The 131,454-nt window shown below is 41.3% G+C and overlaps 2 protein-coding genes across 6 annotated transcripts; one reads left to right on the plus strand and one right to left on the minus strand.

Moving 5' to 3' along the window:
* Window positions 1-691: 691 nt before the first annotated feature.
* Kat6a (lysine acetyltransferase 6A) lies at window positions 692-80,401 on the minus strand. Of its 3 annotated transcripts, none has more exons than XM_057752387.1 (18): window positions 80,320-80,386; window positions 78,263-78,349; window positions 77,047-77,961; window positions 42,657-42,765; window positions 36,880-36,995; window positions 36,287-36,368; window positions 33,580-33,715; window positions 31,829-32,145; window positions 29,419-29,537; window positions 24,243-24,358; window positions 19,558-19,699; window positions 17,781-17,942; window positions 16,731-16,824; window positions 14,290-14,521; window positions 13,426-13,639; window positions 9,874-10,470; window positions 7,342-7,654; window positions 692-5,138 (listed from the first exon to the last, which is right to left on the minus strand). In XM_057752387.1, the coding sequence occupies exons 3-18, from the start codon at window positions 77,644-77,646 to the stop codon at window positions 2,494-2,496; spliced, it is 5,994 nt and encodes a 1,997-aa protein (XP_057608370.1). In that variant the 5' UTR covers window positions 77,647-77,961; window positions 78,263-78,349; window positions 80,320-80,386; the 3' UTR covers window positions 692-2,493. The 3 variants fall into 3 exon arrangements, with proteins under 3 accessions (XP_057608370.1, XP_057608367.1, XP_057608368.1); XM_057752384.1 differs by having other exon boundaries at window positions 33,580-33,733; XM_057752385.1 differs by lacking the exon at window positions 78,263-78,349 and having other exon boundaries at window positions 33,580-33,733; window positions 80,320-80,401.
* Window positions 80,402-113,072: 32,671 nt separating this feature from the next.
* Ap3m2 (adaptor related protein complex 3 subunit mu 2) lies at window positions 113,073-130,188 on the plus strand. 3 transcript variants are annotated; one of them, XM_057752546.1, is made up of 9 exons: window positions 113,073-113,196; window positions 114,716-115,059; window positions 119,055-119,226; window positions 122,088-122,225; window positions 125,227-125,312; window positions 125,510-125,643; window positions 126,466-126,673; window positions 126,880-127,024; window positions 128,053-130,188. In XM_057752546.1, exons 2-9 carry the CDS (start codon window positions 114,787-114,789, stop codon window positions 128,151-128,153), a joined length of 1,257 nt encoding a protein of 418 aa, XP_057608529.1. In that variant the 5' UTR covers window positions 113,073-113,196; window positions 114,716-114,786; the 3' UTR covers window positions 128,154-130,188. The 3 variants fall into 3 exon arrangements, with proteins under 3 accessions (XP_057608529.1, XP_057608531.1, XP_057608530.1); XM_057752548.1 differs by having other exon boundaries at window positions 113,157-113,247; XM_057752547.1 differs by having other exon boundaries at window positions 113,188-113,295.
* The last annotated feature ends 1,266 nt before the right edge of the window (window positions 130,189-131,454 follow it).

Raw genomic sequence — 131,454 nt, forward strand, 5'->3', positions numbered from 1 at the left:
ATTACATACAAGGAGAGGAAGGGAGGCTACCTGGCCAGGAGCGCATGACATGAGAAATACAAAGGCGTCTAGGCGTCCCTCCCCTCGCTCACGAGTCACCAGGAACAAAGTACAAAGAGGTTACAAACAGGAAAGCAAATGTAAACAGACAGGATAGACTTAGTTTGTACATGCGGCTTTTAGAGGCATCTGGAGCTCTATTCACACTCTCTAGAGATCTCTTTAAAGAGGATTTTTATCTTTCTTAAAATAGTTTTTAATATTCTACAACAAAGATAAAAAATTTTAAAGATGGAATGAAATGAAAAGCTCTTATTTTAAAAGGCATCAAAGTCACTAACAAGTGAGTTTTTAAATTTCTTTTTTTAGAAGATTACCCAAGTTATCTTGCTAAAAATACATTTTTTTTAAAACAGAAGTGAAAAAATGACAGGTACCAATATTACCATGTTGGATAATTTTCTTTTATAATATAGAAAAGAACATATTTTCTACAATAGTTCTACAGTCACAAAGAGGCTTGTGGAAAAGGGAGCTGCCTGATTGAATTTAGAAAGAAAGAAAAAAAAAAAAACCACAACTGCAAACCAATAGAAACTGAATTCACGGCCCTCATTTCAACAGCTTCTCCTTCTGCCTTACCCACCCTCCTCCCCAACAGACCTCCCTCCCCTCCCCATCCCTGCCCCATCCCATCCAGGAAGCAATGACATAGCTGAAGATGTGGGAGAGGGCAGCACAGTGCACATTCTACAGAGATGACTGGGAACTGGAACAGTATATACAGAGAACTGAGTCCTACACAGCCTTGCACATGCTCAGAGTCGATAGCGGGACAGGGTGGAGTTCTGCTTTTCTATCTAACACGCTTAATTGAGAAAGCCAATTAAGGTATATAAAAAAGCCCAACAAACCTGTGCATTTGATAAAAATGTAATGCCTAATTAGTACTTTAAAAATTTATCTATATAAAATGTACAAATAAAGGAGAGAATTTATGCTTACAGGTATTTCTTTAAGCATTACGTCCTCCCTTTGGATATTTGACTGCACATACCAAGTGGTATAATAGTTTCCATCTTCTAATGATGGAATATATAATGTATATATATATATAATTATAATTATATATATAATTTTTTTAACCTATCCCTGGAGCAAGTGAGAAGAGAGTGGGCGAACTAGTTATACACGCGAGCGAGCGTCCTGAGCCCGGCCGCCCAGATGTGCCCTACGATGCTGGTGGTGAGGCTCTCCTTGCTCATCACTCGCAGGAGAGCGGCTAGTGCACACTGGTCCATGGGATGAGCTCAGGACCTCAGAGCCAACAGAAGGAGAGGTAATGCATCATTTACGCAGCTATTATAGAAGTCACCATCGTCTCCCTTCGGACTCATTCTGCACCAGGTGCTTTCTAAATCACTGATACTCCAGTCATTCATGAAAACTGTATGGATAAAATGTGCCAGGCAAATCACAGGGCTTGCTCTGAGAGTTCCCAGAGTCAAAGGTGCAAGCACAAGACCTCAGTCCACATTTCCAAGTACATACTACACAAGAGGTGAGTGGAGTGTGCATGTTATGGCTGATTCACCAGGTGGTAAAAACCAAGAGGTGCATCCCTCTTTCTGACTGGTAACTGACCATCTGTATCCTCCAAAGGCTGGAGCAGGACTGCAAACAGCTTTCCTCTGAGATTCTGCTGTTAAGTGAGACTTACAGTATTTTTGTGTCTCTGAGTGCTGAGTGGGAATATTAAAAAGAAAAAAAAGAATTATATTACACTTGATTCAAGAAAAACAGGTATTTCAATGAAATCTACCTAGAAACACTCTTGGGGAAAGGTTTCCAGAGGTGTGTGTTTGTATAGGGAGGGGAGGGAATTTTACAGGAGAAGCATTTCCTGCCTCACTTTATTATTAATAATAATAATAGCATTATGCTTCAGGAGCTTGGGATGCTCTCCATATCCCCATCCCTACTCCCCTAAGTGCCTCCTGCTGGAATGAAGTGGGCAATGAAAGGTTGGGTTTGGAGGAAAGGGTCTGGCTGACCCTTGAGATGTATATATAACATTTAAAAAGGACAACATTGGGAGCTGCAGACAGTGAGGGGAAACATACACTTTAAAATAAAATAAGTTCACGTTTACATAAATTCTGTTCATGTGGTGTATAAAGAAAGTAAGGCTCCTTTTAATTATGAAAAGATTTTGTGCATGTTTCCCCACCCAAATCCATTCTTAGATGAGTTCTACTGTAAAATGTTCAAGACTGAAGAAAACAAAAACCCAGAACAACATTGAACCCCCAAAAAGAGATCAGGTTTTCTAAAAACAAAACAGTAATAATAATAATAAACCAAAGAAAAATTCCTCTAATTCTACAGTAATATTTTAACTGGAAAAAAGGTCCATTTTTTTCTCTGGTTTGTCAGTATAAAAAGTTCCTTTATTTATATATATTTAAGCTTTTAACTGCAAGTTCATCTCGCTCATCTTCTCATGTAAGGTCCATTAAGTGACTGCTTGGGCACGCCAGCAGCATTCATATAGCTGTGATGGGAGGGGCCAGTGTACATCATGTTTCCATGAGGGTTTGGCTGCATAGGCTGCTGGGTATAGGCCTGGCTCCCCATCATTCCCATCTGCATCTGCATAGGATACTGTGCTGTCTGGTTCATGTAGGCAGGGTTACTATGGTAACTGCTATTCATCATGGGTTGTGTCATTCGATAGCTGTTCATGGCATTCAAGGTGTTCATATTCATGGAATTGACATTATAGGCTGGAGTGGGCATTAAATTAACCCCCATGTTCATGCCACGCTGAACAGCCAATGCTCGAGGGCCAGCCTGCATGGCAACTGCTGACGGGCTGCGGCCATATAGTTGTTGTTGGTGTGCAGTTGCAGAGGGTAAAGGTGCAGACTTGGAGCGGATAGAAATGTGCCCCTTGACTGGCATCTGCCCTTGCAACCTCTGAGTGTGAGGAATGCCAATGTTGGTGGCAGACATGTTGCACTGTAGCAGAGGTGATGTGAGGTTCATAGTAGTAGATGCCAAGTTTGGGGGTGGAGTCATGGTGGCTTGTGCTTGAGGGGTCCCAGCTAAGGGATGAGATGGAGCTAGCTGAGCCAGTCCAGTATTAGACAGAGAAACACTGGTTGCATAGGAAGTCACAGCAGGAGAATGGCTGTAAGGCATGGCATGAGGGTCCATAATGGTGTTAGTCAGCTGCTGCAGCTTGGCTAGACTGAAGGTGGCTGATGGCTGAGAGTAGCTGCCAGCACCAAAATCCCCTGGAATCCTCTCATAGATGCTGATGTTCCCAGTGCTTCCAGACTCTGGTATCTCCATAATCATTGGAGCCGCAGTGAAGCTGTTGTTCATACTGCACTGCGACAGAGGAGGCTGCTGCTGGGGTGGGGGCGGGGGCTGGGGCTGTGGGGGTGGGGGCTGCTGTTGCTGTTGCGGCTGTGGTGGGGGAGGCTGTGGTGCCGGTTGCTGTTGTTGTTGCTGTTGCTGCTGCTGCTGTGGTGGTGGTGGCGGTGGCGGCGGTGGTGGCTGCTGGTTACTGGGAGGCCTTTCCACCACACAAGTCTGAGGTGACTTGATACTACAGTTGGCAGCAGGCTGGACACTGCTTTGCTGCAGCATGCTGCAGCTGTTGCCCATGTTTGCCATTTGCTGAGTAACAACACAACTGTTCTGGGTGAGGCTGCTTGAAGACGACAAACCACCATAGGAGCAGCTACTCTGAGAGGAGTTATTCCCACAGATGCTGCTGCCCATGGTGGAATCATAGCTGCTTGGGTTCTCATAGTTCTCTGTGGTACTCTCGATGCTGCCCAGGTCACTGAAGCCACTGTCCACCACCTGCTGAGAGTGGTCTGATACGGAAGGCACATCCATCATGGGGCTGGTCTCCATGTTCTGCATAGAGGGTGCGGACAGCGATCCTTGCTCTGGGCTGATCTGTGTATAGCCACTCTCCAGGGCAGGCACGCTGGGGCTGCTGACTGAGCGAACTGATTGACTAGGATGAGATGGAATGGAAGATATTGGGCTATTATGCTCGGAAGCATGACAGTCTTCAACCATTGACATCTGAGGGTCCTCATCAGTGTGGGTGTAACTCTGCAGAGTCTGGCAGGCTGCAAGAGTTTCCTCACAGTCCTGGTAGGCTCCTTCATGCTCACTGCTTTCTTCTTGAGTCAAAGACTGCACCGCCTGTACAGTTTCCAAGTCTAGTTCACTGTGTGGAATCTCTTCTTCCTCTTTCAGCTCAATTAGTTCTTCTTTAGTGTTCGAGTCTTCCTCGTGGTCCTCCTCAGACCCCGGCATGGTCTCTGACACCACAGACGCCTCATGGGAAGGCTGTTCCTCTTCAGAATCCGGCTCAGTTTCATCCTTATCCTTTATGTTCTCCCTACTGTCCTGCATGTTTGCATCTAAAAAAGACTCCTGGATGCCAGGCTCCTCCTTGTGATCTCCTCCAGCTGCCTGCTCCTCTGGCTCTTTTGTCTTCAGGGAATCTGGATGGCCATCATCCTCGTCGTCAGCATCGTGGTCCTCATTCTGGTTTGCCTCTGCAGTCACTTCATCGTCTTCCTCTGGCTCCTGTTCTTCCAGCTCTGGAGGCTCTTCCTCAGATTGCCTCTGATCTTCCAAGGGCTTCTCATCTTCCTCATCTGCCTCGGGTTCTTTGGGTTCTGCCTCAGGACTGTTGCTACTGTCCAATGGGGACATGGCTCTAATGTCACTGCTAGTCGTGTCCTCTTCCTCCTCAGCCTCCTCGTCTGCTTCTGTATGCAGCTCCTCCTTCCTTTCTTCCAACAAGGGCAAGTCCTCCTTTACCTCAACGATTTCTTCATTTTCTTGAGTTCTGAGTTTACGTCCAGGTTTGATGGGAACTATGGGCTCAATTATGCATTCTTGTGTAGAAACAGCTATGATTTCCTGATTCAGTTTAAATCCTGGTTTTCGTCCAGGTCTTTTCTTCCAGTGGATAGGTTTTCGGCTCTTGCCTTTGGGCCATCCCTTTTTCTTTTTCATAGGTGTAGAGGTATCTGGCTCAAGTGAAGCACTGCTTACATCACATTTTCGCAAGAGAGATACTGGCTTTAGGATAGGAGTGTCTGTATAGAAAAGATAAGAAAGTAAAGACAGGTTACAAGATCAGTCTTCCTCTGAGACCAACATGTAAACAGAAGAATCTAAGGAATAGAGCTAATTAATGATATGAAAGGGTACACAATAAACTATCAAACAATGAAACCATCCTGGGCACCATGACTCTGCCACCTACTAGATAAAAGGAGTTTGAGGTCAAACTCTATGAAGATGCCCGAAACAAGCAGCAGGAATTGTCAACTCTTACGTTACACATCAGCTTCTTCTGTTTCCTTTTCTGTAACCTCTTTGATTTATTTATTTGTTTTAATTTCCACAAATTGTTACTTGAAGTGGGATGACAAGCCAATTCCTGCATACCACAACTGAGCCATCCCCTGTAAACAACTGTCAACAGGTTTATATGGGAACAATTGCAAGGCGTTTAGTCTTAAACAAAGACTGGCATGTAGTGCTAAGCAAATAAGGAAAAGTCAAAGTGCCAATAACAGTTAGAGGGAATAAATTCAGCATTGTCATTACTTTTTCCTAAATCGTGGCAAAATATATGTGAGATAAAACGTTAATCATTTTAAAGTAGAGTTCGGTGGCATTAAATACGTTCTCAATTACTATTAGTTTTTAAAGGCTATGAACATTGAGGGAGTGTCAAAGGTACGTTTGTGGTACAAGTGGGGAGTCAACAAAAGCAATAGTTGTATGAGAGAAAACTGTCAAGGTCATAGGAGCTTACATGTGGGACACTATTGTGACACACGGTCATCAAAGACAAAGCACCAAGTGCCAGTTCACGCCAAAAAAAGGTGAGTTTCCTAGATACATATCTATATATAACAAGAATAAAACACTGGATCATGATTTATAACAAAACAAAGACTTTAATCATTACTATATTAAAAGCACATATCATATAATAAGCCTTAAAATAAGAAAAATGTGTCAAGTATGGTGTGAATTTCAACACTTGGGAAGCTAAGTCACAAATATGAGGTCAACTTGGGCTTCATATCTAGACTGTGTTACACATACTCATAATTCTTCCCCTGTTGTATGCACACTCACATGTATGTACATGCAAACATACACATACATATATACACACACACAAGTATACATGCACACATACACACATACATACACATACACACATGTACACATACATACATAACACACACCACAAGAATTTGTTTGTTTGTTTTGGTTCTAGGAACTGAATTCAGGGTCCATCACCACCAAGCTCAATCTCTTGTCAGAAAATCCAAGTTCTATCTACTAGGTTTCAAGCCAAGATTTTAAGAGAATAAAATAAAAGGTTCTACTAAATAAGGCAAAAGATAAAGTAAAAGAGTACAAAGCAACATTGAACAACTGGATTTTATTCAAATTCAGCTGTGAAATATTGAGGCCATTCACACAAACACAATGCAGGCGTGAGGCGGCACAATGCTTCACCACACCTAGGCTAGGATGCCAAGGTCTAGATTCTTCCTACCTCACACCATGGGAGCTTCAGCAGCTGTATCTCTGGATGTGAAGTAAAATAAATCTATTTTAAAAGTAAATGATTGGTAGTTTAGCAAGATCATATACCTTAGCCTGTTGTTATTGTTGCCAATTATGAGAGATGCATAGTTGGTTGCTGGGTTGTGCACCTGCAACCCCAGAAGAGAACAGGCTGAGGCAGGCCAGACCTCTGCATAGCAAGTGTCAAAACAGCAAAAAAGAAATGACTACTGACTAAGATACGTTAAAGACTTGATTCAGGAAGGTTCCCGACAGGGGAGGAAGTTCCTGTTGATGCTCAGTGTGCCTCCTCAGCATTCACCCGTTCAGCAGAGGTAACTGAGCACCTGTCTTAAGCACTCAGCATGCAGCAGTGAGCAAACAGACAAACACCAGAGACCACACTGCCTAGTAGTCAGCTACTCCACCACCCTTTGACTGAAGACTCAGGCAAAATCCTAGACAATACTGGGCAAAAAGAAGAACTTCCAATAATAAGATATCCTGAACAGGTCCAGATTACAGAAACTAAATGCAAAAATGGATATGGATATTTTACATGCAACTTGCAGAGGTCCCTAACCTTCCCTTCCTGCCTTAGTGAGTCACACTCATTTTCAACCCTTTGTAGAAGGGTTTGTAGCTGTTCCTGCTATCTATTTAAAGACACAGAAGTCACTGTAAGAAACAGTTCTATAAACATACCATCCACATCATCTGACTCCTCTTCTTCCTCCTCATCTTTAGCTGGCCTCTTTGAGGAGGACTGACACCTAAGGACATCCTGTGAGGACAAGCGATGAAAGTACCCTCTGGGGAAGAGCTCATTTTCATCCTCGTCCTCCTCTTCTTCATCAATCTCAAATGTAGGCTCCAGTCTCGGCATTGGTCTCTCAGAGTCAGAATCTTCAAATGGTTCATCTAACACCTCAGTGGTCTCAGAAATAGTTTCTGTGACTACACTGCTATTGTGGTGCTTCCGCTTGCGGACTCTTCTTCTTCGGTGAAGAATTGGTTTCTATTTAGTAAAGAAAGCAAATATTTTATTTGTAGTAATAAACACTTTCTTCTGCTGTAACCAAAAATTTTAAAATTTTGCAAAACTAGAATATTTAAAATGAAGATGCAGCTTGCTGAAAGATATTTTGGTAAAGATATAATGAAGTATTAATCATAAAGATATGGGTCAGTAAGATTGCTCTGTAGGCAAAGATGCTTGCTGGGCAACCTGACAACTTGAGTTTAATCCTTGGATCCCAAGGTAAAGCAGGGGTGTGTGGGAGACATAAATCCTCAGGGTTGTCCTGACCTCTACATACCTGTTATGGCACAAGCCCACACACTCACATCATACACATTCATATGCATTCGTGTACACACACGTACACAAAAGGATTTTAGATACTGAATGCAATTTTAAGATGTAAAAAGCAAGTGTGTCCAAAGAGTGGATGTTGTTAGTGCATTATTTTTAGTTCAGTTAAATTGTACACTCTAAGGAGTCACCTGCTTCAACACTGAAGTAACTCAAATATCACTCCCTTAACTTTTTTCAAGAGCAAAAGGAACAGAAACATTGCATCTCACACACCACCATGCAGTCAGTCTACTGATCAATAAATAAGCATGACATGTGAGGAAACCAGTTAAAGAGCACAGAAATGCAGAGCTGGAATGTGTTCACCTGGTGGAAAGGGAAAGCAACAGCACCGTATGGAGCAAGGTACATCTTTACACTGGGCTGACCTAACAGCTGACAACCCAAGGATGACTGAATCAAATCCTCATTCCGGACACTAGAAAGGTTAGTACTTACTCAAGGTCATACGTCTAAGCACTGCTGCAGAACCATATATTGAGTCTCCTTTAAGTGAATTTTGAGAATATCTCAGTGCTTTGCATACAATTTCACTGCTGTTACAATATTCATGGTTTTTTACAAAAGAAAATAGCATATTTATTTTACCACATAAATAGGAAAAATAAACCCTAGGATGACAAAGATATACTCTTTATGATCATGCAATCAACAGTAAGGATAATCAGTTTAGTTTTTCTCTACTTCAAAATATACTGGGAATTTTCAATTACATTAAAAATGGCTCTGCTCCTTAGAGAAGGTGATTCTACAGCTGAGGCAAGAAATATCCAAGTTAATTTTAGAATATCTTGCAGTATCAGAGAGGGCTTAAAACAAAACAAACTCCTAATGATGATGACACTAGGAATATAAACAGGAGCAAAACTAAAAAACCTCTGAATAGCCAGTGCTGGGTGGGATGAGTTAAGACACAAGTTTAAAATAGCGTTACAAAGTGAAATATCAGGCCCTTACTGATAGAGACAGCAGAATGGATACACAACCAACCTATGCAGACACTGCTCCTAGAAGAAGTAGCTACACACATATCTTAACTGTGATTTGCATGGTGCTTTTCCTCCACTACTGTATGGGGGGGGGGGGTAACGACAGCAGAGAAACCCAACAGGGTTAGCATCAACAACAAATGGGTATTTACCTAGTTCATCACGCATACGATACTCTATACTACCTACTCTACCATGTGATAACAACAGTGTTTCTTTGCCTTCCTCTCAATACACTGCCTCATTCTAACTGGTGCAGGATAATGTATGAAATACTGAACCTCACAACCTTCAAGGCCATCTCAAACAAAGTCTGAGAAACAATCCAGAAGAACTCAAGGAGAATAGTAACTGTAACATGGAATGCTGGTTGGGATCCTGACCAGAAAAAGGCCATTTAGATAAACTAGAAATCTGAACAAAGAAGGTCTACTAACTAACCCAAGTGTTGTAGATGACAAACTGTGACAAGTGTTCGGGACATATGGGAACCCTGCGTAGTGTCCTTGCAATAATGATGCAAATTTGAAAACATCCTTAAAAGGTTCTTCCTTTAAACAGCCCTGCTACAGAAAGGAACAATTTCATGGCTTTAGGGGAAAGCTGACTCTCATGGCTAGAACATGTCAGCCTGCTTCTGACTGGGTGGGCAATGTGGAGGTGCACACCATAGTCTGAGATTATGACTGGCAAAGACTAGTCAGTATCCCCCACCAGGAATTTCACTTTCCACGCGTTCATGAGTCTGAAGTTTCAAGTTTATAAACTAACACAAATGACCCTGGGTGTGCTCTATTTCAGAACTGCAGGACAAACAGACCTACATAATACGTCATGGCTACAGGAGGACAAGACACAGGGACGCATCACCTTTCTTTTCAGTGTGGGCTTTGTGAGGATTGGTGGCGAGTTTGAGCGAGGACTTTCTGGTTCTTCCTCCTCCTCACTACTCTCGCTGAAGCCTCTGAAGACAGCCCTGTCCCCGTCACCATAGCAGCACGACAGTCTATCGTTCCCTTCTGGCACTCTGCACTTCAGGCTCTCGGGGCTTTTCTTCAGCTGGCCTCGCCACAGATCAACACTCTCACTCAATCTTCCCTTGGGGATGTCAGCTTTCCCATCTGATTGCACCTGAGACGTTGCTGACTGTTCTTCAATTTCAGTGTATTGTTCTTGGGAGGTTTCTGATTTTTCCTCACATTCTCCATATTGTTCCTGAGGAGTTGATAATGCCTCATCCACAAGCACCTTGGAATCTTTATCAAAACGTTCCTGGGTCTTCCTGTTCTTCCTCCCACAGCGGCCCCTCCGAAGTGGCTGGCTGTTGGCAGGGAGACTGTCCTGGGGAAGGGCCTGTCTGCTCAACCGTGAAGAACTGGTCAGTTCCTTAACTTCTGGTTTCTTTTCACTTTCTATTAAAGAGGAAGAATCTTGATCTTTGTTCTCCCGAGACACAGACTTTCCCACCTAATTAAGGAAAACAAAACAAACAAAAACAATGCTGGTTAATTTTTCAGTCTGTTTGATTAAGATAACAAAAAAGAACTTAAAACAGCCTAGATGCCTCTCAACCAAAGACTGGATAAAGAAAATGTGGTACCTTTACATTGTGGAGTACTACTCACCAGTAAAAAACAATGACAACTTGAAATTTGCATGCAAATGGATGGAACTAGAAAAAACCCTACTGAGTGCGGTAACCAGACCCAAAAAGATGAGCACAGTATGTACTCACTCATAAGTGGATATTAGAAAAAAAGTAAAGGATAACGAGTCTATAGTCCATGACCCCAGAGAAGCTAGGTAACAAGGAGAACCCTAAGAGAAACATACACAGATACTCCTGGGAAAGAGAAATAGACAAGATCTCCTGAGAAAATTGGGAGCGTGGGGGTGGGAGGGAGAAGGAAGGGTAGGAGAGGAAGAGAAGGAGAGAAGGGGAGGGGGGAGAGAGCTTGAGGGAATGAGATGGTCAAGATGAGGGAAAGACAGAGGGAGAGCAAAGAGAGAGATTTTGATAGAGGGAGTCATTAGGGGGCTAGCAGGAAACCTGGCACTAGGGAAATTCCCAGGAATCCACAAGGAAGACCCCAGCTAAGACCCTAAGCAATTGTGGAGAGGGTATCTGAACTAGCCTTGCCCTGTAATCAGATTGATGACTATCTTAAATGCCACCACAGAACCTTCATTCAGCAACTGGATGGAAGCAGGTGAAGAGATTCACAGCAGAACACTGGGCTGAGCTCCCAAAGTGCAGTCGAAGAGAGGGAGGAGCAAGAATATGAGCAAAGGGGTCAAGACCATGATGGGGACACCCACAGAGACAGTTGACCTGAGCTAATGGGAGCCCACTGATGCTGGCCTAACAGCAGGGGAACCTGCATAGGACCAAACTAGGCCCTTTGAATGTGTGTGGCAGTTGCATGGCTGGGACAGACTGTGGGGCCACTGGCAGTGAGACCAGGATTTATCCCTACTGCTTGTACTGGCTTTTGGAACCCATTCTCTTTAGAGGAATAACTTGCTCAGTCTAGATATAGCGGGGAGGGCACTGGTCCTGCCACAAAGGTATGTGCTAGACTTTGGTGACTTCCCATGGAAAGCCTTACCCTCTCTGAGGAGGAGGAAAGGTGGAGGGAGCAGGAGGAGGGGAAGAGATTGGGAACTGGGATTGGCATGTAAAATGAAAAAAAAAAAGATAGTTTAAAAAAATTTAAAAGAAAACAACTTTAGAAAGAAAATTATTAAGTATTTAATAGCTCCCATGAATGTTTTCTCCTTGGGGCACTTTTAGAGACGTATTCACATGCACTCCTCAGTTGAATTCTCTCACAATAACACCATGAAGTGTTATGATGCCCCTCTGTCGGTGAGGTGATTTAACTGAGGAATAAATTCAAAGCAGCTGACTCCAGGTCTTGTACTCAAAACTACTATGAAATATCACCTTTGATATCAAAGTCAATGTCTGTTGTCTGGATAGAAGATATTACATTTTCTCAAAATAAAAACTGATAAACAAAGAAGAACAGGCTAGATCACTGGTTCCCAATCTTCCTAATGTTGCAACCCTTTAATACAGTTCCTCATGTTGGGGTAACCCTCAACCATAAAATTATTTTCATTGTTACTTCATAACTATAATTTTGCTGTTATGAATTGTAATGTGAATTTCTGTGTTTTCTGATGGTCTTAGGCGACCCCTGTGACAGGGTCTTTCAACATCCGGGGGGTCATGACCCAAAGGTTGAGAACCACTGGGCTATAACAGCATGAGCAAGAGCAGACATCTGAGAAATAAGGAATCTTGAAATTTGTTTTCTGGAATATTTAATTTAAATTAAAGCATAATAGATGAGCTTTCTCTCTCTCTCACTTACCAAAGGGAGACATAAAGGATGAAAGCACCACTTAAAAAAAAAGAATGTTAAAGGAAAACCCAAACAAGTTCTGTATCACCTGAAGAACACTGAAGACTGTAGAGCACAGTACAGCCCACCACTAATGCTCTGAACACATCTATGCATTCCGTAAGTTCTACCAAAAACATATGCATGCTTATAAATAATGTTCTATTATAATAATAGAATTATTATTTCTATATCATTTCTTAATGTTCTATTTTAAGAAAAATGTGTTTTAGTTCCTTTTAACAACTGTCATATTCAGGCTTAATCAGATTCACACGCCACTAAATATTAGTCATAACTAATACACTGCCAGAAACCTAATCTATTCCTAGTGGTCAAAGCCTTAGAAACAAAACAAAAATAAAAATGTAAATAAAAGTAAATATTCCTGAAATTTCAACTATTAAAATAAAACACTAAAATGCTAGTATAAATATCTGTGTACATATTTGCATGTGTGTATGTATGGAGAAGTCTGACACTGTGATGTGCATATGGAGATGAGAGGACAACCTTGGCTATCTTCCCTAAGGAATGCCATTTTCTAATTTTTTTAAAAGAATATTTAATTTTTATTGTATGCGTGCATGCTTGTGCATGACATGCTTGCAGTATCTGAGGAGGCCAGAAGAGGGTGTTGGAGCCCCAACACTGAAATTACAGATGGCTGTGAGCTGCCATGCATATCATGAACCTGGGTCCTCTGCAAAAGCAGCAAGTGCTCTAAATCACGGAGCCATCTCTCCACTCCTCTACCTCATTTTATGAGACCTGAGACCCACCAAGGCTGGCCAGTTAGCTTGAGGGACTCCCATTCCCCACCTCCCCAGCACTAGAATTAAAAGTACGCACCACTGTGTCCTGCTTCTTAAAATGGGTTCCAGGCCCCTAATTTGACTATAGTAACAAGTAAGCATCTATCTCCCTGGTCCTCTAGGAAGGACATTTCTTGGAAAGACATCATAATATATACTATAAATATTCATAAATGCTATCACAAACCAGATCATACCCTTATAGGGGTCTCTAATTCTCTTTCTTGGTCTTGGGACTCTTCTTTGTCTCCTTCATCAGCCTCCTCTTCTTCATCCTCTGAGACAACAGAGTTGGAGACTATGACCGGAGTCCAGCGTAAGCATTCTGGATCTACATCTACAGGCCGAAGATTCAACTGAAGCTTTGCCATGTGATCCTGGATAAGTTTTTCCCGGCGGATAATCACAAATCTACAACCAGAGAAAAGTTTATAGCAATCAACAATGTACTATGATAGATAATGAACAGCGAGACACAGCACACCAAAGACCCTAGAGATTATAGCTTCAAAAAGCGCTGTTAGAAAGATGAACCGTGTAACTGTGTCAGCATGGAGTTAAGGAAGAAAGGCAAGTGAGGCACACCGCATACTGCAGGCTGAGTCACACTGGCTGACACACTAACTCAGACAACACACACTTTTCCCTGCTCACCTGACACCTCTTCCTAGTTTCCATTTGTTCAGCTCGAATGTTTTTTTTTCCTTGTGATCTTTCCTGACCATTTTAAGCAAAAGTAAATTCTGTATTTCACTTAGTGACATTTACTTGGGCAGTTAGCGAAGTAAAATGAACATATTTTACTTAATGACATTATTTCACATTGGAGGAGAGTAAGCTCCCAATACTAGAAGATAAACAATTGAGTGGCTTAAGTGCCAACTTTATACCCAAAAAGCACAGAAAGTGGTGATTCAACAATACATATTCTATTTGAGTGAATTGCATCAGGCATCCGGCCACCTGATCCCAAACCTACATCATCACCTTTCCCCTTAACCAGTCAGCTGCTCTGTCAGCCTAATCACATTTCAAAGGTATATAAGGGGTGTGATACTCACTGGTCACTGCGGAAGTCCAGCATTCGCAGGTGGTGGAGTGTGGAAGTAATGTCTTGAGGGCAGACTCCAGTTAACTTGCTTAGTTTCTTAATGCTGATTTGTTTATCGTTTTGGTGATAAAGGCACTCCAATATTACACTTTTCCAGTAAGCCATGTAGGAAAGACGACCTAGATCTGACAGTGGTTTCTCAGGGGACCCTGCTTGGCCTTCACGCTTTGATAACAAATAACCTGGAGAACCCAGAATTACAAACATGTCAGAGACCTTAGAAATGACAATGTCCCTTTATATTACCAACCCAAATAACAATCCATCAATGTTAATTTCAAAGGCAAATTCCTTCCAAAAATAGAGAATAAATATGTAAAGCTACTTTAAAACAATTTGCAGAGATGGTTATATGTCTATATATTGAATATTAGATAATGTTGTTTATGGTCAATATGTCACCTTGTTAAAATATTAAAACTTCTAAAAACAAAATAAAGCTTTCTATCACAAGCTGCATTAGTAAGATTAAAGCAACAATGCTTTGTAATTTCCATGTATTACTAGGGGAGACAGGAAAAAAAACCCCAAACTTTGCTTCATTTTGACCACTAGAGGGCGACTACCATCTGTGACCTGAGAAGGACACAAAGGTTTGTGAAATCCTGTTAAGATAGTGGCTCCTTCAGTGAAGGTACTATTGGTCATTTATCACTTCCCCTCACCTTGGGAAGCATGAGTGTGCCACTGGGAGCATGCTATGGTATTACTCTTTCCTCTAGTTTAGTGCATAGCTTTCAAGAACTGGAATAAAGAGAAGGGGCAAAGTTTTCAGAGAAAAATCATTGTAAACAGAAATAGTAGAAAAGAAATAGCTTTTGTCATTATGGAATATTTAAAACCAGTCTAAGAATGGTAATCTAGAAAAATATATTATACTAGAAAAGGTTAAAATACACTGTTATCATACTCGTTTACATGCCTCAAAGTATTAGCTAATATATTTCCCTAACCTTGCTTATTTATTTTGAGATAAGGTTTTTCTTGTGCAGCCAGGTGTGATTACATGTATGTATGCAACACCCATGCCTACTCCACACACACACAAATTAGTCAGTATGGTCAAAAGGCAAGTAAATCAAGCTTAAATGGTTCAGATAAGAATTAGTTTCTCAAGACTAGAATCAAAACCGTAAGTCTGGCCAGGCATAGTAGTACATGTCTTTAATTCCAGTATTCCAGAGCCAGAGGCAGGTAGGTCTTTGTATGTTCCAGGCCAGTCAGGGACTCAAAGTAGGACCCTGACTCAAAAAACAAACTAAACAAAATATCTTTAGTCTGATTCATCATATCTACATAGGCTCTTTTTAATATTTTCTAAAAATTATCACTGAAACAGAATGTACATTTCACCATCACCTCTTTAGGACTGTTAGCTTTTACTTTTGAACTCAGATTAAATTATTTCCCGTAATGTTCATTTTTTTAGGGCATTTAAAGCTGTGCTATGTACTTTTTTAACATTAGGTAGAACCATAACTAAACACACACAGAGACTCAGATATTGGGATAATGACACTAGGCAGTGCTGTATTTCCTTATTAACATTTGTTTTAGTAGTTATGCAATATTCCAACACTGCTGTGAATTAGTGTTACTGCATATAACTAAGTTCCACCAGAAATCAACAGCTGCACATTACAGACATTTACTGATCTCATAAAAACTGCATCAAACAAATCTTCTTACATTTATATATGTACGTGTCTGTGTGTGTAGTCAGTGCACGTGCTATAACATGCATGTGGAGGTCAGAGGGCAACTCACAGAGGGTGGCTCTCTTCTTCCAGCATGTGAGTTACAGGAATCAAGCTCAAGTCATTTGGTTTGGCGGCAGCATGTGCCTTTACTCACTAAGCCATTTCACTGGCCCCCCACAAAACTGTATCTGATATTAGTCATTAAAAATTATTTTATACTAAGTCAAAATAAAAAGGACTGTGGTTTTTTTAAGAAGCCCACACACAATATGACGATAATTGGCGAGATGGCAGCAGGTAAAGGTGTTTGCTGCCCAAGTTCAGTCTCCAAGACACACAAGTGGAAGGGAAAACCCAACTCCTGCAAGCTGTTCTCTGAGTTCCACGTGCATATTGTGGAACATAATAAATAGTTAAGAAAGAGAGAAGGGCCGGGCGGTGGTGGCGCACGCCTTTAATCCCAGCACTTGGGAGGCAGAGGCAGGTGAATCTCTGTGAGTTCGAGACCAGCCTGGTCTACAAGAGCTAGTTCCAGGACAGGCTCCAAAGCCACAGAGAAACCCTGTCTCGAAAAACCAAAAAAGAAAGAGAGAAGGAAACAAAGAAACACAAGAAACCTACAAATTTTTAAATATGTACATCTAAAATCTCCACCGGAAGAAATGAGAAAATATGTTAATATAATCCTTACTGAAATCGATGAGAAACCTGCCGTAGCCCTTACGTTGGTATTGGGGAAGAATCATTATACAAGAGACATTGTATTTCTGTTGGCAGTGCTTTTCCTGGTGGATAAAACAGAAGCCAAGTTTTAGAACAATAGAAAGGTAAAGCTGAATAGTAGTGCTAATCATTAATAAATAAACACTACCAGTCAAAACCAGTCATGTTCCTTTGGGAATAGCAATGCACATGAACAAAATGCCACTGGGAGAAGGGAAGGCAATGTTCATCGCTATCACAGATGCAAAGCAACCATCCCAGAAAGGTGGTAACATAAAACACAATGATGCCACCCAATAATACCAGCCACTAAAAACCAAAGAGTGTTGATACCCAAGGTCAAGAAAGGAATCTGAGCGCCCAGTAATTGGGAGCACGATGTTGGCAGCACCATGTCAGCTGCTCCATACTCGTATAATATTCCAGGTAATCCCTGCACTGCTACAAGGAGCAGGACACCATAGACTGTATATTACTTAACTGTACATAAAATATTCCTAAATGTGGGGCACAAATACAGTTTCACAAAATAGCTGATGTATTTCCAATATTATTTAGGTAAGAAGAACTCTTACAAACTAAGACATCCCAGCAATCTGCTTAGTACACTTAAAACAGGGACTAGCTTCTGAATGTATGTCATACAGTGTGACTACAAACTGTATTTCTGTGCCTAAAAATCAAGTTAGAGTATTTCTGTTGCTAACGAACTCTGAGAGGTAATGAGGGTGTTTACTTCACAAGTTCTGTCTCTCAGCACCATGGGACTAGAGGTCATGCTAATAAAGCTCTTCCTCTTGAGTATACCAGCAGTTCTTTTCCTAGGAGAATAGTCTGCTGAACGATACTAGGCATCTTCTAGCAGTTAGTAAGTTTCCAAGTGTTCCTTCTATTTCCTTTCTGAAAAAGCTAAAAGGTACCGCCCAAGGTTTTACATTCTGTTGTCCCTTCCTGAGAAGCAGTAAAGACTGTCCCAGATTTCTTCACAAAACCAAACATTTTAAAATTGCATACTTACTTTAGAAAAGTAGCCAACAAGGTGGCAGCCCTTGACATCATTCTGTGTCAGAACATAGAAAAGAAATGGCTCCACGTCATAATACAGAGTTTTGTGGTCAAGAAACAACTTTGCCAAGAGACACAGATTTTGACAATAAATGGTACTCACATTCCCATCAACCTAAAGGCAAAAAAACAAACAAAATAAGAAGGTGGTCAGTAAAATGTTCTTTGGATTTGGAGTTACACATATCAGCAACAAGCATCACTTGGTACCCTTAGTCTAGCCTGACCGATCAGAACACACAGGCTCAAGTTACCAGAAATGACAGTATGATAATACCTGCTGTTCAAAGACGAACAAACACTTAAGATCCTAAACCTCAACAAAACATCAATAGATAAAGAGGGAGGTGAGAACCTCAATCTGAAATGGCATTTTTGCTTTTCTAAAAAAAATTTTAAAAAAATTAACTTCAGGGACACTTCAGACAACAAGTTTCATTTTCAAAAGTACTTAGTTTAACCAACAATCTAAATGTAATCTCCTCTAAAATTTACTTATTAAGTAAAATATGAGACTGACAACTTGGCAGCAGCCTGATACAGTACTGTCTGACTACCATGATCTGGCACAGCCCCAGAGAGAACTACAAGGGAATGCTAATTATTGCCACTCAGAAGTGCCAGGCAGGGTCTTAGGTGAGCACCTGGCAAAGGAGACTCAAGGTGGCCGAGATCAGGAGCGCACTCTCTGTCCATCCCAATATCCCTGTACTCTTGAGTTGAAGCTTGCTCTTGTATGAAAATGCTGATGGAGCCCCATACAATCTATCTTAAGATCCCGCCACACTAACTGCACTCTAGATGTCACATTAATGTGACTTCTTATAGATCACATACCTGTTGTATGGAAAGGTCAAGAAGCAATTTGCTGCTGAGTACTCTCAAACAATACTGTATAATACACTTCTGAAACCCAGGTGACGTATTCCCCTCTACTGACGAACTAAATCGTTCATCAAGTGAGGGAGATGGAGGAGATCCAGATTATCTGAAAATCTACCACTACATTAATTAACAGGACCCAACATACAAGTACTCAGTACTTGGCTCTCAAAGCAAACAACTGTGGACCAAGGAGTTAACGACCACTATTAATGATAACACAGAATCACAGATAGAGTATAACTCATGCCATCATCATATCCTATTACAATTTACTAAAGCTACTAAACACTCTTCCAGAAGACAGTCTTTTTGAATAACAGAAACACTTTTATTAACTGTTGTTTTCATTTTGCTTTTGTCCCTAAGACTGTAGATCAGACTGGCCTGGAACTCACTGTGTAGCCCAGGATGGCCTCAAATTCATGGCAATCCTCCTACCTCAGCCTTCTGAGATTATAAGCGTAAGCCAATATCCCTGGTTTACAAATCCTTTCTCAATGCCCTATTTTACGGATTCTGAGATCTATTTTTATCACATCCTAGCATAATGTTAAAATCGGCTGGCATTTTGTCAAATGGAATAGTAGAAATTTTAATTAGCAGTATTTCTCCCTTTTAGTGATATATAATATAGTAAGGTATACTATGACTGACGTTTTGAGTCAGTGAAATAAAAGTGATTTATTTTAAGGTCAAGCTTGTGGACTTGGTGCCGTCTGGACTGGTCTGGTTCTGCTCCTCACATCCATGAATTACTGAAACAGTAGTGAATGAACAACAGGTGTAGCATAGAGAGAACTGGTTTTGAAATGGTCAGGAAGACAGGTACTAGACAGCTACCTTACCTCAAAGACAGAAATATTATTCTTTCGGTAAATCTCATTGGCAGGAGGATGGAACCAACCACATTTCTTCATGTGCTGCTGTAGAATAGTTCTACTTTTCATATATTTTAGACAGAACTCACAAAGATACAATTTAGGCAGCCTGCAAATGATAATTAAAATAGGGCTTTATATTTTATATATCTTCAAATTTCCATGACTCTTAACTTCTTTTGTCTCATTACCACCCATGTTAAAGAGTGGAAAGAACAGGGGCTGGTGAGATAGTTCAGTGGTTAAAGGCACCTGCTGCTAAGCCTGGCAATCTGAGTTTCATTCCCCAGACAAACATGGCAGAAGGAAAGAAACGACTTCCAAAAGTTGTCCTCTGATGTCTGTGTGCCACCCCCAACATAAAAAGAATTAACTTAAAAAAAAAAAGAGTGGTAAGAATAAAATACTATTTCTATAGGAGAAAGGGGCCCCAAACTTTAGATAGAGCCACCAACTAAATAGCAGCAGAAGGGCAAAAGTGAGAAATCAAGATACCTAGCTCAGTGATTCTCCTATTAGACTAAAAATTCTCTATCTCTGAAGTCAATCAACAGACTTGAAAAATCTCCCATTGCTACTCCCTGGAGAATCTTTAATAAGCAGAATAAATACATAGATTCATAATTCCTTCCTTATTTATTTATGTTTAGATTTCAGGAAATAAGCTCTTGAATACTTACCAGGTATCAGATCCTGTGCAAGAAACATGTAAGTGTATATGTAGTGCTAGGCAGATGGACATGAAGTGTATACTGTAAAAACATACTTTTTAAGTGCTTTTAAGTATGAAACTATAACACTGAATATGTTTAGGGACATATTGTACATCACGTCCTTTCTACCTCTAAATCTGTTTCTTGCCTTACGTAGTTTAAACAACAACAAAACAATAGTGTACGAAACCTTATTAGACAAAAGCATATTATAATTCTGGACAGGGCATGGTGGCATATGTATTTAATCCAAGCATTCCAGAGGCAGAGGTAGGCAGATCTCTGTGAGTTCAAGGCCAGCAAGGGCTATATAGTGAAACCCTGTCTATTTAAGATGGAAGGAAGAAAAGGAGGGAGGGGAGGGAGGGCGGGAGGGCGGGAGGGCGGGAGGGCGGGAGGGAGGGAGGGAGGGAGGGAGGGAGGGAGGGAGGGAGGGAGGAAGGAAGGAAGGAAGGAAGGAAGGAAGGAAGGAAGGAAGGAAGGAAGGAAATAAAAAAAAAAATCACCCTGGGGATGTTGCTGGAGGGCCACTGGATATTTAGCACAGCAACTCTGGGTTATGTTCCTAGCTTTAGAAATAAAAACAAAAGGACAAAAGGTGGTACACCTTTAATCCCAGCACTTGGGAGGCAGAGGCAGACTAATCTCTCTGCCTCAGAGTTCTAGACCAGACAAGGCTACACAGTGAGAACCTGTCTCAAACGAAACAAAGCAAGCAAACAAACAAACAAAAATAATAATAAAATAAAATAAAAACCACAAAATCAGGATGTGGTTGCATTGGTAATCCCAGCATTCCTATAGCAAGACGGGAGAATTGCTCAGGAACTTTTGGGTTGGCTTAGCCTGAAGGACAGAGTCAGAAGCAGAAACAAGACCCTAACTCAACAAAGTGGAATCAGAGACCAAAAAGTCATCTCCAGTGCCATGGTCCACATATGTACAAAGGTACATACGTACATACGTGTACACACACACACACACACTCCTAAATTTTAAAAAAGGCTGTAAAATTTTTTGGTTTGTTTTGTTTTGAGACAGGGTATCTCTGTAGCTTTGGAGCCTGTCCTGGAACTAGCTCTTGTAGACCAGGCTGGCCTCAAACTCATAAGAGATCCACCTGCCTCTGCCTCCCGAGTGCTGGGATTAAAGGTGTGCACCACCACTGCCTGGTGGTTGTAAAAGTATTACTACTCAGCAAGAAAAATTAAGGCTTAAAATTATTCTTTCAGGTATTTTCATCTCAGCTGTTAATTTATATTCAGTGACTAGCCTTGCAACTACAGTAGTAATTTGTGTTTTAAAAGAAGTCTGGTAGTAGTTAAACACTTTGGCCCATTCATAAAGTATACAAGGGGCCGAGCAGAAGTATCATAAATTAGCAAGATGTAAAAAAAGGGCCAGAGATACAATATCAAGTATTTTTTAAATTAAAGATAGAGGTATAAGCCATGTCACACATGACATATGGAGTATGACTCGGTAGTCAGTTTACGGCTATGTGATTCAGAGTGGGCTCACATTTAATTTCAGCCACCTACAAACTATATTGCCTGAATATGCTTGCTGGACAACATCTGTAAAGGATAGAAATCTTCAACCCCCAGATTTAGACCAAAGATGCTTAGTTGGTTATCAAGCTCATTAGATGACAGTTACCCGTGCTATAATTTATAGTAGTAATTTTTACTTTCTTTTTCTCCCATTTTACTTCATCATTTAATAGCCAAGGCACTAAAGACTGTGTCTGGTTTCTTCTTCAATAACTGAGATTATGCAAATCTGGTTCAAGCAGTAATCTCAAAGTCTATGCCTCAAATCAAGACAGGAAGAGAATAAAAAGGCAAGCGGAATTTCTTACGCTATTTTCTTACATGGGAATCAGCTCATTAAGACTTCAAGATGACCTCACAGCAAAGAGTACCATGAAGTACTAATCTCTGAGTAGCTCAAGTGGAGGCTGCCCAGATGTCAGGTTCTTCCCTGGGCCCCATCCCTATTATATAGTATTGCTTCACTGATGTTCTTTTACTTTGGTTTACCTGTTTGTGTGAACCAGGGAAAGATCATGTAATTCACAGGCATATATAAATACTTGGATCTTTTGCAGCACATCCTAAAGCACAATCCTATCCCCTGCTAAGATTTTTCTTCCAGGATCCTTTCTTTCTTGTTTGCTGCAAAATTTCTGCATACCATGGGAATATGTTTTAAAGGTATTTATTAAGAAATTAATCCAGAAGTGTCAGTATAAAACAGTAAATAGAGACCACCAAAACTCAGGATAGAGACTTATCATTTGAAAAAGATATGATCTCTGGGCTGTGGAGAGGGCCCAAAAATGAAAGTGCTTTCTGCAGATCTGCAAATCCAGAACCCAAAGGGACACCTGCTGGGACTGGCTGCCCATCTGCTACTTCAGTCAGAGACAGAGGATTCCTAAGCAAAACAGCTAGTGAAACTAACTGTATAAGTGAACTGGGTTCTTTTGAGAGGTCCTGCCTCAAAAGAGTAAGTAAGGAGAAGAATCATACAGGAAGATTTCCTATATCAACCTTGACCCTCGTGCCATGCTTGCGCTCACAGAAACATGTGCGCCCACCCACACGTGATCATGCATATACCAAAGCACATATACCACAAACACAGTAAAAAGAAAAAAAAGCAAGATCTCTAAGCATTTTACTTAACTCAATTAAAAAGAACTTACAAGTAAACCCACTGAATTCAATTGAGTAGAAAAATTTAGCTTTTAAATATGTATCTGTAAGAATGAAAACAAGGACAGAAAAAAGTCTGAAATTACTAAAGACACTATTACACTGCTGGATAATTGTCATGGAGAACTAAAGGAATTACAACGAATAAGGAAGTATATAGAAATGTCTAAAATTTTGCTCAAAGAAGCTGACTACATAGTTCCTATCTTGTTTCTTTCTGTCTTTTATTATGATTCTCTTTACACTTTTTGGTTATTTTCTGCTGGCAATATTTACTCCTTCACTGAACCAGGCCCCTCACAAATGGTTCTAATAGCAATTCTATCAGAATGCACAGCATCAATTTCATAAATCCTTCTGCCTTACAAGACAAAAATCCATAGTTGTCGTCTCATCATCTTCTCCAAGTACGAAGCTGGCTCTCTACACCAACTCCTCCCTTGAGTAGAAGAGTCATGATGCATGTGGTTTCAACTTAACTGCACTGCAATCTCTGGACAGCTGACATATTAATACTTGTGATACAGAAAGCTTGTAAAGAACTTGCTTTAAAATGATGGTATCAGGGACCAATGAGATGGCTCAGCAGGTAAAATAATCTTGAGTTTAATCCCTAGGACCCCCATGGTAGAAGGAGAGAACTGGCTCCCATGGTTTGTTCACTGATTACTACATTTATGCTAGGGCACACATATAAATGTAATGTAAATTACTTTTTAAAATGACATTATTTAAAACATCATGAAGAAAATAAATGTTTAGCTTTTTTCTTTTTGATCATACATGAGCATAACTATTCAAAACTCCAAAGGAATAAATGACTGAGTAGAGGGTACTATAGGAGTTGATGAATTTCTTGCCTTCCTTTTAAATGTACACCTCTCTCTCTCTCACACACACACACACACAAACACAGAGCATATAATTTAATCTTTTCTTAATAAATTCACCTTAACTGTTGTTATTCATGATACTACTTTAACGATAATATCACAGTTTATTAGTCAATTTAGTATGGTTTACAGTTTTAAACAATAACTTTGGACAGGTATCAGTCAGGGACATCTAAAGTTAGCTAGAAAGAAGCAGCTGTTAAAGCACTGCTATTACAGACATTTGAAAGCCTTTCAAATGCAAAATAATGAACTGTATGAACCACCACCAGGTCTAAATTCTTAAGGGATTAAAAAAAAAAAAGCAAAGGGCTCTCAAAACATACCTTGAATATTCTTGAGGATATGGAGAGGAATACCAGGTGTGAATTTCATACTTCCCAAACTCAATGACAGAGGGACAGCGGACTTGTGGGTCAGGGGGCCCAGTTACTCCGACTTTCTGTGCAATCAAGAAAAATACTGTAAAATTAAATACATTGACCTAATAACAACAAAATAATAATAATATTAATGCCTGATCTACACGCTGTCTTTTCAGGACCCATAGAGATCAATAAGTCAAGAGCAAGCTAACAAGTCTTAAAGTAAGCTATATCTTTAAATAGCAGGCTTAAATGAATGCAATGTTAGCAAACCTCCTGAAACCATGCACTGTGTCACTGACTTCTCGGTCTAGTGACAATGGACACTTATTTCCTCAAATAAGCCTACTACATTAATGACTTAATTATTAAATGAAACTGCTGGGCAAGATATTGACTACTCCCCAAGCAAGCAACAAAACAAATGACCTACACTGATCATATAAGCACACACAGAAAAGAAGGAATTTTTAACTTGGGTAGGTAAATAGTTAAGAACAGTATAAAAGGAATATGACAAAGCAAGTACCAAAAAGGTCTTCAATCGTACCACATGTGAGAGTGTCTTCACTAGCAGCTGTACACAGAATAAACAACATCACACGTGTTTTACACAGGCCAATCTTGTCCTCCTGTCTACAAATGCAGTCTCAAAGCTCCCCTCACTCCTGTAATAACCTAAAGTGCACTGTCGAGAAAGGAGTGGTGTTTGTAGCCTCAATGACTTGGTCTTCTATACCAGAGGTTCAGATACAAGCTGCAGGTTAAAACCTGACCTACAAGGTCAGATTTAAAACATTAAATTCAAAGGTAATCTGATTTACTCTGCATACAATCTAACAACGAATATATATATATATAATGAGTTCATCATGAACATTTTACAAACATCAACTCAGGTGAAAATGAGGGAACTACAATTCAGGGTGACCAGATATAAGTATTAAAACCTCTTCATCAAAAAAAAAAAAATCAAAATTATCCTTCAACACTGAGATTAAAAGTTCCCTTTTGGAGCCCAGAGATCATATATAACAAAACTACAAATGTGAAGACTTCTATTCTCTGGTTTGATTGAAATTCATTAGTAAGAAAGTGCTTCAGCACATCTGATTTGACAATTCCCTCCTTCCTCTTTCCTAATCATTCCCTTTCCTCAGAGGGCAAGGCACTTAGCTCAGGTTTCACGCTGGAATACAGCCAAATGAGACCAAGCTCTTCCTGAGACACATTCAAACAAAGATGATTATCTTCAACTAGCTGGATAAAATGCACTGTATCACCAATGAGTACCAGGGTTCCTCCAACCGTACAACAATACAGAAACAAACCAAAAAGATTAAAACACAATTTAATAAATCGATTTTAAAAGGCTGTTCTTTAAACTGCATTCTAGATTCTAAGTACTCTAATTTCTAAAGTAGGATCTTTTCATCTACCTTTGCAGTTCACAACAAAAGAAGTAATACAGGAAAGCAGAATAACCAAAACCCAAATCTACCTTCCTGAGGTCTGAATTAAACAGGAAGTATAAAAGGCTAACCCATGCACCTGCTGTGATGCAGCCTGCCATGGGAGACTCCTCCCGTCGGTCGCCCGGTGCTCCTCTAGTCGGATACCCGATGAAAATGTGGAGACCCAGTTCCAGTATAACTGTTTACACATTACCACAGCTAAGAGCCACAATCCCTCTGCCTACAGACACCTTCACCTCTGGCGCTGTGCAATGCTCTGGCACATGCGCTTGTGCACTTATGTACTCCACCACCCTCAATTCCCCTGTGTAGCCTGCAGAGGAAAGATTTTCCACTCACTCAGGTTTAAAGTCAACAAGACTCTACATGAAGAGGAAGCATCTATACATGTATTCACTCATTCACTTGCACTGTTCCTGATCAATTACTGAATTACTACAAGATCATAAAAATTTCTGATCCTTCTGGTTCCACCTCCTAAGTTCTGGGATCATAAGTGTGTAGCATTTTATGTGATGCAAGGGACCAAACCCTGGGACTTTGTGCATTCTAGGCAAGCACTCTTAACCACTGAGGTACACATCCAGCTTAAGAAAAAACAATTCTAATGCAAACATGATCTTGCTATTTCATCTGAGAGCTTCCCAAAACAATAAAGATTAAGAACCCCAATCCTAGCTTCTGGCCTGTTTCTCCAGTTTCATCTGTATGATCTTTATTCATTCCCTAGTCATAATGGACTGAACTCCTTAACTATTTTTCTGACCCTGATATTACCTGGGCAATCCCCTTGTAGCACTCTTCTTACAGTTTTCTGCCTGCCTTGCTGACTTTCTTTTTAATCTTTAGATCATTACTTTCAAAACATCTTCTTTTTCTACATATCTTCTGAACACAGCCACCAGCACTCTAGATCAGGAAGCGCCCTATTAAAATAAAATCTCTCATAGCATTCTTCCTTTCTTCCTACTATCACTTTGTATTTTGTGCTTATGATTATTTGCCATTTGTGTCGCAAATGAAAGTTCACAACACAAACCGAAAGTTCCTGAATCTGTGATATACCTGTTTAGTACAAAGCCAGACACATATTCTAAATGAATCAATCTCATGGAGAAAGATCATTACATCAGAATTTCTATACATTCCTATTTCAACTGCTAATGATTTAAACATACAATATCTAGCTGGTTATGTTCTCAATGCAAGATACAAGCTTAATGAATTGTTGCAGGGTATCCCTTTCTTGGAGTCCCTGCCAGTCTTCAGAGTTCATTTTCACTTTTGCCTAGTGTGCACTGCATAAAATAAAACAGAAAAGTGCTGGGTGTGATGGCGAATCTTAATCAGCAAGTTAGCAAAATTTGAAATCACCTAGAAAACATATACCTCTGGGCGTGCCCAATGGGCATTTCCAGAGTTTAACTGAAGGAGGGAGACCCCTCACGCTCAGATTAGGCAGGACTTCCCAATAGGTGGTCTAAATATAAAGAAGCTAGAGAAATAAAGCAATGCTGTCTGCCTGCCTGCCTTTGCTTCTTCCAAAACATGAGGCTCATCTAGATGGTGGCTGCTACAGTCCTCCCCCGACAGCAGACTCCAGGCTCTTCAGCTTTCCAATGTGGACTGAATATGAGGCAATTAGGAATCTTCTAAACCTTTAATACCAGACAAACTGCTGAAGCATCCACGTTCAAGGACTAAACAGCTACCACCCTGCACATGACCACTGTTGGACTATCCTACCCCTACTGTGTAAGATAATCTACTAAATCCCTTTCCATGTGTGCACACACATTCTACTGGCCTGTTATTTTGTAAAAGCTTGCCTATTACCCTACCTCAGGAAAAGCACACACACTACGTGCCATATCACTATGGTCGTAATGTCCTGGGGGGCTCAGCAGCCCCTTTGGACTCTCTCTGATCATTTTTCCCTCATATGCCCATTACTCCTATTCTCATCCCCACATCTCTCCCCACAGAAACTTAATTTCAAATGTTCATCCATTAAACAAAGCCTTGACTTCAGTCTAATCAATCAGTTTACAGTAGTAAAAAAAGACAATGTGTCTGCTCTCAAGGCACTTAAATCCTACAAATAAATTCAAGCTGGGTGTGGCAGCACAAGTCTTTTTTATCCCAGCACTTAGAAGGCTGAGACAGGCTTTGAACTCAAGACCAGCCTGGTCTACACAGTAAGCTCTGGGACAGCCAGGGCTACATTGTATCAAAATAAATCAAATGAAATCAATTCAAGAGATGATAAGAACTCTGTAGGAAAAACAAGCAGAAAATGAGGAGTCCGTGACACAAGTGGCGTGCTCACAGTGCTACCCTTAGTTTCGGCTGGAAATGGCCTCTCTGGTAACATGTAGACATCAGAAAGAGCAATCCGGACAAGGAATATCAAGTACTATGGGAAGACTATATTTGATGTATCTGAGGGAAAGACAGTGCCTGGGATTGGGTAAAACAAGGAAGTGTGGAGAGCAGGCAGTCAGAAGCAAGCAGGCACAAGACCACCTAAAACATACAGGATAAGGATACAGGTTTGGGTTTTTTTAAGTTCTAAGTAGGGTTAAAAGGCACTGGAGGTTGTCTGAGCAGAGAAGTGGCACAATCCAACTTAAGTCACAAACTAATTACTCTATGTAAAGAGTAGACCAGAGACTGAAGCCCGGAGACAAAGGAAAAGTGGAGGCCAGAGGGGTTATGGTAAAACCCAAGCTAAATCTGGCAGTTGTAAAGCAATCAGCAGCAGTCATGTCCTGGACACAATTCTGACTCTACTAATGGATCTAATGTGGAGCACAGGCAAGAATGCTTGCTACCTGTTTGTCTAAGCAAATGTGCACACAGTATGACCGCTATGGTTTAGATCTCAAATGTCTCCCTAAAATCACAGTTAAAAGACATGGCTGCCAATTTAAACACTACTGGAAGATCAAAGAATCCTTAGTACATGAGGCTTAACAGAAGGAAATTGAGTCACTGGACAAATCTTTACAGAGTAACTAGGACCCTGTTTCCGCCATTCTCTCTCTCTCTTCTTGACCTACATGTCACCTACTTTTACCATGATGCACTACTATCTCTTAACCTCAAGAGTTTTACTCATATAGCTACCAGTACAAACCAAAAGATCATGAATCATGAATTAAAATCTCTGAAACAAGCCCAAATAAACCTTTCCTCCAAGGGCTAGAGAGTTAGCTCAGCAGCTAAGAGCAATGGCTTTTGCAGAGGACTTGGATTTGATTCCCAGCACCACAAGGGGCTCACAACTGTCTGTAACTCCAGTTTCAGGGAACATGAATTTGAGACACAGACTTACATGTAGGAAAAATAGTAAAATAACCAATTTTAGTATAATAAATACTATAGTAAATAGTATTTACTATAGTAAAATAACCAATTCTACTTAAGAAAATATACATAATATGCTCCCTTAATATTGGTAATCAAAGCAAGGTAAGTTTTGGTAAAATGTAAGCAGTTGCAGTTTGAAAGGAATTCTGTAATGAGGAAGGCTGCACACCTGCATAAATAACCACACCCTGTCCCAGTAAGCTGCTCCTTTAGTTTTCCCCACCATACCATCAGTCCTGCTTCCTTGCTCTGCAGGTCCCTGACTGCTCAGCCTCAATGTACAACTTTACCTGCAGCGCTTGTTCCTGGATGTCACGAAATAATTCCATATCTCTCTCCGTCATGATTTCCTGGCTCCCAAAAAGCCGCTCCTCATTTTCTTGTTTGCTATCCCAGCCATCCTGATTGTCTACACATAAAGAAAGGACTCACATGTTATTTGCACTGTCTTCAGTATAGTATGAGCTTTCAATTTGAAGAACTTAATATTACTTATGTACTACCCAAGAAAAGGACAGCATTAAACTAACTCACAGAAACATTACTCAAGTATTAATAATCTGTCCTTCTGATGAAAATCCCAAATTGTCTTAAATCTTCCAAAAAATATGACATAACCAAATTTAAATTCATTAAAAGATTAATTTCAATAGACAGAACAAGAAAAGGGTATAAGAATAGAAATTTCATTTCGAAACAGGGTAACTATTGACACGTTTAGCAGGAATTTAATGTGTCAATAATCACCAGTCTTAAAAGAGCTACCTTGACTGATACCAGGAAACACTAACTCCCTTCACATTCTGGGTGCCCTGTTAAAGCACAAACTCCACAAACCTGAGGACCACAGATGATAATCCTCTGGGTAAGTATGAAAAATTATGATAATCATCCACTAAATGATGGCTCTTCCTCAACTGGGCAAAATAATTAGTGAAGGGAGTATGGGGATTATGCAGATCATTATCCTTTGCATTTGAAGATGACACTGCTGGTGACCTCCTCTGTGAGTATGGCTGAAAAGACCAATCAGTGACAGTTCTTTTCAAATTGACTGTATATACTGGCTCTGTTATTCATTTAGTACAAGAAGAAAAAAGACAAAAACTCAAGGATGAAAACATTCTCAAACTGAAAAGACAGTACAATCTAATGTAACCATGTAGTTTTAATGCCCCCTAGTGCACAACACAGATGGATGCAGGCATAGACCTAGTATTACATTCTGTGACACTGTATAAAATGATGCACAAATTGTTCCTTAATATTTACAATGCATAAGTAAAATCATAGAGTCCATTAAAGCAAATGCAGAAATAATTAAAGCTTATTGTTTCTCTATATATTTTTATACACTTGCTATAACAGCTTCAATTTCTAAGTTTCCAGGAGGTTCTTCTAAAAATCCATTTCCAGCACAAATTTTAGGAGTCTTTTTTTTTGTTGTTGTTTTGTTTTGTTTTTAAGTATAACCTAAATGGGCTATGCATCTCGGACAAACATGCTCAAACTAAATATCATCTATAACTAACATGGTGCATCCTGAATGTAAACAGTAACAACTTATGTCACTGGTGAAGAGTCACTAAGCCAGAAAAGGAAGGACCAGAGATGAATGAGGGCCTTCTCTCCTGGACCTTCTCCCTTCACATACGCAGGAAAGAAGAAGCAGAAATACAACTATTTGTTCATGGAACATTTGAGGAAACAAAAATTAAGAAATTCTCCTACAGTAGGTGAGCCCTTAAAACTTAAAAATAAATAAACAAACAAAACAATAACAAACAAAAAGCATCCTCTTCTGCAATAAGACCCTCGGACTTTGATCCTCATGATCCAGCTGATTTTTATTTTTCAAATTTTCTCAAAGCCCTTTCAACTCTTTGAAAGGAGATGGCATGGCTACTTTCTCTAAACTCAAGTCTCACTACAGAGGGTATTTACTTACAGCTTTCAGAATCAGGAGAGCTAATCACATTCCTCTGACTTGAAGCTGGAAGTCAGGCTGGAGCTACACAGGAATCTCCTTCCTTTCCCGCTTAACACATGAAAACTTACCCATGTATTTCCCCCAAGATTTAAAGTAGAAAATCATATATATCATCCTGCATATATTTTGGTCTTTCCTCTATACTTAAACAAGCAGCAGTTTAACTACAATTGTCTTTTCTAATTTCCTCCCAGTAACAAAGCAAAAGCCATGGTGCTTCAAGTGTTACACTATGAACTTCACCCCTGGCACTAATTCCTGCCACAGCATTATTTAAGTATGTACCTTTATTTTTTTTGTTTTTTGTTTTTTGTTTTTGAGACAGGGTTTCTCTGTGGCTTTGGAGCCTGTCCTGGAACTAGCTCTGTAGACCAGGCTGGTCTCGAACTCACAGAGATCCGCCTGCCTCTGCCTCCCGAGTGCTGGGATTAAAGGCGTGCGCCACCACCACCCGGCTAAGTATGTACCTTTAATACATTCATATATAACCGATTTTTGTGTTGACACAGAGTCTCACTATGTATCCCAGGCTGGTCTTGAATATGTGGTCCTCTTGCCTCAGACTCTCCAGTGCTACGATTACAGATCCAGGCAACCGGGCTTGTCCATAAGTTTTACAACGAAATGTAAACTATTCTATATGACTAGCGTTAACGCAAATAATACATTTACGGAATATTTTTGTTTCTAAGCTTGGTTCAAACTTTTACCTGTGGGCCAATCTGAAGTGCTTGATTTTCTGTTGCCCTTTTTCCTGATTCTGTACTGCTCAGAGTAGTCTACCACCTCCCCACGGGCTTTCCGCCCATCAGGAGAAGGGGTGAAGAATTTGGTAAGGCCATCAATGAGCCCTTTGGTTTTCTTGTTGAACTTCAAGGGGACATTGCTATCTCTGCAGAAGTCCAAGCCATCTATTCGCTCTAAATATCCTTCTTCTGATGACGATGCTGATTGACTGGAGAGAGGGATTTTACGTTTCCGACCCCTTCCAGGACCAGTTCGCACTTTGCTAAAGGGACCTTTTGATCTAAAGAATCAAACAGGAAAAAAAAATGTAACTATTAAAAAGAAATCATTATAAGCTTTGTATCTAATATAAAATATAAACTATAACGTATAGATTTATTTTTAAGTATATATTTATATTAAACTAGCACTAAGGAGGCAAAGGCACACAGATCTCTGTGGTGACTTAAGGCAAGCCTGGTCTATATAGCCGATTCCAGGACAGCTGGAACTGTGCACTGAGAACCTGTCAAAAAGAAAGGAATGGGGGGGGGGGGAGGAAGAGAGGGAAGGAGGAAGAAGAGAATAAGAAAATTCATAAACTATAATCAGTAATATTGTCTTAGAACCATCCATCTCCAGGAAGCCTAGCTACAGTGGGAAGAACTCTAGAGTAGGAGTTAGAATACATGTCTGCCCAATTTTGTTACTGTCATATATCTAGGACAAACCACATCTCTAACCTCACTGTCTTCCTCTGGCAAATGAGTTCCATCAGTGAACAACTATCTTTCTAGGTTATAACAACCTCTAACACGATGATCACTATGCCAAAGAGTTATAATTTCACCTCTAAAATCAAAGACATGCTTACTATCTAGAGATCAGAAATCAAAATACCATGTTTAAAGGCAAATTAGAGACTGGATTTAAGATGAAAATCATCGACTAGAATACTGGTTCTATAATATGTCAGGCTGCTAATGCTCATTCATTTCTGTTATATCACCTTCAAGATAGTACTAAGTGTAGAAAAGGTACATAAATTTGAGACTAAAAAGGTTTACAGATTTGAAAACATTTTTTATATGACCAAAGGTGAATTACTATAAAGATTTTTCTAAAACAGAGAAAGCTACTGAAACTTGTCAACACTTCCAGAAATACCCTTGTTTCCCAGGCTACAATTTTTGATTTTTTGATAACAGATGAAAACATATTCCTTTATCTCAGGAGAACACAAATGGGACTTGGTTGTCATCTCAGTAAGATCTGACCCAGTGACGTGCTGGTATCTACTGATAAAACAACTGAGGCTGCATCAGTAAGAGTCACATGACTGCAGGCTTTTCTCTGCTGCTTTTACACAAAGAGCAGCATAGGGAAAGTTAAGCATCAGTCTGGTGCCAGACTTAGGTTTTAACCCCAGTTTAACACTTAATGTGTAGCTTTATGTAAATTAATATCTATATGCCTTAGCTTCCACTTCTGAAAAATAAAGTTAACGATGGCACCTAAATTTCACTAGGTCGCTGGAAGAACTGAATGACTGAAAAAAAGGCACTTAGGTAGTCCTGCCTGGCACTTTATTAAGGGTTAGTAAAAGTGAGCATGTATATAAAAGTACCAGTTATAACAACAGGACTCTTTTTCACACAGAAAGCAAGTGACTCCTATACTATGGAGAAGGCCCTATCCTTTTCTCCCCTCACCTTGCCATAAGAGTACAACTTACACCGTGTTTTGTTTCTTTAACCTGTTTTTTGGACGTCCTATTGGATTAGCATAGCGCCGTTTTATCTGCGCCGCCTTCTTTTGTAGAAGTTTTCGTCCTTTTTTCCTAGGTCGACATATTTGACATATCCACATGCCTGTAAAAGAATAAAATTCTATACAAAAATGTAGCTACAAATATACTGAAAGATTTCAACTATTCCAACTCCATAAGGTTAAGGACTAATGTGAAAATCTAATGAAACGCTTCAGGGAAAGAAAAAAAGACAGGAAAACATAAACATATCAGCGTCTATAAACAGCTAAAAGAAATTCATACACACCCTCGAAGCTTGCAAATGGACAGGGTCCCTGATTCTCAGTCAAAAATTTCTGCTCTAGCTGGGTGCGGTTGCACATGCCTTTAATTCCAGCAGAGGCAGGTACATCTCTGTGAGCTCGAGGCCACCCTAGTCTACTTACTGAGTTTTAGAATAGCTAGATACCTAACAGAGACACTGTGTCAAAACAAACAAACAAAAACAAACCAAAAAAAAAAAGGGAAAGGAAAGAAAAGAATGAAATAGAACCCAGATATTAGCACCTAATTACAATCCTACAATAAAGAGCCAGTTTCTTAAACAAATGATTGATTACAGGACAAGGAAGGGGAAAAGCCAACAGTTTGGAAGACTTTAGATTATAATGCCAGAAAATAGTCAGAGGGGAACCTCAAAAGGACTTGGCAGTCAACTTGAAGGTGTTTCCAATGGCCAAATAATTAAAGCAATGAAAAATCATCCACAGAATAAAAAGCTCATGTGTTGTTAATGATTTAAGCAATTTAATAAATGAATGTTCAGAAGGTGGTAACAGTTACTTAAGTAAGAATTTCGATTAGTCAGTTTAGAAAGAATGTGGACTAGACAGCCACCATTATGCAGGTACCACATTAACAACTACATAGGCAAGAAAGACTGAGTTGCTAGGTAATAGGCAAAAGGGAAAACCTGGCGGGTTTCTTTACAACTTTAAGTGATCAGAAATAAAGCATATATCACTACTACCTACATGTTGTGATACACTAGGAAGAGCAGCACATCATCTTATTGTCAAACTTATAAACTTGATCTAATCATAAATGTGCTGAAATAACGGACTAGTACTCTCCAAGTAAGTTAAGGTCAGGAAAGACAAAGTTTGAATAATTATCACAGGCTGAAGACAATCGAAGAGGTATGACACTAAGTGGGAGATCCTAAATGGATCTAGAGAATTCAAATGAGATCTCTAGTTATCACATCTTGACATTCTGGATTTTGAGTCTTATGATTTTTTTGTAAAATGATAACAATAGGCGAGCTAATAAGAAGATAACTACGCTCTACTATTTTGCCAGCTTTCTCTAAGTCTAAATAAGTTCAAAATAAAATCTTTCCTGCAATAAGCTGCTATAAAACTCCCTTTGTAGAAGCTAAATGCACAAGAAAGAATTCCTAAGAAAATCTCCTTATCTTGAAAGAGTCTCAGGTGGCCTCATATCTCAACTTCAAACAGATGCAAAGGAGAGGTAAAGAGAGTTATTCATGCCAGGCAGTGCTGGCACACAGCTTTGATCCCAGCACTCAGGAGGCAGAGGCAGGCAGACCTCTGAGTTAGAGGTCAGCCTGGTCTACAGAGTTGAGTTCCAGGACAGCCAGGAGTATACAGAGAAACCCTGTCTTAGCGTGTGTGTGTGTGTGTGTGTGTGTGTAAAATATTTAGGGTGTTTCAAACAGTGACAAGAGGATGGCACAAGGGTAGCTGAAGGAAGAACTATCAGTGGCTGTATACTGGGATTGAGTCCCTTTTCACCTCTAAGCAGACATTACCAAATATCCTACAAGTGTCAAACGTAGGAAATTACAAATCAAAATCAAGAGTTCAAATAAGAATCTATGGGCATGTAGTAGGGAAAACGGGGGTGCCAACTAAACTGAAATAGTCCCTGTCACTGCAACCTACTGAGTTACTTCTCTGGACCTTTCTTCTTTCTAAAACAGAAAATGGGGTCACAAAAAGTTACCTATACTGGCCTTGAATTCATTTTGTTCAGGCAAACCTTGAATTTATGATCCCTGTCTCCCAGGATGCCCAGGAAAGTTGGGATTATAGTTCTATGCTACTAGACAAAGCTTGACATTCTCTTTTAAAACTGTAAACATATGATCAAATGGTTCTTCATGGAAATCTAACCAAAGAGCAGTTATATCCCAGTCAGTATCTCTTAAGGAACAAGTGTCAAAAGAATCTAATAGTATTAAGCCATACCTTATGATTTGGGTACTTATTTGGTTTGAATAAATCAGATCTAAGTCTAGGGCCCTGAAAAGCACTGAGCAGAGTTACAGCCAATACATTCTAAAACAATTTCATTTTCTCCTTTAAAGGAGAGATCTCAAGATACCACACAAGCTAAGTACTTTAGCTTCTAGCTAAAGACAAGCAAGTACTTAAACATAAACCATTTCATCCTGCATAGACACTGAAATGTTGAAAATAAGTGGAAATAAATTTTAAAAATGTTAATAAGTTTAACAGAAAGTATATTCTACCTTTAAGATGTCAGCTGTCTATACAATCTCAAAATAAAAATCAATGATTTTCTTCAACTTAACAGCAGATAAAATGTGCTTTCACTAATACCCTTTCTCAGGGACGTTATATGATTTTTCAGAAAGGATTCTTACCTTTTGGCATCCGTGTGAGCGGCGGATCACAACACTCCATGTGAAAACCTCGGTCACATGAGTCACAAAAGAGCATGTTATCCTTTAAAAAAAAAAAGGAAAGAAAAGAAAAAGGAAAAGATATTTTTGCTTAACCTTAGGAGACAGAAAAATTTCAGGACTTGTTAAGCCTGGGAAGCTTCAAATATTACCATATTAAAACTTTCCTTAATTAGTATTAACTTAGGAAACAGTCTGAGTTAGCAAAAAGTTTTGCTTCATTCAATGTTGGTGAAGAACTACAGGTTCAATATTTTTTAGTACATTCATAGACAGATAAGAGCTAACCCCGATCTGTCTTAATAAAAATCAAAAGGATGACTTGTATTTAGAAAAAAACACAATAAATAATTCATAAATCAATATCTCTATAGTGTTCAAAAGAATTGGGAATTTTCTTGAAAACAGTTTTTATCTCTGCAAATACATGGTCAAATTGCTTTACAAATCACCTCGGAGCAGCCTACATTCACGTCGACAGTATTCCAAACAAATGATCTCTACCTGGAAAGGGTTACTGAATGGAACAGCCAGAGCAGAGGCAAGACACTCACTGCATTTTTGCCTTGATCACGACAAGAGCTGCACGTCTTACACTCGATGCACTGCCACCTTAAGGCCTTTACTCTCACTGTCAGTTCTGTGGAAAACTTTAAACAGGATGGATGACCTAATAAAAGAAAAAAACTTCAGTGATGAAAAATCAAAAGTTATTTTGTAATTATACTATATAAATGGTACAAAAATGGTAATTATCTTAACTATATCAGATAAAGAAAGATACTCCTGGAAGCTTGCCATACAATGTGTCATCAAGACTTGGCACTCCAAGTCAGTTTTCCTAAAACCAAACAGGATTTAGCACATCTGCCCACATTGTAAACATAAAAATCATATCCAAACTTGTACTGAGCCTGCATCAAAGTAGTATGTTTGTACACATGCTAGTAATTATATAAATACAAATATGCCCAGGCCACCTCTGAAAAAACACATACACAAAAACCTATTTATACACATTTTGTTAACACTCTAGCAAATAGAGCTGTAAATATTTTAAAGAACAATTTTGGCTCACATTTATAGCCATTTTTATGTCTCATTTTAAAAGTGTTTTAAATTATTTGAGGGTGGATACATGTGTGTCATAGTTGCAATATAGAACTTGGAGGGCACTTTTGGAGTTAGTTCCCTCCTTCCACCTTTACATGGGTTCTGATGGGTTACCAGCTTTCTGAGAGTGACTTTACTTGCTAAGCCATCTTGCCATTCCAAATACAATTATTGTTGGTATTATTATTATTTATTTACTATGTGTGAGTACATATGTGAGTACACATAGGCATGAATAAAAGTCAAAGGGTAGTTTACAGGAGTCGGTTCTCTCCTGCATCAAACTCAGGCTGTCTGCTTGGTGATAAATTCCCTACCCACTGAGCCATTTCACTGGCTATGATCTCATTGTTTAATGGGAACAGTTTAGCTTCATAATTTAAAAATATAGAATAAAAAGACCAAGCCTTAAGCAATTACATACTCATGATTTAAGCTACAATTACAAGAAAAGTAGCATTTCTCCTAGGATGAGCCCAACAGCAGCTGAAGGGAGCAGCAGTGGAAAGGAAGGGATGGAGTCTACTCCCATGAATCAGTACCACGTTGATTCTCCAGTTTTCAGACTCAGCTACATTTGTTCATGTTGTGGGATATTTTGGTTGCACTCTCACACTCTCGAGGCTTTATCTCGAATTAGAGGGCAGGACTAGCTACTAGCTGATTGAAATTAGCCATAGAAGTTTTGGAGGACCCAGGCCATATAGACACAGAAAGTAGTAGGGTGGAGCTTAGATTCTAGGCCCTTTGGGATCAAGGAAGGATAGAGAAAAAAGAGTATGTCACTGGTCACTTCACTGCTTCTCCAATCAATCAGGGTTTTACCCCAATATCTGACTCCCAAGTTTTTATTGACAAAGAAATAATTAGATCAATGCTTTAGTTCCAGTGCTTTAACAGTAATCTTTCCTCTTTTGTGAGAGAAGAGCTAGCTAAATCTTTTTTCCCCATTTCTAAAGAATCGATGAGGTAGTAAGCTTGTCATCAAAACATGGACACTGAAGAAAAGCAAGAGAGGAAGTGTGGCCTACATACATCATCTCTAATAATAGCCATTTTCATGTTCTACTTTCCTTCTAAAACTAGCTGAAAGTCACAGCTATAGAATGCAGAATGTGTAGTTTGTTTTGCTTTTCATTATTTAATTCTAGTAAACTTCATGCTTTTATTCTTTAAACACATTATACAATGCTTATTTGATAAGTGATCACTCCCATGACCATTTCCCTATTGTTAAATACTTACTGGTTGATTTTTCAACTGGACACAAACCTATACATATCTTGGAAGAGAGATTCCAAAGTGAGAAAATGCTTCAATAAGACTTGTCTGCAGGGCAAGTATGTGGGGTGCTATCTTGATTAATAATTAATGTGGTAAGTGGCATCACCCTGGGCAGGTGGTCTCTAGGTGCTTTAAAAAGGCAGGCTGAGCAAGCCAGTAAGCACTGTTCCCCATGGCCTCTACTTGCGTTTCTGCCCTGACTTGTTGCAATGATGGACTGTGATGTAAGCCCCCTTTCCTTCACAAGTTCTTTCTGCATGATGCTTGATCCCAGCAACAGAAACCTTAACCCAAGACATCATGGCTACAGGTTTCTCACTTTAAATTAACACTATGAGGGTGGGGGAACCTCCCGGAAGGAAGACTGGTGAATGTAATGACATTTTCAGTTGTGCTGGTTTAAATGTACGGGTAAACATTTCCAAGTCATGCTGTACTGTCCAGGGCCAGGAACCAAGTATGAACATTTCATTGCACTTCACTCAAGTATGCACTGAGCTTCCAATACATACTGTTTTAAACTCTAAAACTTACATTTGGCATGTATTCTTGTCATTCTATAAGTAAAGCTCTTTTTATATGTTCAGCAATTGCTTTCGTTTATGTAAGGTGCTTGTTCACAGACTCTTTAGAGTTCATGCTTAGAAAAGTATTTTTTAACTCATATAGCTTTGAATCTTTCCCATACACAATGTAATTATTTTCCCCAAAGTATTCTTGCTCTTTTTATTAAGGGTTATGTATTGTTGTGGGATATTTGATCACACTGTGACCTCCGGGTTTGTGTCTGCATTAATTACATAAAATCAACATTGGGTCAGGAGGCGGAGTTATCAACTAGTTGACAGAAAATAATCATAGAGAATCATGGGTATCTGTAAGACGACAAAGAGATGCATAAGGAGTACCAGAGAGGGACTTAGCGTAGCATGGGTTCTGGAGGAGTGGAGTACACTCTCTTTCATAGATGGTGGCAAAGAGAGAAGGCCAACTAGTTGCTACTCAACCTCTCTGAGCTAGCAGGTTTTCACTCCAGCCTTTGTCTCCTGAATCTTACTGAACGACAGAGATTTAATAAAAACTCTACTTGGTGGCAGCAACATGGCTGGTGCCTGCGGGAACAGAATTTCCACCAGGCCAAGGCCTGAGTAGTCGGGCCACTGCCAGAGAAGCAAGCCAGTAACTGCAGAACCACATTTGTTGGCTAAAACAGCAAGAGATTAAAGTGCAGCCCCTGTGCCTACAGAAAAATAACATGTTTTAAAATATTTTAGAAAATATCAATTTAGAGACGTGACTATGCTCATGCTTTCTTCCTTAATCACTGTTATAGCCAGTCTCCAAACTGCCTTTCCACCAAGTAGATGTGTTCTCACAACGAAGTAGGGTTGATCTGTATAACCAATACAATATTGCTGAAATGACAGCATGGCTTCTACAAGGCCATTACAGAAGATACTCAATATTCTTCCTTGTTTTTTGTGGACGTGCTAAGAGAAAGCCAGCTGCCGTGTTGTGGATATTCACAAAGCATTATCTACAGGTCCACATGGCAAAAAAAATACTGAGGATTCTTTTCACCAGGCAACAGCCTTAATTTGTGGGTCAGGTAAATGAGCCATCATAGAAGCTTTAGGTGTCTGAAGCACCAATTAAAATCCTAAGTATATCCTCGTGAGATATCAAGTCACAGTGCCTAGATAAGCCACTTCCAAATTCCCAAGGTACAGAAACAGTATAAAATTAAAATGTCTATCATTGATAAGCTGCAAGGTCTTAGTTTAATTTATTTTTGTAGCAATAAACAACTGCTATTATTATTTTTATAGATTTAAAAAAACTTGCAAATAAACACACACACACACACACAAAGACAGACAGATCCAAAGTCTACATGTCTCAGTGAGTATATATAGTTAAAAGTCACTGGACTGGAAGCTATGGAACTTCACACTGGATTTTACACTTTCACTATCAAATACACTTTTATGAATTTACCTACTATCAAAAGTAAAAAAAAAAAAACCATGAAAGAGTTAGTACTGGAAAAACAATTAGCTTTATATTCTCTTTCATAGCTCATAAAATTAATTTCTGAGAAGAGCTCCATTACTAAAATAGGAAATCACTGCATTATACAACATGCTGCTATATTTTTATCTAACCAACTGTTTTTTTATAGCTTTTGTGTTTTACTATAAAACCTACCCAGAGTTCACTTTTGCTTATGATATTGTACTATTTATGGTCTTTCAGCACTCAAGATTTATTCCCATCTTCTTCTAATGCTTCTATAAATAAAAACTCAAAAGCTTGAGCTGGGATGTAGTTCACTTGGTAGAGCACTTGTCCGCCATGTGTAAAACCCTGGGTTCCAGTGCCAGAGTGAGGAGCAGGCACTGCAAAGCAGAAACTTATATTTACAGGCACCTTCCCACCGAGACTCTAGGAGTAAAATGCACTCTGCCATCTGGGCATGCTCAGGGGATCTTTGAGGTAAAAATGAGACAACAGTAGTCTTCCTTCTCTAGCATTATTTCCTAACGATAAGCAGAGTCATGAAGAAAACAGTGTTCTGGTGTCCTGTAGATAATAATGACAGCCAAATCGGCATCTCAGGACCAAGAACTCACAACTTTTAATAGAGCCTTCCTATTTCCAGTTCTCCCTACTAGAGAAAATACAGGACAACTTTACAGCCTGGTAGTCACTTCTGCAGGAGTCTTAGGCTCCAAAGCCTAACTTATCAGCACTTCCAATGATTTCATAAATACCTAATTCCAACATTAACTTCTTTAAGGTACCTACCACAACTTCTGTATTCTGGTCCAAATTCTGACTGTTACTGTTAAAAAAAAAACACTGAAAATGCAAACAATGATAAAAGATAATGCTGCTTTATTAAAGTTGTCCTGCAACATCTTGTGGATTCCTAAATACACAATGTAGAGTAAGAATATCTCTGGAATGAGGATATTAGAAGACTCAGAAAAAAATCTTTCTATAGGCTCAGGATTACATAGGTACAATAAACCCCAGTGTCACCAAGAGTCCAGTGTGAAAATCTAGAAAAACAAACTTGCTCTTTCTGGGTCTATGCATAAAGTCTGAGACAAATGAAGAAAAACAAAGTAGTGAGGTTGCATATTTGTGCACACCTGCATTCAGCTGCAGCTCCTGAGGAGTCATTCACATGTTTTGAGAAAGGGTCTTTTACTGTTACACTGGCTCTAGGGATTAGATAGGGTCCTCAAGCTTGTGCATCAGCCTGAAGTGTGTTTATTTAAACAAACAAACAAACAAACAAACAAAACACTTTAAACTGACTGTGGGATTTAAACAGGCACTTAATATGAAATATAAAGATCAGAAAAATATAATAAAAGGAGAATATATTTGCATTTAAAATGGGATTTTATAAAATTGTTTTTAGAAAACCTGTAGCAATTACTTTTCCATAATTAGTATATAAAAATTTTTTTTTATAATCTCCATTTATATTGGAATATATTATGCATTTTAATTTCTGATAATGTTATGTATAAATAGGGATATATGTGAGTATGTATTGGGTGTATGTAAATTGTATACCCCAAATTGACCATCTCTCATTTCACTGTGGTCAGAATACAGACATAAATCTTCATATTACTTTCATTCATACATTAAAATATATTTCTCAAATTTAAAAAAAAAAAAAAGATCAGAAAAATATAAGTTCACAGAACATTTACTAAAAACACCTGAAATACTAAAATTAACTAAACATTTCAGCCATTCAAATTCCTCTGTAGTGTAAAAGCTCAACTCAGTTACTGAAAACCAGAATTAAGTTAAAGCACGCTTTTGGCAAGGATAAAAAAATACCAACTCATTTAGGCAACCTTCTCCTTGACTTGCAGATGTGTTAGAAGGCAAACAGGAAGCCACATACCACTATTGCCACAGTCTGCGCAGGAGATGAGTTCCTCAGGCTTCTTTTCCCGGTTTTGTTCTTTTGTACCAAGACAGAAACTACAGATGGGTATTGGTTCAGCAACCGGCTGCAGAGAAAAACACAATTGATTCTACTACTAGTACATTTTTTAGTAGCAACATAAAATTAAAATTAGTTTTACATTCTATTCTGAGTTTACATAACTTTGGGACAATTATATCACTCTTCCTAAAATTCCTACTTAGTAAGTTTTCATAAAGCTTGCTTTTAGCCAAGATGTAAGCACAAAACTAATTATATCTAGGATCGGATCATTATCTGGGATACATGTGATCTGGAAAAACATATACAAAAGTATAATATAAGATAGAACACAGTTAAATACTATAAGAAACAAGAAATAAACACTACTACTCTATGTAGTACTGGCCTAAGAGAGAAATTCCCACTGTGATTTGGAGGACAAGATAGGGCACATTCAACACTTCCTCCACTCCTGTTAATGAGTACTTAGTAAGCTGGTCAAGTGACAAACACATAAGAAGCAAAGTGTCTATTTCACCTTCAAAGTGCTTCCCTCTACCCCATACTTGAGATGGAGAGAAGGCAATACAGTTATTATCAATAGGAAGGACTCTGATGTACACTGCTAAAACTGCTATAGCCAGTTTTAAGTGCAATGCTTCTGTGTAAGGGAGGAAAACCAGAAAGAAACAAAACAAAACAGAAAAGGGCTAAATCACTTTGTAAAACTGAAGAAATTGATCTTTTAAAATCAAGAAGATGTATACATTAAATATTTTCCACTTATGCTTAGTTTTAAAGTTTTTTTTTAATGTGTATGAGTACTTTGCTGGTAGGAGGTATATATGTGCATTTGTACATGCCTGGTACCTAGAGACCAGAAGAAGCTGTCAGATCCTCCAGAACTGGAGTTACAGATGGTTACGATCCCCCATGTAGTTCCTAAGATTTGAACCTGGGTCCTCTGCAAGAGCTGTATGTTCTAAAACACTAAGCCATCTCTCCAATCCATTATTTTCAACTTTTATACATCAACTATATCCTTAAAAGGCTAAAAGTAATTTACAGTTGAAGAAAGGAATGAGACTCTTCCCCAATCACTGTGTGTGTCCGTGTGCGTGAGTGCAGGTGTGTGCCATTGCATGCACGTGCAGGTCGGAAGAAAACTTCAGTTATTTTTGGTCCTTGCCTTCTCCCCTTTGAGAAAGGGTTCCTGTTGCTTGCTCCTGCATTCACCAAGGTAGTTAGCCCATGAACTTCAGGGTATTCTGTCTCCACTGCCCACCTCACTGCAGGAACCTTTATGTAGGTGCTGGAGATCCAAACTTGGGTACTTATGCTTGCCTAGGAAGCACTTTACCCACTAAGCTATCTCTCAAGACTTGGATTTTATTCTTCAAGCAAAAATAAAATAATTTTTTTTTAAAAAAAGAGCAATAAGAAGTTAGTGAGCCAGATGAAGCTGGCTATGTGTGAGGTAGCACACGCCTGTAAAACTAACACAGGAAGGCAAAGGTAAGAAGTTCAAGGTCACTCTAGGTTACACAGAATTGATAATTTTTCCCAGGAATAACAGCTAAGGCCAAAAAATTAATGTTTTAGTGGCTAGTAAAATCTTAAAAGAGAAACAGATATGGAAAAGTTGGGTATAATATTGACACATTTAAAAATCATTTTAAAACAACCAACACAACTGTGCTAATAACAGTGTTGAGTGGAGAGATCAAATGAGAGGTGAACAGCTAGAAGTTGCCATAATTAATACTATGGAGTGGAGAAGACTACCACTGCTTTTCCTTAAAAAGGAATAGGGAACAAAAACTAAAGGTAGGGCAGACTTCATATAGGAGTGAAAATTTTAAGAAGTAAACTGTAAAGGCCTAGAACACAGGCAGACTGTAGGTCATAAATATGGGGTTTATGGTTTGGCCTCTAATGTCCCACTGGAAGATTTTAAGCAAAGAGGGATGGTGTGATGGCTCGGTTGTCAACTTGACTATATCTGGAATGAACTACAATTCAGAAATGGAGGGCATGCTTGTGATGCAGATCTTGAGGCAAGAAGACAACACAGCTTTGATCTACATCTTGAGCCAGGGTCTCCTTGCTGTCCTTTCTTTCCTTCCAACACCTATAAACATTGGTGTTCCTCATCTTTGACATCCATTTTCCTATTCCTCACTCTCTATTCTTTTCAATCCACTCGATCTGACTGGGTGCTTTCAGTTATCATCTGCTTGTTGATGTCATTAAAATTCTTCTCTAGCCCATTCTTTCTACTAAATTCTGAACATGAATAGCCAAATCACCACTGATATTTCTTTCAAATAATCACATTCCTATCAATGTTTATTCATTTCTTTAAATTTAGACGTTAACTTTCTAGTTAAAACATACAAGAAAAGTACAGACTATAAGGTACTCCCTAAATTATTATGTAATCAGTATCCACAGAACCAGCACCCAGGTCACATGAACATTAGACCTCAGCAATCCTTCCCAATATGCTACTTCTTCCTTTCTTTCCAGGGACAGCCATCCTGACATAGTAGTATAGAACTATGATTGAAAGATAAAATATTGATTGTATTCTGCACTTGGATACCTCATAGAATACAGTGCTTGTGTGGACACTGTAAGAACTACAGTAAGAAATGAACACTGTTATAAAGGGAATAGAAAGCAGACAAGAAATTGAAAAAAAAATGTGGCTTCAATATATGGCATGAAAGGTAAACCCATTTTATAAAGTGGAAGAGTAGATAGAACAGTCAAATACGCAAGCGAACAGGTAGAGAAACAAGTAGGAACACACTACAGAACAAGGCCTATAGTTACTCTTACTTGTGCTTATTAATTCTAAATAAGCTGAATTTCCAGCCACAGTACTCCAAGTGCACAACAGTAACATATATTTAGCAGCTAACAGTAACAAACAACGGTACAGAATGATTTCGTTCGTAGCAAAGGTTTAGGGAAAAGGGTGACTTTTAAAGTGCAGGTAAAAGACTGGTTTTAACAATGTAGAGTAGTGCAGAGATATATGTGCCTTGGGGCAGGAATAGTAAAAATGGGGAAAGTTGAAGATGCCATTTCCTATAGTTTTACTTATTCCTGGAAAATAAGAAATAAAATTGGGGCTAGATTTTTACTTCAGTGGTAGAACACTTCCCTGGGTTCAGTCCTCAGCTTCAGGAAAAAGGAAAGAAGGGAGGAAGGGAGGGAAGTCAACTTCCAAAAGTGTGTCATGAATTGGCTAGATAGAACATTCTAGAACACAAGAAAAGCAATGATAGAAGAATTTCAGAGGTAAGACTAACTGAAGCCAAAAAGAACCTAACAAAAACATTGTCTATCAAAATGGAGAATGGAAGGGTTGGGGAGATGGCTCAGTAGTTAAGAGAGCTTACTTTACAATTACAACAAGAATTTGGATTCAAGCACCCATAAAATAAGCCAGGTATTCTGCAAACACCTGTTAATTACAGTTCTGATGCCCTTTTCTGACCTCTACACATATACAGAGGTTCACACAAAGACATACATACACAATAAATACTTCTTTTAAAAATGGAGAATGGACACATATTTCTAATCAAGACATCAGAAAAGCATGCATCAATAAAGAAAACAGAGGAAAGAAAAGTGGAGTCCTTGCAGAATAGCCTCCACCTCTCTGCTACAACAAAGGGCAACATCATTGGCCAGGTATGGCAATAACTGCTCTTACTCTAACCCCTGAGGCAGAAGAATCAAGAACTGGAGGCCAACCTGAGGTACAGAGCAAGAACCTATCTATACATACAGCTAGACAGACAGACAGATACACAATAATAGATCTATGCAATAATGTTTCAAAATATGTCTTCAATGATTTTTCACTCAATACCAAAATTAATGTAATTTTGTCACTTGCAACATGGATTAAATTGGAGGACAGTACATAAAGTGAAATCACCCAGTACAAACTGGGCTTTGTTACCACAAGTCAAATTTACTGAGGTCATTCAAATCTATTCATTCAAGCAGTGTGTGGGACATTACAAACTGGCTGCCTTGTTACTTGTTCCTTTAAGGCAATGATACATGACTCAACCTGTCCTGGGTTCACGAGAGGGTGCGTGAATACAGGCAACATGAAAGCAGCAGGAGGAGACTACAGAGACTAGAGGATGGGAAGGGAAGGGGATGGGAGAAAGGTCAGTAGCAATGTGTGTGGGGCTAGAGAGATGGCTCAGGTTAAAAGCACTGGCTGTTCTGAACCCAGGTTCAATTCCTAGCTCACAACTGTCTGCGACTCTAGTCCCAGAGGATTTGGTGCCCTCTTTCAGCCTCTGTGGAGATCAGGCACGAATATCGTACATAGACATACATGGGGGGGAGGGACCTATACACTTACAAAAAGAAAAGAAAAATGTATGTTTTGAAACTAATTATTGTGTATGTTAACTTAAAATGTTTTTAATTTGAAAAAACAAAATTCAACATGCAAAAATAGGAGGAAAAGTACATGTGTATGTACAAAATGACATAAACAAAAGAAAGTAGTGTGATATACTGACCTATTGCTTCAGATCAAGTAAAAAATATTTTTTTAAAAGGACACAAACAGAAGAATATTTTAAGCTTTCCAGGTAAGACTCTACAACCAAGACTTTGATTCTCTTGTATCATCATTGAGACAAACTGAACAGTACTGGTAATTCATAAAGGTCTACAAGAAATCAGACAATATGCTATATAATGACTGTTCATAGAACTGTCCAAGCATAATCCCTGTACCTTACTGTTCCCCATGATTTATACAAAAGTAAACTGATTCCTGCAGCTAAATTTACACTCCATTAAACACAGCAGCCAGAGCGAACCCGTTAAGAGTTAAGTGAAGCATGTGATTTAGTTGCCTCAAACCATCTAGAACAAGTCTCCGTTGCAGATTAAAATGCCAAGTGGAACCACAAGACACTGTGTGACCTGCAGCAGCCTAACTCCAAATCCTACCCACCACACACATCTGACGTCATCACCTACTGCTCTAACCTCCAACATCCCCCTCCATCACCTCTGCTTCCGTTTTCCTCACAACAAATAATAAACACTGCATACATATACTATAGAATACCTGGCAGAACAAAAACAATAAAAATAGTACTTCATATGGAAAGAAAAATGAAACACAGTACACTGATGCGTGGGTGTTTACAGAGTCCTCTCACAATGATGTCATAGCCTGGACAACAAGGTGAAGCTTCCTCACCACCACTCACCTCTGGTGCGCTCTCTAAAGCACTGGACTTTGGGAGTACTCCAGTTGTACTTTATGTCTGCTGTTTATGTCAGGGCTTCCTTTCACTGTGACCTCTTTTGGCCCAAAAAATTTTTATACAAGCCCAGTTATATAGACATAAAAAATAGACATACAAATTATATTTAGTAATAGTAAATCATAATGAAATTTAAAATAGTTCTTTGGTATTTTACCATTTATTAAAGATGAAAGTAAATTTGTATAGTAAAATGGATAGGTTTATTTATTTTTTTACATAAAGAATTAAATCTTGGATGGATGTCTGAAAGTGCAAGGCACAGTGCCTCTTCAACAGTGTTCAAAATCAACCAATATTACAATTGTGCAAGTGCTTTTTTTTTTGTCAGAAGTATGATTAGGGCCATTTAAAAATTAGAGAAATTCTGTCTTAAACCAAACTCAAAATTAATTTAACTTTTTATGAAATTTGTCAGCAACTCAAATAGTAATCTTAAAAAACAACCACTCTGACACAACACAATCCAAAGATACAGTTTTGACACTCACATGAAGAAGAATGACAACAGGTACACACTAATGGTGATTGTTTTCCACAAATAAACCACTATGTCTCTATACCAGTAAAAAACATTTTAACTGAATGGTAAAAACACTGGAGTTCATAACTGTTTTGCAAATGTGAGTTGAGGCATTCTGGGTAATGTTCAGTGATGCTGTTGAGGCAGTGCACAGTGCTCATGTTGTAGGTTCAGAACCAAGGACACAGGGAAATTGTACAATGTGATACAGGTGAGCAATACCACAAACATTTGGTTTATTACACATTTGATTTTCATTTAATTTTTGTTTGTTGCACCTTCAAGACCTTCCACTGTTATTGCATTTTTTTAAGCCCCACATTCAGTTATATAACATTATGGGGTTGCACCACGTTTAAGATGTTGAGCCACTTTCATAAAGATGCACTGCCCCTTTAAGCACCATGCTGAGATATTCCCAATAGTCACCAGATGGCAGCATTGAAACAAACACATGAACTTTTGAAACCATCTTTGAAAAACACACAATAAGAAAACTAATCCAGTGACTTCGGTTATTGGAAATTTATAGCATGAAATGTATCTTACATAAGGGGCATTTTTGAGACCTCCAAATTTATCATCTGAGATACAGTCTTTTTAAAGCCTAGTGAAAATTAGAATAAAGAAAATATCTGAACAGGTATTCAGGAAGAGCCTGTCTCAAGACAAAAAGACATTCAAGAAGTACCTAATTTATATAACAATGATACTGACAAAGACGAATAACACTAACATGAGACAATAGATGATTGTGGTGGTTTGAATGTAATTGTTCCTCATAAAGTCATAGGGAGTGGCACTATTCGGAGGTGTGGCCTTGTTGGAGGTAGTGTGTCACTGTGGGGTGGGCTTTGTGGCCTAAGCTAGGCATAGTGTAACAGTTCACTTCCTGTTGCCTGCAAATCAAGATGTAGAATTCTCAGCTCCTTCTCCAGCATCATGTCTGCCTGCATGCATGCTGACCATGTTTCTCGCCTCTGAAATTATAAGCTGCACCCAAATTAAATGTTTCCCTTTATAAGAGTTGCTGTGGCCATGGTGTCTCTTCAAAGCAATAGAAACCCAAAGATAATAATGAATGCACCATTCTTCCAGACCTGAAACAAAGTATCTATAATACATGCAAACAATGTTGGACTAAATTACTAAAACTCATTTTTAAACCAAACGGTATATCATAAAAAGCCACTTTGAACTTCATTTTTTTAATTAGGTACCTAAGACCAGCAAATTCAAGAAATGAGAAGTAGAATGCAGATCCTGGGTCTGGGGCAGAGGTCATTGGTTAATGGGCAAAAGGTCTGAGATGATAAAAGGTCTTAGAAATGAACAATGATAATTATGGTTCCACGACATTCTGAATGAACTAATGTATTTATGTAGTGTACATAAAGATGGCTAAACCACAAAATCTTATTCCATGTATATTTTAGCACAGCAACAAATAACCACAGCTGGTTTATCATGTTCTTACAAAGCACATGATTTGAGTACACTACAAATTGCCCTCACTTTGACCCCTGTATTTTTACCTACTGCTGTGACACTCTTTCCCTATGCTATCTTATATGTGTACTGCTGACTGGATTTAGAAAAGCAACTGAAGTGCTCCACAGAAATCAAAACAATTTAAACCAACTATTAATAATTAAAATTTTACTGAAATTAAAATTTCACTATTTCATACTTATTATACCTACATAAAGGCTAAATTTTCTTATCCAGTTACATAAAAAAATAACTCACCTTAACAACTTCTTTGCAAGTCAAGTCTAAGAATCAAAAATCGTGCATCAAGTAATGCTCGTTATCAAAGATCTATTTCTGACACCACTTCTCTTATCTAGTAAGATTACTCTGCATGAACCACCATTAACTTCTCTCAAATCTATCCTTAAAGTGACAACCTAGATCCTACCTCTTTGAGTCTCCCAGTGATTTTCAGGACTTTGTTTGTCCTGACCATTTCTTCTCCAAAAATCAGGTAAATATAACTACAAATTAATTTTCTATCAAAGATATATAATTCACAAAACTTAATTTTTAGCAGATGTAAAACACTGAAAATATCTATTACCAAAGCATCCTGTTATATATATAATAAGTACCTAAAAGATAAAGACTAGGTCTGGACTATTCTCAGGAATGCCATCATGAAGGAAATGAAAAAGACGTTCAAGTTGAGTACTAGGGGGCTGGAGACATGGCTCAGTGGTTAAGAGAGCTTACTGCTCTTCCAGAGGACCTGAGTTTGGTTCCTAACACCCAAACAAGGCAGTTTATAACCCCCGGCCTATAACTCCAGTTCTAAGAGATCAAACACTCTCCTCTGGCCTCCATGGGCACCCACCCACACAGCATCCAAACATAAACAAGCACATAAATAAAATAAGTCTTTCTAAAACAATGAGAGGTGGTGGTGATGGTGGTGGTAAAAACTTGACACCGAAGCACCATGTTCCCCTTTAGCCAGGTTAAGTCTTCAATCTCCATTTTACTGAGCAGTCCGCTTCCTCCCTATAATCACCTTCCACAGCTTCAGCTCCTTCCAAATTCCTTTTGACAGTTTGTGTCACACTCTTTAATTCTTCCAATCACACCATCACCTTGAGTATTAAATGAACTAAATGTACTAAAATGAGACTTTCTTGAAATTAGATTACAGTGTCAGAGAACAGTGTTTATTTCCAAAGAGGTCATTCAGTTATGTATGCAAAGCCTCTCCACTAGATTCTATAATCTGGGGAACTATAATTAGGTGTAACTAAATTGAATTAATTTTATCACTAATTTATTCAAGAGCATCAACAATCAGATACAATAGTAAGATTGATGGCAAAAGAAAGTTAATTAGATTAGTAAAGATCAATTTCAGCTTTCATTTTTACTATATATGTCAATTTATAAATTTAGATTAAGCAATCATCTAACAGTAAACTAAATGACTTTCTATTTACTTAGTTGGGTGACAAACAATAATAGAAATGCTTGTCAAATTTAATTTCTTTAAACATTTTTATTACATTTATTTACTGTGTGTGTACACATGCCACCCTTGTACACAGACAGAGAACAACAGCCTTTGGGAGCTGGTTCTCCCTCCTTGAGGCTGAACTCAGACTGTCAGGCTTGGCAGCAAGCACCCTTGCCTGCAGAGCCATCTTGCTGGCCTGCTGAATTTAAACTTAATCCTAGGAAGCTGTGGAGGCTTATCTTCCGAATGTTTAGGGATTATCTGAGAGCTGTTTTCTGTCAGTGACACCCCATCTTCCTCAGTCATCCAAACAGGTTTTCCAAATGATGATTCCTTTGTTCTCATTTCTACTTCAGTTTTTTTTTCTTTTTTTCTTTTTTTTTTTTTGGTTTTTTCGAGACAGGGAGACAGGGTTTCTCTGTAACTTTGGTGCCTGTGCCAGAACTAGCTCTTGTAGACCAGGCTGGCCTTGAACTCCCAGAGATCCACCTGCCTCTGCCTCCAGAGTGCTGGGATTAAAGACGTGCGCCGCCACCACCACCCGGCTTCAGTTTCTTTTATATGCCTGACTCTTGAGGTTTAACATGCAATCTCTTATATGTACTGACACCCTTGGCTTTATGTCCTAACTGTTTTCTACACACTGCTGTCAGATTAATCCTGAAATGTTTTACCCAATTACTCACAAGCTCAACCTAACATTCCAATGATTAACTGCTACATGCTAGCATTCAATCCCTTCTCCAAGTACCAACCTCCCCAGCATTCCACCTTCCTCCACTCCTAATCTACTCACCTGTTTACAAAGGGTTTTGTTGATTTCAGTCTTGATATCTGGAACTTAGAAACTGTAAGCCTGGCTGGCCTTGGACTTGCAATCACCTTCTTGCCTCTGCTTCCTGAGTGCTGAGACAGGCTTGAATCACCACACCTGGCTCAAGGTAATACCTTATGTTCTTTCTCCAAATTATCTTATCCCTTCCTTGGCAGTCCCTTGTATCCTTCCCTTGAGAATCAGTTGGAGTATTGCTTAGAGACACACTGGGTTCTCCCAGTTCTAGCATTATTCTGGACAAGACATCTCTTTAGTATAAAGGGGTATGATAACTGACACACTTAACCTTTAAGTAATCTTGAAGACTGTGATAACATTAGAAATTACCTACTTGAATACAAGAGCATTAAGAAAATATTTCTATGCTAAGATACACATACATATAAATATACAAACAAACACATTCCTAATGGCTTAAGAGGAGCAAAATGCTACTAAGCAAGATCTTCGTGTTCACAGCAGTTTAAAAAAACTGTAATTCTATGCACTTAATCCACTTGAACAAACTGATGAGCAGCACCACTTTTCTCAAGGTTTACCAAGATTAACTGCTGATCGTGCCACAAGCTTGAATTACTACTGGGCCAAAAAGTATACACACAGCTACGATTTTAGATACGTACTGCCAAACTGAATTTTCAAGAGGCTACCCTCACATCAATACCAAATGTATCAGCTATAAGATCCTGTCTCGTTTCTTGTTCACCCCTCTGTTGTTGGGGTTTTCTGTCCTACCCAATTCCCGCAATCGTTAAGTCCCAAAGAAATCACACAGAGGTCTACATTAGTTATAAACTGGCCCATTAGCTCAGGCTTCTTATTAACTCTTAAAACTTATATTAGCCCATTATTCTTGTCTATGTTAGCCACATGGCTCAGTACCTTTTTCAGCGAGGCAGTCATATCTCGCTTCTTCTGTGGATAGATCAGGACTGCCAAGGAATGGGCTTCCTCCTTACCAGAATTCTCCTGTTCTCATTGACTTGCCTCTACTTCCTGTCTGTTTGTCCCGCCTATACTTCCTGATTGGCTACTGGCCAATCAGCATTTATTTAAAATATAATTGAAAGAATACAGACCATGGTCCCAAACCACCCATCTACATTATTCATTATGCTCTATATACTCTAGTTTTCCTCTGCCAGATGCCTTTCTATTAGTCATCATGAATAGAGCACTGCGCGCGCGCACACACACACACATGCATGTGCACAGAGATAAAGATGAAGAAAAGGCAAATGTGCTCCTTCCAGTCTATATTATAGTCCTACAAGTATCATCCTACTATTGGACCTTTTGCTAGCATTTGTAGCCATCTATAGTCTCAGCTTTTCTCAGGACTAGACTCATCATGTTCACAAATACTGCCATTAGTGGGGCAATATATCCTCATAAGGCAGTGCTGTCACCTATGACCATCAGAAAACACAGATATTTGCATCACAATTCGTAACAGTAGCAAAATTAGTTATAAAGTAGCAATGAAAATAATTTTACAGTTGGAGGCACCACAGCATTGAGGAACTGTATGTATTAAAAGGTTGCAGCATTGGGAAGGTTGAGAATCACTGTCATAAGGAGCCCCAGCATTATGGGGTCCTTTGTCCAAGCCTTTGGAAGCAACCAGGCAGTGGGTCCTCTTCACAAAATTGAGATAGCTCCGTGTAGCTGCTTCTCCAACCACTGAAAAACTCAAACTTCTCTCTTGGTTCCCTCAGCCAAAGAGGTAATAACTGCTTCAGTAAATTAACACCTCCTCTGTGTTATTTCAGTGTTCCTTCTTTTTTTTTTTTTTCATTTCGGATCTATCTGTTTTACCAACTCTCTATACTACTCTTCCAAAGAAATGTCTAGTGTTGACTTGCATTTCTCTGGCTAGGTCTGGTATACTGTTAGGTATCTTAACAACTTGCATACCTAGTTAGTCTTTAGCATCAATTTAACTGGATTCAGAATGAACATAGAAAACATGCCTTTGGGCATGTCTATGAGGGTGCATCCACAAAGGTTTATCTGATCATGGAAGATCCATGTGACCATGACCAACACCATTCCTACAGTCTAGGGTCTAAACTGTATAAAAAGGAAAAAGTTAGCTGAACACCAGCATTCACTCCTGGGGCTTTCTGGCTGAGGATGCAATGTTATCACCTGCCTCCAGTTCCTGCTGATACAACTGCCTTGCCATGATGGACTGGGAGCCAAAATGGACCTGTTCTGCAAGTTGCATACGCAACTAAAGCAGCATACTCATCTATTTGCAGGAAGTCAGCGAACCAAACTGCCTTTCCTTCAAAATGCATATGTTGAAGTCCTAACTCACAGTATCTTTCTGTATTTGGAAACAAAATCTTTAAGAAAGCAATTAAAGCTAAATGAGGTCAAAGGACAGAGTCCTGATCTACCAGGACTGACATCTCTTAGGAGGAAGAAACACACCAGGAAGTAGTGGTGTATGCCTTTGATCCCAGCACTCTGGAAACAAAAGCAGGTGGAGTCCAAAGCCAACCTGGTCTACAGAGCCAGTTCCAGGACAGGCTCCAAAGCCACAGAGAAACAGATACGCTGTCTCAAAAAACGAAAAGGAAGAAACACTACAAGAATATAAGCATAGAAAAATGCCATGAGAAGACATAGCAAGAAGACATCAATCTGCAAGGCAAGAAGTCTAAACAGAAACAAACTTCATCGGGCCCTCATTTGAATTTCTAGCATGTAGAACCATGGTAAAACAAATATCAGCTGTTTGAGCCACCTCATCTATGGGATTTGGATATGGCCGTCTTAGCAGATTATAAACTTAATGAACTCATATCATACTAGTCTCATCTTTAATGTTACCTCCACCACACACCATTAAGCCATTGTACTTATAAGGATTCTGAGGTAGATGCTGAGAAACAAAGCTGTAATAAAGCTGTAATAAAGCCAACTCCCTGTTCTTAAGTCATATACTGCAACTGAAAGAATAGTGCAGACACACTAAGTGTGTGATAGCATAGCATGGACCATATGTAGGAACAACTTAAGGTGCCCCAATGAACCTATTCAAGATACAGCTGTCCCAAACTACTGCAAACACAAAGGACGGGTACCTGGGGCGTGGGGAGAAGCTCATGTTATTTTCTAAAGAACTACGAAGCTTCAAATATGTATTATTATGTATGTGAGTGTTTTGCCTCTGTGTATGCAAGTGTACCATATGTGTGCTTCTCCAACTGGAGTTACAGAAGGTTATGAGCTGCCATGATAGTACTGAGAACAAAATCCAAGTCCTCTGCAAGAGCAGCAAATGTTCTTAACCACTGAGTCATCTCTAGCTCCATCAATTATGAAGCTTTTTAAAGACTAAGAGTTTAGCCATGTCATTAAGCTTCAGGAAAGAATAACAAGTTGGGGTTTTGTTTTTCTTTAAAAAGCAAAACAAAACAAAATAAACCCAACAACCTTTGGTTTGCTTTTTCTTTAAAATCACTGGCGGTCTAATATTCTGGATACTCAACTTTATTAGCAATCTTGAAACTAAGAATCACAACTGTCTTCCTTAATGTAGTAACAGTGAACAAATGAAGCAGTTTCAGCTCTGCATAAGGCTATGCCTGATGCGAACTAGCAGTTACAGTTCTGTACTTCTGGACTGGGGTGTGTCTCCATGGTAGAGGACTTACACTCACTACTTCCAGAAATACAACAGAAATCAAAGCACTTCTATATATAAACAGAATTACATAGTAGCCTTTGGCCCCTTTCCCACAGCACAGCACATCTGACATTTACTCATGGTAATTGCTGTTTATCACAGTTTGTTCCTTTTTGTTGTTAGTGACATTCTCTATAAGAACAGACAACAGTTCATTTATCTATAGTCTAGATGAGAAACATCAATAAATAAAAGTTATTTTCAATGGGGGCTGGAGAAATGGCTCAGAGGTTAAGAGCACTGCCTGCTCTTCCAAAGGTCCTGAGTTCAATTCCCAGCAACCACATGGTGGCTCACAACCATCTGTAATGGGGTCTGGTGCCCTCTTCTGGCCTGTAGGCATACACACAGACAGAATATTGTATACATAATAAATAAATATAAAAAAAAGTTATTTTCAAATTTTGGTTCTTATGAATTCAACCACAGTAAATATTTGCATTTTAAACATCAGTAGTTTCCTAAGCTGTCTTCAAAATTCTTTGAGAAAATAGCTTTCTTCCAAAAAAATTTTTTGCAAAACAATGAGTTAATTATCAGTACCTTATCTTTTCCACACACACGAGCATACTGTATCAACATAATATCAAATTAAGATTCTTCTTTCAGACTTAAATATGTTCTTCCTTCTTCATGCACAACACAAAGCCTTAAGAGGTTAACAAGTTAAAACGTGATGACAGTGGCTTTCAAAGGAAAAGACAGGTGATGTAAAGATGGAGTGCACAATGATGTAATGCTTAGTAAGGAAAGCCTGACAGATGAGGCTATACACCTTCAGAGATCAGGGAAGGAGGCTGAAGCAGCCAGCTTGGTTTCACACTGCCAATATTTTGGCAGATGTTAAATTTCTTCTGCTGTTTTTCTAACCAGAAGTTTATCTATGTAGAATCACCATAGACTCCTGTTCTAGACACTCTGCTGTGCATCTGTAGCCTATGTACAAATGTGTGTGTGAATAATAGTTATATTGAAAGCAAAACCGTAATCTAGGCTATAAAATTAAGAGCTTTGAATTTAGAGCTCACTGAGTTTTATTAGTTTCTATAAATGAACACTCTACCACCATATGCCTTAGGTATCCCCAAACACAATACAAAGTCATACTTACAGTATTTTAAGAAACCAGTTAATTTTATTTTACTGAGAAAGGGTCTCATGCATCTCAGTCTGGCCCCAAAGTCACTGTGTAGCCAAGGGTGCCCTTGGATTTCTGATCCTCTGCCTTTCACCTCCTCAGTACTAAAATTACAGAAATGTACCATCATACTCAGTTTACATGGTAGCAAAACCAAGTTTTGGGCCTTCTCAGAAAGCCCTCTAGCAACTCAATTGAGCTAGTCAATTTAGTCTAGTCTAAAACCCCCAAACACTTTAAGATCATAATGCTGTCATTTCTAAAACTACTACAACATCTGGGGCAGGAGAGATGGCTCAGCACTTAAGGACTATGTACTGCTTTCCCAGAGGACAATTTGGTACCCAGGGGTGGCTCACAAGTACCTGTAACTCCAGCTCCAAGGGATCTAATGTCCTCTCTGGCTTCATGGGCATTGCACTCACATACACTAACCCACATTCAAGCGCGCGCGCGCACACACACACACACACATAATTAATAAGTCATTTTTAATGGATGTGAGTGTTTTTCCTGCATATATGTGCACCTCTTGCACATCTACTGTGTGTAGATAATGGTACGATGACACTGAATTTCCTGGAACTGAAGTTACGGATAACTGAGAGTTGTAATGTGGGTGCTAGGAATCAAACCCAGGTCTTCTGAAAGAGCAGCCAGTACTGTTAACTGTTAAGTCTTTTCTCCAGATCCAAAATAAGTAATTTGTAAAAAAAAAAAAAAAAAAAAAAAAAAAAAAATACCCCAAGAATAGATCACATGAAAAACAAACAGGAGATAGTGTTGAGATAAGGATTTATTTAAAAGTAACTTTTATTTTACAACAGCACAGCTCTTATGTTCATAGTAGCCTCAACCCAGATTAATTTGGGTCCTCTTTCATATCAATCAATCAACAGCTAAAGGTGGTAGATACCCTGACAGAAAATAAGTTCTCTAATCCTAATTCTCCAACTACAGAGATGTCAGGGCCGTTAATCTGCAAAATGGTATATTTGGTATGATTATTCTTCAGGTCTCTGAGTATTCTGAATATACACCAGGGTTCCCTACTCCCAAGTCATCCATAAATCTAGTCAAAGGTAGCCATAATGGGTAATTACAAAGAGCAATCACAACCAATTGGCAATAGTGAAAGCCAGTGGCCAGTCTAGAGTGGGTCCTTTCCAAGCATGTGGACTGAGTTCAGGCTCTAAACACTTTCAATCCATAGCATCTAGAGATGGAGAATTAAAGTTGAGTTAGCCTAAAACAATAAAATTTTCCCAAATCAAGTAGGTTCATTACAATTTCAATTGCTAACATCATAATGCCAATCAATTTAAATTCCATTAAGTCAATCTCTCATCTTGTTTCATGACAAGAAACAATATATTTAGAATTAATTCTTTACATAGACTATGCATTTGTAAAGTCTATTCTACATAGACCCAAATACTTCAGCCTAATATGATGAATAAAAGATAAGGTGAGAGTATAAACACACAAACTTGCTGCACAGACACCAAATCACAACGATCTCATTAGGATAATCTGAAACCAACATTTTTAATTCCACAAATCCTGAAACCTACGATTAGAAGTGTGGCTCAATGTTAAGGTGCTTGCCATTCAAGTGTTAAGAGTGGAGTATGGATTTCTATGACCCATGTAAAGACAGGGTGAGCATGGAGGCTGGCTAGTAATTATAGCAAAAACAGAATCCTTAAAGCAAGCTGGCTAGCCAGACTAGCATATTAGCAAGCTCTGGATTTAACTGCAACAAGCTGCCTCAATGGACAGGGTAGAGAGTGATTTAAGAAGATTCCTGATGTCAAATTCCAGCTTCCACAGGAACACACATACATATATGAACACACACCACATACATAAGAGAAATGCTCCACCTACTAACAGCCTCTCTATCACTGTCTAGACTGTTCTACGAACTTCTAGAGGAAAGAAAATGATCTGTATCTGAGCTATCTAAGAGAGTAGTCATTAGCCAATGTGGGTTAGTGGTACTGTCATTAAGTTGTTTTTTAATTAATTTAAAATTAAGTGTAATCGGGTGGTGGTATCACACACCTTTAATCCCAGTACTCAGAAGGCACAGGCAGGAAAATCTCTGAGTTTGAGGACAGTTTGATCTATAGAGTGAGTTCCAGGACAGTCAGGGCTACACAGAGAAACCCTGTCTTGAATGGATGGATTGGTGGGTAGGGGGTGGGGGGATGGATGGATAGATAATTAAGACAGATAAGACAGGTAGGCAAGCAGGCAGAAAAATAAAATTAAGCGGCTAATTACAATTATATTGGCACAACTCCACACTAATGAAAGATATCTTAAGACTGCAATTTTAAATTTGAATAAAGAAATATAAAAAATGAACACATGGTATCTATAAAGTTTTACCTTGCAAATGGCTTTGAACAGAAACTACAGTATACAAAACTCTGAATGCACAGCACCTTGTGCAAGGTTAGCTTTTAAACCAAGTGTCTCAGATCACATTTCATCATTCATTTTTAAAATAGTTTTTATTGGATTTTATGTGTATAAATGTTTTGCCTATATGTATGGATATGCAACTCATGCATTCCTGGTACAAGAAGAGGTCAGAAAAAGGCATTTGATCCCCTGTAACTAGAATCATGGGTGGTTGTGAGTCATCTGGGTCCTGGGAAACAAACCCTAGTTCTCTGCAAAAGAACAAGTGCTGTTAGCTACTGCGTTATTACTCCAGCGTCTCTAATATAAAGCTGCCTGGTTTAGTTATCAATTACTAAAGATACATCAATGAAAGCACTGTAAATATTTACCTACAAAACTGAAAAAAAAAAAAGGTTAAAAGTAGTAAGATCTATTTGATTTAAATAAAGTAAGAAATGAGATATAGGAATTGAGATATAGTAAGAACTGGCTATTACTTTATATAAGAATAAAATTATCAGTATCATTTTTAGCGCTGATATTTTAGAACATTTCAGAGTAACTGTACTCCGGATGCAAAGTGCTTTCTAATAGTGTCTCATGAAGGAAGTAACTTATGGGCAAAGAGAAAAGCTTAAGATGACTAAAACATGTGGGTCTGTGTGTTTTTTAATATCCTACTTGGTGTTTTCTGTTTTGCTACAAACATTAGCATCCTTTGTCAAATCAAAAGATTTGAATTAACTACATTCCATAATCAGTTAAATTAAAATTCCATGTAAGCAGTATCTCATTACAGAAAAAGAACTTATTTGTCTAACAGCAGCAACAAAAACAATTCTGGAGTGACAACCTTATCTTTAAAGTTATTGTCTCAATTACATTATTCTTACAACTTCCAAACTGAAACCTAAAAATAGAGGACAAAGTTCTACAATGTGACTTGCTTATGATTTTCAATTTCCAAAAATTCTGAAGTCTATAAGTGAAAATAAACTTAAAAATCCAAGTTTGTTTTTCAAGAGACTTAAACACAAATCTTAAAACACTATCTTTCCAAAAAACCTCAAAACACTACCTTTCCAATCTTTATGAAAGATAACTAGAAGGAATATGCAAGCTTATCTGGGAATATCCTTCAACATCAATCCAAAAACTTAATAAACAATAGGTCAGAAGATCATTTAGTCTAAGTACTCGCTGAGTGAGTTATCAAAATACTAGTTTTCTATGGGGGGGGGGGGTGATGTTTGTACCCAAGGGTACAATTAGTTACTAATTCTGGCACACATTCAGAAATCTTGGCTTACCCTGAAGACTTTAAGGAAGTCCAAGACTTTTCTGTCTGGTTTCCTCCGACACAAGTCTTTTACCAGCTCCAAACTTTTCTCTGTATGTACAACTCCTCCAGAGAACCAGAGTGTGAGTAGACTTACATCTGCTGACCTGATGCTTCCTTTCATCTTTGAGGGCGGGGTAGTACTGGGTTTGCCTGACAAAGTATCTAACAAGCCTAAGCATCACTAACTTAATAGTCATTCTAGTCAGGCTTAAAAGCCATTTGTGCAGCACCACTATGGGTCCAACCATTATTGGCACCAGATTCTCTTTGCCCTAAATTTCTGACAGTTGGTTAAGAAAGTAGCTATAAATAGAAAGATCAAACTGAGCATGTCCGAAAGCAACAATACAAACTAAACAAATAACTAAGAAAAAAAACAGGAGCAGTGTGAAAAATCAATGCTATTATTGTTTCAAAATGGCTTGTTGGCACACATACATGTCACATCTCATCTACCTCACTAAAGAAGCAAAAGCGGGGCTGCAGCTATACTGTGGTTAAGAGCACTGGCTGCCCTTCCAGAGCACCTGAGCTGGATTGCCAGATACGGCAGCACCACTGTCTTTAACTTCTGTACCTGGCTTCTGCAGGAACTGCATGCATGTGGTATACAGACATACATGGAAGCAAAACATCCTTACACATACAAAATAATTTTAGAAAGAAAAGAAATGGGTACTCTTCTACTTTGGAGTGGCAATTTAAAATTATTGGCTTAGGTTTATGCCTATGGATACATCTCTGAAATTATTTTTGCCCAAACAAAATATTACTATCATGATTTGTACTACTATTAATCACTATTATTTAAGGAAAAAAACACTTTAAGAATCTCAAGCATGGTATAAGTACATTTGCAATCTCAGTGTTATAGAAGCAAAGACAGGCAAATGCCTAGGGTTGGGGACCAGCTAGTCTTGATGAGTTTCAAGTCAGTGAAAATACAAAAAAAAAAAAGGTAGATGGCCCTAGAGGCCTGACATGAGAACGTACTTATCCTCTGCCTTCTACACACACCCACACTCTTGTGCACCTACACACATAGACACACATGCACAAAATAAATAATCAAACCAATCAATCAAGACCCAGAACCCACACAGAAAAGTCCTTGAGAAATGCATGTACTGGAACTGGAGAGTTGACTCAACAGTTTAAAGCATTTGCTGCTTTTGCAGAAGACTGGGTTCAATTCTCATTACTCGACATGGTGGCTTACAACCACCTATGACTCTGGTTCCAGAATATCCAATATCACCTTCCGACTTCCGAGGGCACCAGGCACACCCAAGGGACACATACATACATGCAGGCAAAATACTCAAACATATAAGATTAAATAGTAAATACACGTGGTGTGGTACAATTCTATATTCTGTCAATTATATTTTAAATAAACGCTGATTGGCTGGTAGCCAGGCAGGAAGTATAGGCGGGAAAACCATAAAGGAAGTAGAGGTGGGGCAATGAGAACAGGAGTATTCTGGGAAGAAGGAAGCTCTTTCCGCAGTCCTGCCCAGACCACCGAAGAAGGATGTGACCTACCCCGCTGAAAGAAGTGCTGAGCCATGTGGCTAACATACATAAGAATAATGGGTTAATATAAGCTACAAGAACTAATAAGGGGCTGGAGAGATGGCTCAGTGGTTAAGAGCACTGACTGCTCTTCCAGAGGTCTTGAGTTCAATCCCCAGCAACCACATGGTGGCTCACAACCACCTATAATGAGATCTGGTGCCCTCTTCAGGCCTACAGGCAGGATACTGTATAAATAAAGAAAGAAATCTTAAAAAAAAAAAGAACTAATAAGAAGCCTGAGCAGGGCGGTGGTGGCGCACGCCTTTAATCCCAGAACTTGGGAGGCAGAGGCAGGCGGATCTCTGGGAGTTCGAGGCCAGCCTGGTCTACAAGAGCTAGTTCCGGGACGGGCACCAAAGCTACAGAGAAACCCTGTCTCGAAAAACAAAAACAAAAACAAAAACAAAAAAGCCTGAGCTAATGGGCAATCAGTTTATAATCTTATGTAAACCTTCTGTGTGATTCTAACGACTGTGGGAACCAGGCAAGACAGAAACCCCAACAAGCAGTCCCTCCTGTTACATAGCTTTCTAGGTCTTAACCTATAACATAAATGAATAGATAATATACTCAGTTATAAAGGCCTGTTATGAAGATCACTGTAACATAGTGTCCATCTATTATGGAAGCACTAAGAAGTGTGTCTAAGACAGGGTTTGGCAGAGTTTCTCCCTGTGAGTATTAGAAAGAACTTTACATTTTGCAAATCACAAGACTTGTATCACCCAGAGCACTAAAAATGCACATACATACAAAAATAAAAATACCTCACTAAGATGCTAAGTGAATGAGGATAAAGGAAGTGAAGCAGTCCCTTAATATCCACAAGAAATTGTTTCCAGTCCCCACCTCTAAATATACCAAAATCTAAGAGAGGCTCAAAAGTCTCATATACTATGACACAGCATTCACATAACCTATGTACATCCTCCCAAATACATTTTAAATCATCTCTAAATTACCTATAGTACCTAATGCAATGCAAACACTATGTAAATAGCTATACTGTATTGTTTAAAGGAAAGACAAGAAGTCTACACATTTAGTGCAGTTCTTATTTTAATATGCAGCTGACTGAATCTGCATACATAGAACATTTCTGTAATACAGAAATGACAACTGACTATAGTGGATGTTTACATTTGTATTGGGGTGGGAGATCCAAAAGAGCAAAGAAGTTAACAGAGTGTGGCGCCTGCTTGTAACTACAGTATACCAAAAGGCTAAGGTACTGGACTTAAGTACTACAAGTGGAGGATAAAATACTTCAGAGAACACACTGAGATAAAAACATAGGAGTCAGCAAGATAATGGAAGCTCTCTTAGGACAAAGGTCTTTTCTGAAGGCTCAATTCCTTGTACTCACAATAGTCCTATGTGTGGTTTTTGTCACAACTTACTGAATGAAAAGAACCTATTTTGAGAGATAATTATGTAACCCAAAAAAGAAAAGATGAAGGCCTGAACCAAGAAAATGAGGAGATAGAGGAGACTTGACTAACTGATGGAGTAATGACTTGGTGTTTTGCTCATCGGTACTCAATGTCACCTTCCCCTTCACTAATGCAGCACAGTCTGCTGGGGCTCAGGATATACCACCCAAAAATATGACTGTAGGAGGCCAGAATGTGCCACCCCAAAATAGACTTCTTTGGCCTATTTTGAGTTTGTTATTTTGAGAAACTGCAGGCACTGAAGTGGCTCTGAAGAGCCGCCCTTTTATGAAAAGGCATTTACATCTGACAGAAATCTACCTAGTAAAGTATAAGCAGCAAGATGGTTTCCTTGAGATGACCCCTGTGGAGATTTCACCTGCACAGCAGGACTGCCCGAGCTCCCCCAGTAGCTTGGTCTCCCTTTCTTCACCATCTACTAACGACTCTGGCCCCTCCTTTCTGCAGTTCAGGATAATTTTGTTTTGTTTTGTATGTATGTTATATGTATGTTTGTGTTCATGCAGATATGGGTATGAATGTGCATGTGTGTGGTATGTATGTATATGTTCATGTACATATATGGGTGTGTATGTGTATATGGATACCAGAAGCCACTACTGGGTGTCTTCCACAGTTGCTTTCTACATTTTGATGTATATATTTATTTTTGAGACAGTCTTTCACTGAACCTAGATTTAGGCTAGCCAATGAGCTCCACCCCCAAAGCTGGAATTTACAAAATGTTACAAAATGGAGTCTGGTTTTTTAAAACACTGTGCTTGGAGTCTGCACTCAGGTCCCATGCTTGTGCAGCAAGCAATTTATCCCACCAACTTAATTTATATCATTTGGAATTTAAACCTGGCAATGACAATGTGAAAAACATTTTCTGAACATCTTAACAGAGTTGTAGACAAGGATTAACAGCAGCTGCAATTTCACAAATGGTTTAACAGACATGTAACAAATGCAAAACGAATACTCAAGATTTTTTTCAATGCTTGTCATTTTCATGGGCTTTGTAAGTCTTTCTAGAGGTAGTGTCATATGGCTGGAAAGTACTGAGTTGAGTATAAGAGAAAGGAAAATTCTTTATAATCTGAAACACTTAACAAAAATGACACCACCACTTCCATGGGAAAAGATGTCACCTCTCTTTTCCTTCTCTAGGTTTGTTCTACTTGGCTGATGGCAGCAGACACAAACTATTTGTATCAGTCTTCTTTGAAGGTTAACAACTGAGAATCCATTGTGGCACACAGCTCTAATTCCAACACCTGGGATACAGATCAAGCATTGAGGTCGCCTTGGCTACACAATTAGAGGTTAAACCTTGTTTCAAACAAAACAAACACAGAAATTTTACAACTGTATTTTAATCTACAACAAATGACAAAGTCAATGAATTATGTAGCATGCAAAGAGAATAAAAGAAGTTTCTACTGAAAAATTACATATAAAAAGTTCCCAACACCCCAAAGCACAGATTTAACAACAAATTTATAGCAGGTTCTTGCCTAGCACATTAGCCAATATACTGTCATTTATTTGTTTCCATATGATACCTGACTCAATGGTGACCACAAACCAACCATATAAAACATTTCTTTTGCTTGGCAATAAAATGGATTTATTATTTAATCTGTCTTTACTTATCTGTGCTAAATGTCCTAACACTTAAGATTTTTCTCTATTTTTATTACATTGATTTAAGCTATACCATATATTTTGGTATATATACATACAAAAATGATTGATTTTATATATAACCATGTGTTATATATTTAAGAATATAAAACGACAGAAGCAAATTGTACACCCACCATTTCTTGACTTCCTTTCTATCTGCTGTGGCAACCAGTACCTTAAATGTACACCTTCTCAAGAAAACACACAGGCATTAATAAATGTCACTATTAACTGCAGTCCTCCTAATTATGTCAGATTCTCAGACCTGTGTATTCTACTAACTGTGATTTTCATCTTTAGCTTACATTTCATTTCCACAGCACTGCAGCACAAACACTGTACTATCTCTATCTGGGTATTCAATTCCTTCCGTTGCTGTTTTTCAGATCATCCATGAGCATGCACACACGCACGCACACATACACACATATTTTATTTACTGCCTGGCCTTGTTACTTAATGTAATATACATATTGTGGCCATGGCATGATTTTTTTAAGGTAGAATAATGAAAGCAAGTGTATTTCTGTTTACCCACTGACCCGTCAATAGACACATACATTATTTCACTGTGTTGGCTATCAAGTGTTATACTTTAATGAAGATATACACCAACATCTTTAGAAGCTAGTATCTTCATTTATTTTGGTCATATGCCCAGAAAAAAGATTATTGGGTCATGGACAATTATACTTTTAATTTTTTGAGGTGCCTCTATATTATTTCCCATAGTGGCTATCCTATTTTACATTTCTACCAACAGTACACTAAAATTCTCTTTATCTACCAGCATTTGTTACCTCTTACCTTAAAAAAAAAAAAAAAAAAAAAAAGAGTGCTTTTTGGCGGTTTTATCTGTGCATGTAATTAATTTGTTACACAGCCCAATCCTCTCACCCTTGTGCTGTCTCTCTTACAATGCAAGGTAGAACCACAGGAAGCCCAAGATGACAGCAAAGAGTGACAAGGGCGTGGAGCTACTAAAAAGACAGTTTGGTGGAAATGCCTGCTGCCTTTTGTTTAAATGATACCTTTTCTTGTGTTCTAAATTAGAGTGGATTATTTAAAAACTTGGCCTATGCTTATCTAATGAGAACAAAGTGTTCACATTTGCCTCACTGCTGTGTCCCCCCCCCCATGTTGAATCAGTTTTCCAATAAAACAAATCCTCCTCCCACCCCGCCTGCTTTTGTAAAAATAAGTAACTGTACCCTAATTGGTTTGGAAGTTCCCTAAGCATGATCAAATAAAGCATAGGTCCCTATAGAAAGGCTCCTTTAGAAGTTCAAAGCATGGGTCAACTGATCTTCCAGAGGACTCAGGTTCTGTTCCCAGCACAGACACGGATAAAGTGGCAGTAGGACACAGAGCAGCTCAAGAGGCAGGGTCACAAGCCATATACGTTATGGCACGGAAAGTGTTTAAGCAGAGGAGTCAATTTAATTTTAAAATGTGATAATACTAGCAAACAGAGCACCTTTTTACAATTCCTAGGATTTTACATGCTTTGTACTGTCAAGAACAGTAATTATTTGTGTGGCTATTTCAACTGAATTACAGATAGATAAAATTAATCCAGTTCCTCAAGTAGCCATGTTTTAAGAACTCATTAGCTAATTCTGGATAGCGCCACAGTGCTTCTATCATTACACAAAGTCACATAACACTGACGTATGTTAACACAAATCCTTATAGCTTCTTTATGAAATAAACACCCTGTTAATCTCCATTTTATAGAAAAATATGTGGTACAAAACATTGAAGGTCATAAAGCAAGGAGTACCAGTGTGGAATGCTAACCCAAATGGTCTGAAATTTAAGCCTATGTTCTTAATCTCTTCAGATGAAGTCATTCTGGGTAATTGTGTTGACTGGAAAAAAGAGGATGATATTAAAGGCAAGAAAACCAATGAGGAAACTAAGGTCAGGCATAAGAAAATTGCTGAAGAACAGTAGGCTAGAATGGAGATGAGGTTAATTAATAGAGCTATTCAAAGGTATGAGAAGAGTGGGAACGGCTTAGAACTCTAAAGGCAACAAATGAGGTGTGAAAAATAAAATGGAAGTTCCCATTTTAAGAGTTAGTCAACAGAAATGGCTCTTACTACAGTAACAAATTAGGAGAGCACATTAAAATTAACAAATCCTATCTGGATCACTGCCAGTGAGAAATAACACAGATAAAAGCTACCCAGTGAGTTATACAAGCCCAGAATCCTGAAGAGAGGTCAGGAATTAAGATAGGAAATTCATCATCAGTGCAGAGAGGTCCAGAGATAGCTCAGGAAAGTGGAAGTGATAGACAGACCATAAGGATAATAACAAGTAAGATACATGCACAAGATAAAATGCCAGGAAACTTTCTTTAGTCATTACCAGAACGACAGGAGGAGGGAAGAAAAATGCTTAGGAAAGAATTATCCCAGAGATAGAGGGAGAAAAGAACAGTCAGTAAGTACAAGAGGCTGCTTGGAGGTCAAGTAAAATAAACCTGAAAACTGCAAACAAGAACAATTTAAAGCCAGGTGTGGCACCACTCACCTATAAACCCAGTACTCAAGAGACAGAATCAAGACTAAAGCTAGCCTAGGCTACACAAGACCCCATGTCTAAAACAGGAAGAAGAAGAAAAAAAGAAGAATTTATACGAATATTGTAGGGGTAAAAGCCAGACTGCAGCAGATCTGAAATAAACATGTAGATTTTTTTAGAAGAAGCTTAAAGATAAAAGTAACAAGGCAGGGGGCTGGAGAAGTAAATGGCTTAGCAGTTAAGAGCACTGGCATTCTTCCAGATCACCAGAGATTGATTCCAAGCACAAACATGGTGACTCATAATGGTCTGTAACTCTGTTTCCAGGGGAATGAGCTTACATAGATGGACAGATTCAATTCTATCTATAAAAGAGAATATGGGAGTATGTGTTAGGATGAAAAAGCCGAGTCTGAAGGAAATACTGAATTACTGTAATTCAAACAGATTACATAGAGACAAATCCTGGGCTACAAATCAGTGAGTAGAACCCTACCACATGGTTGGATGAATCAATCAGTCCTGTAGAAGAGCAGAAGAGCAGGAAAGGAAAATGTTTGCTTTAACTTTTTAAGATAAGGATGCAAGATTACAGGGACTAATTAATAGAGGACGATTCATAAACCTGAAATTAGGAGAACAGCATTTAAAGGCCAGGAGATGGCTCAACGAGTGCTTGCAGCCAAGTATGACAACCTGGGACCTACATAGGACAAGCAAAGAACCAAACTACTCCTACAACTTGAACTTGGCCTTACTGCTCGCGCTCTCTCTCTCTCTCTCTCTCTCTCTCTCTCTCTCTCTCTCTCTCTCTCTCTCTCACACACACACACACACACACACACACACACAAAATGCAGTACCCTCCAATCAGAATCATGCAGGTGACTTAAACAGCGAGTATAGTAGAAATAAAAAGAAAGGGGACAATTAGGAAAACGGTAGTCAGAAATAAAGAATTTAGGTTTCCAGAAGTACACAGTCCTGCGTCCAAACATTTTCAGGGAGTGTAGTTATCTCACTTATCTAAATTTCAGTTACTAAATTAAACTTACTTCTTTTATCCCCTGCAACCCTTAAGCAGTTCCTACTCCAGAGATACTGGCTCTAAGCATTATCTTGGTACTTGGTACTTCTCTTCCACTGCATCCTAGATACACACCAAGACACTCCCACTAAAACCTGAGCTCTGCCACTGCTGCTGGGGTCTAATTTGTTTTCCTGATTATTTTTTAAAGTTCCTCAGGTTTTTCTAAAGACAATTAATAAGACCTACTGCTTTGGAAAAAACAGGGATTTTGATGGATGTGGTGGTACAAGTCTTTGACCCCAGTACTTGGGAGGCAAAGGTAGTTCAAGGCCAGCCTGGCAGACTGGTCTACATATTAAGTTCCAGAACAGTCAGGGCTACAGTGAGAGACTTGTCTCAAAAATACCAAAAAAATAAATAAATAAAAAAACAACCCCCCCCCCAAAAAAAAACAAAAACAAAGATTCTCATCTAGGTAATTCTAGCTCTCAAGAGGCTGAGCCTTGAGGATTATTAAAAGTTCAAAGCCATCCTGAGCCACAGTGAGATCTTGTCTCAAGAAAATAAAAGAAAAAGAGTAAACAAGAAAACGTTGAAAGATAATGTAAACACTATTAATCAGATACTTAAAGGGTCCCTAAATAATAGACTTGGAAATACTAATATACAGCACCACACTCAAAGCAGCAATCAATATATTATATTCTGAGTTCTGTTTATTACAAATTTTAGAACACTCTGGAGTTATATGCTTCACTGTAGTCAAAGACTAAGAAAATCCAGAATCTATACTCTACTAAATTAAAAGAACTGCAAACCAACAACTCTCTAGGACAACTGCCCCCATCTAGGTCCGATAATATCCTATATATACAGAATCTACCCACTATGCATAACAAGGAAAGGCACAGGCATGAGCTGTCTTCTTTTACAGACAGTAAACTCATACACAAACATTTTTTTCCACTTCCCAATTTGCTATCTGCTGCTTTCCCTGTATGGTTTATTGGCAATATTACAAATTTCTCAAGCTTGTCCTGGGTATTTAACAATAAAAAGTCAGTACTAAAGGTGACACTTTTTTTTTTTTTTTTTTTTTTTTGAGATAGGCTCTTGCTATGTAACCCAAGCTAGCCTGGGTCTCAAGATCCTCCACACATGTGCTGTGATACATGTGCCCCCCCAGACAGATAGACACACAAATATATAAATAAAATGAGTACATCTACAGAAAAAGCCAATCCCTAAGTGTCTTTACAACTGATCTACCCCTGACTTTTTAACAGTCACCACAAAAACAGTTTTTTTTAAATATATATATATATATATATATATAGAGAGAGAGAGAGAGAGAGAAAATGTATGACACAAAATTATACCACATGTATAAATACCACATTATTTTTAAAAATTGAAATGAATCCAGTTCCAGTTTGGTAACATGACAAAAATTACTATTTTGGGCAGTTCTGGGGAATCAAACACAGGGCCTTGTATATACTAGTTAAGTGCTCTACTAATGAGTCAAATCCAGTTCTGCAAAATCAGAACACAAATGGCAATACATAAGATAATCTGGGCTACCCTAGGTAATCATTGTATTGAGAAACAGGAAATTGTAGGAAGCAGGAGATCTGTCACTTAATCTTTCTAATCCAGGTGACTTACTTAGCTGAGTAATACTCTCAAGTTTAATTAAAACTCTCCCTTTTCCAACAAAATGTTTCAGTAAATTATGCTCAAAAATACTCTACAGAAAAACATTTTAATGATTTGGACAATCATCACAAAAAAACTAGCCACACCAAGGCTGGAAAGATGGTGCAGTGGTCAAGAACGCAGGCTGCTCTTCCACAAGACTCCCAGAATCTATACTACAAACAACCATCTGTAATCCCAATTCCAGGAGATCTGACACCCTCTTCTGGCCTCTGTGGGAACTACATTGACACAGCACACAAAAATACATGCAGGCAAAACACCCACACAACATAAGACAAAAAAAATAAATAAAAAGACCAGTAACATGGAACCTAAACTATATATATTATAGTACCCCACAGCTAACCAAATCAACAGACACATAGCATTCCAGAAGTGTGGCCTACAGCAGGTGCTCAATACCTATCTGAATTAACTGACAACTAAAGGTGGGATCACTTCTGGCCACACCTTCCTTTCTCCATCACTGTCAGATACACTCTGGGGATGTGTATATGTCTGTGTTTAGAATACAGAGGTTCATAACAGCAAGCCAACCCATTCTGCACAGAAACTGACCTGATAGTTTGAAAGAGAGAAAGGAAAGTAGTTAAAATACAATCAAAGGAGGAGATTTATAATCCATTCAGAGGAGGAATCATTTCTCACCTTTGAGTTCACTGTTTTATAATTCTGAAAGCAGGCTCTTCACATCTTTGGGAAAAGTCATTCAGGAAATACACTATTGAAAATAGCGTATGAAATGAAAACCATTTAAAAATATAGAACAAATCTCATCAATTCTAATTTCATAGATATCATAAAAGCAGCTGAGAACAGCTCAAAATGCAAAGTACACTCTACTGATCAGTCAGTGCACATAGAATTCTACCCAAAAGAAACACAATCTTCCTAAACATATACTTCCAAATATATTAATTTCAGTTAGTAGCACTACACATTAGAGCTATGTAGCAATGAACAGATATTTCTAATCAAAGCAAACCAGCAGGTTTCTACTAAATGAAATGTCCTTAATGCAAGGCCTTAGGAAAAGCCTTCAGTTCAGCTGCAAAACACTGTACGAGGGTCCTCAGGATTCTTTCCAAAAGACAAGTCCCAGAATCCTAGAATCTGTATTTGTCCTGTACTGTATTATCAACTGGCTGCTTTTTAAAAACATACACAACTGACACTTTATGTAAGACTGGTCTTTTTAAAATTAAAATGTTACATGTAGCTCAGTGACAGCTCATTCTTATAGTTCCTACGAGACTCCTGCATGCATACGGACAGACAAAAGTAGAGAGAGGGGAGAGAGAAAGAGTTCAAGCAAGGGTCTTCTAGAGTACATGCACACACACAAGCACACAAATAACTAATAAATCTTTTTAAATTAAAATGTACTGTATTGGACTCCCGGTAAATGGATAAAACTAGAAAAGATCCTATTGAGGGCGGTAACTGAGACTTGGGAAGACAAACTTCACATGTTCTATTTGTGGTTCCTAGTTCTAAGTCTTCAGACATAAGTAAATAACCTGGAGTGAATGCAGAGGGACCATGGGACACGGAAGAGGAATAAAGAGGGGAATAGCACTTGGGAGGCAGAGGCAGGTGAATCTCTGTGAGTTCGAGACCAGCCTGGTCTACAAGAGCTAGTTCCAGGACAGGCTCCAAAGCCACAGAGAAACCCTGTCTCGAAAAACCAAAAAAAAAAAAAAAAAAAAAGAGGGGAATAGCAGGGTGAAAGTCACCTGATGGAGAAAGCGATAGGGGAGACCCTAATTAATGAGGGAGGGAAGTAAATACAGAGGAAAGAGGGAAGGGGTGAAATCATAGTAAGGACTGTCCAAAAAAGTTTTAAGCATATTATTATCTATCTAGTTAAAATTACATATAATAGCATCTAAGTATGCGTACACATATGCATATATAGTTAAATGAAATCCTCCAATCTGTGCTGACAATACCACCATAAGCTATAGACAAAAACTCTAACATCAGACATGAGATTTGAGTTGGTGGTCAGGGCTGTCCAAGAGACTCCCAAAATATCTAACTCATTGTTGTTGTCCTTGGTTGCCCCCAAGGGGAGGAAGATAAGCCCTACTTGCTGAAGAAACCACACAATTCAGACACTGGACCCAGAGGCCCTGAGCTGGACCTGAACTGTAGCCTCCTTCCTAAGGGCTAGCCTTCATCTTACTAGAAGGCATCGGGCAAACTTCTAAGGAAGGGACGCAACCAACAGTCCTGTCCACTATAACATGTGTGACCCACAAAGCATGGCACAATAACCTAAGGATGCAGTCATGGCATACACACCTTGTCAGTAACTAATAGTTCCTCTAGTTGGTTTTTTTTTTAATTTATTTTATGTGCATTGGTGCAAAGGTGTCATATAAGATCCCCTGGAAATGGAGTTACAGACAGTTGTGAGCTGCCATGTGGGTGCTGGGAATTGAACCCAGGTCCTCTGGAAGAACGGCCAGTGCTCTTAACCACTGAGCCATCTCTCCAGCTGCCCTCCCTCCCCCCACTTGGATTTAAGACCTACTCAACAAGAGGGAAATAATGCCTGGTACTGGAAACCTAGCCAACTACCCAAGGTTAGTGAAGTCATGGATCTTGGAGGGAAATTTACAATTATCAACTTTACTAAACCAGCATAATCTCTAACTATAGTCTAAATTTGTATCCTCATACCCACAGGTTAAGTGTAGTTCTCACTCCTCATCAAAGAAACTTTCTTTGCAACAGAAACCATTACAAAAAACCCACAACTGATCAAAACACAGTTGGTAAAAGCCAGTCCCAACCAATATTTGTACAACACAAAGCCTGCACCTAGGCTGAGGGATCATTTCAGAAGAGTAGGAGAAAAGATTTTTAAGAACCAAGGGAACAGGAATTCTGCTATGAGACTCTATCTCCGAGAAATGTCAGAGAGGCTACACCCATGAAGTTTCATTAACAAGGCTGCCTAAACAAGACCTAAACTACTAAAATACCAATGGACATGCTAACACAGAAGAGGGAAGCTTGAGGTGCCCCAAGTCTAAACAAAGAACTGCAGGCAACTGAAGAATGCTAGAGAGTGAATGGGTCTTCTACAGGGAAGAGTCCCATAGCTGGTTCTCCAGTACCAAGCCTGAGATCATACACATACAGTAACATTACATAGACTGAGAAGGTTGTACTTAGAAAAATATATATATTTATATGTCTATGTGTAACTACATGCAACAACTAAAGGAAAGATTATAAATTTGAGAAACTAAGGAGGTGCATGGGAGGGGTTTGAAAGAAGAAAGGGGGGGCTGGAGAGATGGCTCAGAGGTTAAGAGCATTGCCTGCTCTACCAAAGGTCCTGAGTTCAATTCCCAGCAACCACATGGTGGCTCACAACCATCTGTAATGGGGTCTGGTGCCCTCTTCTGGCCAGCAGGTATACACATAGACAGAATATTGTATACATAATAAATAAATATTTTTAAAAAAAAGGAAAGAAGAAAGGGAAAGGAAATTGGTACAATTATAATTTCAAAAAATAAAATATTATAAAAAATAATTCACCAATAAAATATACCACTGCCAAACATAGCAGTACATGCCTCTAATTTCAGTACTAGGAGATGAGGCAGGAGGATTTCTACAAGGCTGAGCCTAATTTGGGCTACCTAGAAAGACGATGTCAACATCTCCCCTCACAAGAAAACAAAAGAAAAATGCTGATTGTTACTTAAACAGAAATTTGTCATTTAATGGGATGCTGATAACTACAATGGAGAATGGCTCAGAGATTGGGGCGCTTGTTACTCTTCCATGGCCAAATTCAGTTCACAGCACCCACTTCATGCAGCCCACAACCATCTTACTCCAATTCCTGGCCTCTCTGGGCACACACACAATGAATGTACAATGGGGGGGGGGGGGAACTTCTTAAGGAAAATGCAGAAGTGGAAGGAGGTAAAGAGAAACAGCAGGACACAAGTGATCCCCTGGGGAAATTGGAAAGCAGGTAGGCTCTCTAGGAACAGTGGAGGAAGGTGAATACAGGAAGAGAGAGGTTGGTAACGAACCATACTATTAACTGTTTACACACAAAAAAACAAAAATTGTAATACATGTAATTCTGTGTATAAATGTGCATAAACACACAGTTTTAATGAACTTTTCTCTTCTGGACTGATGGTGCCCCCTCTAAAAGCCAAAGATCACCAAATAAATACCCAATACTAGACATGAAAAGCCTCTTTTGAGTTGCTGGTCAGGGCTGTCCAAGAGACCCTGTAATCCACTGCTGTCGCCTTCTAGAAATGGAAAATAAGTCTCTATTGCTGAAGATACCACGCACTTCAGACTCAGGGCCCAGAGACCCCTGAACTGGAACTGACCTGAATTCCCCTCCCTGAGGCCTAGCTTTCATAGTACCAGAAGGCGCCAACAACCTTACCCAGCTACGATGCCTATGAACCACATCAAGGACCAACATGGTATGATGTTAAGGATGCAATAGTGACCCTCACATCTTGACAGTAACCAACAACAGTTCTCTAACTGGACTCAACAAGGAGGAGGCCATGCCTGGTACTGGAAACCTGGCTAATCACTCAGTACTAGTGAAGTCATGGTTACTGGAGAAGAAACTACAATCACTAAATTACTAAATCCTTAACAACAAATTTATTAACATCTATCCTTATACTACAGGTAAGTGTAGTCTTCACCCCTCATCAAGAAAACTTCTCTTTGCAACAACCATAGACTACTCCAGAAAGTCACAGCCAATCAAAGGGTAGTTGTGGACTCCAGTCCCAATGAGTACATCTACAAAACTGAACAAGATGACACCAATGAACATGCCAAACTAGACAGAAAAGCCCACAAGGTCTCAAACCTACACAAAGAACTACAGGCAACTGAGGAAAACTAGGAATCAGAGAGGTGGCTTCCCCAGGGAAAAAATCACACCAATTGGTCGTCCAGTGCCAAACAGTCATGAAAATACACATACAAGTAACATGGAAGGACTGAACAGGTTATAATTAGGAATATATGTATGTACATATGCAGTGTATATGTGAAAAATGAGTATGTACGTATATGTATGTAATAACCATTAGTAAAAAAGAGGTCATATATTGGAAGGAGGTTTGGGGGAGTAAAGGAAAGGGAGAAATGTTGTAATTATATTACCATTGCAAAAATTAAACAATAAAAACCTTCCCCCAGAAATAGCTTGCATGCATATACACTAAGGTGTACAACACATTAACAGTTCACTCTACAAATATTGTAGAGTGCCTTATACTGACATAAGACACTATCAATGTAAAGGAATAGTCACAGACAAAATTCTTCCTGTGCCCAAATATTCTCCATTAGGGCCAAACTGTACTACTGTTAAGATACACCTTCAAGTGCATAAGATGACAGAATAGCACACAACAGAGGAAGGTACATGTATATGTACAAAACACTCCTGAACTTTTTATAATACAGAATACTGTATTCCTGTCACATATAACTATAGCTGTCACAAATAATAACATTTAGGATTTCATCATATATTAAAGCCACACTGGGTGTGGTAGCACACACCTGTAATTTTAGCACTTCTTGGAAGGCAGAGACAAGAAGATGATAAGGTTTGAGGCCAGCCTGGGCTTTACAGCAAGAAAACAAAATGTAACATATGATAGGAAGCTATACAAAACATAGAGTTGAGAGTGACTGATTTGCTAGCCCCTTACTATAGATCTTAAGAATCTGTCTCATTCCTGTCTAATGACAGCCTCAAACAAAATGAAAAAAGAAAGAAAAAATTCATTGGAGTGAACCACTCCTTTCAAAGCCAAGTCTCCGGTATTTCTAATTTCATCAAGCTGCAACTGTAAGGTACTAGAAGAATCTTCAATCAAAAGTTTTCATGCTAAGCTAGGTAAGTTCTTATAATTAAGTCAACATTCTATACTCTGAGTCTCAGACTTCCAAGACTTTAAAGTACTACAACAATTAGCATCTACTAAGCTTTCACAGTGAGAACTCACAAAAGCTCCCCAAGTCTTGACCCTAGAAATGTGACCGTGAATCCTATTCTAAACTGCACCATCAACACCGATGTCAGCGTTTCTTACCTTATCTTTCTCATGTGGAAGCAGTGACACTGGAGGTAAACAAGAGAGCGACTCACAGCCCTCTTTCCCATCAGCACTGGCTGCCTTAGTGTTGAGTCGGTAGAGAGGTCCATCTTTAAGGAGTCTGCCATGGCCAACGGCTCGCTTGATGGCCAATCTTAACTGCTGGTGAAAGCCTGAGGCAGCACTGCCTCCACAGGCAGCAGACACATCCTTCTGGCTTTTCAAAAAGCGTTCAATACTTTTCAAAGTTGAGCCACCAGACTCTGCCAAGCCCTCAAATGCCCGTTTGAGTAACTTATTCCAATCCACACTTTGTTTATTATCCAATTTTCCATGGTTTCGAGGTTTAGGAAGTGCTATTCGCCCAGGATTATCAGGATCTTTATAAGAATTGAGACCTTTGTTTGAGACTTTTAAAATTGTCCCATCTTTAACACTCAACTCCAACTGCTCTAGAACAGTTTTACGATCCAAGCCATGGGATGAAGACACGGCATTGCAAATCCTTTCTTCTGAAGGTCGCTGCTTCTGCTTCTTTACTTTTTTGATGGCCTCCAAAATCCACTCCGTATACAACGGGTTAGCGAGTTTTACCATGGTGAGGGATTCCGTATATCCATAGAGTCGCTACCCTTTATCCTGATGCTGAGTAAGTCTTACACCGTGGAAAACAAGATTCTCGGAGGGTGGGAACCAGTAAACCATAGCATACAAGATTTCCGGCCTGAGTCTTCCCTCCTTTCACAAAACAGAACTGCAACCTAATTTTACCTTAAAAATCAAAACAACTTGTTGTTTTTGAAGTATCTTCGAACTCCTCAATAGCACCACACATTGGTCTCTACTCCACTCATACTCTTGGACTCCAAACATCTCATTCACAGCTCCAAGCAGAAAATGAGCATCTTAAGCCTGAAAAGCAATTAAAATGAAGTCAGTTTTCCATCAAGGCCCACTCTAGAAATAAGTTACCAACTGAAACATCCTAGGCTTTTCTTAAAGCAACGTGTTTATCAAGCACCCTTCGGAATGTAAATATCATACTATCAAAATTCCAAAACAAGCACTGGAAACCACTGGAATAAACACAAAAGAAAAAAAACATATGAGTAGTTAAGGTAAAATGAGGAAATAAAATGAGATGTTCCATGAATGACCTTAAACTATAACTAACCAGAGGAGTACTAGCTTGTCCTCCGCAATCTGTGCTCACCAGTCTATGGGTGCAACTCTTCCTCCATAATTTTCCCCAACAAACTATTCAGTACTTCAACAAGTGTCTGGGTTAGTAGAAAGAATCCTGCAATGAAAGCAAGAGTGAATCATCTTTCAAAATTCCAGTGGAGAAAAAAATAGCCAATAAGATATGCAGAAAAGCACTGAGGACAATTTGGCTAGTTCATATACTAAAGAAAAGCAGCATGCTTCACATATCACAATAAGGTTATTAACATAAACAAAAACAGTGAAAATATCTTGGTGTGAAAGTGCTTAAAGAATTTTAAAATAATCCAACTTTCTTCAAACTTTTACTAACACCCATATACTGAAGGGAGTAACAACTGGCAACGTGCTTATTTATAAACAATGTACAGATAAACTAGAAATAAGGCCTGGAATCACTGGGATCAGATGCAAACACTACACATGAAATGTATAGTATGGAAAATAAATATTGCCTGTCTGTGTGTTTATAGAGAAGCGAACCTGATAAAGACGTGAATTGGGAATTACTATCTCAGAGTGAACGGTCAGGAAAACAAAAACAGACTACTTCTCTGGTCAAGAATCCGGCAAATACATGTTTCTTAATGACTAGAATAATGTGAATTCTAAACTTTTCCCTCCAAAACCAAGTTTAACTTTGAACTTCTCTTATTCTGGAGAGCATGTACAATCTAAATACAGCTAAGGGGGTATGGGGGGGAAGGTTCTCCAGCAAGTATTCTTAATAGTGACATTAAAAGCAAAAGGAAAATTGATACGTGTTGGGGAAGAAACAGTACTATAACTCTGGTAAGAAAGCAAAGGGTGAAAAAAAAAAATTAGTACCTGGGGCCAAAGTTTATTTCAAAATTAGCTGGCTAAAATAGAAGTCCCCTGGGGAAAAGAAGCTTCACTTTGGAGAAGGTCTTTAGAGAATAAATAACAGGATTGCTACTTCAGCAAAGTTTTTTTTTATAGACATTAACTTTAAAATAATGAGAATTGGGATCTAAGAAAATGGGAACGTCCTATGTGGTTAGGCTTTCAGGTAAAGAATGAATGACAGTCACTCATTGTCCTTCCGGCCGGAAGTTTCGAAAATCTCCAGGTCTGCAGAAACCAACGCGCTAAGGATCTGAACCCTAACTCTCAGAAAGTCCACTAGCTGCTAGGAAGCGAGACCAGCCGGCTCCAAAAGCCCTTCCCGCTCCATCTCCCACCCCAAAACCCATCTTCGCGCCCTCGATTTAAAGCCCAGGGAACTTTAAAAACTTGAAGCGGCCGAGCCGAGTAGTTCGCCAACGAACTGTTCCGCCGTTCCCATTCTATGGAAACACAGCCCGAAGAGTAAGTTAACAATGAAATCACGTGGAGTTAAGAGCACCGTGAGCTCTGTCCCCAGCTCCAAGCGCTAAGCTCCAAGGGGCCGGCTCCGAAGAGCAGCGAGGGGACACCGGCTGTGACGGAGCCTGACAGGTCGGGCAGGTCCGGCCCAAAGTCGCAGAGCTCTTGACAGGCAAGCCCGCCGCCACCCGTCCCGGCCCGGGGCTGACAGTCCGACAGACACAACACCACACGTGCCGCCTGCTCCGCACCACAGCACCCACCAGGCTGTCACCCCGCTCGGCTCCAGCCCGCTCGGGTCTCCGCGCGCTCGGCACAGCCCGGAGTGCGCGCCCGGCGCCGGGAGCGGCGGGCGGACGGCGGGCGCGCCCCCGAGGGAGAGCGGGCGAGCCCGCACAGCAGCCCCAGGCTCCGCGGCCTGGCCACCGGCCGCCCGTGAGCGCTGGCTCCCGGAGTGGACAGCCGCCGGAGCGAGGGACGGCGAAGCGGAGGCGCCGACCGGGCGGGCGGGCGGCGCGGGCTGGGCCGCGGAGTCGGACGCGAGGGGGCGGCCGCGGCGCCCAGCCCGAGGCCTGGCGCAGAGCAGCGGGAGGCGGCACAGGCCGCGGCGGGGCCTGCAGCAGCCCGCCGACCCTGCGAGGCGCCCGACGAGACTCCGGGGCGGCTTAGCCTCGGGCTCGGCAGCTGGGAGCGACCGGGGGAGGCCCCTCGGCTACTTACCTGGGGGGAAGACGGCCGGGATCCCGGGGGCCCGGGCTGGACCGCGGAGATGCCCCAAACTGACACGGCCGCCATCTTGGAGACAGTGAGCTCCGACTGGGGGGAGGGGAGGCCAGGCGGCGGAACAGCCGCGGGGGGAGGGGAGCGTCGCGAGGGAACGGCTGCCTGGGGAGGGAGCTGGAACAGCCTGCGCGGGAGGGGGGGTGGAGGAGCCGAGGGGCGCGGGAGGAGGGCAGGCCGGTAGCTGGAAGAGCGGGCTCGTCGCCGGCAGGGGCCGGAGGGCGGGGCGGCCGGGGAGGGGGAAGAGCCGCTGGGCGGGTCACGTGGGGCGGGTACAAAAGGCCGAAGCCAGACTGGGAGCGGGAGTTGGCCGGGCTGGAGGCCAACAGCTGGGGGCGTCCCTCCTCCTTCCACCCGGCGCTGAGGTCTGGCGGCTGGCGAGGCCAGAAGCGGAAGGTGCACCCGGATGACATAGCCCGGGGGGCCCGGCGCTTGGGTGGGGCGGCTTCGGCGCGTGGCCGAAACCCTTAGCTCGGCGGCTCGGAGGACCCCGCGCGCGCGGCGTTTGTTTCCAATCCCGGACACTTGCTCTCGCCCGGGCTTGCACCGCGTCCGTCTCAGTGGTGCGGGGCCTCCACGGTGGCTCCCGGAGCCCCGGTGCTGCGCGCGGGCAGACGCGGGTGGCATAAGGGCACAAGTTCCTTCTTTTGCCCTCACCTTTCGGCCCCCTCTGCACTCAAACTTATCGTCCCCGTGGTTCGAAGAATAGAGTCTGGCCAGCAAGGGGAGAGGGCATGAAGTTGGACAGCCTGCCAACCAACAAGATGCCCACCCAGGCACACCTCCCCACCCTGTCCCCCTGCTATACCTCCTTGGAAACATCTCTATAAGAAACAGCACCTACCGAGCTCGATTTCTAGGACTCAGACAAGGTCACATAGCTATTGTGACACACACTTGCATTTGAAACCTGGGTCTTTCTCATCCTTTCTTGCCCTGTGCATATTCTGCTTGTCCACACTGATGACTGAACCTCAAAGTGATACTTGGCCAGGCCAGCTGTGTCGTCTCTTGGCTGCCTGTTTCTTTGTCTTGTCTTGATCCACTAAAAACTCTTTAAGAGATTGTGTCTCTCTCACACACACACCCCTTCGCTGGAAAGACATTAAATGTACAACAGTTTAAGAAGTGAATTGCTGCTACCCAACTTTAATCTGCTTTGTGTCCCCTTCCTAGATTCCTCCCCTGGGTCTCATTTTATCACAGCTTTGCGTTAAAAAAAAGACAAAAAAACACCTGTTAGTTGCTGCTATTCCTTTGATGTTTTCTTTCTTTTCCAAACTAACGTGGTATTTGCTTTTCACTTTACACTTAAGGTATAGTCCTAATCATTTTAATGCATTCCAAGACAAGTGTTCTTCCACGGTGCTTTTAGGCATCCTCGGAGTCTAACCAACATGATGTACATAGGTTAGGACTCACTTTTAGTGAATAAACATTTGTGAGCTGCTGAGAGATAAGTTTACACCTCACCTCATGTCTCGCTTCAAAACCTCATTCTCTGCTTTCAGATCTGTGTAGCCCTTCTCCACTCTTAACTCCTGGCCAGACGATTAAGCATTGTACACAGTTAAAGCCTTTCCATATTAGTAATAGCCTGGAAAACTCACATGAAGAGCCTGCAGTGCCCTATACTGACACTGATAACATAACCAGCTGTGGAGAGGTTTATTGTCACCATTAATCGTTTATTGCCAAGTCCTGGGTTACATTACAGTATTATTAGAAGACAAATTTGGAGACAGGAGGATCCACTAAGCTGAGGATTCAGTGGGTACCCTGTTTTAAGGGAATATGGGGGAGGATGATGAAACAACACCTAGTAGCATCCTCTGGCCTCCAAGAATGGACACACATATGACTTTTTAAGATACATGTTGCTAAATGGCATACTCGAAGATCTTTGCAAGTTTTGCAGCAAAGAGAAATCAGGTTTTTGCAAGGGAAGAAGACACCTGCAGTCCAAAATGACAGGATTTATTTTAGCGTAACTCTTAGGTTTTGTTAGAGATTTGTTTTGTTTGTTGATTTTTTTGAGACAATTCAGACAGTTGAAGGTTATTTCCTCTGTCAACCAAAAAAACCACAGCTCTCATATTAAAGGGTTTAAGCTTATTCTGGATCCATTCTATGGCCCGGGACATAATTTCTTCATTTGTAACTTCATTAAAACCAAGATTAGTATTTTTTTATCACTTAGAAAGTTACCAGGTGGAATATTAAATATCATAGACAGTTTGAAAAATCTAATTACTGAAGTATTTAAGAAGCGAAAGGTAAGAGACAATAGTTACTCTGTACTCAGTGGTCAGTGGTGTTGAAAATGAGTATCATCTGGCGTTTTTGAACTTCACAGGAATGTGCTCTCAGATGAGGTGAGAAAGTTCCCCAGCTGGAGTTTCCTAGTCTAGGGGTGAACTCAGCGTGCCTGGATACAGTGCTGATCTTCCCATCAGAATAGAGTCTTTGGTGTACGACTTTCTTCCTTTTAGTTGATGAAGTTATCTGGTTTTCCTTATCCTTAGATGAAGACTGTGATTTTAATGTTAGCTATCACAGTTAAAACCCCTTATGATATTTGTCTTATATGTTTATCTAATAGACTAAGTTGTATAAACATTTAAATACTTGTCCATTGAAGCAAGTTTCACAATCACTAAATAGGTAGGAATATTCAAAATAGGTATAACTTTCCAAATAGAATTTTTTTATAGTTAAAGCAATGACTATCTAAAAGAAAAAAAAAGGCTTTTGTAATTAGATCTTAAATTGTCTATGATTTTGAATATTTTTACCTGGTACATTTCTAAGTGATAAAATAATACTAACCTTGGTTTTCATGAAGTTCCCAGTGAAGATATCACATGCTTTCATTTGATCATGCCTTTTTGTTTATGACTTTTTCGACCCTAAGCCCCTACCTTATTCAAAACTGGTGTTTAAAAGATTCAAGAGTTTTCACTGTACACATATGTGTGTGTGTATACACACATATTATCTATATTTGGATAAAATGAAAAAATTATTTTTTCAATTAAACTTGAACTCCACTTACTCTAGCTAGAGAGACCCAAAGACTTGTGTTAAAACCATTTTTATCCAAGTTATACAAAAGACATCAATCTCTAATAACAGCATTCTTGATGCAGTTACCTTAAGTTCTGATATTTAATTTTGGATACAAGGACAATTAGCCAGGATTTAAAAATGAATTAAAAAGTATTTGTATTTTCTTAGTTAAGTGGGGAGGCCATACTCTAGTGGCTCCTTTCAAAGTTCTGTTTCTAAGCATTTAAATACAAGTGAGATAGCTCATAGAATTGAAATAACTGTAAATACAGGGGCAACATACAGTCAATCTAGATTTTAAATTAGGCAAATTTTTGTTATTTTAGACATGTGACCTTGATCTGTTACCTTCACACCATTAGGCCACAATTACTGAATTACTTAAGTTTTGGTCTAATAATGCTGTTACATATGTCACATGTAAATGTTATGTCAGATAAAGAGGGCACAGAAAAATAATTCATATATGTGTCATGTTGGCTAACAGTTTTGATATGATCAGGAGTTTCCTTCTTAATGGCTATTCATTTCCTGAAAAGAGCTATCAGGCCCACTCCTCAGCCTTATCTACATCAGATCCCAGGAGTGAGCCATCCTAGCTATGAGGGACCTTATAATATTTAACAGATAGCATGGTCCCCACGTGCACAAAATGTGGTCCTTGGTCAACAGGGATAATTCTGCATGAGGATCCTGAACAGAAGTTGTGTCTGTAGAGCCTAGCTGCAGATGAGATGGAGAGATTGCAATGCTGCAGGTCTAGGAACTAATTACCTAATCTGGGCCAGCGTTAGCCCTGCAACAGCCATTCCTTGCCTACCTCTGTGTCAAAGGTGAATAATAGATAAAACCTTCTGTAATTTATTAACTTAAAAGCCAAGAATGTCACCAAGTAGCACATTAGGACTGTAGAACACTTTTCCCCATCTTGCTATACCCGCCTCTGATGTACCCACCAATGTATTTTAAGCTTGCCTTGATTTATGACTTTCATTGTTCTGTAAAACTATATAAAACTTCGTGAAATTCCTTCCATGTTGGAACATGAAATTTGGAGTAATCTAAATCTGTGTTCCTGGGCCCCAGTCACTCAGAATGGCTCCAGAATAAAGTGTCTCTGATACCCTTTAAGTCAAAAGAAAATTTGCTTGTCTTTGCTACCTAGGGAATGTGTGTTTGGGTTGGTTTTATGTGCTACTTTGGGGGCTTGCTTTCTCAGCTTCGACCCTAAAATCACCATCTTCTCCCACAGAACCTGAGGATTATCTTGCCTGTATACACAAATGTGTGTTCCAGACATTGGTGGCCAGTCAGTCCCTTTTATGGGTCTTCCAATAAAATTCCGTCTGACCTAAGAATGGGGTTTGCATGTTGTGGGGTGTTTCCCTGACTTGGATAGGAAGGGACAAGTGCCTCCTTGGTGTCTTTATGATCAGATCAGGCACTCATAAAATGCCTAAGCTACAAGTCTGACAGTGTGACCGAAGAAACATCAGGGCAGAAACAGAATTAGACATTTGAGGAGTGTCAGGAAACAGAGGCCAAATGATCATAAAACAGAAACCAAAATGCCTTCAAATTTAAAAAAAAAAAAAATGCCTCTTGAAACCAGAAAGGAAACAAACAGAACAAAATGTCTTAAAATGCTTTCAAAGCAAGCAAGCTAGAGACCTTAAATGAAATTCTTGAAAGCAGACCAAATAGGTAGTTATCAAATTAGGTCCTTAATCAATCATCTCAGAATAGACAAACCATCAACCAAAACGGGAGGGAGGTCCAGAACCCAGGAATGAACTCGCCAATAATCCACCTGAGGAAATAACAGATGGCTTGGAGCCGCTGGGTCGATGCAGGTGCCTGGCTCATCCAGTGAACACTTGACCATTCTCCGAGCCCAATGTTGTGACTCCATAATAGTCAATAAAAAGCCCACCGTTCTCATCTTAGAGGGAATGAGGGTTGCTTTATTCTGGAGCCGTTCTAAATGACCACAGCTTGGGAACACGGGTTTAGGTTACCTGAAATCCCGTGTTCCAACGTGGAAGCAATTTCATGATGTTTTTGAGTTTTACAGAACAAACAGAGTCCTAAATCAAGGCAAGTTTCAAATACAGTGGTGGGTTCTTTAGCCAAGTGGTTACAGCAAGGTGGGAGAAGCTTTTCGGAAGGTGTCAGATGCTATCTGGAGACATTCTTAGCTTTAGGCTTGGTAGTAGTCTGCTACACTAAGATTTCAGAAGGTTCTTATCTATTAGTCACAGGAAGCTAGCAGGCAAGGAATGGCTGTTCCCAGCTAAAGCTAGCTCCAGAAAAGGTGATTAGCCTTTGGACCAGCAACATTCCATTCTCCCCAAGGCGCTACGTTCGCATGACTCAGTCTCTGTAGACACAGCTTCTCTGCAGTTCTTACACCTTAATATGCTCTAGAGATCCCTGCTTTTCAGCTATCCTTGGTAATCATGTTTTATGCATTGCAGGTCAGTTGAAAAGTCAAAGAGACCAACTTTATCATGTTTTCACTGGAAATATTTTGGTACATTTATATGTAATATAATAACTGCTAAAATTTAGACTTACATTTATCATATTTATGTTTTGTTGTTTTATTCTGGTTAATCCATTTTCTATCTTTTGTTCTATCTTGCCTTTTCTGAGTTAATTAAAATATTTCAATTATAGAAGCTAGAAGGATGGCTAAGCAGGTTAGAGCGTTTGTTATTCTTTCAAAGGGCTTCAGTTCACTTCCTTGTCTTTGTCATGTGGTTGATGACTGCCTGTAGCTCCAGTTTAGGGGATCCAACGTCCACTTCTGGACTCTGGAGGCATTGGACACACATGACACACATTCACACAAACAGAAACACATACACATAAGAATTAATTAATTAGATAACTAATTTGGGAGCTCTTCCCTGGGAAGGCTCTTTCTCCCACTGGCAGCATTCCTTGGTTGCCTAGTGCTTTGTCTAGAGTGAGGATCCTGGGAGATAGTTCCCTTCCATGTGAGCATGTCTGTTGGTGTCAGCCTTGTTCAGGTCACACTAAAGCAACATGATGAGATGTCATGAGAGGAGCTTCTCAGACATTTCTAGGAGACACAATCTCACACCAAACTTCCTGTCCTTCTAGCTCCCCAAATTTTTCCACCCCTTCTGCTTTGACATCTCAAAGCCCACTTCCAGGATGGACCTCCTCCAACAAGGCCACACCCTCTAATCCTTTCCACACAGCTCTAGCAACTGGGGACCAAGTATTCAAATAGATGAGCCCTTATAGGTTCTCCTCTAAGATCCATGAAATCACCAGCCCTTGATGGTTGGCAGGTTTCCAGTACCAGGTACAGTTTCCTCCCCGTAGAGTAGGTTTTTAAAAGCTGTTGGTTTGGTAAGGAAAGCAGAGAAAAATGTATAGCGCAACAAAAACAAGGGGGAAAAAAGATCTCAAAAATGTTAAATGAAACAAAACACTGATTTTTGACCCCCACCCCCTTGGGACTTTCAGGTCAGAATCTGCCCTGATCCTATGGATCCTGTGTCCTAAGTGCATGGTGTCTATAGCAATAGAGATCTATCTTCAGCCTGTAGGAAGTAGGCAAGGGCAACAATTGTTTGTGTGTTTTAGGGACAACTTGGACCGCCGCGACCAACAACTCAAAAGGGGCTTCTCATACCTGGTATTCGATAGTTTATGGCTCTTGGGGGGAAGCATTGTCAGCCCAGATTGGAAATTTTTACTTAAACTATATTTATGTATAATATACATATATGCATTATATAGTGTATACATACACACACACACAGGTGTTACACTTAATTATAAGCAGAAAACAATGTGATTCCTTGTGACTTTTCGGCCATCCTTACTGCTATTTTGCCCTCCTCCCTCTGTCTTCTGTAGGGAGCAGGACCCCCTACGTGAGTGAAGGCCTAAGCGTTCTATTGACAGTGACATGGCCATGTTAAGGATCTCACAACCTCAGACTGAGAGACGAATGGCAAAGCTTCCTCTGGTATGGATGTTGACAGTGCATGAAGAGAATGTCCGCCATAGCTTTCTCCCCACTGGATGCTATGGCCTGAAGATTGCTCCTCTACGGAGACTGCTCCTACCAAGATTAGCTAAACCTGTCCTTGATCTAGATCTATACCATAAACTCTGCCCCCTTGTTTATCTGTATATAATAATCCCAACTCTCTATGAAACCCTGTATATAAACACTGACCTTCCAGAGTGCTGATGTTTCCCCAACCAAGAGACCAGACCACTTGACCCTGACTTTTTAAAAATGTATTTATTTTTATTTATTTGCCATGAGTGTCCAGTCCCCTGAAGTTACAGACAGATATGAGCTGCCATTTGGGTGCCAGGAATTGAGTCCCGGCTCTCTGGAAGAGCCCCCAGTGCTCTTAACCCCTGAGCCATCTCTCCAGCCCCAACCCTGGCTTTTCTTTATGTCACATGTCTGTCTTTCCTTCATTCCTTCACTGTGCCGGTCATGTCTGTCCCTGGAGCCATGCTGGACATAGCACTCTTGTGTTTTAATATCCATCTTCCTCTTTAATTAAAGACCTCCCTCGCCCTTTTCACACCACTGTCCCCTGCTATTCCTTTCTCTATTGCTCACTCCCTTCCCCACTCACTGGTGGCCCCATTTTTCTCCTCCGGTTTCCTCTTTATCTTTCTTAAAGATCCTGCAGACTACCAGACCTTGGCTACCTCGTCTCTGGTGATCATGAAGAGATGGGATGACACCGGGCAAAATTACCTTTGGCTATCTTACGCCCTTTAATGGTTGCTTGCCTTAAATTTTGTATCTGATCTAATTCTATCAGATAAACTTTTCAGTTCGCATTAAGCTTAGCAGGCCTCTACTCCCCACCACCTCTGAAATTAAATGCTAGGACATCCAAAACCCATAAAAGGGACTTCATCAAATCATTTAGGCTAGCCAGTATTCCCACCATATCAATGAATTTGACTATAAACATGCATGTAGCCTCCTCCATAGTAAAACATGCCTTTGAGGGAAACTTGAATCCATTTGCAGGCCCCATGGTCACTCATATTTGGCTCCAAATAAAGAACTTTCTACATCTTTTAAAACAGACAGTTTTCTGTCAACAGCCTCCCTTACCCATCACAGTGTGTGTTTATTGTTGTGAGTATAATTTAAGTTACATAAGACTTTATGTTACTCTATTATTCTGTGCAGTATAGACTCAACTATATAAAACCGGCATTTTAATCTCTTACTTTGTGCTTTTCTCTGATGTGTATTCCTGTGTGTCTCATGCCTCTCGAAAGCCGTAGATAACTGGAACGGCAAATGCTTGTCACTTCTTTGGCCATTCAGTCAAACTTTTGTCAACCATACTTTAAAACGTGTGTGTTATGAGCTTAAACTGTAGAAACAAGAAATGAGGACCAGAGACATGGCTCAGTGGCTAAGAGCACTGGCTGCTCTTTCAGAGGACACAGTTTCAGTCCCCAGGATCCACACGGCAGCTCACAACTGTCTGTAATTCCAGTTCCCGGGATGTCCTCTTCTGGACTCCATGAGCACCAGGCAGTACATGGCACCAGACAGCATGTGGGCAAAACACTTCATATGCATAAAAAAAAAATCTTTAAAAAGAGACAATTTACTTAACGAAGGAATACATCAAAATATTAACTAGCTGTTTTTGACTACTGTGATTATATAATTTTAGTTCCTTTCTACTGGGCATGCTTCCATTTTTAAAACCGGATGAGTTAATTGATGTGGGAGTCCCCTCTGTGTGCTGTGATTACCTTTGATAAATAAAGGAACTGCTTTGGACCTATAGCAGAGCTATAGGGGAACAGAGCTAGGTGGGGGAAACTAAACAGAATGCTGGGAGAAAGAAGGGCGGAGTCAGAGAGAAGCCATGGAGCCGCTGGAGACAGACTCTGGGAACTTTACCCAGTAAGCCACAGCCACATGGCACTATACAGATTAATAGAAATGGGTTAAATTAATATAAGAGCTAGCCAATAAGAAGCTAGAACTAATGGCCCAATCAGTGATTTAATTAATACAGTTTATGTGTGATTATTTCAGGTCTAAGCTAGCTGGGCAGCCGGGAACCAACAAGCAGCCTTCTGCCAACAGTTAATTTTTAAAACATTGTTAAGATCCATTTTGAAATATCACGTGCTCATCATTTTTTAAAAATATTTATTTATTTATTATGTATACAAAATTCTGTCTGTCTGTGTGTATGTCTGCAGGCCAGAAGAGGGCACCAGACCTCATTACAGGTGGTTGTGAGCCACCATGTGGTTGCTGGGAATTGAACTCAGAACCTTTAGAAGAGCAGGCAATGGTCTTAACCTCTGAGCCATCTCTCCAGCCCTGTGCTCATCATTTTAAACATGTACAGGAAAAATAACACACCAAAAAATAAAAAGTACATCTTTAAAGCACTGGCTTCCAGGAACGTCTGGATTCTAAGGCTGACTTTGCCTTTCTGGGTAGTTTACTTGTCTCACATAACCACAGGATACTCCACTTCAACACCTTTGAAGGTAGTTCTGAAAATAAAAAATATACAGACATGAAAAGCATCCATGTCTTATCGTTTCTTAGGGTTGACCAGGTGGTAGTGACTAGTCTGCCTTAGCTGGGGCACAATGTGTGTATTACCATTCAACTGACTGACTGACTAACCCCAACCAGTGAAAACAAACGTTCTCTAAGCGTATATACAAAGGAACAAACTTACCTAGAGGTAAAATGGGTGAACTTCTAATAGGAAAGGGAATTGCTATCATGTGTTTCGCATACCATACATTTAGTGAGTGGATAATATTATTTAAAAGGAAACTATAGTGAGCTAAAAGTGCATATTTGAAACTCCAGAACAACAATTAAAAATAATAAAATTGAAATAAAGTGAAATAGGCCAATAGAAAATAAAATTGAATCCCCAAAACAGCAAAAGAAAAAATAAAGAGAACAATACATGAGAAAAATAGAAAATTATAATGAGATAAATACTTAAAGTCAACCATATTGATGAAAATGTTAAACATAAATGATCAAAATATACAGTTAAGAGGAAGAGATTGTTGTACTGGCTATGAGTATGAACCAAATATTTCTTATCTACAAGGAATAGATTCTAGATAAAAATATATGGATTGAGTAAATGAATGAGAAAAGATATGTCAGGTAAACACCAGCTACAAGAATGATGAACTGGATCTATTATTATCAAATACAAAATATTAAAGAATTCCAAATAGTACCAGGGATAAAAAAAGATTTTTCATAATAATGAAAGAGTCAATTCATCAAGTAGACCAAATAATCATAAGTGTTTATGAAAATGACTGATGACTAAAAATAGAAACAAAATAAGTAATATTTCAGTTTGCTTTCTATTGCTGTGATAAAAAAAAAAAACTAACAAAAGCCAACCAGGGGAGGAAAGGGTTTACTTGACTTATACACTTCCACATCAGGGTCCATAATCGACTTGGAAATTCAAGCAGAAACCTGGAGGCGAGAACTGAAGAAGAGACCATGGACAAATGCTGCTTACCCGCTTGTTCCCTATGCTCTGCTCTTTATTATACTTGCCAGAACCACCAGCCAAAGGATGGCACCACCCACAGTGGGCTAACCTCACCCCTACATCAATAATTAATCAAGGAAATGCCTGCAGGTAATCTGATGGCATTTTCCCAATTGAGTTTCCTCTTCCCAGATAATTCTATCTCGTGTGAAATTGACAAAAAAAAAACAACTAGCACAAGTAATGATATAGAATACACGAATAGCATCGTCAAAAATATGATATAATTATTATAGAACATTATACCTAATCAAAGCAAATGCTGTGTTACCTGCCAATGCACAAAAATTCAACAACATGGATTATATTGTATATATTAAATATTTAATACAATCCCAACCTCTTAAATTACTGAAATCTCTTATGAGATACAATGTATCTAACTTCACTTTGAAAAGATAATTTCTAGAAATTATCTGGAATGATCATCAAATTTTTACAAATCAAACAGCACACAAAGTCAAAAAAGTTACAAGAGAAATAACTTATTGAATGACAAAGAAAGGCAACATACAAGTTTGTAGAATGTAGCTAAAACTGTGTATCGAAGAAAACTCGAGTGCATTAAAGGATTATATTGAAACCGAGTCATGGCTGAGGGTGTAGCTTTGTGGTAGAATTCCAGTATCCCCCTTTATCCCAGAGGAAAAAAAAAAAGTGTCTGAAATAAATTAAGAATTCACTTAAAATATTTAAAAAGGAGCCAGGCAGTGGTGGCGCATGCCTTTAATCCCAGCACTTGGGAGGCAGAGGCAGGCGGATCTCTGTGAGTTTGAGACCAGCCTGGTCTACAAGAGCTAGTTCCAGGACAGGCTCCAAAACCACAGAGAAACCCTGTCTCGAAAAACAATATATATATATATTTAAAAAGGAAATATGATTTCCATGGTAAGCTGAAGAGAGGAAATTATAGACAACAGCCATCAATTAGATGGAAAGCAGAAAAACAGAAAATTCAATGAAACTAAGGACTTTGAAAATGAAAGAGAGCTGTAAACCCCATGCATATTAAATAACAGTAAAGCTGAACTGGCACACTCGCACTTCCCAGGCATTCTGGAGCCTGGGGCAGGAAAACCATCTGAACCCACAAGTTCCAGGCCAACCCTGACAACAGAGTGGGGGTCACTAATCAATAAGGAAAGCAAGGCAGGTAAAAAGGGCCAGGGATGTAGTTGAGCTGATAGAACGGTTGCCTAGCATCCAGAAGGCAGTGCATAAGCTTGCTGAGGCACACACAGGGAACCCCAGCAGGGGAATCTGAAGGTCAAGGTTGTAAACCCAAGGCCAGCTGGGGCCACACGAGACTGAGGGAAGAAATGAAAAAGGGAGATGGAGAAAGAGAATGAGAGTAAGAATAATGAATAACTTCATGCCAATATGTAACTAAAATTTATCGGGGAAAAAAACTATCTTGAAAGACATAACATAGCCTCAGGAAGGAATGGGTTATTTGTTTTTTGTTGTTATTGTTTATTTTTTTGCAGTAATGAGAATTGACCCCAGGGTCTGATACAAACTAGGCAAATACTCAACCACTAATCCATGTTCTCAGCCCCTCTTTAACTTTTTATTTTGATACAGAGTCTTGCTAAGTTACCCAGGCTGGGCTTGAACTTGCTCTGTCATCCAGTCAGGTCATGAATTCTGTGGTCTGAGGCCCGATCCTAATTAGTCTTCTCGATAAAAAGACAGGGTCAGATATTGGGGTAAAAGCTGAAAGATCTGAGAAGCAGAGCAACAGCCACCAGAGACTTCTAACCTCTTCGAATCCTCAGACCAACAGAGCTGAGATCCTGTCTCCACCCTGCCTTATCGATTCCTGTCTGCATCCCTGATGTCACTTCCTGTTTCCTCTCCGTACAGACCTCCAGACCTCTATTGTTAACTAGTGGCTGGATCCACCCTCTGATCCCCAGGCAAGCTTTATTTGTCAGAACACAAACAAAATATCACAACAGTGATAATCCCTACCACCATGCCCAGAATCTTATGCTATCAAAGTAATTAAAATTTATAGTTAAGAGCATTCCTCTTATCAGATATGGTGGGATACAACCATAAGTAATCTTAATGTTTGAGATCTTGAGGCAAGAAGACCTTGAGTTTGAAGCCTCTTGGGCTATGTAGTGAGACTATGTTCCCAAAGAAAGTAAGGACAAAAAAAATGCCAACCTGATACATATAACAGCTTGATGAGCTAGGAAGACATTGTGTGATGTCAAGTGCGACAAAAACATACAGACACTGTTCGATTTCAATGATGTTTTTTCGTAGTTCTGTCTGGCTCCAAAACAGAAGGTAGAACAGTAGTCACCAGCAGCAGGGGGAGAGGAGGAAGAAATGAAAAGTTGTTTAATAGTTATAGAAATCTGGCTTTGCGGGCTGGAGAGATGGCTCAGAGGTTAAGAGAACTGACTGCTGTTCCGGAGGTCCTGAGTTCAATTCCCAGCAATCATAAGATGGCTCACACCCATCTATAATGAGATCTGGTGCCCAGAACCCTATATACATAATAAATAAATTTAAAAAAAAAGAATAAAAAAAAAGAATAAAAAAAAAGAAATCTGGCTTTGCAAGATGACAGTGTTGGCTATACGACAGTATTAGTGGATTTCAAAGGACTGAATTGTGTACCTAAAGCTGGAGCAGGCAAGTACAGAAACCAGTTTAGCAACCTGGGCCTCAAATGAATTTGGGATACTCACGCACACAAGTACACTTTGCCAAACAAAGCACCCAGAAGCCTGTTAGCAACCTAGGACCCCACCTGCATTGAGCTGCATGCACACCTCACTCCTCCCTTTAACAACCAAAACACACACATATGTAATCCAGTATATTTGGAGAGTACAGACAATGGGGCAATCCAGGCTGGACTGGCTTTAGGCTCATACCCGATAAAACAAAACTGTGTTCCCATAGGAACAATTCCTACTTACCACCTTACCTTATGCCTATGTGTAACTGCTTATCACATGGTTAAAGTTGGATGCTTCATGGGGAGAGACATTTGTAGTGAGCAAAGCTGTGGATCAAATGGAGAAGCACCCAGACTCTGCCCCTGGGAACCAAACGCTTTAGTCTCTTGAAGCCTACAAAAGAAAGCCAATAAATAATAAGTGAGGCCCTTGAGCTCTTCGCTCAGTGGCTCACTGTCTATCTAGGCAGTGCATTTCTGGTCTGCATCAACCTATCAGAAAGAGTTGATTTGAATCAAGCTACCCTGCAACTTTTGCAAATCACTGTGAGTACTTGTTTCAGTCCTTCGCACAAGAGGCCAAGGACCTAGGAACCCCTGGTTCAGACCCTGGACTGGTAACAAAATGATGAAAATGATAAATTTTATGTTTTTTAATGTTTGTTCACCATAAGTTTTTTTAATCAAGGATATTTCTGTATACTAAGGACAAGCATCTGGAGACACAAACTGTGTACGATAGTAATATTTACAATTACATCAATAGTTAGGGGAATTCTGACAAAAGGTTTCCATGATCTGTTCAATAAACACTATAAAACATGAAAATAAGACAAAGAGAAATTAGTGAAAAATTAAAGAAAATGGAAAGATTTACCTTCTGTGAGAATAGAAAATACAATGTTGATAAGCTTTTATTCCCACTGATCTGTAAAATCAATGTGACCACACTCATAAACCAGAAGGCTTCACTTGTAAAGAACAAGCTCATTTGAAAACTATTATGGTAAAGGACACGGAACTGTCCTGTAACTTTGAAAAGGACCAGGATGGACGGATCTATAGGACCCAAGTGCCTTTTGATTTGCGTTTGAAAAATAATTTTCTTAGCATAATGAACTGATGAACTTGATCATAGAATTTTCAGGTGTGTGTTATTGCACTTTGCCTTTCCCCACACCTGATGATAGCAGGAGGCCTCATGCAGCGCCCTCCCTAGTATCTGTTCTGTTGCTGCGAGAAAATACCCTGATAATGTGGGAGCTCCTTCTGTCTATGTGTTGCTTTTATTGGTTAAGGAATAAAGAAATTGCCTTAGCCTGTTGATAGGGCAGAACTTAGGTAGGCAGGGAAACTGGACTGAGTGCTGGGAGGAAAGAAGGCAAAGGGAGAGAAGCCATGAAGCCACTAGAGACAGACATGCTGAAACTTTGCTGGTAGGCCACGACCCCGTGGTGATGCACAGATTACTTGAAATGGGTTGAATTAAGATGTAAGAGTTAGCCAATAAGAAGCTAGAGTGAATGGGCCAAGTAGTGATTTAATTAATACAGTTTCTGTGTGATTATTTCGGGGCTAAGCGGCCGGGCTCTCTCTCCCTATACCCTGACAAAAGACACTTAGTGAAGAAAGATTTTGTTTTGACTCCCAATGCTAGGTTACAGTTATTACAACAGAGAAATCTCAGTGATAGGAGTCTGAAAGACCTGGTTTCAGAGAGCAAGGGATGCCCATGTTTAGATGTATTTTATTTATTTCATTTGTTATTTATCTATCTTTATATTTAGTTAATTTATTTATTTTTGAGACAGAGTGCCTCTACATAGGCCCAGCTGTCCTAGAACTTACTTCATAGACCAGGCTGGCTTAGAATTCACAGAATTTATCCTACCTCTGCCTTCTGAGTGCTGGGATCAAAGGCATGCACCACCATGCCCTGCTCAAGATACAGTCTAAAATCCCAGTAGGGATGGTGCAGCTCACCCTGAACAGATCTTCCTTCCTCAATTGAGATAACGAAGAAATATCAGACATGCTCAGAGGCCCAACTCCTCAGACCCAGGTAACTCCAGATTTGTCAGGTTGACAATTAACAACACCATTACAAATCTATCCTTTGTCAACTTGAGATCAAAACACATCACTTTTAAACTATTACCATCTATCTTTTGTCCTCAAAGACTAATGTGTATCTCAAACGTAAAATACAGCCCACCTTCAAAGGGTCACGCTGGCAGTAACAATACAAACTTTCTCAACTATGAGCTCCTATAAACAAACAAACAAAAACCACAGCAAGTTATACGGGGCTCAAGAGTTTGGAGCACTCGTTACTCTTACAGAGGACCTGAATTCAGCTCCCAGCACCCACATGGTAGTTAGCAACTGTTTTTAACTACAGCTCTAGGGGGTTCTGATGGCCTCTTCTGGCCTCTTCAGGCACTAAAATGCACAAGGCACACAGACATACATGCAGGCAAAACACCCATGCATATAAAATAAAAACCAGTCTTTTTTTTTTTAAAGTTATATACTTCCAACATATAATATTACAGAGTAGACATTTCTATTCTTAAATGGAAGTTTTGGGCCATAGAGGGGAAACAATCACATCAGAACAAGGAAATCCAACTCTTTCAGCTTCATGTCCAGGATCTGGAATTTATAATGTAATCGACTCACTCCACAAGGCTTGGGTCTCCTGACTCTTCCAGCTCCGCCACCCTCAGCACACACAAACTCCCTCCTGGGATAACTCTCTTCTGTTCTTTCAGCTCTCCTCAGGCCTGCTCCCATGGTCCTGGGATCGCCATTGTAGCTGAGGCTTCAAGTTCACCACTTCAATAAATAGCCCCTCGAAGAGCCTCTACTGGGACTCTGACTGTCCCCACATCGCCTGACATCAGGCTTCTTAGCTGGGGTTTCTATTGCTGTGACAAAACACCATGACCAAAGCAAGTTGAGGAGGAAAGGGTTTCAAAGCACAGTTCATCATCAAAGGAACTCGAACAGGGCAGAAACCTGGAGGCAGGCATTGATGTAGAGACCATAGAGGGTGCTGCTTACTGGCTTGCTCCTCCTGGCTTGCTCAGCCTGCTTTCTTATAGAATCCAGGACCACCAGCCTAGGGATGGCACCTCTTCCATCAATCAAGGGAAAATGCCCTACAGGTTTGCCTACAGCCTGATCTTATGAAGACATTTTCTTCATTGAGGTTCCTTCCTCTCAGATGGCTTTATCTTGGGTCAAGTTGACATAAAACTAGCCCACACATCAGGTAACTTCTATGAGACCCTCAACCTTACATTCTCCATCTTTGCCCATCTCCCAGTACAGCGCAGGAGGTCTCTACAGTCCAGCTCTGTTTATCGACTATGGCTGCTGCTTTGACACCAGCCTGAGTACCAGCCTGCCTTGAAATTTCCTCTGCCAAGTGAATTAGTTCACCATCTTTAAATTCAGCTTCACCAAGGTTCTCAAGATATGGACAGATAAGGCCAAATTCCTGGCCAAATTCAGATGAATAGCCCTTATCACAATTCCTGTTAATGTGTTTGTTCCTACCGGAAACCTCAGAAGCCAGACGCTCCAGAGTCCACGTCTCTCAGTATTTTTGATTTCTAAGCTCCTATCACGATGGCCTATGAAACTCTGCTCACGGCATTCAAGGGTTTTCTAACCCATAGTTCGAAACTCTTCCACCTTCTTCCCGCAAGTCAGTCCAAAGGCCCATACACCACATTTTCATTCTTTTACTGCTAACTTCACTTCGGGGTACAATCTGGAGCCTATCAGTGAATAGTGCTCTTGTCTTGCCTTCTCACTATCCTAGTACGACAGTTCTCAATCCTTTTGGGGGGTCAAATGACCCCTTCACAGGGACCACCTAAGACCATCTGCATATCAGATATTTACATCACCATCCATAACAGCAGCAAAATTACAGCTATAGCGTAGCAACAAAAATAATTTTATTATTGGGGGGGTCACCACCATGAGGAACTGTATTAAAGGGTCGTAGCTTTAGGAAATTTGAGAATCACTGTCATAGAGGATCATTTTATAAACCTGCAGTTCATATAGTAACAGCATTTAAAACTGTCTATGTTATACAGTAAGTACCCTGTGCTAACTCTTCAGTATTGTTAGTATTTGCTGTATTTATTTACATATTTACAATAAGTTGTGAGGTTACTTCATTTAAAAAACTTAACTTTATTAATTAATGTATGTGTGTTTGCCTGCATGATTTCATCGTATATTATGTGTGTTTAAGAGCTTGCAGAGGCCAGGAGATGTTGGATCCCCTGGAACTAGAGTTATAAGTGTTTGTCAGCCACTATATGGGGGCTGGAAACTATCTGTAGCCCTGGCTATCTTAGAACTAGCTCGTAGACCAGGCTGGCCTTGAACTCAGATATCCATCTGCCTCTGCCTCCCAAGAGCTGGGGTTAAAGTTGTGCACCACCACAACTGGCTATAGTAAGCCCTCTCAACTCCTGGGTTATCTCCAGCTCCCAGGGTTCCTCCCCCAACATCTAGTTATTGGCCATCTGAGTTCTCTCTTATGTGAAGATCTTGTTTTACTCTTTTTTGCCTATTTTCCTTCTGGATTCCTTTTTGTTTCTTTCTTAACATTTCAGGTATTGATACATGTCATAAATACAATTATACCCCCTGATTTTAAGCATGTCTTTTCACTTTTTTGTTTTTATTTGTTTATTTGTTTGTTTGTTATTTTTAGGTAGAATTTTGTTATGTTTGCTTAAGACTGAAGACCCCGCTGGTTTCCCTGGAGGCACCACCTCTTAGTGGGGACCCAGTTAGCTCTTCCATTGCGCCCCTCCAACCCCTTCCTTCAGGTCCATCTTTATTCCTTTGTATCAGCTGCTGATACCTAGAAATACTTTCTCTCTGAGACACAGGGAGGTCACAGCTGGCTGGAACTCAGGTAGTAATTTCCCCGATGCTTCTTGTGCTAAGATCTCTTTATTCTCATCCTCACGCAATCTTTTTTTTTTTTTAGGTTTTTTGAGACAGGGTTTCTCTGTGGTTTTGGAGCCTGTCCTGGAACTAGCTCTTGTAGACCAGGCTGGTCTCGAACTCACAGAGATCCGCCTGCCTCTGCCTCCCAAGTGCTGGGATTAAAGGCGTGCGCCACCACCGCCCGGCCCTCACGCAATCTTTTTGCGATGTCCCTCCTCCCACTTCAACTCCACTCACTGGAAACCCTAATGCTTGATTCAGACCCAGGATCCCCCTAGCTCTTTCCTCCCTGTCTCCCCAGATATAGTCTTTTTCCTACTGCAACCCACTAGCAAGAACCCTTCCCCTTCTCCCAACTGTGGTACCCCCAACCCCTTGGGGACTCTGCCTCTTGGCAAGGACAGGAGCCTCTAACTCATTCCCACAACTCCTCTTAGCATTTTCTCCTAGCCAATCTCTATTTCTCGCTGTCACCCACTGACCTGCAGAAGCCCCTCTAATGGGGAACCCACAGCCACCACACTTCCCTGAAATCCAGAGAGGGCCACTGAAACCAAGGAATGGAACTTGAACCCAACAAAGACAAGATCAGATAGCCACACCTAGAGTCTCCTCAAGCATCATAATTCCAGGTGCCTAGACACCAGCATAAACACACAAACATGAATAGCCAAGACACTATGCCTTCACCAGGCAGATTAAAATTAAATTTTAAAAAAAGTCCAGGCATAAAACCCAGTAACCCTACTATCGTAGATCCCAAGAAAGAACAAGACAAGGACCCCTAAATAGCAATGAGGACTATGTTCAAGGACCATCGAGGGGATGTGAATGAATTCCTTAATGAAGCCTGAGAAAACAGAAGGAGTGGAATGAAATAATGAAATAAGTCAAGACATGAAAGTAGACATGGAATTACTAAAGACACCCTAAACTGAAATAAAACTGGAAATGAAAATTTTTAGGAGGTCAAGCAAAATTCTCAGAGGTAAATCTTGCCAACAAATTACAAAACATGAGAGAGAAATCTCAGGCATTGAATACAAGGTAGAAGAAATGGATATCTCAATCAAAGAAAACATTAAATATAAAAAAAGAAAAGAAAAAAACCCCACAAAAATCCAGGTGTAAAAAATCCAGTAAATCTGGAACACTATTAAAAGGACAAACCTATAAATAATAAGAATAAAAGAAGGGGAGAAACCCAGGTCAAAGCACAGAAAATACTTTCAGCAAATTTATAGAAGAAAATTTCCGAAGGAGGTGTTGCTGGGTGGTGGTGGCGCATTCCTTTAATCCCAGCACTTGGGAGGCAGAGGCAGGAGGACCTCCGTTCGAGGCCAACCTGGGTCTATGAATCAGGTTTCAGGACAGCCAGAACTGTTACACAGAGAAGCCCTATCTCAAAACCCATTTACAGAAAGGAAACAGGAAGGACATTATATGTAACCATATGTTTTAGTTACTTCTCTATTGCGGCAAAACACTATGACCAAGGCAACTTATTAAAAAAAAAAAAAACATTTACTTTGGCATTTCACTTTCCTTAACAAAGCTTAGGTCATCCTTGATAATTAAAAAAAAAAAAAAGTGTCCTCACCAACTTTGTCTCTTTATGTTCGCCACAGTGTTACACGCTAGCACTTGTTCACATGGCACAACCTCAAAAATGCGTGCCATCACTAAATGGCTGTCTCATGCTATGGATCGCTGCCATCTGTTAGGTTTTATTGTGGCCCCCTAGACCCTTCTCCTGGGCACTTTACCTCCTGCCTTTTCCACGTTGCCCCGTTTGTCAGCTCGAAGCAGTTAGGAGAAATCTGCACCCCTAAACCCCTAAAAGCATCCTGCACTTGCACCAACACATCCAAACTGGTTTGAGATGGAGCCTAAAGACACAAAAACAAAACAAAAACAATAAACCTCTTCCCGTGGACACTTTTGGTTCCCTCCCAACCTGGCTCCTCTCTTTGCTTGCTCATTTCTTCTTTATGATCCTTATACTTAACGCTTTTACCCGGTCCTTTACATGTCTTACCTGTTGAACCCCTCCATCCCTTAAATGATCCACAAACGCTCTGCCAGTGGCCCTCACTCTAGAACAGCTCGATGGGGTCCTGATTCATCCACAAGGAAACCTTCTGGGGGCTGTGGCGGAGCCTCCGACTGCAAGGAACTTTCAGCCCATTCAACCCAGACCAGACACAATTCCTTACATTAGCCCTCTATTTTCGCCCATTCCCTTCCTGCAATGCGCTGCAGATCCTGTTACTTCTGGTAGCTTCTTTTGGTGGAACCAGTCACTGCGGATTCGTATTCCTCGCAAGCTACACCTTTATATAACAACTGAGGCGCTCTCCTCCCTCCACCTTCCTGCGCAATCTCTCGGTCTCACTCAGTCTCTAAAGCACTTGTTTCCAGCATGATGACTTTTCCAAAGTTCCTCTACATCCTAGAGTCCGAGAGCACGTGACAACCAGAAATTCCACTGAAGCTGTTCAAGTTAAACTCTCCTCCAGCCCGACCTGTGTCCCCTTAGATCCTGTGGACAAAGTCTAAAACTCCTCTCTATCATCCCCCTTCCACAGGGAGTAACCAACAAAAAATTCATTGTCCGCTTCTCTTTTATCTGTCCTTGGCGTCTGGAATGAAGGGTTATTGACCTAAAAGCATCGGGTGGGCGGAGAAGCTCTGGACAGGACCGCTGACATAACCGATAACACCTGCGGAAGCCTCTGATAAGGAGATCCACAAACCAACCCTGCTGGAGTTTCCAGACTGCAGGGGACTGACCAGCAGGTGGATTTTTCCATCCCCGAAGCTCCCCTTTCTCCATCCTACAAAAGCCCACCACCCCGACTCTGCGCATGTGCACATGTCAGGGAGACCCTTCCACTGTTCTCGTTCAGGAACGTTTCTGCGCCTGGAGATGCCTGTCTCCACCTCGGTTCTGCGCGACCTCCATCAGTCCCTATCTAACAAAAATACCTTATGTACTTACAAATCCAAATCTAAACCTGAAACATAAACCCTAAATTTGTAGAATTAAATACAAGTTGGAGTACCAGATGGATTCTAAAAATATTCCTCTGAAACAAATTTCTCAAACAAGTTCTTGAGTGTAAAGGAAAAGAAAACAATTCTTTAAATATTTAGGAAAGAATTAAAAAAAAAGGCTATATGACACTATGTCATATTGTAAAATTCTAACTTTAAATTGTGAACAATATTATAGCCGGTCAGGTTGCTGTTCATGTACAAAATCAATAAGATGTTCCTGAACTTGGAAAAAAAAAATCTTAAAACCATGATATTAGCCCACAAATCTTGAGTGAGGGTTTTCCAAAACAAAAGGAATTACTGAGTCATTAGAGATGCTAACCAGAAAGGAACACGGTCCTGGGACCATTACCAGTGGGCTGAGGGGTCCTTCATTCTCCTGGAAGAGATGTTTAACAGCAGGGGAAGAGAGCCCCCCTTAGAGCTAGCAACTGTCTTTTCCAGCCTTCCAGCAACGGTAGCTAGCAGCTCTCAACAGCTCTCCATTGCTACCACTCTCTGATCAGTCCAAAGAAAAACCATGGATGGGCAAAACAAAGCCATCCAAAACAGGTCTGGCCCACTAAGGCAGTGGTTTTCAACTTTCCTAAAGCTGCAACCCTTTAATCCTCATGTTAGGGTGACCCCTAATCATAAAATTATTTCATTCCTACTTCATGACTCTAATTTTGCTACAGATATAAATCATAAAGTCTTTATCCATGCTTTCCAGTGGTCATAGGGAACCTCTTTGAAAGAGTCCTTCCACCAGCAAAGGGGCTTCGACCCAGAGTTAAGCACAGCTGAGCTAAGGGGAGAAGCATTCCACCTATAAACAAAAGGTGGCCTGTGTGTAAGGTGCCCTTCCGGTAACTGTAGACTTGACTGTGTATGATCTCAGCTTGTGAAAGCTACAGAACCCACTCATCTGGGTGTTGCAGAGAATGGGTAGGGTTTGCTTCTGAACCTGAATGGGGAGATCTGAAACTTCTGCACAGGGCAGGGTCATCTAAAGAGACCATGGGATATTTGGGGCTATCGTGATGGCAAGGAGAAGGGGAAGAGGAGAAAGGAAGGGAGGAGGGAAGAGGGAAGAAGGAGGGAAGGAATCTCTTTTATCTTGCAGGATTAAGTCCTTCTGCCTTAGGATGACTTCTGCAACCACCAACAAGAATTCTAGAAAGAAATGGAAAATAAAGGTTTTGTGTGGTGGCACACCAATATCCCAGCACTTGCAATGCTGCGGCAGGAGAGTTGGTGCAAGTTTGAGGCCAGCCTGTCTTGAAACTACAAAAACAACACTACCACCAACAAAAAAGTAGGGAATAAATTTACAAGGTACGAGTATTTTTTTTAACAAAATCTTCAGGAAGATAAAACAACTTACATTGACCCATGTGGGTCACTCATAGTAGGGTAGGAAATGTTGAAAGATAGAAACACAGCCATAAGTACTCCTGTCTGGGTTGGTTAGGGCTAATAGTCCAGAAAGTTTATTCGGGAGTTGCCTCTGATGTCCTAAGTCAAGGTATCAACACGTGCTCAGAAAGGTTGGTGGTTGTAGTAGAAAAGACTGCTTGTTTGTTTCCAGCTTCCCAGACCCGAAATAACCACACAGAATCTGTGGTAATTAAATCACTGCTTGGCCTATTAGCTCTAGCTCTTATTGGCTACATCTTAATTTAACCCATTTCCATTAATCTGTGTATTGCCACGTGTTGGTGGCTTACTGGCAAGGTTCCGTCCAGCATCTGCTCTCTGGTTCTCTGGTGGGGCTACATGACTTCTCCTTGCCTCCGCCTTCTTTCTCCCAGCATTCAGTTTAGTTTTCCCCACCTAGCTCTATTCTGCTAAGCCACTGGCCGAAACAGCTTCTTTATTCATTAACCAATAAAAGCAACACATATACAGAAGGACTTCCTACATCAGGTGGTCTTTTGTTTGATTGACTCATGCTGTCGTTTGGATCTCACACATTCCCCAGAGGCTCCTGTTTTGGAGGTTTGATCCCTAGTTTGGTGCTGTTTGGAGATGGTGGAACTTTACCACAGTGAGGCAGAGTGGAAGGAAGTTAAGCAATAGGGACCCTGCCCTTGGAGGGAAGATGGGGACGTGAGTCCCTCCCTGTTTCTCTCTGCATACTTGGCCTCTGGGTCGGTTCCTGCCTCCAGGTGGCCCTCTCCTTCTAAACAGCTTTTGGTCATGGTCTTTATCAATCAAAACATAATTGTAACAGTGTCATATGGAAGACTCCTAATCTAAGGTTACAGAGACTTCTCCTCTTTACTCATAGCAGTTTTAGTGTTTAAATTTTATTTATTTATTTATTTATTTGTATGATTTGTCTATAACTCAAGCCAGTCAAGAATTGAAGAAGAGGCAATGAAGGAACACTGTTTCCTGGCTTGCGGGTCACATGACACCCACTGTCACGTGACCAGCTGCCTCAGGCTCCTGCCTCTCTAACTTTCCCACCTCACAGTAAGTCCTTTCTTCCCTACACTGTGTTTTGCTGGGTGTTTTGTAGCAGTAACAAGAGAAGTCACTAATGCATCACTAAGCCACACCCCTAGCGACTTTGATTTGTTTGGGACTTTTAAAACAAGGTCTCACTCACTGTGCAGTCCCGGCTGACCTCTGCTCCTCAATCTTCCAGAACTGGAAAGACTGGTGCGCCCTACCACACTGGCTTCGTTTTCCATAGAAGCCAAACAGTGCATGGCACTAAAAAGTAAACCAGCACAATAGTCAGGCACCGCAGCACACGCCTGTAACCCCTGCCTCCTGGGACGCTGACATGGGAGGGTCTCAAGTTCAAAGCAAGCCTGATGCACACAGAGTGAGCGAGGCAAGACTGGGGTGCTTAGTGAGACCTTGTCTCAAGAACAAAACAAAACGGCAAGCAAGCAAGTAACAATAAAAACCCTGCACTGTGGTGTCATTCACGACATAGACCCACAGCTTGTAAGACTGAGCTCATACGTGCACTGTCTAGCAGAGAGATATTAGGGACATAGTAAAAAATGTCTTTTAGACACACAAAAATAACTTAGCGTCCCCACTACACCCAAGGCTGCACCTGATAACCAAAACCCAGTGGCATCACTCCCTCAAGACAACAGACACAGTCCTAGAACTCTGTGACACCCACTGGACAGTCTATAAGCAGAGCCCAAGAGCAATAATCTGCTCTGCACATCTGGAGAGATGCCACCTTGTTCTGCCCTGCAACTGGAGAGTCTCCCCCAAGATCCCCACTCTTGAACCAGAGACTCTCATGATAGACTGGACCCCATCTCTGGCTAAGATACATCACACAGGTGGGCAGCCTTGGGAAGACAGGCTTAGGACTAGAGTTAGGAATTCAGAGTGTGAACCTCAGCGTAATTAAATATAACCCTCAGCATAATAAATCACACTATGTGTATCTGCCTTCTTGCCCATGTCAGCTCTCACATGTAGACTTCCTGCAGCTGGGTTCTCCCACCTGGAAGCACGCTTCACCCGGACACAGCAGTTCCACAAGAAGCGCTGCCTTGGGTATGTTCATGTTTATAGGGGGGAGGAAGAGGAGAGAGATGGGAAATGCGTCAATTGGGGAGGAGCAGGAACTTCCTGGGGGGAGAAAACGGCCGTTCCACAGCTGAGTTTATGGGATCACCAGAAGCCACTGGTTCTACTGAGCAAACTCAGGCTGGCTCAGCCAGCCATTTGATGTGAAGATGTAGAGATGGGGAGAAGCAAGCTCCAGGCCCACACCTTTTGTTTCACAGAAATAACCAAACTTTCACTCTCTACATTACCTTAGCCGCTGTGTCCCACAACCCGGGCAATCAACCACTTGTATCATTTTAGTAATCTATCCTGGGATTATACTTTTATATTGTTGAGTGTGTGTGTGTGTAATATTGGTGATGGAACCAGGGTCTTGTACATGCTAGACAACTGGTTTACCACTGAACTACAACCCCAGTCCTTTTATCCTATCTTGTCTTTTTCTTCCCTAACTTGGTGGGTTTTCAATGACGTAGGACCACCCCAATCCTTCCTCCCTGTCTCTACATGTCATGGCGGAGGTAAGTGCTCTTCTGTGTCTGTCTGTCTATTCACGGAGTATTTAGTGGAGAACACTATTTTCCCAGAATTATTTCAGGTTCTGGAGATTCAATAGTAAGCTGAGAAAAGTTTCCATGTTGAACTAAAACATTATAGCTAGCACATACTCATAAAGAGTGGCGTAGCTTGATGGTGACATTTCTCCTGGTATTATATTATGTTTTTCCTGTTCCCTGTCAGTTCTGTTGTTTGCTCAGTTGTCTTTGCGCCCACGTTCTTCTTCTCCCTTTCAATAGGACTGTGTGGCTTCTCTTTACTGTTTCCCATTAGGTCAAACACACAAGGTATCAGTCAATTCTTCCTTTCTCCTCTCTCTCTCTCTCTCTCTCTCTCTCTCTCTCTCTCTCTCTCTCAAAAATCCGTGTGGATCACCAGACTCAGGGAACGTGGAGGCAGGCAGATCTCTGTCAGTTCAAGGCCAGCCTGATCTCTGCAGTGAGTTCTAGGCCATTCAGGCTGGGCGTGGGGACACACACCTTTAATCCCAGACTTTGAGAGGCAGCGGTGGTTGGATCTCTCTGAGTTTGAAGCCAAACCTGGTCGGCATCACAAGTTCCAGGCCATCCAAAGTTACACAGTGTGACATTGTCTCAAGACATTAACAATAAAAAAAAAAAAAAAAAAAAAACAACCACCCCTACAAAAACAAAAACAGGCAAACAAACAAAAATCTATGACGGTTTTAGACACTTCCTTCTCTATGAGTTTGTTTTCATTCCTTGACCTGGACACTCAGTGATTTCTTCAATTTAGATGTTGATTACTTTCTCCTCACCATAGCTTCCTTTCACCCTTTTTTCTTACCAATCGTATTCCTGGTAGTAAGACAGACTCTGCATTGGTCTTCTGTGTTCTAACTGGATTTTTATTACTATTGCTGTTACTGTTTGTTTTTAATTTTTTTTACCCCCACCCTGTATCTGCAGACTTCCTAGGCTTAACCTCTAAAAATTTCTTATTCCTTGTTATTATTTTTTCACATTATCTTGTTCTCATTCGTAATATTTTACTATATTTTTCTTTTTCTTTTCTTTTCTTTTTTTTTTTTTTTTCTGAGACAAGGTTTCTCTTTGTAACAGCCCTGTCTGTCCTGGAACTAGCTCTGTAGACCAGGCTGACCTCAAACTCACAGAGATCTACCTGCCTTTACATCCGGAGTGTTTATTTTACCATATTTGAGTAGATGATGCCTAACTATATTTGCCATTTCTTCTGTTATAATGGACCATTCTGATTTTCTTTTTCTTGAGACACTAAGTGTAATTTATGCTTGGAAAAAGATATTTCAATTTATTTCCATAGAATCCTATAAAGAAAAGTTTTATTTTCAAATCTTTTGTATAACTGTGATTATATGACTCATATTCATTTGCATTAATTTCAGCTCTTGTTAGTTTCATCTCTTCCTCTTCTACTTTTCTTTTTCTCCAGTTTAGTGAATAAATACTTAGCTCCGTGTACCCTTAACATGAGAGTTTGGTGAAGTACGGAGCTGGGGTTAGGGGTGCTATATCAATATATTACTATGAAAATTATTACTAAGCTAAGAATAGCCATTCAGGAAAATCAGCTAATACAAAATGTTCCTTAGTCACATCCTGTCTTCCTCTATTTATATGTGTGCTGAAATGTGGGCAGAATTGGAATCAGTGAGGAGCTGGCAGCCACGGCAGAGAGGAAAGCATTCTTGTCACGATTAAGGAATGTACAGGGCTGCATGGGCACTGATCTATGTGGTCAGCTCTTCAAGACTTCCCGCCAGTTGACCGTGTGCGGAGATGGCGATTTAATGCACAGGAACAAGGAAAGGATGTGCAGTGAAAACGGAGTGGAGGGGGGCAACATTCCACTCTCACCTCTCACTGGCAATCGGCGTTTAGTCATTCACTGATAACCCATAATGACGCTGGTTATTGTTTTATTAGAAAGTGATCAGAATCTGTCTTTTTCCCAACATGATTAGGAAAAAATTTAAACACACCAAAAATGTGAAAGAAATGTAGGTTTCCACACACTACCCACCTGAACTCTATAATCAGGATCTCAGTTTTATCAGCTAGAAGTTACATTTTCCTAAGCTTATGAGTGACATTGAATGGAGTTAATGTTCCACCATAATTGCACAGAAGAATTCTCTGTGCTTCCTAAGAGTTCTGTACTATGGCCAATTCCATGAATGCTTTCAAACAAGTCAACACAAGCCAGCTATTAGCTGGGTGGAGGAGCTTCCAAGAGACTTCTTCCCAGCTTAAAGAAACAAAGTTTCAAAGTCATCTGGCTTGCTGCCTAAGTACACCTACAGCTTTTGACTCTTACTGGGTGATTGCCACAGCAGAAACTTAGAACCTTCACAGCTGGGCAACAAGGGAGCAACAGCTACTGCTCTGTCCTGGGAAAGGGACTCAGACTGCAGGAGAGGAGGTGGTAATGGGGGTGCACTTCCTTTCAACGTCACTTTTTCTACTCCGGGTATTACGACTACTGTCAGCCTGGATGACGCACATTCTCTTCAAGTTTGCACGACTTTCTCTGCTTTCCAGAGCAGTAAAGCGTTGTAAAAGCTAACATGCTAATACAATTCCTTTCTTTAAAATGTGTGTGTGTGTGCGCGTGTGCATGCCTGGGTGTATTATGATCGTGCAGGAGCACACTGAGGTCAGAAGAGGGCATCCAATCCCCGAGAACTGGAGATAAAGGTGGTTGTGTGTCATCATGTGGGTACCGGGTATGATAACCGGGTCCTGCACAAGAATGAAAAGTGCTCTTAATACTAAGCCATCACTCTCGTCCCAATTCTTTTAAATGAAAGGAAAACAGTGGCAGTCACCTCCATAAGCCAGTTCCGGCTATGGTATGTGATGTCTGAGGGCTGACAGTTCGGGTTTTCAGACATGATTTCAAACCCACACTGTCACTGCCTTAGCTGTCTGAAATTAGGGTCATTAGAGAATATAGCTGTCTCTTCCCTTGTAAAATAAGAAAAGTTTCATAGATGAAATAATGTCCATCAAATTCTTAACATAGTTCTCCATGAGGGACACAAGTGTTCAGTAGATGAAACTCAAAATCACTATGCATTAATTGCTAAGGATATTATTTTTAAATTCTTTGATTTCTTTTCAAGCTCTTGTACGTGTACATATTTGTATGTTGAGTCTATTCCTTCTACCCTCTCCTTGCTTATCTCTTTTGTCTCCTGTTGGTCACCTTTGTCACCCTACGGAAACTATTTTTGTCTGTGTAGAAAGATCATCCGTGACACTGGCATTCAAAAGTTCATTATTCGGGCTGGCGAGGTGGTCCGTGGGTGGAGGTGCCTGTGTGCAGACCCGAGGACATGAGTTTCCCTCCCAGGTCCCAGAAGGGGGCAGGGGTGAACTGACTCCTGAGAGCTGTCCTCTGGCCTCCACCTGTGTTGTGGAGGCGTGTGCATGCACACACACACACATAGTAAGATACATTTTTACGTTTATTTTTTTATTTGATTGGATCGCACAACTCCTCCCAGATCCTCACCACCTCACTCACCCAACCTTGTGTTCCTTCTCTCTTAAATTCTTTAAAAGTTAAGTATTTCACTGATAATACACCATTTTGTAATGAGAAAAAAATGTATCTGCTTAATTTAAAGTCTCTGTGGTTACTTTGATATTACAATAAATAGAGGTGCTATAATAAAGATCCGAGAACCCCCCCCCTCCAAAAAAAACCAAACCCTATGTATTGAAGGTTTGATTCCCAGTTCATGATGTGTTGGAAGGTGACTGAACCAGGAAGAGGAACATACTGGAAGAAAGCAGAACATTGGAGTGTGTTTTTGAAAAGGGTGTTGGAAGGTAGACCCTGTCCTATCTCTGTCTTTGCTTCCCACTGTAGTGAAAACAGCCAAAGTAGTGGCTCCTCCACCCCCACCCCCCAATAGGTTTGGCCACAGCCTCAAACCAAGAGACCGGGGACCCAAACCTTTGAGACAGTCCTTCCCTGCTTACAAACTGTCTCTAGAGGGTGAAAGAACGCTACAGTCTCTGGATTATGCAATCTCCTCCTCAAATCATTGAGGGCTCCTTCCACATCCTATAAGATGAGAAGACAGGTTTTGCTGTATGGTTTGCCTTTGACTACACCTTTACCTGTCTGAGGGCTAATAGTATTAGTTTATGCCTGCACACTTTCAAGACATATTGAAGTATTAAATAAAGGTTCAGATGCCCTCAAGTGTTCCAAATTCTAAATCCCATTAGACAGAGAGTATTGGGTGCAGCTTTAAGTTTCCTGTTTATACTTTTGCTTTTGCTTCTACAGATAATGCTTAGTACACCAGGCAAAACTGAAAGCTTCAGGCTGTTCGGAGAGTTTTCATTTCCCCTGCTCCAGCCGCTTGTCTCACAGCTGCCTAAGCAACCACTTCCTGAAATGCAAACACACGCGTGCGCTAGCACACCACCCCATACCATACACATCTTCAGTTCGTCCCCAGGGACCGGCTCTCACGGTAGAGAAACTAGCTCCCGCAACTTCTAGTCTCTCTACGGTGGTCCCTTTCTGTTTTTCTTCCAGCGACTTGATCCTGAGCCCGCTCGCCCAGTCCTTAGCAAGAATCTGCGGAACCGCGGCTAGCAGAGCGGACGGGAAGCAGGTGTCCGGCGCCATCGGAGGGTCAGCCGCGTGGGAGCCGCTTGTCCCCCCAGCGCATCCCAGGTGACTCCAGCTCGACTCGCCTCCCCCGGACCGAGGCGTTGAGAAGTACCTTAGAAACCACACCACCCGTCAGCTGGCTTCAAAACAAAGAGTCCTTTCAGCGGCTTCAGATGCTGGTTCGTCGCCATGGCAACCAACCTCCGCCAGCCTCCTCCCTCCTCCCCTCCGCCCGGCGCCCCGCAGCTGCGTGGGTGGAGGCGCCGCTTTGTCCCCGGGGGCCCGCTTTATTTCCCGCCTTTGTGGTGGACTGGAGAGGAGTCACCCCCGGGAATTCACTGTAGAAATCCCAAGTTTCTTTTCAACCGTCCGGGTTGGGTCCAGAAAAATCCGTTCCCTCAGGCCCCGCAGCGCCACCTTCCGTGGCGAAGAGCTCACTGCCCAGTTCGCCGCTGCGCAATAGTAATAGGGGTCTGGCTATTGTCACTATTCTAGTGGCGCTCAACGTTTCAGCAGCTAGAGCTTTCTTGGCTAAAAAAGACAGGATGGTTATGTAAACAATTAGGACGTGTTTTCTGTTTTTTTTTTCTTTTTTTACCCAGATGCTTCTTATTTTAAATGATTATGTACTTTAAAATATTTTCTATTAACTTTGATGAGTTTCTCAAAATTTACGTTCTCTTTTCTATTGGGGACCTTTTTTTTTTTTTAAATTAAAACTTTAAGGAGCCAGAAAACGATCTTTGACTGCCGTGTGAATTTGGAAGTCTGGGGGTCCTTTTAGGTCCACGCATCTATAAGCTGTCTGAGGAATTCTAAAACGGGGACCAATGGGACTTACAAGATCTGTCTGGAAATTTAAAAAAAAAAAAAAAAAAGTACAGCCTTGGAGCAAAAGATCAAGAGAGAGAAGGCAGAAAGAACAGTGTGCCGGGAAAAATAGGCTGGGGTGCTTGTGCAGAGGAATATAGCACTACATACAATGAGTTGTAAGAAGTCACATTTCAGGTCCGCGGGAGTGGTCATAGATTGCTCAAGTTGTATTTCATACAGGAAGACGCTGGAAGAAGAGTGTGAGGCAGCTGCATCACAATGCATTGAGTCGATTTCTAATGAAATTTGAAAACCATTGTCAAATGATAAAAAGGGCCATCTGAAACACTCAGGGAATACGGAGTGAGTCAAACACAGACAAGAAGTCCGGCGGGTGACTGACAGAGGGAAGTTTTTCTGTTCTTCACTGGCAAATAAAAAAAACCACATTTGATGAACAGGAAGCAGCCGGGTCTGGCACACTGCAGAGTTTGCAAAGCAGAGGTTTGGGTTTCCCTTCTGAGGGCCATCTTTATCTAAATAACTACTTAGAAAATAGTATGTTACTTGAAAACTTTTTTTTTGTCCAAGCTGTTTTCTTTCCTCAGGAAAAATTTTCATTTGATGAATATTTCTTCTCTAATTTCCGACGGGAGTTATGAGGCAATGTCACAAATTGCTTTTTATTTTTTAGCTTTGAAATTATTATTATTTTTTTTAATTTGCTTTTACAATCCCCCTTCCCCTCCTCCCGGCCCCGCAGGGTGGGTACAGCAAGCTTTATAGCCCAAGCCTTTAATTCCAGGACTCGGGAGGTAGAGAGAAGCAGTTTTAAGTTCAAGGCTAGCCAGCTACCCAGAGAAACTGTCTCAAAAAGAAAACAAAACAAAAAGGGGAAATCTTTTTTGCACGTGTGAAGTACGTGTTTGCATTTGTGCGTGGAAGCCTTTGCAGGGGTCAAAAGATAACCTTGTTCGAGAAGGGGCCTCTGTATTTTCTTTTGTCTGTTTGTTTTTTATTTTGTTGTTGTTTTTGTTTGTTTGCTACTGCCGGAGACCTTCTGGAGTCGTGTCTGGATTGGCACTGACATCCCCACAGCTTGCCCTTTTCACACCTTATCTTACCGAAAGCCTTATTTTAGTATAACTGAAGGTACATCTTTCCTCTGACTTCTGCTTCACACCTTTCCGAGACGCAGTGACCCCGGAACACTTTAATGTCATTTCAAAGACCTGTAAAACACCTTTATTTGTCGATCAGGGAACTGAGATTCTGAAAGGAGAAGGGTAGGTTTCTGTCTTTCCTCGACTCCCCCCTCCCCTATCCCCCCCCCCCCTTTCTGGCTGGCTTGGAACTCCCCGTGTAGCTCAGCCTGGCCTCGAACTCTCAGATAACACCTGCTTGCCCCCTGAGTGCTGAGATTAAAGATCTGTACGGCGCCCGGCCGCAGGCGCTTTTTAAGTGCACCTGTGTAATGGAGGGTAGTCCTGATTGGTTATCTATGACGCATTAAATTAGGTAAATCATAACCCGAATCATTCTACCCTTCCAGTCACTTTCTAGCTTCCTGGAGGCCCCTTGTGACTGGATGGCCGGCTGTCTTCATCTTCCAATCAGGGTTTGGAACCATAGGGCTACACCAATTGAAGGTTGCCGGACCTTCAACGAAGGCCAATCGGATGCTAGAACCTAGCAAACCACCAGCGATCAATCAGAGCTCAGGAGCGGAGGCCGGGGAGCGGCTGGCCAATCAGCGAGCGAGCGGCGAAGAAGAGGCGAGGCCTTCGCGCAAGATGCACAGCACCGCGCAACTGCGCTGCGGGAGCCCGAGCGGAGCCTGAGACCTGGTCCAAGCTGGTAGGGCTGAGAGCCGGTGTGAAGGGCCGGGTGGGGCGTCGCCAGGGAAAGGTACGGGAGGAGTCGCGGGCTGCAGACACTGTTGGCATGGCAACACAGGTGCGCAGTCCTGGGACCAGGATCCTTGCTTCTGGACAGTTTCCAGGCTGGAGCCCCTAGGCCCACAGGGCCTCCAATACCCCAGGTGTGCAGGATGCTAGGCTTCCAGGCTGCCACCTCTCCGCTCCCTGCCTTGGCAGCCTGCACACCTGCGGTCTGTGCCCTCCCCGGGGCACTGGGAAAACAAGCTTTAGCAATGGGACCACTTGTGCTAGCTCTCAGTCCCTTTGCCTCAAGGCCACCCCTGGGGTGCAGCACAAGATGCCTCATCCTAGAGCCTGTAGACAAACTGGGGTGTCTCCAGAGATTTTTTTTTTTAAATTGACCCAATGAAGTGCTTTGTGCACAAATAATTCTGAGACTAGGGTTAGTGTAAATGAGTAAAGGTCACAGTGGCAAAGATTCCAGGGTCCAACTCTGCTCAGTAGAAATAGAAAGCACGCATAGGAACCATGATAGGGTAACAATAAGTTAAAATGTGATATATTTTATTTGACTCAAGCATATTGCCAGTATTAGATTAATGGTAAGATATTTAAAATTGTATCTTTCTTTTTCTCACCCAAAGCCTCCCAATCCCTTGTGTATCTTACAGTACATGCTAGTTCCACCAGTCGCGGTTGACATCCTCAGTGCCCATTTAGGTAGTGGCTGCCATATTTGTTTAGTTTCTTTTCTTTCTTATTTGTTTTGAGACAGGATCTTGCTATGTAAGCTCTTGTTACGTAATGACCCCGGGCTGGCCTCAAACGTGGGATTCTCCTGTCTCAGCCCCAAAGCATTGATATTACAGGCGTGTATTGTACTACTATGCTGGGTAAAGTGGTATTTAAAAAGAAATTACGTGTATTTGTGTGTGTCCGTGTGGGGAGCATGTAGCCAGTTCTCTTTGTCGCCTTGCAGGTCTCAGGGAACCGAATTTGTGTTGTTGGGTTTGGTAGCCAGCCTCACCTGCTGAGCTACCAAGCCTGAAACTTGTGTTTTTAGTGGATATGATTCAGGCAATATAAAGATAACTGAGAATATACAACAGAAAAGCAAGATGGCTGATAGTTAGGAATTCAAGGGAAGGGCCCTTTGGGCTCATGTAGTAGCAGGTGTGTCCTGTCCGTGGCCTGCAGGCCACATGTGGCCCAGGACAGCTACGAATGTTGTGTGAGCACCATTCCAATACCAGCGTGTAAACTTACTTCAAACATTAGATTTATTTTTCCCCTTGCGTTTTATAACTCAGTTGTATGGTTCTTGGGAATATGCTTTGTGGGTGACTGCATCGTATTGCGATGTCAAAAGGTTGGACGAGCCTGTGAGAGGAGGACCTGAGCCTGGTCTGGAAGAAAGGGTAAAGTCTTGGACCAATGGGAAATAAGAACGTTTTTAGTCCAGTGAAACTGAATTGAGCCTCTTCTTTCTTTTTCAGAGTTGAAAATCGGCCCGATCCAGAGGTTTGTGGGCGGAAAAGGTGTTCCTCTCCCACCAGCAAGCTTCACCATGATTCACAGTCTTTTCTTGATCAACTCCTCGGGAGACATTTTCCTGGAGAAGCACTGGAAAAGTGTGGTCAGTCGCTCTGTTTGTGATTACTTTTTTGAGGCCCAGGAGAGGGCCACGGAGGCCGAAAACGTTCCTCCGGTTATCCCCACGCCTCACCACTACCTCTTGAGTGTCTACCGACACAAGATCTTTTTTGTGGCCGTGATTCAGACGGAGGTCCCGCCTCTGTTTGTCATTGAATTCCTTCACCGAGTAGTGGACACGTTTCAGGTTTGTAAAAGTGGGAAGGTTTATGTATATAAACTATAAACCATAAAAGCCCCTCCCCCCCAGCCCCTTTGACAGGCTCTCGTTCTATAGCCCAGGCTGGCCTGAGCTATATAGCCCAGGCTAAGCTCATATTTACAGCTGTCCTCCTGCCTCAGTCTTTTGAGTGCGGGAGTATTTTCGTAGTCCTGTCTCCGTTGTTTGTAGCTTTGGTTAAGAGCATTTTTAAAAAATCAAAACTGAACGTTGCTCATTTCCTGTCTGATCTAAGATTCCTGTTTCTGTTTTCTTAGTTGGCTGCAAAGGGACCGATTGGATGCTTCTAAGCCTCTTTCGTGGGAGTGTGTGGTGGTTTTAGGTTTGCTCCTACATTTTGCTCACAAATTAGGGTTCAGATATTTTTTTTAATACTGTGACGTTTATGCTAACCATTGTTAGCTACATTGCTTTGAGTTGTAGCCAAAAGTGATGAGTGTAAAGTTTTCTAAAAAGACAAACAGGAAAAGCTAAGTTTATTTTAGCTGTATCTGGCAGGGGTGAGTTCCGCCTTCATTTTGAGTGAGCTGAGTACAGGTAGCATGGATGTTGGTATGACTTCTTACAGGGCTCCATCCTTGTACAAATGTGAGGGATGCCATGGTCTTCATTTTGATTTGTAGCTCTAAGGCAGGGGTTCTCAATCTGTGGGTTGTGACCCCTTTAGGGGTCACATATAAGATACCCTGTATATCAGATATTTACATTACAATTCATAACAGTAACAAAATTACAGTTATGACCTAGCATCAAAAATCATGTTGTGTTTGGGTGTCGCCACAACATGTATTAAAGGTCAAGGTTGAGAACCACTGCTCTGAGGGAACACGGTAGGGGAGGTGAGTCATATCATCATGGAAGTACCACTGCGCACAGATTCTGGATCCAGACAGCACAGTCTTTATCCTGATGCGCTCTCAACTTTAACCGTGTGGCTATATGCATTACTTGGGTGCACAATTAGGAGCAGGGCTCTTTTGTTTCACTTCTCTGCCTTGTGAGGTCTGGAGGTAGCCAGGTGCAGACACGGATTGTGGAGTTAGGAAAGGGGAGGAGCATATGATTGACAGTGGCAGAGCAAGTCTGTTCTGTCCAGGGTGCTCACTCCCACACCACATGACTGGAACTGTTTTCATTGGTAAGAGAATTAAAATACACTTTTGCCTCCAAATACTGTTTTGGAATTCTAATCTCCACGCTGCATGCTAGTGACTTTGCATAGTGAAAACCTAAGATTGCAAACCCAGAATATGGAGGAAACAGAAGAATCTAGTAGTTAAGGTGTTCAGCTATTCTGCCTGGGCTCTGATGTGATTTCTGTGTACCTTATCCATACACAAATTAACAGTCTTATTGTCATAGTAGTTACTGTATAACTATAAATTAGATACTATAAACCAGGAAGTGAGAAAAGTTGTCTACTTAAAACCATAGAAGTGGAGACTTAAGAAATGGCCCATCAGTTAAAAACACTAGCTGATCAGGTGGTGGCACACGCCTTTAATCTCAGCACTCGAAAGGCAGAGGCAGGTGTATCTCTGTGAGTTTGAAGCCAACCTGGTCTACAAAGTAGATGCCAGGACACCCAGGACTGTTACACAGAGAAACCCTGTCTCTAAAACCACACACACACACAAAGCAAAATGAAAAAGAAATAACTGTTTTTCAGAGGGCCCAGGTTTGATTGCCAGCACCCACACATACTGGCTCACAGCTGTCTGTAACTTCAACTCCGGGTAATCTGATGCTCTCTTCTGGCCTCTGTGGACACTGCATGAACATCATGCATAGCCAGATAATACCTGTACACATGTAAGAAAAATTAGCAACAGCAAAAAATTAAAAGCACAGAGAGGTTTTGAGAAGGTAGAAGTCAATGGTAAAAGTGGGCCAGGGTGGAGCTTAGTGTCTAGCTTAATGTTTGTCCTCTTGCGACAATTTTCCCTCGTTCTTGAAGACAGTGGAGTCTGCGGCAGAAGCGCAACTGCTTTTGCTGTGGCGCCTTGCGTTGTCGGGCTCCTTCCTTACACGTAGTGTTTGGTTCACAGAACCCCCTGACATGAGTGCTTGTTTGTAAAATAAAGTCACTCTTGGGAAAGGAATGTGGTATTTTCTTCCAGTCATGCTCTCATGTCTTATTTTAGGAGTACATTCTTTATTCTTAGTGAGCTTATCTTGGACCCTCACTGATACTCATTGTCGGCTGTAGTTTAGGGTACATACCATAGAATCGGTTTAGTGGCCAGGTGGTGAGATTATCTGAGGCTTGTCCCATTGCTCGAGCTGTGAAGGTCCTCAGGAGTGTGACCTGGGGAAGAAGGAATGCAGTGCGTGTCTGCAGACGGCTTTGTGTAGAAGAACAAGGAGGCAGACTGCAGCTCAGCAGTCAGAACTGTGCTTGGGTGAACAGGATGTCTCAGCTACACACTTCCCCCACTCAGTGAGCTGTACCCCATCTCAGAGGCCCTGTGAGAGCCAGGCCTGGCACTTTGAGAAGCATGCATTCACTGAACACACACCTGAAGTGTACGTCGACTGAACACACACCTGGAACATACATCTACTGAACACACACCTGAAACATACGTCTACTAAACACATACCTGGAACATACATCTTCTGAACACACACCTGGAACATACATCTGCTGAACACACACCTGGAACATACATCTGCTGAACACACACCTGGAACATACATCTACTGAACACGTACCTGGAGCATACATCTGCTGAACACATACCTGGAACATACATCTGCTGAACACACACCTGGAACATACATCTGCTGAACACACACCTGGAACATACATCTGCTGAACACACACCTGGAACATACATCTGCTGAACACACACCTGGAGCATACATCTGCTGAACACACACCTGGAGCATACATCTGCTGAACACACACCTGGAGCATACATCTGCTGAACACACACCTGGAGCATACATCTGCTGAACGCACACCTGGAGCATACATCTGCTGAACACACACCTGGAGCATACATCTGCTGAACGCACACCTGGAGCATACATCTGCTGAACGCACACCTGGAGCATACATCTGCTGAACGCACACCTGGAGCATACATCTGCTGAACGCACACCTGGAACATACATCTGCTGAACACACACCTGGAGCATACATCTGCTGAACACACACCTGGAACATACATCGACTGAACACACACCTGGAACATACATCTACTGAACACGTACCTTTCTGCCCTAGTCACTGTCACCATCATACTTGCCATGTTTGGCGATCACAAGTTTCTCACACATCCACAAAGCGGTACCCACATTATACTGTTAAATCAAGACCTAAGTAAGTTGACGAGTGGCAAGATGATAGCCCAGGAGTCCCTAGGCTTGGTCCAGAGCACTGAAGAGAGAGGGAATGAGAAGAGTAGAATCTAGGTCTTCGGTGCTTTTCCCAGATAATTCGGCTGTGAGGTCAGCCCTTTAAGCCAATGACGGACGTGGAGAGTCCCACCCCAGGGATGCTCTGCACAGGCCTTGTGCAGGGCTAGCACAGCTCTCCTCATCATCCTTTTCTGAATGAATTTCAAGAAAGGGCACAGCAGGAGTATGAAAAGGTTTTGTGTATACTTCTGCATTATGTTGTCCATTACCACTTTACATAGCCCATAAATTTTGTAGATGAGCATATCTAGTCTAGATTAAGGGTTTTTATATTTATCAAGTGAGGAAATCAATGCAAAGAGCTTGCCTTCCTCTGGTTTGTAGACGAAACCACTGACATCACGGGTACCGTAAGCCTGTCCTGGGCTGTTACCCCCAAGCCCAGGAGAACGAAGGCTCTACCTGGTTCTCTCCTGGGAAAATGTCCTGGACACACTGGTTAGACACCATGGACAGGCGAGACTTTCCTCTCAGGAATATTGTTTTATTTTCTCCTATAGCCCAGGTGATGAATACATCTGTTTTGTCTTCACTAGGACTATTTTGGAGTCTGTTCAGAGCCAGTAATCAAAGACAATGTGGTTGTGGTCTACGAGGTATTGGAAGAGATGCTGGACAACGGGTTCCCCTTGGCTACTGAGTCCAACATCCTCAAAGAACTGATAAAGCCCCCCACCATTCTCCGGACGGTGGTCAACACCATCACAGGTGAGAGTGGTTTGTGGGTGTGAGTGGAGCTGCAGGGGATCAGTGCTCCCCCCAAGCCCTGGCATCTCCGAATCCTTGAGAATCTCATTTTACCTTTTTGTATGTTGTGAGTCTAACCTAAATTATAGTCATATGTGGAAAGTAATTCAATTTTTATGTAGCTCTTCATGGTAGAGCACTTAACATGTAATCCCAGTTCTGGGGAAAAAACAATTTAACAGATTTTATCCTGAATAAAGGGGAAAATATGTAGTATGGAAACCTCAAAAACACAGAGAAACACAAGAAGTACATGAAAATCTCCAACTTTACCTACTTTTCAAATATATATATATATACACATGTATGGTATGTGTATGTATTTATATTTCTCTCTTCTAGACAGATGAATGATGAGTAGATAGAATACATTATAATGTAAATTTTATGTATACTAAATTTGTTTTGCTTGCACAAATGTTTGTGCACCTCTTGTGTATGCTCTTGTGTGTTCCCTGGGGAGGCCAGAAGAGGACATCTAATCCCCCGAAACTGGAGTTGCAGACAGTTGTGAGGTGCCATGTGGGTGCCGGAAATTGAACCTCTATTCTCTGTAAGAGAGGCCAGTGCTCTTAACTGACCCATCTCCAGTACTCATATAGAATACTTGTAAATAATGTGTATTTTTTCAATCATGCCTCTTAATAATGTTTTATGAACATCTAACTGTGATATTCTGACATGATTGTTATGACCAATGTTCTATGTTAAATGGACCGTGACATATTTGTCTAGCCCCTACTTATTTATAATGTTCCTGGTTTTTTTTTTTTGTTTTTTTTTTTGTTTGTTTGTTTTAATCCTTTCAAACACAAAGGATTCTTATGTTTGAGTCTTGTCTACTCAGTTCTGGAAATGCAGGAGCCAAGCTAAGGGGTTTTAGAGATTGCCACACACCAGACTAGAAAAGTCCTGGCAGCCTTTGCTTCCCATTGCCGCTTCAATCCGCTGTCATCTTGATGCACTGCTAACTTTTGGGATGTGAGCCACTAGATGCACACTCACTTGCTGTTACTGAGGAAGGTGTGGGCTTTTCCCTGTCGTGACTTACTTTTTTGTGCCCTTTGTTCATTTTTTATTGAGAGGTTTTTGTCTCTTTCAACACCAACTTGGGAAAACGCCTGTCCTTGGTGGTTGCCCTCTGCTAGTTAGCAGGCTCTGCTTTGAAAGCCACCATGTTCCTCCTAGCCTGCGACTTCCACGCTTACCTTTTCATTGCATTTGCTGAGCCACAGTGCAGTGTTTGCTTTAGTGAAACCCATCATCGTGATTCATTACATTTTACACGCTTAGTCTCATTTGATAATGTAAATGGGAGTTTCAGAGAATTTGGCGGACTAATTTTTGAAAATACAAGTATGAAGAGTAGCAAGACAGCTTTGTGAGGGCGTTACAGAAGGGTTGGTTTGCCCGGTCAGCCATCAAGATGCATTAAGTTCCTGTGGCTCACAAGACAGAAACTCAGAGTCACCACGTTGGAAGAGACAGGACAGATTGGCAATTTCTTTAAAGGAAACTGAGAGAAAAGGTGTCAGATATGTGCAGTGCAGTTTTGATGATTTAAAAAACATAGTACTGGCCTATGTTGTCTTTTTTTTTTTTTGCAATATTCTGAGTTTAGTTTAAACCTTAAAATTTTACATCTGCTTTGTTAGAAAGTTTTTAGAGCCTCGATCTTCCTCAGCTGTAGAAAATTTCCTCCGAGACCCCCGTTTTGAAAAGCTGGAATGTTTTACTCATGTGCCAACTATACATGCGTTTAGGAATTCTTTAGAGTAAAAAGATAAAGGCAGCGGGAAAAGGAAATAGGATTTAAATGAGTGACAGTCTTCAGTTCACTCTAAAATGAGCTTTGATGTCTGTGAGAGCAAGGTAGCAAGGAAATGATGCCCAACTGCATGCAGGGATGGGGCGGGATCTGGCTGCACCAGATGCAGGGGTAGGGCGGGATCTGGCTGCACCAACTGCAGGGATAGGGCGGGATCTGGCTGCACCAACTGCAGGAGTAGGGCCGGATCTAGCTGCACCAGCTGCAGGGGTAGGGCGGGATCTGGCTGCACCAGCTGCAGGGGTAGGGCGGGATCTGGCTGCACCAACTGCAGGAGTAGGGCCGGATCTAGCTGCACCAGCTGCAGGGGTAGGGCGGGATCTGGCTGCACCAGCTGCAGGGAGGGGGCGGGATCTGGCTGCACCAGCTGCAGGGGTAGGGCGGGATCTGGCTGCAGCTGCTGCAGGGATAGGGCGGGATCTGCCTGCAGCAGCTGCAGGGGTAGGGCAGGATCTGGCTGTAGCAGCTGCAGGGATGGGGCGGGATCTGGCTGCAGCAGCTGCAGGGATAGGGCAGAATCTGGCTGCTTTCTCTTCTGTTCAGTGTTGGAATAAGGCAGATCCTGTTGATGTAAACACTTCCCCCTTCCTTTACTGTGCCTGCGAACCTGCCTTAAACTAGAATCCTGTTTCACTGATGGTGACATTGTGTCTGTGTGTAGGTGCCCAGCCCTACAGAAACACTGTACCGTATTTAAGCTGTTGTGGAATTTGAGATCCGTCAGTTCTCATTGTCTCCAAACCAAAATATGATATCCGCTTCTCAGGTGGCTTCCTTTAAGCCTGCCCTCGAAGCAGCAGACCAGATGGCGACAATGGATTTTAAAATTAGACCAGGCTGTCCTACATAGGAGATGTGAAAGGCTCATCTTCCAGTTGGTGTCTCATGAGTAACAAGACCATGGAAACTTTGAGGGGAATATCTTTAGGTTGTTAGATTAGAGTTGGCATTAAAATACCGATTTGATTTTGGTCACCCGTGTTAATTGTCTCAGGAAGCACCAATGTGGGAGACCAGCTCCCGACGGGGCAGCTTTCGGTGGTGCCTTGGCGACGGACAGGGGTGAAGTATACCAACAACGAGGCCTACTTTGATGTGGTTGAAGAGATAGACGCCATCATCGACAAGTCAGGTGGGTGCTGTGAAGTGTCTCTCTGAGCGCAGAGAGGGGAGCCGCTTTCCCTGAGTGGATGGGATGGCGCAGCCAAGTCTCTCACACAGAGGGACCGCTTTCCCTGAGTGGATGGGATGGCGCAGTCGAGTCTCTCACACTGCCTTTTGTGGAGCTTCTCATGAAGGAGAAAGAGGAATCGTGAGGCTGAGGATTGCAGTAAGGCTCAGGGTGGGGAAGGGGGACATCGAGTAACAAGGCCGAGCATGGCAGTGCATATCCATCACTGAACTGTGACTGGAGGATCAAGATTTCCAGGCCATCTGGGGCTATACAGCCAGACGCTGTTTCAAGAGACCAGGAAAGAGATGGGGAGGGGGAAGAAGTACAATGTGCGCTCCTGTTGGTTAGATTTTCTATTTGAAAGTATTAGGTTCCCAGGTCCGGAGGCAGAACTAGTCACAATGACAAGGTTCTTTCCTGTTGTTTGTAAAGAGAAGCAGGCATCCTGGGGCTGAGGTCTCTGGAGTGCGTCACATTCTCACACTCACGCACCCACAGACTGGTGCGGGAGACTGACCATGTTAACACCACGTGACAAACACAGGCTGTCAGTCTGTGGCGTGGAAAGGTGGTGCCGGTGAAGAAAGTGCAGGCAGATGGGCCTCCGTGCAGAGGCAACTGCTCTGTAGGCAGAGTGAGCTGCAGCAGGGCTCACAGAAGACGAGCTGGACTGAGGAGCGTGAGAAGATCGTAAATAATGAGACTTTAAACTAGGCCATCGCAGCATGTCTGCATATTAACACAGATGAGAAATAACCCAACTGTCCACTAACAACAGCAGCAAAGGATCGATAAATCTTGATGTAGTCACCGAGCGGAGTAAAAAAAGAAAACAGTAAATTACTGATCGACCATCAACATGTCTCTTACACTGTTGAGAAAAATAGTCAGACACATATGTTATCATTTCTAGTAATTTCATTGAGACACCTCACAGCAGGTGCACTTTAAGGCAATAGAACTTAGAGGGGGAAGGGTGCCGTCAGCTAGGAAGTTCAGGAGGCACATGCATGTTCAAAAACGCACTGACCTCTAAGATTTTTACATCTTGATATTTTATATCGCTGCATTTCTTTTTTTAAGTTGACACTAGGGAGAAGGTTCAGCGGTTAGTGTCTTGGGTGATCCTCTGCTGGGTTCAGTTCCCAAAACTCACCTAGTGACTTTCATCTGTCTATAGCTCTTGTCCCAGACGATCCGATGCCCCCTTCTGGCCACTGTAGGTCCCAGACGATCCGATGCCCCCTTCTGGCCACTGTAGGCACCGTGCACAAACATACAAGCAGGCAATACAGCCATACACATAGGATAAAAATACAGGGAAAGTATCATTTTTATTTTTTTATTAGAGTAGCAATCTGTGTCAGTCTTGATGGCACATACCTTTAGTTCTGGAACTCTAGGGCGGCAGAGACAGTTGGATCCCAGTGAATTCGAGGCCAGCCTGGTCTATATTGTGAGTTCCAGGCCAGTCAAGGCTAGATAATGAGAACCCGTCCTAAAAAACAAACAAACAAAAAAATACAATGACCTGTCGTGTTGCAGTGTGGGAGGTTGATCTACAGTGAGGTGGACCGGAGGCAGCGGCAACATTAGGAGGCACTGCCTGAAGTCCCGGCTCAAATTTCTAGGTGAATTAATGCTCCTGGAGATAGAGGTGCCGGTTCCCACACAGAGGTGTGCACCTGCTATCCCAGCACTCGAGGCAGAGACAGAAAGGGTGGGGCTAGCCTGAGCTACAAGAACTAGTATTTAACAAACATGGCAAGAGCAGAGTGGGAGGAGGCCACGTGTACCTGGCTCAGTCAGGAGATGGAGAGTGCCACCACAGAGGGCAGAAATGGGAGCCATCAGGGAATCAAAGCAAATTTGCTGTTGTCAACAAGCTTGCTGCATTGATAACACCTGGAGAGGAAGCCCTCAGTCAGCAGTGAGGCTGAGCCCGAAAATGCATTCTGACACAGGGCCTGCACAGGTGCCAGAAGACAGGGCCCAAGTGTGTCACAGGGCTTGCATAGGTGCCACACAGACAGAGTCCCAGTGCTGAGATAGGAAGTGGACCTGGGCTACCACCTCCTACCAGAAGCTGTGTTCAGTTGACAATGACTTACAGAGGAAAAATCAGTCTTCTGCAATGGAGTCTTACTGGGGACATTAACCACACTTAAGAGCAGACTCTGTCCAACAGTAGGTGGCCAACACAAAATGAATTCAGTAGTATTTTTGTTAACCTTTTGTCTCATCTGAGCATGTTTTGTTTTATTGGACTTTGCTTGCCTATTTTGGTTTCTCATTTTGTGGTTTTGTGGGAGGGGTTGTTCATATTTTAGTTATTTGTTTTTTTAAAGAGAGGGGGCATAGAGTTGGGTGGGTAGAATCTGGGAGTAGTTAGAAGATGAAAAAACATGATCAGAATATATTGTGTGGAAACATTTTTTTCCATTTAAAAAAACAATGCAAATAATTGGGTGTGATGAAGACAGAAGCCTTGGGGAAGGCTGAGTACACATGTGGCATGTTAGAACATGCAGAGACCTGAAGGTGCTGAGGAAGAGGAGCTAGGGACAGAACGGGAGGGGAGGGAGGGCGGGAAGGAGGGAGTGTGGGCTGTTTGTAGCGGGAGAAGAAGGAAGAGGGGTGAGGACCATGGACCCCCTGAGATGGTGGCTGGGCTCCCAGCGAGCAGCTTCTGCTAATGGATCTTCAGAAGCACTGGTTGGTGCTGGAGCTCTGTGGCTCTGGCACTGGATGGAAAACGCTTCTAGGCTCCTAATCTCTCACTGGTCTCTGTCTCCACGCTTTCATCAGAGTTCTTAGACTTGAGCTTGGATGATGGATAGATGAACTGGGTGGCCAGATGGAAGAGAGGCGAGCAGGCGAGCGGGAGGGAGGACAGAGAGAAAAGCAGGAGGGACACAGGCTTCTGTGGTCTCCAGCATTCCTTCCGCTTTCCTCTTAGGTTCCACGGTCACTGCTGAGATCCAGGGAGTGATTGATGCCTGTGTTAAGCTGACCGGGATGCCAGACCTCACTCTGTCCTTCATGGTAACATCCAGAGCTGTTGTTGGCTTGGGGAATGAAATGTTTCTGGAGAGTGCTGAGAACGGAATAGCATGGGCAGTAATCAGGGTGGTTATGAAGTCCACACTGGACTTTGGATGTTTGATGCTTGTATGTGCTCAGTGAAAATGCCATTGAATTGCTTACTCCCACTTTGTGTTCTTCCCCACCTGGTTCTGCAGAACCCTAGGTTGCTGGACGATGTTAGCTTCCATCCCTGTGTCCGATTCAAGCGCTGGGAATCTGAGCGCATCCTCTCCTTCATTCCTCCTGACGGCAACTTCCGCCTGCTCTCCTATCACGTCAGTGCACAGAAGTAAGCAGCGACGAGGAGCAGACTCCGTGTCCGTGGCAGCTATGCCTGCGGTGGTTAGCCCCCAGGTCCATCTCCCTGGGCAGACTCCGTGTCCATGGCAGCTATGCCTGCGGTGGTTAGCCCCCAGGTCCATCTCCCTGGCTTTAGATTCCAGCTCCTTGGGTTGCTAACTGTGTCAGCACAGTGAGCTGCTTTTCCACTCCCTCTGTTTCTTTTCTGGGGACAGCGAGTGTCTTTCTGTGAGGACGGAGTGCACAGTGCTTCGCCCAGGGCAAGGGGTCTCCGAGGCTGCCATTACTACTTTCTGTGGTGGTATCTGCTGAATCAGTCTTGCTCTGTTAGTCCAGGCTGGCTTTGAACTTGCAGTTCTCCTAGCTTACAGGTGTGGGCCAGTAGCATAGCAACTGTTTTCTGTTGTTGCTGCCTTCAAGAGAAGGTTTTTCTCAGAGTATCAGCACGTCAGTATTAAATCCCTTGACATCCAAAAGGCAGTAATCATGCCTTGAAAGAGTGTTGAATGCACTCAAAGGGTGTTTCCTTTGTTCCAAATTTTTGATTTATTTATTTTATTTCATGTGTATGAGTGTTTCACTTATGCATGTATGTGTGCATGTACATTATGTGTATGCCTGGTGCCTGCAGAGGTCAGAAGAAGGGGTCTGACACACTGGAACTGGAGTTATGGACAGTTGTGAGCCGCCACAAGGGTGCTGGGAAACAAACCTGGTCATTTGCCAAAACAGCCAGTGCTGCTAATCACTGAGCCATCCCTCCAACCCTGGGTGCTTTCTCTTTGAAGAGAGCGTTTTGTCTCTTTTACAGCCTAGTTGCGATTCCAGTCTATGTCAAACATAGCATCAGCTTCCGGGACAGTAGCTCACTTGGACGCTTTGAAATCACAGTGGGACCCAAGCAGAGCATGGGAAAGACAATAGAAGGTGTGACTGTCACTAGCCAGATGCCCAAAGGAGTCCTGAACATGAGCCTCACTCCATCCCAGGGGACACACACGTTTGACCCAGTGACGAAGGTAAGGAGCTGGGCATTGAATCACCTTCAACACAGGCTGTATAGCTCGTTGGAAGGCAGGATTAGTCAAAGGGCCTTGGTTCTAAAGATCTTTGACAGAGGGTTCTCGATGGAACACGTCCCCCCGCCAGAGGTGGCTGGAGGTTGGAACTCTGAGTTCAGATGAAAGCACCGTAAGAAACCTACTTCCGTGTGTTTTCTTCCAAGATGCTGTCTTGGGATGTAGGCAAAATAAACCCACAAAAGCTGCCGAGTTTGAAGGGGACAATGAGTCTTCAGGTTGGAGCTTCTAAACCAGATGAGAACCCCACAATTAACCTGCAGTTTAAGATCCAGCAGCTGGCTATTTCTGGTGAGTGACATATCTCGGGTGGCTCTTAGAAGAAGAGTAGAAATGGTGTCTATCGCCAGATGCAGACCTCAGTGTCTTCTGGGGCTTTCTGATGATGGGTCACACTGGGTCTGGTTATATTACCCAGTACGGAATCATCAGTGAGATCTTTCCCAGTTCAGACTGCTTAGAAGATAACATGAAGACCCCAAGTCAGAACGTCTGGGGCCCAGGGAGAGATGGGCTGGCGGAGGCCTTCGGAGGCCATCCTTGGATCATGCTAGAGCTGTTGACTTGAACTGCCCAAGGTTTTAAGTGTGAGGGTACTTCTCCGTTCTTCATCAGGAATGGGAAGACGTAAGCCCCACAGCTCTCCAGCTTCAGCTATTATTCGTACTGTCTTTAGTTTGACCACACTTAGCAAAATGAAAATAGATTGCATTTTCTGGATATTCGTTATATCCCATCTACCCCTAAGCATTTTTTATTCTTGTTTAACTTTTAGAATAGCCTTCTGAAGGCCTTAGAAAGAAATGAGCTTTATCTTTAGAGAATCCTCTGGTTCTCTTTACCGAAAGACTCTAGCGTAGGTGATCAAAGTTAAGTGATAACGTTTTTTCTCCTGAGCCATTTAACAGGCCATAAAGCTATCGGCAGAGTAACTTCAGTCTGCCAAGACTATTTAGGGTGCCTTCGCTGATCAGTGCATTTCTGTTCATTATTCACTAATGCTGTGATCATTCACTCAGTCCAATAACTTGAGTAAGACACAGTGTTATTTGTCCGCATCCTCACTGCCATCTGCTCGACTCTTTGCCCCTTTCACAGAGAGGAGGTCTTCCCCCAGGAGAGCAGTTTGCTGACGTAATCTTTGCTGCAAACGTACGTCCTGAGATGGCAGGGCCGTCTGCCTCTGTTTCACAGAATGGGATCCCTAGACAATCTCTTCCCCGCACCCCGCTTCTGAAGTGACCCAGACCCAGACCCCTGGCTGCTGCTGCTTCCGAGAGATGCTCACATCTTACCCCTCTCTCCCTTCTTCTCTGCAGGACTCAAAGTGAACCGTCTGGATATGTATGGAGAGAAGTACAAGCCATTCAAGGGCATAAAGTACATGACCAAAGCCGGCAAGTTCCAAGTTCGAACCTGAGGGGCACGTGCTTCTTGGAGGAGCAATGACGGACATGTTTTCATTTCTTACTTGTCTAAAAGTAAAACGTCAGCCTGTTTCTTAGGTCAGTTTTCTCCAGGCTCCATCTGCTCCCTTTTGTCCTCAGTCTTCAGTGCCATGTAACTGATCAAGGGAGAGAGGCTCGTCAGGGAACACACGGCCAAACCCAGCACAGCCCTGACTGAGTTCTAGAGAAGCGTATGGTGGAGAGCCGTGCTCCGTGCTGTTGTGTGTCACTACTTTTCCATGGCTGCCACGGGGTGGGGAGGATAGACCATTACTTGCCGTTTGTTTGGGTGTAATTATCTAAGTCCAATGCAAGATGTCTCTGTTGAATTTTTTTAAGATAAAAAGATTTGAAAGACAAAAAACAATTGGAAAAAATAGTGTGAGTTGAAGAAAGACCAGTGCAGATTTGATACATGGATCTGGGTTGTGACTCAGTGGCAGAGCACTGGCCCAGGATGTATGCAAGCCCTGGTTCATTCCTAGCATGGCCCGTGGGATGAGACAGATCTGCCGTATGAGGGATAAGCCAGAGAAGCTAATATGAAGACAGTTGTAACAAGAGACTCTACAGAGAAGGACTGGCCAAAAAAGTGGTCAGAGTTTCCCCATGGGCTACGAGGAGCAGGGTGGAGTGGTTTCTTTCTGACCCTTCTCATGTATAGGAAGGACTTGCATGTCCAGGACTTCCAGAGTTCAAGTCCACACTTGACATGAAACCACAGTGGGGTCAGTTTCCCTTGGAGGCTAGAGCTCTGTGGCCTGACTTTTAAGTTCTCACTTGGGCTTGCTCCTTGTGCTGGCCAATCATTTTGGTGGGAAGGTTGCCAGAGCAGCTAACAGTCTCTTGCTGGGTATCTGACTCCTCAGTGGGAGCGCCCCCAAAACAGTTTGGTGCAGCTAGATTTTCTGAATTAGAAATGTGGAGTGAGATGGGAACTCATGTCCCACAGAAGTAGACCATGCCTATACGTGGCGACCGCCATTTGTGTTTGTCAGGCTGGACTGGCCCCAAGCCTTACCCTTTCTTGTCTGAAGGTCCCCATCAGAAGCAGGGCACCTCAAAGGCATGAGTCCATAAAGCTGCCTACCGTCTGTACACTGTCATCTACCTGTTGACAGCAGACTGCTCCTTTTTTGTCAAAAAAGACAAAAAAACAAAAAAGGTATCTTGAACCTTTGAGTAAAATCAGATGCCGTAGGAGGGCAGGCTGTGTTATCTTGAGTAAACCACGAGTTTAAACCATGGCAGCCGAAGGAGCATGACTTTCCTAGCGAGTATTTCTTAATCTGTTTCAGTGTGTCCATTACTCATTTTAGTATCTACATAAAAGGCGGGATTTGTTGTTTTTAACTTGCAGCTTAGGAGCGACTGTGCTCTGTGTTGTGCGGGGAGGGGGGGAAGCTCCAACTTCTTCAGTCCACACAGTTCTCCCCTAGAGTCCTGTTTGCAATCACTTGTGGTCATTTAGTTTCTGTGCTTATTATTTTTCTGGCTAGTTGTATCCTGCTGTGGCCAGTACTTAGTTTTGCTGCTGAGTGACGTTTCTTTGTGATTTTCTTGTGGGGTGAACCGTGCTGTGTATAGTCAGCTGATTCTGACCGTTCCACTCTGGAATCTGGACTAGGGTGGCTCCGCACACCCAGTGTGGAGAGAGACACTCTGCAGATGACTTTCAGGGCATGATGTCACCTCTACAGGATTCTAAGGCTTCTTGAGACACAGGGAACTCTTTATATCAGTCCTTGAATATGTTCAAGTTCATAAGTGCAGTTCCTTTATTCTGTCTAGCACAGGACAGCTTGTCTACCTAGAAAGAGACGGGGTTGGAGTATGGGACCCGCAGGCCTAGACATGGTGGATATAGGCAGGCCTGACTGTCCCCACCCAGTGACTCTCAGTCAGCCGGCGGCTAGCGCAGGGTGTCTCACTAGCTCCCCTCGCTGTGTGGTCCATGTGCATAAGTAGTATTTCTGTTTAAGTCTTAATAAAGCTTTATCAATCTGGTCTCTGTCTGGTTACTGAGGCTAACGGTCACACTCCACTGTGTTTCCCCAAGTAGAAGCTGCTTATTTGTGATATCTAAAGCCATGTGTACGGTGTGATTGTCCAGTCACCCCTGGGAGACAGGTCATGTTGGGACAGGTGCTGTTGTTAGTAAGGTTGTTGGCATCTAGGGACCAAAGGAATCTAATAATTTTCCTGGGATAAAAAAGGCTGTTAAAGCCCTTGGTGTGATTTCAATGTTGTCCGTGTTCTTTCTCGTCGCAGGAAGCAGAGCTGCAGATCTTAGGTGTCTCTTGTAGAGTTTCTGGGGGAGATAGGCATCAAGGCTGCCTTAGCTACTTTTTCATTGCAGTGGCAAAACACCACGGCCAAGGCAACTTACAAAAGAAAACGGTTCATTGGGCTGATGTTTTCAGGGTGTTAGAGTCAATGAGGGCGGAGCAAAGGCCTGGTGGCAGGAAGAGCTGAGAACTTACACCTTGATCCATGAACGGGAGTCAGAGAGTATGCTGGAAATGGTGTGGGCTTTTGAAATCTCAAAGCCCACTGCCAGTGACGACTGGGCACCAAGTATCCAACCATACAACCCTATGGGGAGAGTAATTTTCATTGAAGCCACCACAGGGGGCCTGTTGCCACCAGTCAACATCAGCATGTAGACACACTTCCAAACTGACTTTCTACAGATCTCTGCTGACTCTGGGAAGTGTATGGTGCTTGTTAAAAGTTCAGTTTCTGTTTCTTGGAGACTTTATGGATGTCTGTGTTGGTGGGAGGGGATGGGGGTTATACAAGCCACAGCCTGTATGTGGCAATCCAAAGAGAAATTGTGGGGGTCAGGTCTCTCCTTCCATTCTATGAGTCCCGAGGTTGAAACTCCAGACATCAGGCTTGATTGTAAGCGCCTTTACTCATGAAACCAGTTTGTTGACCCTTCTCTGACATTCTTTAGTACAGGACCCTCCCCGCTTTCCTAGCAACCACATTCTGAAAATATGAACTGGAAAATTCCAAGAAATGTGTACCACACTGAGTAGCCTGGTGAAGCCTTTATTTGACTTCCATCCCATCTCACCCACCAGACACTGTCTTTCCCTGGACACAAACCGTGCCGTACCCAGTGGTACACTGCTTGCTCTCACTAAGGGCCTGTCTTCACTCTTAGCTGTCATAGTATCACACTCTGTGCTCAAGGAACCCGCCCTTACAGAGTAGGAGTGCCGGGTGTGTGTGTGTGTGTACAGGTCAAAGAGAAGCCAAGAAAGT

Source organism: Chionomys nivalis, chromosome 20 (assembly GCF_950005125.1).
Source record: "Chionomys nivalis chromosome 20, mChiNiv1.1, whole genome shotgun sequence".
Lineage (NCBI taxonomy): Eukaryota > Metazoa > Chordata > Mammalia > Rodentia > Cricetidae > Chionomys > Chionomys nivalis.

What these genes read in the sequence shown, in the direction of transcription:
- Kat6a (XM_057752385.1), bottom strand. Translation starts at nt 77,646, where the DNA reads ATGGTAAAACTCGCTAACCCGTTGTATACGGAGTGGATTTTGGAGGCC. An exon ending in TCCAGGAACAAGCGCTGCAG is followed by an intron (nt 24,359 to 29,418) that starts GTAAAGTTGTAC and finishes TTGATTGCACAG; the next exon opens with AAAGTCGGAGTAACTGGGCC. An exon ending in TATCCTCAAGAATATTCAAG is followed by an intron (nt 19,700 to 24,242) that starts GTATGTTTTGAG and finishes TATCATTTGCAG; the next exon opens with GCTGCCTAAATTGTATCTTT.
- Ap3m2 (XM_057752546.1), top strand. Translation starts at nt 114,787, where the DNA reads ATGATTCACAGTCTTTTCTTGATCAACTCCTCGGGAGACATTTTCCTG. An exon ending in ACCTCACTCTGTCCTTCATG is followed by an intron (nt 125,313 to 125,509) that starts GTAACATCCAGA and finishes CTGGTTCTGCAG; the next exon opens with AACCCTAGGTTGCTGGACGA. An exon ending in CGTTTGACCCAGTGACGAAG is followed by an intron (nt 126,674 to 126,879) that starts GTAAGGAGCTGG and finishes TTTTCTTCCAAG; the next exon opens with ATGCTGTCTTGGGATGTAGG.